Here is a 144,179-nt window from a genome sequence, read left to right as displayed (position 1 = left end):
GGAAGAAGAGGGCCAGTGAGAGAGTACAGAGCAAAAGGCTTAACTGAGCTTCCTTTTGTAATTGGCATTCCTCCTGCTCGGGTGAACTAGACACCTCCCCTTAGGCCCCACCTCCCTACACTGGTGCTTTGGATGACACTTCACACAGGCACTTTCTGCAGAGGAGAGGACACATCCCAACCACTGGAGAGACAAAACTGAAAAGGCTGAACTAGAGCTCAGCTTACCATTCCCAGTCCTGAGTCTCAAAAGTGGTCCCTGTAGGAAGAAGAAGAGCTGAACAGAGGGGCACAGAACAGAGCAGATGGCTCTGTGAGAGTTGTTTTTTTTTTTTCCTTTCCCTAGATTTTAAGCAAATACTTGAGCATGACTAAAATATTAAGGGGAGACTCCTAATGAAAAAAACAATATACTGCTCCCTTTATCTGGCACTTCCAGGGATAATCACTTTTAAATCTTGTAATTGTTTTATTCTGAATATATAAACTGCTTCTATCATAATTCCTTAACTTACTAATTCAGAATCACACCCATCTACTTCTTGTTTCTTAGGTGAGATTTAAGTCTCTACCTCCACACTTGCCTATCTAGATCTTCCAACAGAGTGAAGTCAGTTTTTCTAGTTCCTTGATTAAGTTCCTTAAATAAATATCCATGACTTTATTTTTTTCTTTCATTCACTACAGACTTCTTTTCAATGGCCCACGGTTATGAACAGAATTGTCTCTCCACCAAACGACATGTTGAAGCCCATCTCCTAAGGTGATCATCTTTGGGTATAAGGCCTTTAAGGAGGTAATTCTATAAAGATGGGAATTTAATCCATTAGGACATCTGTCCATATAGGAAGAGGAAATGACTCTGGGATGTGCATGCTCAGAAGAAAGTCCGTGTGCAGTCACAGTGGAAATAATGGTTGTCAAAAAGGAGACTTCAGGAGAACCCAAACCTGCAGATACCTTCATCTTAGACTTCCAGCCGCCAGAACCTTAAATATCCCTTCATTAAGCATCTCAGTCTGTGGCGTCGTGTTAGCACAGCGCTGGAGGGCTTATATACCTACTTTAGATTAAATTATGCCTACTTTCAATTATTTGGCCACTACAAGATTAGGATAATCTTCTCTAAGTTCCATGATGGCTTGTTTTTCACTTGATTTTGATCTTTTGAACTGGTTGGAATATATTCTCAAATAATTTTGAGAGCATTAATTAGAACTTCTTAAAAGCTTACTTTCTCCAGCCGACTTACTCTAAAATCCCATTTTCTATTTTTTTTTCTTTTTTTCATATCTTTCCTACTGGAAGACTTTTTCAAGTGTCCCAGGACCCTTAGTTTTATCCAGGAGAAATTACTATTAAAAATTGATAAATTTTCTCCCTATTTTTCTTTATCTATGTGATTTTAGATATAAAATGACATGAAACATTGAGATAAACATCTCAGGTCTTGAATTTTATGGGTGTCAGTGACACTCTCAAAACACGCTTGTATCAAACCTGCCTAAAAAATAAGTAACTATAACAAAAAAGTACACAAAGTATCCATTGTAAAACACATGTAAAATCTCTAAAGGAAATTAAAGCAAATGAATTCGATAATTACAGACAGGACTTGCAATCTTCCAACTTCATGAAAATGGAAAAGTAATATGCACTTAGTATAAAACCTGTACTTTTAATTTTGGTCATTTCCTGAGTTAGCAGTAGGCATCATGATACTCTCTTGAGATGCTGGGCAGTGGCAGGGAACAGCAACTCCCCATCAGCTACCTAGTCCTGAGGGTAAACAACTGGTTCTCTGCAGTGTGCTGTGCTGCTGAACTATGATCTTGGGTGTGTTAGATGCATTACCTGTTAAATGCATTATCTTTGTACAGTTTTTTCAACCCACAATGGGTTTATCAGAATGTAACCCCAACAAAAATCATGGGTTACTGAATATGTTAAGTCCACTCCTGAGACCTACTGCTCAGAAAAGGATTCCTTTCAGAATACTACTGCTCCTGACAGCACCTCTGGCCACCCAAGAGCTCTGATGGAGATGTACAGTAAGATTAATGTTGTTTTAATGCCTCACACGATATCCATTCTGCAGCCCACGGATCAAGGAGTAATTTTGACTTTCAAGTCTTATTATTTTACAAATCCATTTCACACAGCTATAGCTGCTATACAGTGATTTCTCCGACAGATCTGGGCAAAGTGATTTGAAAACCTTCTGGAAAGAATTCACATTATTTATTTATTTATTTATTTTTTGAACCAGGAGTTGAACTCAAAGGGTACTTAGCCACTGAACCACCTCCCCAGCCCTTTTTTGAATTTTATGTAGAAAGGCACTGTCTCAGTGAGTTGCTTAGGGCCTTGCTAAGTTGCTGAGGCTGGCTTTGAACTCATGATCCTCCTGCCTCAGCATCCCACACCACTAGGATTACAGGCGTGCGCCACCACACCTGGCAGGATTCATATTCTTTATGTCATTAAGGACATTTGTGACTTGTGGAAGGAAATCAAAATATTAACACTAAGAGGAATTTGGGGGGGGAATCAATTTTAGCCTCCATAGATATCTTTGATGGGTTCAAGGCTTCAGTGGGGGCAGTGATTTCAAGTGTGGTGGGAATTACATGTTAACAATCATCTGAGCCTTCACAAGTCACAGTCCTTTTTTTTTTTTTTTTAACAGATTGAGAAGTGGAGTCTGAAGATGGAACTGAATTGCTGCAATCTCATGATAAAGACGTTCATAGAGGAGGAGTTACTTCATGGACAAGCAAAGAAAGTGATTTCCTGAGACGGAAACTACCCGTGGGGAAGACGCTGGGAGCTGTTGAAATGGCAACAGAAGATCTGGACTATCCTGTGCTCTCAGTTGATAAAGCAAGAGCAGGGGCAGGGCGGAGAGCACTGACAGCAGTTTGAAAGAAATCCTACTGTGGGTAAAACAATATCAAACAGCATCACATGCTACAGAGAAATTTTTCATAAGAGGAAGTCAGATGAAGCAAATTTCATTGAATTTAAGAAATTCATTTAAGAAATTGGTAAAACTCTCCACTAGGAAAAAAAAACTGTGAATTGCTGAAGGCTTAGATGATTGTTAACATTATTTTTAGCAATAAAGTATTTTATAAGGTTTTTAGAAATAAAATTTATCCTTGAATTTATAAATTTAACATCACCCAAATCAAAATCCTATTAGGCTCTAGACTTTATTTTGTAAAAATTAACAAGCATAAAATTTGTATGAAAGTACAGAGGACTTAAGTTAACCAAAAAACAAAATTGGAAGGCTTACATTCCTAAATTGAAGATTTATTATAAACCTATAGTCATCAAAACAGTGTGGTACTGACATGAAGATATATGATTAGATCCATGGAACCCAACAAAGAGTCCAGAAATGCCATTTGGATAAGGGACTGGAGCATTCAATGATTTTAGTATTCACTAGAGTATCCTGGAACCAAACATCTGGAAATATTAAGGGACAACTTATATGTATGGTTAACTGACCTTCAACTTATATGCAAAGACAATCCAGTAGAGAAAGGATATCCTCTCAACAATTAGTGCTGAAACAATCCATTATTCATTTAAAAACCACAAAAAGAACTTCAATCCATCGTCACACCATATTCGAAATTAACTGAAAATTAGTTTAAGATTTAAATTATCTAAAATACCAAAAGCTAAACCTAAAGTTATTAAACTTCCAGAACAAGAAAATCTTGGTGACAGTGGATTAGACAAACAACACTGAAGCGAGTCCAGTTGGTAAGCTGACTCCATCTGATCTGGCCATGCCATTCCTACGTATTTACTCTAGAGAATGTCTACAAAAAGACTTGTAGACAAATGCTCATAGCAGCTTTATTTGTACTAGCCTTTAAAAACTCCAAGTAGAAACAAAGATGGTATATTCCTAAAATGGAATTCTCTTCAACCATAAAAAGAAATGAACCGTGATACATTCAACAACATGGATGAACCTGAAAATAATTATTCCAAGTAAAAGACGGCATACAAAAGAATGTATATTGTCTGGTTCTGTTCACATTGAATTCTAGAAAATGCAAAGTCATCTATAGTCAGAAAGCAGATGAGCAGCCATTTGGAACGTGAGAGGTAATGGGGTTGGGGGGAGCCGGAATCATTGTCCTGATCGTGGATGGTTTTCTAGGTATACCCATATGTTAAAGTCCATCAAATACGAACATCTTATTGATCATTATATCTTATCAAACTAAAAAATACAGACAGCATTTATAACATTTTCAAATACAGGAAACTAGCAGGAGATTGAACATATCACTGATGACACTAACTTCATTCAAGGGGATTAATAAAAAAAAAAGGAAAGTTAGCTCCTACAAACAGTCCCAAGTGAACACTGAGTGTGGAACGCTGCTCCCCACTCTTCCTCCTTGAACCCTTCTCCTTGAGGGCAGTTGCTGTGAACTAACTCCAGTGCAGGGCTAGGTATGATATTCAATGTCTCTATTTACTGCCAGGAAATGTTATCAAATGAAAACAAATCAAACCTCCTTGGATAGCTTTTTAAAGAGGTCTGAATCATCCGAATCTCATCCAAACATCTTTCAATATTTTAATACATCCAACAAAAATAACTATTTACTAGACATTGGAATAAAGGTTATCCTGGCTGGTGTGTTAATTTCAGGTCAACGGAATCAGCATAAAACTGCATCCTTCCATCCCATGTATATATATAATTTCATATGACATTAGGCATCCCACCCTCTGATACCCTCGGCTACCAATGAGTACAGAATATTTGCCTTTATTTTATGGGTCTCAAAGCAGAGTTGCATCATCTTCTCTGAACAAAGAAATGTGGAATTCTGGACTTCAAAGATACTGTGATTCAGACGGGGTTTGGGCTGAAAGCTGGAAGGAAGAGGGAGAAGGAAGCTTGAGCCAGAGTGAGGTAAGAGCCCTGCCTGGGTACGGTGGCCATCCTTTGAGAGGGAGGCAGGGACAACCAGAGGCCATCCAGTGGAGGCATCATCCCCCGTGCCTACCCCAGCAGTGGAGTGCTCATGCATATTCATTCAGGGGGAGGACCTGGCGCTCAGGCCTCCTGGCAGCAGTGGAAGCCCAAGGTAAAGGAACAGACGCACCCCTCATGGATTTTCTTCTGGATGCCAGACATCTAGCAGCACTTCAGAGCAAGCCTCGGAGCAGCTATAATGCCTCTGTTTTTATTGGTCAGGAGGCTGAGGCTCAGAGGCAAGCAGTTGACTTTGGACAATCAGGTCCATCCAATTTCAATCACGTAGGCCTTGCTCCGGGGGTACCTGTATGGGGGCAGGCAGAGGGATAAAGAAGTCCAGGGCTCAGGTCAGAGCCCCTGGGTGCTAGGTCTGCTGCCCCACTGGACAAGTGGGAGACATAACGGTGGCAATGAACACCCCATGACAGTTATCCCCGGCTCTTAGGTCTGGCCCTGTGACTGGGCCAGTGCACTTCCTTCGAAGAAGCTAGAAAAAGAACCAGGGCAAGCGGCGTGAGGATGACAGAAATGGCCTTTGGGCTCTTCACTTGGTAAATAGAGGAATATAGATTTCCTCGTCCATCACATGACAGAGCTGAGACCCAGAACTTGGACTCCCCACTCCCACCCGGCACACAATCCAAAGTGGCATGCTGAATCAACAGAAGGCGTTTACTACCAAGAGCGTCCCGTCCCGTAGGAAGGCTTGTAATTGGAGACTTACTGACAGAATGAATGGCTAATCTCATCAATGATTTTTTATTTTCCTTATCAATGAACCATGTGTTGATCTGTCCTTGGCAAGAACACAAAAGCCCTTTTTGCTCTTGTGGAAAACTTGAGCAACTCTGCCGCAGGTTAGCCGTTTCCAAGAACACTCTGAGCCCAAGAGCAAGGCCTGTCTTTACCTGGTCCCCTGGGCCTTCTGCTGGGGAGCTTGGTCTTTGCAACCTCCTCACCTCTCAGCATTGATCTGAGTCTTTTCTGCACTCAGAAAGTGGAGCATTCTCCCCACTCCAAGACGAGAAGACACCTAGGTCATGGAGAAGTCATGACTCTTCCTTCTCTGGTCAGACGGCAGCAGATTTTACAGGTGGCTCTTTACCTGCCTGCTGCTCCTCTTTTCTGCTCGCTCTCTCCTTGCCTCCACTTACCTCACTTTTTTCAACACCTGAACAAAGATAGGAGTACCTTCATGCCTTGGCCTTGTATTCAAGATCTGTCAGAAATGGATGGCACCCTCAAAGGAGACTGGTAAGAGACGGCAGTGGACACAGGAAATACCCAAGGACCAGCAGCAGGAAGGGCTATCAACTTCCTCAGGCCTGAAGGGGCAAAAAGAGGGAAGAATGATTTATGAGCCCGTGAGAGCTAGTGCCAGGGGAAAAGGGGCCACCTGACAGAACATGTGAGCATAGAGTAGACAGTAGGGCCGCAACTACAGCAAGACACTGAATGCACTGTCCTCGTCTGTTCTCCTGTCTGCTGCTGGAACCTTCTACTGAGCCCAAAGGGAAGACAGACGGCAAAGGAACCCGGGAGGGGCCACCCATTGAGATGAGCCTCCCAGAACACAGCAGGGCTGAAGAAACTGAGGAAGGATCTGGAAGGGGGATCCTAGGCAGCTTTGCCCACTCTATCCCTGCCACAGCCCCAGGCAGCACATCACAGGGAGACTCTTTGCCTGCTTGGGAAAGAAGAGGGAGGTAGACACCAATCAGAGCTTAGGAACCCAAGGTCCACTCGTCCACAGTGAGGCCCAGTGCTGGGAAGAATCCCCGCGGTGGCTGACCACAGACTGGTAACTATGGAGGTGGTATCTGGGCCTTCCCCAGCTCCGGACTGACGCTTGCACACACCGACTGCCCTTTTTAGGCACCCTGCCAGTCCACCCTGAAAACTCCAACTGCAGGTTTGCGACAAATTCAGACTTGGAGTACCCTCTAGTGCTCAAACAAGGCTAACACACCAACCCCAGACCGGCAGCAAACCTGGACTGGGAGCACCATCTACTGCTGAGAGAGTGGCCATGGCCGCAGTTCAGAGAAAATAAGCCACCTGCTTAGAATCTCAGTAAGGACAGGCACAAAGCCCAGGTTGCAAACGCTGGGATCAATACTCAGTCTTTTGGTGCGCAGTCTTTTGGTGTTGTCATATGTCAACAAGCATCAGGAACTTTTAGGGAACCACATCCTCACCTAACAAAAAAAATAATGTTCCAGAAACTGACATAAAGCCATCGATATGTACAATCTCCAGACAGAGAATTCAAGAAACTTTACAAACTTTAAGAAAACATAGAGAAACGAGTCAGTTTAATCAGAGAAAATTAACAGATATTGGAGTATTTAAAAAAAAACAAAAAAAAATGAAATGCTTTTATTACTTCTAATTTTCTTTCATATGCTAGAGAAGACAGCCTGAAGGATATTGATTCCTTTGCCTTATTAAGGTTTCTGTAGTAACTTAGTACATGGGTAGCTTTATAAATGTTTCACATTAACTCAAAACCAATGCATCTACCAAAAAAAGAAGTCATGTGCACATAATGTGTTTGTATGTACACTTATGTCGACATCTTTATATTTTTCAGATCTCTGTTTCTGTATTGCTTACAATTTCTATGTTTTTCTTTAAATTGATTTCTGGAAGGAACATGTTAAAATCTTCAAGTATGTTTTTTGGGGCTCATCCGTTTCTTCTTGCAGTTTAGATAGCTGCTGCTTTTTTTTTTTTTTAACATTTTCTTTTCTTTTTTCTTGAGGTTATATCCTCTGAGGCTTGCAGGATCTCCTGGCACTTACACCCTGGCTTACTTCAACCACACTCACCATCCATAGCTCCAAAGTTTAAGGTCCTTCTCATCCTGGGCCCAGCACCTGCAGTGCCTGTGCCTGGTGAGATCACCTCCAGGTTCATTGCATAGCTGTCGATACCCATTGTCCAGATCACAGTTAAAGTGCCACCTCTTTGGAGAGGGCGTCCAGGATCAACCATTGTCTATCATATCACCTAATTTTTCTTCATTATATTTATCACACACTACAGTTGCTTATTTTATTTGTTTTTCTTTTTTAAATTAGCTACATCTGCCCCCACATGTAAGCTCCTTAAAGGCAGAAATTTTTATCTGTTTTTTTTTTTTCCCCACTGCTGTATCCCCATGACCAAGAACAATGTTTGGCACATAACAGGTGCTCAACAAAAATTGCCAAATTAATGGATAGCTGAATAAATTAGTAAAAGGGGCAGCAGGATCACTCCAAATTAACAGGCTAGGAAGAGTTCTGGATGCTATTTTTTTTTATTGGTTGTTCACAACATTACAAAGCTCTTGACATATCATATTTCATACATTAGATTGAAGTGGGTTATGAACTCCCAATTTTACCCCAAATGCAGATTGCAGAATCACGTCGGTTATACATCCACAATTTTACATAATGCCCAATTAGTAATTGTTGTATTCTGCTACCTTTCCTATCCCGTACTATCCCCCCTCCCCTCCTCTCCCTTCTTCTCTCTCTACCCCATCTACTGTAATTCATTACTCTCCTTGTTTATTTTCCCATTCCCCTCACAACCTCTTATATGTAATTTTGTATAGCAATGAGGGTCTCCCTTCATTTCCATGCAATTTCCCTTATCTCTCCCTTTCCCTCCCATCTCATGACTCTGTTAAATGTTAGTCTTTTCTTCCTGCTCTTCCTCCTTGCTCTGTTCATAGTTTCTCTCATTATATCAAAGAAGACATTTGGTATTTGTTTTTTAGGGATTGACTAGCTTCACTAAGCATAATCTGCTCTAATGCCATCCATTTCCCTGCAAATTCTATGATTTTGTCATTTTTTATTGCTGCATAGTACTCCATTGTGTAAAGATGCCACATTTTTTTTATCCATTCATCTATTGAAGGGCATCTGGGTTGGTTCCACAGTCTAGCTATTGTGAATTGTGCTGCTATGAACATCGATATGGCAGCATCCCTGTAGCATGCTCTTTTAAGGTCTTCAGGGAATAGTCCGAGAAGGGCAATAGCAGGGTCAAATGGTGGTTCCATTCCCAGCTTTCCCAGGAATCTCCAAACTGCTTTCCAAATTGGCCGCACCAATTTGCAGTCCCACCAGCAATGTACAAGAGTACCCTTTTCTCCACATCCTCGCCAGCACTTGTTGTTGTTTGACTTCATAGTGGCTGCCAAGAAGAGTGTGCCCAGTCATTCATGACAACAGGGCTCCCGGGAGCAGCAGACCTGGATGCTATTTTTACATTGTCTCCCTTCTTTGATCCTGGAAAAGTCAGGGAAGCTTCCACAAAGGTGATCAGCAGGAGGCAGAACATCTTGGAGTTTTTAGATGCCTCTCGGTAGCAGGGTCCTAGGTCCCCACATGTGCAGATGGGAGTGAGACCTCCCAGATGCATCAATGCCATGGCAGAGGAGGAGGAAAGAGCTGAAAGACGTGGCCCGGGACAGCTCGCAAGTGGGTGCTTGGGGTGGAGCGTCATACAGGAGATTGCAAAGATTCAACCTGGCAGTGTTATAACCTTCTTCACCCTCACCATCGAGGAAGCAGGGCCACCGGGAGATGTGGAGCAGGGCCCAGTTGGTACCTGGCATCTCTTTTCCCATCATAGGACTTTTGGGGGGTGGAGTACATCCTGAAGATCATGTCACCAGGGAGATCAGAGGTCAGAAGGTAGAGTGTGAGGGCCCAGGAGACCAAAGGCTCCTTTGTTCCCAAGAGGGTCACTTGCAAGGTCTGCAATTTCCATTCTCTCTCTAAGCCTGTGCTCTGAACCATAAAACAGGGGGAAAACTCTACTTAGCAACCTAACCCCCTGGGTGGTTGTGGGTCCCAAAGGAGAGAAGGGGTATGCGAGGACCAAAGGTGCAGCCACATTGTGGCAGACTCACAGTCGGGTTAGCTTCAGGCAATCAGTTTAAGGGACTCTGTTTTAGATTTTGGATACTATTTGGTGAAAATACAAGCCTGATTATGGAACTTTGGTGACCTTTATGGATCCGAGGCCATCTGCTTCCTTCCTGGTGGTCTTCGGTTTGGTTCTACTCGACCGTGCTGAGTAAGGTTCTCTTTGAACGATAATCATGTTTGAAGGATTTCTTTATTTAATAAAGTGTTGGCTGAACTGGGATTTGGCGGTTAATGTTTCCGATTTCTTTCCAATTACCATAAGAATTTTATAAGCGGTTTTATACTTATAATAATAGTCCCTCTTTACATCAGTCAGAGCCGACTAATATCTGATTTCAAGCCTTGTGTTCCTCTAAGTCTTGGAGAGAGAGAATGAAAGTAAGAGAGGCAGAGTCTTTGTGGAACTCCCGTGAGTAAGTGAGAAATTCCTTTTAGATGGGGTTGGTTCCAAGAAAATTCTCAGGTTGTGCAGGAGAAAAGAGTGACATCCAATAACCACTGTGCTGCTTCCCAGCGCGAGTGCATTTACAATGACTCTGCCTTGATATTTGGGAGTGTGATGAAGTCACTGTTAATGCGGGTGATTCCTGAGGCAGGAGCCCATCATTTATAAACAACGCCTGCATGAGAACGGGTGTCACAGCACCCCGCTGCGTTCCCACGGGTCCCCCACGATGTTTCCACTGCTCCAGAAACTCCTAAACTCCTGCTCAAAGACGGGCTGAAACAATTGCCTTTTCTTTGAGCTCCACAAATAATCAGACCTCTCCCCGGATTCTTGAACTCTGTGCCTTATAGACACAGGGAATTTTGCAAATGCTTCATTTTCAAAATCAAGGGGTTTTGATTTCCCTCTTCCTGATGATTACAAAAAGCTCAGGGCCAACCAGGTTCCCTGCTTATCTCTGCTAACAAGGGCTTCAGGGCGCACGTTCTGCCAGTTTCCCTCAAAGCTCCACATGGCTCCTTCTCTTGTTGTCTCCTTGCCTTGCTTGAATTTCCTTTTAAGCCTCTTTTTTCTTATTTTTGGCCTCCACTTTTCCCATCTGCCCTGCTCTGCTGCAGTCAGTCTTTGCATGTCTAGCAGGACAACAGGTGGATAGGAGAATAAACTCAAGGCCATCGTTGCTGGGTTACTTTGCAGGTTGCTTTGCTTCTTGTCTGTAGACAGCTGTAGGAGGATCAAGTGGAACATCTTTAAAGCACTTAGATGGGTGCCTGGTCTATACCAAGTGTTTACTGATTCCCTTCTTATAACAATGCCACCATAGGCCAATGGTATCCATATTCCAGAACATTCTCTTAAGAATTTCTGCAAGATTGTGCTGGGGCACACATCTGAGGCAGCAGGGGCTGAGATCCAGCCTGCACACGCCACTTTCCCAAACGAGTTAGAGTCACATCCACTCAGAGAAAGAAGTGACTGGAAAACAGCTCCTGACCCTATTCCCCATTCCTACCTCTCCGTGAACTGAGCATTCACGCACGATAAGAGCTGACAACATTGAGCAAGTTCTTCCATTTGGGAGAAGTTTAATATAGTGTTGGAAGAAATTTCATCAAAAGAAGTCCAATCTGGTGTCGATTTGTAGCCAAATGAAACACGTATCTCCCAAAAGACTTGACCTCACCAACTCTTTGTCGACAAAATAAAGATCTATTTCTTTTAATCACCAAACTAATAACTGGAGCCTCCAACTGCCCAGTTGGAGAAGCTCAGTAATTTGCCCACATTGTCCTCCCCAAATGATCCTAAAACACACATACACACACCCAACACATGCACGCGCGCACGTGAGCACACACATTCACAAACACACAAATTCTCTCAATCTCTCTCTCTCTCTCTCTCTCTCTCTCTCTCACACACACACACACACACACACACACACACACACACACACACCCCATTTGTGCCCTTAACCCCCACCTCAGTCCTTCTCTTTGCTTTCCTGCTGCTACCTACTGGGAGAGAAGGAACTCAGACATAAGGGAATGGACCTCTGAGCTCCAAACAACCCTGACTCCATCTTAGCTTCCAACCGACAGGTATGGTTGAGAGTGTGCCAATGTCTTGGCCAATCTCCAGAGACAAGGGCGTCTCCAGCATATCCGCGGGCCCAGCTTGCTACCCCACACCTGCCTCTGTGGGTTATGCCAATCTGTCCACCCGGCCTTGGTGTTCCTCAGGAATGAGAAAAGACCGCCTTCAATGAGGAAGCCTAATGAAGAGCTGCGTGGGCCTTAATCACAACTCATAACCAGCAGCTCTTGGTCAACACAAGTGGTTTTCTTCCCTCCCTTCCCCAAGCCCCTCAACTGGGCCACGGTCAAAATGGTTCACACACAGTCTCAGAGTGGCTCTCTCCATCACTAGGCCTGTTTCTTCCCAGCTCCTTCCTTTGTGTAGTGTTTCCCGTGGGGTCCGCCATTGCCTTTTCTACTCTCTGTCCTCAGCCAAGCCTACCTAGTTCACCACAGAAGCTTTAATTCTTTTCAGTCAAGGAAACCAACACCTTTTCTCCCTGAGCCCTTGCACATTCCTGCATACAAATAGATCCATAGTCTGCACATGGTAAGAGCCAAGACCCCAGTGCCAAAAGAAAAGTTGCAGAAGTAGTGGTGTTGAACCCCGGACGGGTGTCACAGTGATAGGCCGCCACCCAATCAAGGGCCCTGTAGCATAAATTTCCTTGGAAATCACTTAACCCAACCACAACCACATTTTTTGTGTCTACCAGTGTTCTCTTCAAGACCTCACAGGACTCGCCAGCTTGATTGCTTTCCAATCTCACATTCAGCTCTCTCACCTGCTCATTAAGATAGGACTAATGAGTTACAGACCTCAGAGCAGGTTACTTCTGGAGCCCACCTGATAATGCTTGGAAGTCAACTGACTTACGCATCAGGAGACAGGAACAAAAGGCTGGACCCAGAAGTCTCCACAGGAAATGAGAGTCCCAGACCTATTCTACCCAGGAACTGAGAAAATAAAAGAGATTCAGAAATAGGATCTCAAGTAAGGGCTACCAGATTTAGCAAATAAAAATGCAAGATGTCCAGCTGAATTTGAAGTTCAGATAGACAATAAATACTTTTTTCACGTATGTATATCCCATGCAATATTTGGAAACCCTGTGTTTTATCTGGCAATGCTGTCCCAAGACCCTTCCAGTTACTGACATGCCCACTTAGTAGTCCTGGAAACCACAGAGCCACAAAAACGGCCCCCAACCTGCTCAGAGTGTTATTTCACAGCCTGGGTGCCTGAGAGGTGGTCACAGGTCCACACGGCTCTTGTGTTGGCTCTGTGGATACGAACCCCCCTGCTGGGAGGTAAACCAGAGTCAACAGCCCGGGTTGGAAAAGAAAAGGCTGGTTTTCCAGGAAGAGATTTAGAAGAGAAGATGCAGGCTCCTGCTTTTATGAGGAGGGTCCCGCCCAGTGTGCTTGCCTCTGGCTTTAACAGCCCACATGTGTTTTCCTTGGAGAGGCACCCTGCAAGCCCTCCTCTGTGGGGTGCATGCTCTCTAAAGGAACGGGAAACTTGCTTCCTCACACCAGCATTTTATAGAGTGGCTTCGTTCCTCTAAACTCCAAATGTGTTTGTTCCCCCCACGGAAAGGAAAAGGAGGTGCAAGCTGGAGAGGAGACAACCAGAGCAGGAGTCCAAGAGCTGCTGTCCAAATGGGCCTTGGCTACTGCTTGCTGCCTGGCAGGCCAGCCACTCACAGCAGAGGCCAGGAGCGGTGACCTGGAGCAGCCTCCCGGGAACAGCTCTCCTGTATCCTTCCAGACCTAGATGGTCCAAAAAAGAATGCTAATAAAAATATCTGATACTTTAAAGCTTATAAAGCATTTTTATAGACGTTATCTCATGAGGCCCTGCACCAACCATGTGAAGCTGGGAGGCCTGATAAGAAAAAGGCGTGTGTTCAAGTGGACCTGGGGTTTGTTTCAATCAGGAATGGTAAAAACAAACAAACAAACAAACAAACAAACAAACAAAAAAAAAACCTGTCACGAAGGAAGAAGTTTAAACACAGACCCTAGAAACAGCAGGCATGGTGCACTATGCAGGCCACTTGGCAGTACCAGGATTGGTCAAGAGGCAAAGCAGAGGAGAGGAGAGCATGACCCAGAGCCTTCCTTGGAGAGGAAATGGGTGAGGTGCTCTGATTAAGTCTAGGATGGCGTAGTCTGAGTAACTGCAGTGGGTCTGGGGTGCTTGATTCCCCCCAAGCAGGGAGAGTCTGGGTTTGGGGTGGGAGTTTCATAAAGGGGAGAGTTGGGGGTCTGGAATTTGGATTGGTTGGTTTGCATATTAAAAGCATGCTCCCAGGTGGAGAATCATCTGCTATCTCTAGGAACCAGCTATCTCTGGGAGAAGAAGTCTCTCAAGGGCCCCAAGACCTTTAAACCACACAGAAAATAAGAAGATAAGGTCACTACAGAGATTAAAAAATACAGCTTCCACAGAATTACAAGGCCAGTGAGGAACAGAGCTGGGACTCAAACTGAGGTGTCCGGTCTCTAATCCAGGGATCCTTCCAAACCAGTCCAAGGCTCTGTGGCTCCCTTGAAGAGATGAGGATGTCCAAGAACAAATCCACTAAGTAGAAGGACCAACTTTCCCATTTTATCCAGGGACCAACAGGTTTCCCAGGTCATGGGACTTGCAGGGATAAAGCCAGTTGAGTCCCAGGCAAACTGCGAGGGTTGGTCATCCTGCTCAGGAGACAGGGGGGCTCTCTCTCCCAGCCTTTACTCCCTCCTCCTCACAGGGTGACCACCTAAGGAAGTCTGTGACCTGGGACAATTGGAAAGAAAAGCAGGAGAGATGGAGAAGGGATTTGAGAACCACGTGGATGACGTCATTTCAGTCTCCTTTATACCTGAGTAAAACTCCACTGTGAAGATGCATCACATTTTCTGTATCCATTCACCTGTTGACGAGATTACAAAATCCTGTCATTTTGCAGGAAAATGGATGGAACGGGAGAACATTATATTGAGTGAAATCAGCCATTTCTTTAAGAATCAGCTATCTCTAGGAAAGTCGAGAACCACATGTCTTCTCTCCTATGGAAGCTAGAGAGGAGAAAAAAAAAAGAAAAGAAAACCCAATCAGGGTGAATTTCATGAAAATAGAAGGGAGATTATTGGAAGGGTGGAGAATGGGGATCAAGGGAATGGAGAAAGGAAGGAAAGGGGGATCCTGGGGAATGAAATGGACCAAATTATGTTATGTGCATGTATGAATCTATCACAGTAACTCCCAGTAACACGTATCATCATGCCAATAGAAACTAATTAATTCTTAGTCATTGCCCAAGCTGAATAAGAGTCTCTAGGTAGCCTCAGTTTTCTCTTCTATCCCTCCTTGACTTAATTCTCAAATACTTTTCAGATCCTCTAACAGGTGCTGGGAAGTCATCTCCTCCAGGAGTACCCCTGACCACCGTCAGACTGTGGTAGGTAGTCTGTGTGCTCCCAAGGTACAATCAATTCATCACAGAATGTGGTGTTGAATTTGCTTGTTTACTTACTGATTTTCTCCCCTACAACATGAGGGCAGTGGCTATATCTTCATGGATTCATTGGTTCTACAATGAATGTATCAGGTACCAGGCTAAATAGGTTGTATCCTGGGGATACAATGACTCTCAAACCAAATCCAGTCCCTGCCCTCACTCGGCTTACAGTCTGTTAGACGAGGCAGATGGTATTCAAATAATCATACAGACAAAAGCAAAATCACAACTCTGTTGTGGACCATTTGTTTTGATTACCATGTAGAAAGTACTACCTAGGACGAGTACTGGATACACAGAGAGCTCATAATAATAAGATGGACTCCACCTTTGTATCGATGAGTCAGATTAGACTCTACTGTCATGTATAACTAAAAAGAACAAAGATTAAAAGTCAAAAGAATAGAGAGAGCTTATCATGGGGAAACCAGGGAAGCAGGAATGTTGAAGAGAAGCTTCCCCTTTGGAAGTGACGACAGAGTGGAGATTCTGAGGCCAAGAAGGCGTTAAGTGGGAACAGGGATGAGGGCTGGGGAAGCTCTGGATCTTGATTTTAGGAAGGAAGACAGCATTTTGTAGAAAACATCATCAACAGTGATGAGGTTGCCTCAGAGGACATTTGGCAATGTCTAAGGACATTCAACCATGTTTGGAGATAGATAGATAGATAGATAGATAGATAGATAGATAGATAGATAGATAGATAGATAGATAGATAGATAGATAAGATAAGATAGATAAACACATATCTTATCTGTCTATCTCTCACAATTTTGTCGAGGGGGAGGTTGGTTGCTACTGGTATTTAGAAGCTGACAATGTTAATAATGACGTATAATTCATAGAACAATCCCCCACAACAAAGAACCATCTGGCTCCGCATGGCCATAGCACCCCTGCTGGTAGCATAGAGAGCAAAGGGGAATGCAGAGGAACGGTGTGAGCAGAGTAAGGGGACCCTGAAGGTCTTAACGGCAGAGTAACATAATCAGATCACTGTTTCGGGTAAGACCCGTTGACCTGTAGTGCAGAAAACAGAATATATAAGAGCAAAAGTGGAGAGATCAAACAGAGGACGATTGCAGTAGTCCAGCTGACACATCCTGATGTCTTGGACCAGAATTTTAGTGATGAAGACAGAGAACTCTGAATGGATCCCTCAACCAATTAGAAGGTCACATAATAGAGGACGGAAGCAGAAGGAAGTGCCTGGGTTTTTTTGTTTTGTTTTGTTTTGTTTCTTTTGCATGTGTTCCTGGAGAGGTGGTAATTATAGTTACATGCATGTAATATCTATAGTAGCTCATTTAATCCTCACGACTCTAAAAAGGAAACAGAGCTAGACCAGCACACTCAAATAAGGGACCTGGCCAGTACCCACTCAGGAGTTCCGTCTCTGGTACTCTACCTGGCCGTGTGGCCTCTCTGAATAATGGTGCTGTTACTCACCTGGAGAGGACTGGCTGATGGGGGCTTTATAGTGCTGGGAAGAATACAAGAACTTTTGGGTATTGAAACTCCACTCAGTCCCTGTTAAACTTAGTTTTTCCTCCCTCTTCTACCTCCCTCAAGGGCCTGGGGAAGCAGAATCCATGGCTGCAAAGAAACACAGGTTCTGGGAATTCAGCTGTCAGAATGTCTGTTATCCAATCAGCAACAAACCAACAAATTAAAAGAAGAAAAAAGAAAAAAAATGAGGAGGAGGAGAAAAAATAAGTAAGAAAAGAAAACAACAATAACAACAAAAATCCCAAGGCCTGTGTGTGTGTGTGTGTGTGTGTGTGTGTGTGTGTGTTTACACAACCCATTTCTGCCCCCACTGCGTCCTACCCACCAGGCCTCTGGAGGGCGCTCTTTATGCTGGAGAATCATGAATCCTCCTACCGCTTTCTTTCTGCTGGGGAGAATAAAACTGAGGCGCCCAGCCTGAGATTCAAACAAAACAAAACAAAATCAGCTCTTTAAAAATTCTGCCTAATTTTATGTGGCCACCAGAGGTCCCAAGTTGGATAATGGACCCCACTTTGCTACACAGGCAGGCCCCCGGGGCTCAACTATGTCCTGTGATAATGAGAAATCCTGGTCTGTTTGTGGGCTGGGGTTCCACTTGGGAAGGCTGGTTTTGTTGGTTGTTTTATGAAACGGCACACACAAGTCCAGCTAGGTCATGAGTAAGACCAGGACAGAACAAAAATGCAGGGCCCTTATTCAAAAATCATTAAGAATTTCAAGACAGCAGCAGCAGAGCATTAGCAAATACAGAGCCCTTCTGAGGGCCTGAAACAGCTGTGGTGGTGGTCTGGGGAACAGAGTGGGGGCAGGCCCCCCACATTTTCCCTCTGTTGCCAGCCACCCTCATAGAGGGAACAGCACATTATGGAGTACAGACTCCAAGAGGAGTGGGTCAGCCCCACCAGCAGTCAGCAGCAGCCCCGTGGGCCAGAGGAGGATTCCCATTGGATGACGCAAGAGCAGACCCTTCTCCTGAGGTATGTAAGAGGATGTGACCCCTAAAGCAGGGGAGATGAAACTTCTCCACCCCTCGCCCCACCCTCAGCTTCCAATATCAACCCCCAATAGCTGGACCACCTCCCCAGCCTCCACCTCAGGACTTCCTTGCCCCAGCCAGATGTTGCTCTCGCTGTTCACTTTTCCTTCTTCACTGAACTAATTAAATGAATATTTCTTAAGTGCTTTTATCTGCCCGGCAGAATGCTAGGCCCTGCCATCAAAATACTAAAGTCTTCTTTACCGGATGGTACCCTAATTTATCCTCCATTGCCTCCTTCACCCCCCAATCCTGGCTGTACCAGAACTCTCCCGTGTCCCTAGGACCTCTCAAACATCCAACTATAAAAAGACCTGCTCTAGAGCTCTGGGGAGGATTAGCCCTAATTGGCTAAAAAGTCTCCACATTTAAGACCCAAGACACCTGCTTAACTGTTGTAGAAATAGAGTAAAGTAGCCAAAGAACCGAGAGAGAAAGATGAAAGCCCCGGGACTGGAGTGTTTCAGAGAGGACAAACACACACACACACACACACACACACACACACACACACACACACACACGTGCTTTGGGCATCATTGTTTGCAGAAACTGGAAACAACCCAACTGTCCATCTTGTGAGAATGAATTAATAAACTCTGGTTAATGCATCCAATGAAACAATCCAGCAGTGAAAGAACCAGAACACAGATACAGCTCAGAAGCAAAGTCAGGGGAATGAGAAGCCAAGTTGCGGGTGAATATCCAGTGTGATGCCATGATAAAAAGCTGAAGCCAGAAATACAGATCTGTGCACTGTTTATGGTGCTGTATCTACATATATTACCGTATCACACACACAAAGAGATGTAAAGTCAAACATGGTCCGGAAGAAGACCCACTATTGTCTGTGAGTAGGTAGCCTTGGGGATAGCAGAAGGGGTTTGAGGAAAGATGGGATTTTTCCACATTAATTATATCATTTTATTCAAATGACCAACATCTTCTCCTGTTAAGGGTAAATGATGGAACAGTTTCTATTTCATAAATAACTAATATCTGCTGAGCACTGATGGTGTGCCAAAAGGGCTGTAGGAACTTTGCAGGCATTAACCCACTTGATCTTTTAAAACAATCCTGTGGGGTTGTTCCCATGTAACCTATATCCTCATAGATAAGGGAAATCGAAGCAGGGAAAGGTTAAATAACTAACTCAAGATTATGCCATGAGGTGGTATGGGGCTGAATGGGGCTCACATACAAGAACAGTGCCATCATGCATGCTGCAAGGCGTAAAATCTAACACACATGCAGCTGTGTGCCAGGCACCGGACTGAAGGTCTAATGAACTCATTTATCCTCACAGCAACCTCACAAGATGCATGTTCTTGTCCCTACTTTTCAGAAGAGCGTGGTGAGGTACAGAGTCGCAAAACACCTACCCCACATTGGGCATTGGTAGGAGATTGTGATGGGCCTTGAACCCAGTTGGTTCAGTTTCTAGTGTGTGCTCTTAACGTCAGGCGAAATCAGTCCTAGAGTTATCATCCATTATGATATTCTCAGACAAAACACTGAGAATATTATAATAGATGATACTTCTAGGACTGAAATGCTTCAAAATTTAAATGTTTTAATTAACATAAAAAACTAGATTGCAAGTAGAAGGGGGTTCATCACTGGTGTTGAATACTGTGCAGACAATAAAAACCTTGGAAACACCATTGGGTGTGACGTGGAGGAAGATGTGGACACTTTCCATTGACCATTGGGGCCATTGCCCCTCATCTCCCAGTGTACCCCGGGCTCACCTTCACTGCTACCTGCTGTGGTTTGGAAGTGTCCCTCAAATCAGTGTTGGAAGCTTGATTCCAAGTAGTGTTGGGAGGTGGGCCCTAAGGAAGGTGATCGGGTCCTGAGGGCGGAGCCCAGGTGAGTGGATTCCTGTGGACATCATGAGAGCGCGCCGTTGTTACAAAGTTAAGTTCAACCCACTCGGCCCTTGGTGCTTTGTCTCTTCTGTACGTGTTTACTTGTCTGCTTTTCCACCATGAGAAAATGCAGCACGACTCTGTCACCATGCCCTTGGACTTTCCAGCCTCCAGAATCATGAGCCAAATGAATTTCTTTATAAATTACCCAACCTCTGATATTCCGTTATAGCAACAGAAAAGTGACTAAGACACACACTACTCCTTGCCACCGGGCTCATTTGTTTCTGTTGGCCTCTTCCACAGATGTCGAGATCCTTGAAAGGAAGTCTATTTTGAATTTGTCTTTGTACCCTTGAAGCAATGCCTATTAAACATATATAAATAACTGGTGTTGGATGAATGACTAATGAGGCTCAAGAAAGAAGCAAGATGTAGGACAGTGGAGGAAGAAGAGGGGACAAGAATCGACCCATGTCGGCCCAATGGAAGTTGATGCCATGGTGGACAGGTGCCAGTTTGACCTGAGCAAAGCTTCAGGAGCACGGCCAACCAGTCCCGGGTGGAAGGATCGTGGGTTTGATTGACAGTGAGTGGCTGTAAGACGAGCATCCTTCTGAAGATGATGCAGCACCAGGAACGAGTTTTCTCAACCCAAACAAGACTGCAGTGGTGCCACAGAAGCTGCCAAAGAACAACAAGTGACTTGTATGAACTTAGCCTTGATGTATCTCCACGAGAACGTCCCTCTCCTCCTAAACGGACAGCCGGCTGCTTTAAATGATGAATGCTTTAAAAACACGTAGACACAACACATTTTGTTTCCGTTTCCTAATTTAAATCTTTTAGTAATAAATCAGCACCAAAAAAAAAAAAAAAATGGTATCCACTTGGCTTGTCACAGAAAAAGGGCAAAGTGAAAATATTCTCCAGAATGAGAAACTGGCTGGGATTTCTCAGGAATGTAGAGTATTCGGCTCTTTGGGCCTAAAATTCTTCATTCACTGGCTGATGTTTGAATGTGATTAGTTAAGCGTTTGTCTTTAGCTCTGATTTTGCCGTCGTTTCACGCCTCTCAAAGACTTAGCTGTGTCCTGGGATGCAAGGTGATCGGAGGTATGGGAAAGAAAGGGCAAGAAAGATGAAATCAGGGGTAAGAATTCCACACTCGACTTATCACATGCCAAGAAGCGTTTTGAACAGATGCATATGAAGTCTGTGGATGTCAGGAATGCACAGATCTCCCACTCACCCATTCTCAAGGTCTATTCAAACTTTGGATAAATTTTCAAATTAACTAGTTATCTGACAGTTGGAAACTGGGTCAACCAGCGGCCCACACCAGGGTCTTGATGACATTGTACACAGTCTTCTCAGCCATGACAACTCCGACACAGTATGACTTCTGATCTTCAAAAGTATAGTGCCGGAGGGTCATTAATCCTAATTCTCCACCAGTGCCTTCATCCTCAGAGAAACAGAATGTGCTGTGACTCTTGTCTCTTAGTTATCTAATTGTTGAGCTATTCCTTAGACAAAGGGAGGTCTTTATAGCTTACTGGAGAACTTCTAGTCCACTATGTTAATTAAGAAAAGAGCCCTCTCAGAATATCTTTAAGTCATTTCCCTCTCATCAAACTAGACAAAAACAAGCCTCCAGGTTGTCTTGGGCTCCTCTCTCTCCCTTACCTCCCACACCCAGCAGGCTGCCAAGTGCTGTGAGTCCTGCCCTTACAACCTCTCTTACATCCGTCTCCACCCCTTCTCTCCTGCTGCTGCTTCCCTACTTAGCCTTCCAAGTGGTTTTCTGGTTTCCTGTCTGTCCTCCTCCTCTCTGTCTCCACATTCATCTCTGGCCAGTACCTGGGACACAGTCATGGCTTAATAAGTACTCACCCACTCTGAATCTCTGACTCTCCGTCACCTTATCCAGAACTCCACAGGCGCCCCGATCCTGTGCTTGAAGCCTGATCCTCTCCAGGCCCTCCTTAATCCAGTGCCAGCCTGCTGCCATTGCCACCCATCTGCCTTCATGGCGAAGCTCACATTAGAAGGCTAAGGAGGAGGCAGGAGGTCAAGTCCCGATTTTTGCCACACCTATATCACAAATTTGTTGTATGGCTTAAAGGCAGAATCTGGGAAAGCACACAGCATGACATGCAGCAAAATAAATATGCACTTCCTCCTAATTTCTGACGGCATTCCCGGCTAGCAGCTTCCCACAGAGCATGCTCTTGCATATTTTTAATGAATGGATGCTCATCTCGAAGGCCCACCATTGTTAACTAGAGAAAGTCATTTGTAATTTGTTAATAATTGTACGACCGCTTACTGCTAAAGTCGTTTATCACTGAAGTGGATAAAGAACTCTCGTCCTTCACCATCAGTTTGCGAAACTAGTGGAATTAGGCTAAGCACCCTGAAGCCTCAAATACTCCCAAAGAGGAGGACCAACGTTGTTAGGGTGCCCCTGGCTTGGTATGCGACTGCTAAGCTGCATTTTACGTGGATCCCTGCTATTTCTCCAGAAAGCCGATAGCACATGGAATGACCCACACCCAGCCCACATACTCATGCTTCAATTATCTCCAGGGATAACGGGATGGAGAAGTGGGTGGAAAGTGGGGGGTTTGCCCTCTCCTGGAAGCCCTGCTCCCGCCCGGTGACTCCTAGGAGAAAGGGCTGCAGAATATCTGCTCATCTCTCCGGGATTACTAAGATTCTCTCCCCACAGCGAGCACTGAACAGCCTCAGAACCCACTCTCGTTTGGTTTGAGACGGTTGCCAGGGCTACCAGGATGCAGACTGTTGCCTTAGTCATGGAGTCTCAGGGTCCTCGGCAGGAAAGTTCTCCAACAGTGACTCATCAAAGACTCTTAAGAACGTCCAGGGAATTGTCATTTAAAGCAATCCTGAGAGCTCTGGGAAACTGAGCACACTGACCCAAATAGGAAAGCATCCTCTGGAGGGCCAGAAGGAAGCGACTTCTGCTTCTCTAGATGCACGGTCCAGAGGAAGCCCTGGAAATGCCTGGCAAAGGGTGCAGAAGGCCCTGGAGCAACCCCTGGGAAGACCCACACCACCAGTCAGCCAGTCAGCACCGAGGTCCAGGGGTCTAGATTCCTGGGCTCTCACCCGGTTCCAAGCCCTGTTTTCCTTCCTTTCTGCATTATTTCTTCACTGGGGATTCCTCCACCCTTCCCACGCCCTCCTCTCTGATTCTTTGAGGATAACAGTTGTAATCTCTTCCCTACTTTTCTTAAAACCTCAGGATTTAGATATAAAAATATTTCCTGAGAGTGGATTGTGCTAATCAAATTTCTCACAATCTGCTATTTGCTAGCTAATTATACTCTATATATCTAGTGTCAAGATTACTGGAAAGAAATAGTTTTTTTCATTTCTGATGGTGTGTGTGTGTGTGTGTGTGTGTGTGCAATCACACAGGTTATATTTTGTTTTATATGTATATGTGTGTATATGTGTATATATATATATATATATGTATAAAGAGAGACAGAGAAACAATATACATATGTATGTATGTATGTTACTCAGCTATGACTATGACAAAATACCTGAGATAATCAGCTTAAAAGGAAGAAAGGTTTATTTTTGACTCACAGTTTCAGAGGTTTCAGTCCATGGTCAGCTGGCTCCATGGCTTTGGACCTGAGGTGAGGTCATCCATCATGGTGGAGAGCACTTAATGGAACAAAACTGCTCACCTCATGGTGGCTGGGAAGCGAGAGAAATGGGAAAAGGCTGAGGCCCCAATATTCCCTTCAAGAACACGACCTCAGTGACCTATCTTGCTCCCGCTAGGCCCCACCTTCCATAGGTTCTGCCGATAGCATCCCAGGTGGCGGACCAAACCTTCAACATGTGGGCCTTTGTGGGGACATTCAAGATTCAAATTATATCATCATGCACACAGAAAGGTGTATTTTTATAGAGGAAAATCCTCTATAAAATTTACTCAAAGAATGTTTTAGAGTGCCTGCTGTTCCAAGTATGAGAACCCAGCTTATTTTATTCACCAATAAAATAAACTTTTCCTTAATGAAGACTAGAGCAGACACACAATAAATGCATACATATTACATAGTGTGCAGGTGTCTATACATACGTACACACACACTCACAGTGGTGGCACCCAGCAAGTACCCAATAAGTAGGCCCCATTAAAAATAGCAAGAGCTAACATTTATTGAAGAGTCAGGTGCTTTTTTACCGTCATTTACCAACAGTAAACGGAGGCACAGAGAAATCGTAGAGCTAAGGAGTCATAATGTAGAACTTGGCTCCAGACACTGCCATTCTTCGTTATTCTTCCTCTTGAAAATGGGCCACCTGAATAAAAAGGCCAGGCTGTCAATGCTCTGAACCTGCCCGTGCTGTTCTAAGAAGACCAAGTTTCAAGGGAAAAGTCGGGGGGAAAGAGAAACTCAGAGCCAAGGTAGCAACACAACCCCGTTTTTTCCATGTGGCCCTGCAACAGGATTTTCCTCCTCGGGTCTTTTATCTGACAGCAAGAAGAGGCAAAACAAGACGGCTTATTCTCAGGTAAAACATGGACCTAGAGTTTTAAGTGTTTCTTCTTTAGAAAATAGCAAGGAAGAAAAGAAAGAAAAGGCTAAGTGATCCCAAGACACTTTCACACCATGGAGCACCTGAGACTGTAAACTGTGGATCCTCGGAGGGGTGAAAGGCAGAGGGGAGGAGAGGGGGATTCTGACGTCCCTTGATGCCATCAGGCTAGGCAGAAGCCTCTCCAGTGGGTTCTGGGCATCAAGATGTCCAAAAGCTCCCAAAGGCCTGAGATCAAAGACAGAACCTAAGAAATAATTCGAGGTGTTTTATGAGCCTTTTCACTGCTGACAAGAACTGTCGTAGAGGAAGAAAAGTTTTTTGAGGGGCTCACGGTTTCAGAGGTCTCAGTCCATAGACAGCGGGCTCCTATCTCAGGGCTCCAGGTGAGGCAGAACATCAGGGTGGAGGGGTGTAGTGGAGGGAAGCAGCTCACGTAATGTTCAGAAAGCAGAGAGAGAGAGATCGCCACTCTCCAGATACAAAATATATGTGCCAAAGCCCACCTCCTCCAGCCACACCCTGTCTGCCTTTAGTTTCCATTCCATTAATCCCAAGTGGGAATAATTCACTAATCGGGTTAAGGCTCTCATAACCCAATCATTTCGCCTCTAAACTATCTTGCATTGTCTCACACATGAGCTTTCGGGGGACGCCTCATGTCCCAACTATAACACAAGTTGAGTTATTCTTAGAGCCAATGCAGATCCGTTGCTGTTTATTGAGTGTCTACTATATGCAAAACAGCTTAACTATATTTCCTTTATTTTTCATTTTCTTTTGGCTTTATTTCTCGTAGATAGTGTCTAATTTAGAGTTGGAAATGTGTGATCCCCTTGAGCCTGAGATAAAGCTGCAGTTGATGAATCATTTATTAATGGTGAGTGAAAATCAACCTAACTTGTCTGATGTAATTAAGATTTAAATAACTCTTGTGCTAAACAGAATATCAGTTTGACACAGAGTTATCGTCATGCTGTTAATTGAATGTTTTTTTTTTTAAGTTAAAAGACATAAATAAGGAAGCTTAATTCTTTTTCCCATCCGGGTTTCAGCACTATTTATCATAACTATCATCATTGAAATAGACTCATCACGGGTTTAGTGAATGAGGGGACAATAGGCTTTGACGTTGGGGATACCAAACAACGGAAGAACATTAAAATGAGGTGAAGTGAGTCTGAAAATCACCTGTGAAAATAAGCCCAAGCAGGACTGGGGCTCAGGGGCAGAGCGCTTGCCTCTCATGCATGAGGCACTGGGTTCGATCCTCAGCACCACAAAAAAATTAGATGAATGGATAAAGATACTGTGTCCATCTACAACTAAAAAAATATTTTTAAAAAATAAGCACATACAAATGGAGGATCAAGAGGTGGGGAGTACAAGCCCTGCCTTGATGTTCAAATACACTGGATATCTCCAAAACACTAAAATATAAGCATGGATTCTGTCCTGGGGCGGGAGTGTGGGGGGGGGCGCTGGAAGTGTGGTTTGGGAGATAGGATTTAGATTCGGGGACATTCAGAACAAAGCAGATAAGTGCTCAGAGCCAACATGGTGACCTAGGCTGCAGATCGGAGGACACAGGGTTTTAGGGAGCCAAAGATGTCAGGGAAAGCCTCCACACAAGTAATGTTTTGTCTGTAACTGTCCCTCTAGATCCTAGAAACTTCTCCTCATTTTCTCTTCTCTCTCACCAAATGACCATTATCTTCCTTATCTAGAGACCCACTATGGCTTGGATTTGTTTATTCCAGAACCACCTTCTTTCGGCAAATGACCTTTCTAGTCGGTGAGCACTACTTCAATGAGGCCCCGTATGTAGAGAATGGGAGCCGCGCAGGACAAGGACTGGAGCAGACCCACCATGGAGGCCGCCAGCCTTCCAGGACTGCTCCTTCTCCAGACACAGCTCCCGGCACACAGTGCTACCTGGCCGGAGCCCTGGCAGGCCTTATCTATTCTGCCTTACCTTGCTCCAGGCCCTGGTTGGAAACCAGGTCTAAACTGAGCCAATTTAAAATTCTCTCCTGAGAAACACCCAGCCTGTTTTTTATTGCAACGGATTCACACATTAACAACTGGCTTCTAGAGAGAGGATCACAAACTCTGGCTACTGAGTGCCTCCACGGGGCTGTGATTTCTGTCCCTTCCCTTAGTTTAGGGGCTGATTCAACAATTTGCCCTCCAAAGAGACCCCAGTATTCTCCTAAAAAAAAAAATGTCCTTCACCCTTTATTCTTTGCAAAATCAACTAGAGTTAGTATCTGGTCTTAATTAATATTAAACAGGTCATGAGTATGCTACAGGTTCTAAGCATTCGAGAAAAATGTGTGAGGTCATTGCATCGAGGTGGGCAAGAAGACAGGAAGGCTGGCTGTACCCTATATGTGAAGATAAGAAATTAACAATCCTCATATGCCTTATGGTCACCTGGGACAATGTACATGCTGGGGGCAAGGTTCAGGGAGCCAGTAGCTGTGAACAAAAACCAGATTAAAAGATAAGAAAAGCCGAGACCACCTGGTCAGATGGTTGCTTCTGAGTGCTTTGGGTTGACTTAATTAAGAGAATAGAGACTAGATCCCAGAAGTCTCCCCCTCTGGATATAAAATCAAAGTCAAGGTCTTAATAGGGTCTTAATATGATCACACTAGTTATTGGCCTGAGGTCACTAATAACATCAAGTTCAGAAATTGCTATTTCAAGTCACACCATTATACCTCCACTTGCCTTTACTGACTCGCCAGGCTTTAGGTGTGGTTACAGCGTGATCAGAAGAAAATCAAGATATATGGGAGGAGCCAGAGGAATTAAGGAACCTAAGCTTTAAGCCCCTCTGAAATGTTCTTCCCTGCACCCCTATCCCTAACAACCGGAGGAAACTACCCATCTAACCTAACTGACTGCCCTGCTCAGCAATGCACAGTCTCTCCCCAGCATTTGAACATAACATGGTCTGGAGGGTTTTATGCAGGATGGATGTAGAGAAGAAAGGGGTTATACACAGGGACTGGCTAACAAATATTATTAAGACTGAAGAAATTGTGTTGGCATGGACTTTGAGGATAGGGTGTGTTATTAATGGTTTCATTTGCTAAGTAATCCATAGTCTGATGGATATCAGATGGGATCTCAATTCAACTAGAGAAGAATTGGCGGTCACCAGCTCTCCAAACTCACAGAACAATGGCTCCCTGACCTTCACCTTGGAAATCAGAGTAGCTGATGTGATTTTGAATTATAGCCCATCGACACATTTGTGGTTGTATACGAGCATGTCATATCATGCTGGGAAGGAGCATCTTGGGACATATGGGTGAAGTTTATGGGTGTGTGTGTGTGTGTGTGTGTGTGTGTGTGTGTGTGTGTGTCTTATGCTAAGCAGCTAAGAAGGAGGATGTAATGGTCACCATGTGGAACCACTGCATGAGTCCCCAACAGTGTTCCCTTCTCTGAGCACAGCCCCCAAAGTTCAGGATGGGTCCATGAAGTTTTTGTCTGTAGTTCATGAACTCCTGCCCACTCCCCACTGCCTTCACAGCTCCAACCAAAAACCCCGAGCAAGGGGCTCAGTTGGCCTCGGGTGCAGGCAGTAAGACAGACTGCAGAGAATTTAAAAACAATAGTAAAGCCAAGTAGAAGTCAATGTGCTTTTTATTATCACCATGTCCTGGCAATCCCTAACATTGTCAGTGATAAAGTAGTCCTTCCTGAGTACTTCCTCTGCTCTACACAATTGTTGTGTTGCTGTTGAGTTTCAATAACATGCCTGTAAGTTTCAGATTAGCACATTTTTATCACTTCATGCATGTATTCTACATGGAGGTTACTTTGAACTTCCAATTATACAGTAACTCTGCCATACACTTAGACTCAGCCTCAGAGTCTGTTTCGGGTAAGTTCCTAACAGTGTGGAATGGTTCAGGCTCACTCTGCGTGCCCACTCCACACTCCTGCATTCAAATGGAAGATTCAGAGCAAGGTATAACGGCATAGTGGTCACAGAAACAAGGACACAGAACTTGAGTGACTTTGGTTCCGTCATTTTGTGAATGCCAGAGAAAAATGACAAAAGATACCAAAAGAAATTAAAAGGGTGATGTTTGACTACCTTGATCATTATCACCAAGAATTGAGACCTTTCATCTAAAGCAATAGGTCAAATAATGTTAATGACATGACTCCATTTTTTGTCAAACAAAAACTTTGGAGCTAAAAATAATGAAAATATATGATGCATTTTCTACTTTACAAGAAACATCTCAACTACACCAACATTTGAAAGCTTCTAGAATCAATCCCTAAGACATAGAGACATGGATGATAATGTGATACCTAGAATTTATTGGGAAATAGGATTTTATAAATCTCTACTAAATTTATTCTTGTGTTTAAGACTTTTCCTATTTACTTGTACTTCATAATAAAGAAAAAATTTTAAATGAAAATTAATAAAAAGTATCGTCTAGTCAACTGTGAACAAAGATACATGGACATACCTTCATGTATTGCCAACGGAACACACATACAAAGGATCAATTCTGATGAGATTATTGGGAAGTTGGCAAAAGTCACAGCCTAAAAATTTCCACTGTCATGTTATTATTCCACTGGGACAGACCAATATAATAGCTCATACCCAAAACTGGGGTATGAGATACCCCAGTATAATTCCAAGGCTACAATATGCAAGGCTAAATTTATTTTCTGTTTTTACAAAAAAAAATACATTAATGTTGTAAAAAGTATTACTTCATTACTTAATACTGTACCATTTCCTGCTGCATATTATGGTTTGGATATGAGGTATCCCCCCAAAATCTCTTGTTAACATAGGAATATTGGGAGGTAAAATTATTGGATTACGAGAGCAGTGACCTAATCAGTCCATCCTAGTTTGAATGGACGGACTGGGTGGTAACTACAGGCAGGTGGGGTGTGGCAGGAGGAGGTGGGTCACCCAGAGCAGGCCCTGGAAAGATGCATCTTTTCTGCAGCCCCTTCCCCGCCCCCACCTTCTCAGCTGCCAGATTCTGAGCAGCTTCTTTCTGCACACCCTTCCTCTTGATGTGCTGATTCACCCAGAGCAATGAAGTGGGCCTGAACTGCTAAAACCATGAACCTGAACAAAATAAACTCTCCCCCCCCTCTAAAGTGTTCTTGTCAGGTGGTTTGGTCACAGTGACACAAAGCTGACTGACCCCACGGTACTATTTATTTTATTTCGTGTCTTGGTTTTTTTTTTTTTTTTAATTTATTATAACGATGCAAGTTTCATGAACATTTTTCACTGTATTTCTTTTCTGACATCCTCAACATCATTATTATTAGCTGCATTTCATGATTATTATTGAAAATAACTTTTGCCGGGGGTGTCTTTCAATGATCCACTGCAGGTGTCTGATATCGGTGGTGTCCCTAGCTGGCGGATCCAGGGCACATAACTAACCTAAACTGGGGCCCATAGGTCCTCCTGGGAAAGTGAGGTGTGGCCCTCACCTCATGGGGACTTAGAGACGTCACAGCGGACTCCTGTTACTGACAGTGTCCTAGAGAGCCCATGAAAGGCCCTAGAAATTGTCCTCAGCCACCTCAGATGGTATGAGATACCCCAGAATAATTCCAATAAACCACCTTCCACCCTTAGAACCCAAATCAGCTTTTCCTCTGGGAGAAATGCTTTTTCACAAAGGGGAGGCAGGGAGACAGAGCGCAGAGGGGACTCTGTTGGTCACGGCATCCGGAGCGGGACCATCCCCCAGTGTGCTCCCTGCTCACTCTGCAATGACAGCCTGGGACAGAGACACCTGCCGAAACAGAGACCAGGGTGTGCAAGGGTGTGCAAGTGGGGCGGGGGGAAGGACAGAATCAAAGGACAAAGTCAAAAGACATGCAGCACCTGAGGACCATCTAAGGACGGGGGTGTCCCCTGATGGAAGGCTGACAGTGACAACAGATCTCGGGCAGCCACTGACACTTGAAAATCATCTCGTGTCTCCAGGACGACACGGGAGACATGAGTGGTGAGCATCCATATAACTATCTGCCTGTCCCCCTCTCGGCACCCCAAGTAGAGCAAGAGCGTCCCCATGTTCCCCATCCCTAAAGGCCATCACTAACCGACCTGGATGATTTCTGACACTCTGAGCCAAAGAGCTTCGCCAGGAATTTTAACTGGGCATTGAGAAAGTCAAGGTCAGATCTCTCCTGTGGGGTAGCTGCGTTGCCAGTCATATTTCCAGAAGGCTGGACTGCAGTCACAAGAGACAGGCAGAAAGGAACAGGGAAGGAAGAAATAGGTGGCATTTGAGTCCCTTGCTCTAGCCACCTCTGCCACCTCCTCCTGGTTTGTTGTTCTACACAACCCTCGGATACATTCCATTTTGCAAATAAAAGAGAGGTTCTGATATTTGTAATCGAAATGACACAGGATGTGTGAACCTTGTTTGTGCTGGGTTTTTCTTCCTTCCTTTCTTTCTTTTTTCATTTTTTTTTTTTTTAACAAAACCAAAACTGAAAAGTCAGAAGACATAAACAGCCCTCACATGCAACTCAGCTGCTTGCTGGGACTTGTGGTTTCCACTCCCAGCGCTGCAGGCTTGGGTTTCTGAGACTGTGCTGTGTTTAGTTCCCCTTTGCTGCCCACACCCAGGGCCAACCTGCAGAGGGCCCGGAGCACCCTAAGGACAGGCTGGGTGCTGCGTCACTCAGTTCAAGGTCTCATTCTGCAGGTGTCCCAGCTAGCCGGCGCTGCCCAAGGACCCCACACAACCCACTGTTGTTCCACTGTGATTGGATTTCTTCTCTCCATCCTCTACCCACTGTGCTTACCTCTTCTCTATCCTGATCTAGTGGGAGGGAGATTGATCTCTCGGGAGCTGTCTTCCAGGGTCCAGAGGAGAGAAAGCAGGGAATGATATTTACCTACACCTACCATGTGCCAAACACTTTTACCTAGGGCATCCCGTGTAATCCCAGTGGAAGCCCGTGAGCAGGTACAGTTCACCTTATAGCATGCAGCCCGGCCAGAGCCTTATCCCTCCTACCTCTCCCTGTGTCTGCAATTAGCACACATCCTCCTTGCCAGATGCTGTTCTTTTCCCATCCCACACCTCTTTTTTTGGCCCTGTTTTCCATGCAAGCAGCAGCCCAAAGAGAAAGCTACTGTTGATTCCTGAATGCAAGTTGCCAGAGAAGTCTCTATTTTCATACCAAACCTGGTTTCCTGGTGGGCACACAAATTGTTGCCTGCTAAAATAGCAACCCTGGCAAAAAAAATGTCTCTAATCTGCTTAGATGTGCATCAAATCAGGAGCCAGCCTCACAGTAAAAACCAACTGACCATTTCTAATGAGCTGGAAACAAAACACCCTTTAAAATGACCAGCCATTGGTTCAGAATCATCAGCTCAACTAGAAACAGGGAGGCCCCCCGCTAAAGCAAAACCTCCTTCTGTCTTGGGTTCATTTCCACCCGACCTCTCTCCAGCAGTCTTCCCTACTCTCTGGCTGCCCTTGCAGTCCAGGACAGGCCTGTCCTCATGAACGCACACCTGTGTTCATGAACAGGTACAGGTGGTATGGGCTGTGGTCTCCCCCCTCAAGGGGCTCATCCTCCAGAAGAGGAGGTGACATAATGCGAGGCAATGTCCCTTACCCTACCCACACCTTCTCCCCATCTCCTCTGTCTTCTCCCAGTCTAGACCAGAGTCACAGAACCAGTTTCTACAGCCACTAGTGTCACCAACTCAACACCTCTGGGGACCAGGCAGTTAATAGTAAGTATGGCTGGTATCTTATCAGACGGGAAGAGCCTCCGCTGGCTGTTGACTTCTTGGCCTCAACACTCTGGGGGCGCCACATGGCTTGCTCTTCACCTTCCTCGGGTTTTCCCAAAGGACCATCCACTCAGTGAGGCCTCCCTTACCACCCTTTTAAAACTGGGCCCACGTGCTCTTTGTCCCCTCCCCTGCTCTCCTCTCTGCATGGCATTTGTCCCTGTGAGACCTACATCATCATCCCTGCTACGCCCCACTGGGCTAGAGGAGCCCTAAGGGCAGAGATTTGTCTGTCTGTTCCCTGTATCCCCAGTCCCTAACACATCCTGGGCCATGGCAGGTACCCAAGAGACAGCCACTGCGTGCTCTAAGCACTGGGGTGTGTTAACACCCTCGGTTCATCTTCACAGCTTATGAAATAGGCATTATGGATAACGATGATGATGATGATGCCGTTTTATAGATGAAGAAGGTGAGGACCAGAGAGGTCAACTTGCATGGCTAGGGAGATGAATACAGAACTTAGAGCCCACGCAGTCTGGCCTCGCACAGCATCTGAGATCACGACACGGCTTTCTAACATGCCCTGTGCCAGGTGACAGGAGCTGGAGGAGCTGCTTACCTTGCCTAAGGACATTCTGTCTTTCAAAAATCCTTCTCTAAAGAGGAGGAGGAGGAGGAGGAGGAGGAGGAAGAGGAGGAGGAGGAAGAGGAGGAGAAGGTTGATGGCCTTATTTAGTCCTCAGGCCAAAAGTTAGATGAGGATTGACCTAAAGAAGGCATGGTAGACAAAAATAGGCAGGATCCAAACTGCATTGGGTTGGGAGGGAACAGAGATTTTAAAAAAAAGATTACCCACCCAAGCCTCAAGGGCTGAGGAGCACATGGTTGCTTTCGACTGGTGGCTTGGCTGTTGGCCCTTGGGCAGGAGGGCCCACGTCCAGGAAGGGCCCTAGCAGAGCAGTCTGAGCAGGAACTTTGTGAGACCCTCTGAATCCTTTAACAGCAGAAACAGTTAAAACAGCATAGAAGTGCCTTCCCGGAGAGTTGATCCAGGGACCATCCAAATGACAACTGCCACTGGTTGAACTCCAGAGACAGCAGCAGCAGCTTCACAGAGAAACTGTGCGGCCAGTGGAAAATGTTTTCCCTGCCTAAAAGCATCCTATATTTATTTTTTTGTTTATTTATTTATTTTTTGCATTGTTCTCCTCCCTGGAATGATGTGATTCCACAGGTACAAGTGACTTCTGTATTCTATGTTTTTGCATTGCCTTGACATCTTCCATGGCATTAAGGGACTTCACTCTGTGTCCTTCCGGGCCTCCTGGGAACCATCTGTTTCTCCCGTGGTCAGGCAGTATGGGGTGAGGATACCAAGATATCCCAGCTGGCTTCAGAGCCCAGCCGTCTCCCACCGGCACGTCCAGCCCAGGTGGACCAGGAATCACCATACCAGCCACAGCCTCCAGAAATGCCTTCAACAATAATACACAGAAGCCACAAATATTCGTTGAATGCTACAGGCCACATTCATATCATGACCCAGACTTCAGAAAGAGGAAAGAGGACGTTTTTCTCTTTGGGGAGGCAGGTGTGGCCAAATAATGTCTGGCCTGATCTCTTTCTAGCCCACTGAAAATGACTGGAAGTGATAAATTCCTTTAACACTCGCTCAGCCATTGGCTGAGCACCTGGCGCGTGCGGCACTGGGCTGTGGAGCGGTCCAGACAGGCGTGTAGCAAGGATATTCCCAAACAGTGAAAGAAGCAGTGTGCCAGATGTAGGCTGAAAGCTACAAGAACAGAGAAGAGACAGCCGCACCCTGTCTGGGTTGTTTATCAGAAGAAGAAGAAATAAGCAAATTGGAGCCAGGTGGTGGTACTGAAGAAGGGATTCCCCAAAGAGGGTGCTCGGTGGACTATGAATGGTCCATGTCCAGCCCTGAGAATTGCCGCATGGTGCGGGAAGTGCCCTAGAGCCCCCCAAACATTGAAGCAAAATCCGGTTCTCCATCCTTTTGGACTGAGGTAGGAGTCCTGCACTGGACTCAAAGTTAGGATCCTTGTACCTGTGAGGTCACATCACTCCAAGGAATAGAACTTGATGTCACCAAACTTTGCATCTCATGGAGCCTTTAAAGCTGTAATTTGGATGCTATTTGCTTCTGTGCACACAGAATATTAGCACAGACTCTTCAGTAGAATTATCTTTTAAGAAAAGGCATGGAAAAGTTCTTTGCAAACTCTAAAGGACAATGCAAACTAGCTATTATGATTCGTGTTACATGTAAACTCCGTGAGCAGGGATTTTTTGTATGTTTTGGCCACAGTTGTACACTCAGAGCCTAGGACAGTGGCTGGCATATATTAGGCACTCAGGAATTTTTGTAGAATTGAATGGATGCCAACCCCCCAAAATAGGTATGCAACTTAGAACTCAGCAGCCAGAAAATGAGCTTCTTCTTTATTTGGCCAGGTCTACAAGCTATTGCTCCCTCCAAAACCTGCCACCTGTGTGACTACATTTTTGAGCTCAGTCTCAATCCCCAGGTCTAACTCTTCTCAAACTCTCTTAGACTAGCTGCAGGCTGGGTGGCACGTGCCCGTCTCTGCTCCATCTAAACTGATTCCAGTTACCACCTCCAGGTTGGGGCTATTTTGGATCTGAGGGCGTCAGAAGTATGAAAGGACTCGCCTTGGAAGTTGTGGCTGAGACATGGCAGAGAGGGCTGCAGCCTGAAATAGCTGTGAAGCTACAGAACATCTCAGAATAGCTTTTGGCTTCACCACAATCCCAGCCTAGAACTTGACATACACCCGAGAGGGGCCAAATACGCAGCCCGTAGAAGTAGCCTGGGATGTGGGAAAGTCCTTTGTAGGGAAAAATGAAAAACCCAACCCAACTCCGGACTATCTGTGTTTGAGGAAGGGTGGCAGCATCTTCAGAGGCTCTGAAGGTAAAGCCAGTGGACGTTGACCAGTGTGGAGTAAGATCAGCAGCCACCCGTGTGGCCAGCTCAGTGCAGCTAGTCCAGGAGAACCCTGGAGAGGAAGCTTCTAGACACCCAGGAAAGTTTCAAGAGTATTCAACTCAACAAGGATGCAACCTGGCCTGGCAGGGAGGTGGCGGGCACAGGGACCTTGTAATCACCGACATGTGAGCCGGGCACTGGGCCCTGCATCTTAATGACCCTGTCCTACGTCATTCTGATCAAGAGAAAGAGCGAAAGGCCCTATTTATTGCTCCCACTTTACAGGAGAGAGAACTGAAGTTCATGGGCATGAAGAAATTTGGTTCAATGAGCAAGTGATGGAACTGGGATTTGGATGCTGGTCTATGTGGTTCCAAACTGCATTTTAGCCGAGTCTCCATGAATGGCAGGATTCTGACCTCTTGGGAGAGGTATCTAAGAATGGTCTCCTGAAGCCCTTTGGGCATGCTGGTGATGTCACCAGGACCTGGGCCAACGCTTTAATGAAGATAGAGACACGCTCTGAGGAAGCCCGGGCTCTCCAGCTAGCCTGTGAGTCCAAGCCTTGCCCTGCCCCTGGCACCCTGTCCCCCACCTCTCAGAGAGACAGAGGTGCCAGGAGCAGGATCCCAAGGGAGGCTAGAGGAAGCCATGGCAGCCCCCTCCCTCTAGGGCCCACAACACTCACAACTTCTGTCTTCATAGCCCCAGGAGGACTCACACCTCCTCCTCCTCTCAAGGTTTAAGACTCTTTCTTAGGGGTAACCACGGTACCCATAGGAATAACCATGTAAGGAGGGCCATTTAAAAGAACTCAGACTATCATAACCTAGGATATCCCAGTGCCCATTTCCATCCTTTTCCCCAAGACCAACATAGTGACATAACCTGTTGCTGTCCCTCTCTCTCTCTCTCCTTCCCCTATCAGGTCAAGACATGCCTTTCTAGAAGTTTGCGCAGCAGGTACACTGGGGAAGGTGTAGTGGAGGCGACCACCACCAGGGGGCAGTATGGAGCAAAACCCCCATGGGTCACCTCACCAAGAACATTCATTTTGGGCTGGAGATATGGCTCAAGTGGTAGCGTGCTCGCCTGGCATGCGTGCGGCACCACATACAAACAAAGATGTTGCGTCCACCGATAACTAAGAAATAAATATTAAAATTCTCTCTCTCTCCCTTTCTCACTCTCTCTTTAAAAATAAAAAATTAAAAAAAATAAAATAAAAGAACATTCATTTTGGCCCCTAAAGCCTTAGGACAATACAGCCGCCTGTGGACATATTCTAAGGGATCTATGACTTTTGCATGGGGAATCTTTACACTTGTTTTCAACTGTGGTAAGTAAAAGTGTAAGCATATTCTGAGTCATTGGGATGACACCTTAAAACGGAGGGCTGTACTTCAAAGCTCTCCTTCACACTTGGCCATAAGGAGCAGCACTTGAGTCGGCACAAACAAATGACTAACCAAAGAGCAGGCGCAACATGGACATGGTGTGTTTGTTCTGTGTGAAGATCACGTGGTGTTATTGCATCAAAGCCTTGCAGTTATTCTAATGGGACCAACTGGCGGTGTGGTACACGGCAAGCCAGATGCAGAAGAGCCAGGCTGTCTTTTTATGACAAGCAATCGACTTTCAACAAAACTACCTCTTTGGTGACACTGAAGACCCTTTGAACTGTGTTTGTTGTCTTCTTTCAATGCTGTTTAATCAGTGTATTTATTTAGTCCTAGGGTATTATGATTTAAGGGTTTATACCTAGTGTTATATATGTACATATTTAAATGACATCATAAAAATAATTTAAGTCAACGCTGGTGATCTCCAAGCATTTTTTTTTTCCTAGTAGTTTATGTTAACCAAGTGACCAAACTTAAGTCTGGGAGAGTCTAAGGAATGGGTGTAACGGGCAAGCATGTGTCCTCACTTGAGAAGGTGGAGGCCCGCGTTGTCCCAGGAAGAATTCTAGACTTGGAATCAGAAAGAATGGTCTCTGGGCTGGGCTGGGCGGGGCTGGGCCCAGCCACTTTGGAGCTGCTGCGTCACATCTCGGAGCCCCTTTGCATGTTTGCTTCTACTAAACTTGGGGCTGCCAACTGCTCTGTAGCTTCCTAGGTTCTGGGTTGGCATCTATCTTCTCTCCCTAGCAGGAGGGTTCAGGAGTTTGTGGGGGACAAGAGAGTGTTCTAATCGGAAATCAGCCTTGGCCCTCACAGACTCACCTGATGGGTATGGCCACTGCAGGCCCCAGGACCCTCCTCTAATTAAGCCATGCATCACTCTCCAGTGTCCATTAAGGGATATCAGGGGCAACTGAGCACCAACCCATGGCAGGCCCTTACTGGAAAGAGGCCAAGCTGGTCTCTGCTCGCTCCGACCTCCCTTCCTGCTCAGCATGTCCCATTCACGTGCATCATCAACCAGAGATTCGGAGGAGCCAGGGTTATAAATAGGAGAACTTTACTCCTTATCGGGGGTGAGAAATAAAGCCACCTAAAATCCTAGGGGCTTCATCTCTCTGGACAAGACGCCCTCTGCTCTGGTAAGATGAGATGGTCTCCTCTCCCCAACCCCCACAGCCCCACTCCACTGACTCCAGGTTCACGTTTCTCACCATCAAGCACCACCATTTGTAGATTTGTTTTTGTTGGTTCTTTTTAGTTATTCATGACAGTAGAATTCATTTTTATATATAATTGTACAAGCATGGAGTATATCTTATTCTAGGTAGGATCCCATTCTATGGATGTACATGATGGTGGGATTCACTGTGGTGTATTCATATAAGTACACGGGGAAATTCTGTCAGACTCACTCCCCTGTTTTTTCCTTTTCTTATCCCTCTCTGTTCCCTTTATTTCCCTTTGTCTAATCTGACAAATAGCTGTTCTTCTCCTTGCCTTCCATTATTATGGTTTACCTTCCACGTATCAGCAAAAACATTCGACCTTTGGTTTTTTGGGGGAACTGGCTTATTTCACTTAGCATGATAGTCTCCAGATTCATCCATTTACTTGCAAATGTCATAAAATTACTCTTCTGTATGGCGGAGTAATACTCCATGAAGCATTGCCATCTTAAAATACTTTGTAAAAGATGTTGACATATCTTATTTGGTGATCAGAATCAAAAAACTGTATGATAAGAAATGCAAAGTTGGAAGATAATTACGCACATGAGAATACACAGCGATGAAGTGGACCCCGGAGATGAGAATCCAGGCATTTGAACTCTAAGCTTCATTACTCCCTCCTTATGGTTCTGTTTTCACTTGCCCTGTTTACTGGGAAAATCTGTAGCAGGACCTGCCTCAGGAACACTTGGAATCCCAGACTTTAGGGAGTTACGTCTTAACTTCCCATCTTCACCGTGAGATTTGAGGACAGGGTGCTGTGGTTCACCTAGTCGGTTTGGCTTTAAGAGAATAAGATTGGAGTGATTGGGCCATCAAGATTTCTTCTTCCTTAGAAATATCATCTTGTCCCTGATCAAATCCTGTGGATAGAAAACAAACATTTTCATTCTATAATAGGGATCGAATTGATCCTTCTCCAATCCTTTTCCCCATGAGAGGGAAGGGTTGGGGACAAGGAGTGTTCAGTGTGAGATGGGACCAGAAAAGACAGAAGGAAGCAGTTTGATGCTCACGTATTAAATTTTAGCTCCTTTATAGTTCAAGAGAATGTACGAAATGCACATAACCTAAGGAACCAGGCCAGATTAGAGATTCCTAAACCTTAGATGTGATGATGATGATGATGATGATGTTGGTGGTGGTGGTGGTGGTGGTGGTGGTACTGGGGATTGAACCAGGTTTTACCATTGAGCTACATCTCTATCCCTTTTTATTTTTTTATTTTGAGACAGGACCTTGCTAAATAGCTAAGGCTGGCCTCTACCTTGCCATCTCCTTCCTCAGCCTCCGGAGTCACTGAGATTATAGGCAGGCACCAGGCACCTGGCTTAAACCTTTTTGTTTTAGAGCAGAGAAACTTCTTTTAAAAGTGAAACCTCTCCTGGAAACCCAGTACATAAGCAGGAAAAGGTGGAAGGGCTCTGGTTAAAGTGGGGCATAGGGGGCCAGGAGTCCTTGCCGCAGCACCCCCCAACCACCTGTTCCTTCCTGGGGTCCTCTGTGGAACCACGGGGGCTTTGCTGCACACAGTGTGAGAATCAGCTGACCAGATAGTTTGCCAGCTGGGCTCCAGGGAGACAGATGAATAACACGCAGTCCCTGCCAGCCAAGAGCTCTCAGATCTTTTCAATTCAGTGTGATAAGGTCCGTGACAGAGGTATGCCACGGGAGCAGGGGGAGAGGCCAGCAGGGCTGGGGAAGAGGGGCCGGGGACGGGGAAGCGCCTCAGGAAGACACGGTGCCCAGTACATTTCAAAACACTGGTGTAAAACAAAAGTGGAAAAGTTCAAGCTGAAAAAAAAAATCCTATGGATGTGGAAAGATAACATGGCATTCCACCAGGTCCCCGCCCAAAGGGTTCTCATCCCTGGAGGGCAGTCGGGGTGCTGGATGGTCAAGGGGCCAAGTCACATGCCAAGAGGCAGTGGGTGCTGGGCCTGTGCCGGACTTCCTTGCCAACCTGCCATACGTGTGTGCCACAGCCCCGGGAAGTCACATCCCCCCTGGGGCTTAGCAGAGACGGAGCGAGTCCTCCTCAAAGTGGTCCTCAGGAAACCCCTTGAGGGTGGTCACCGTCAATGTAAAATGTCAGCTGCCCCGTGACCATAGCCTGGCTCCTGTGCTGAGCTTTGACTCACCTGTCCTGTTTATGATTCAGCTTGGGTCAGACTTCAAATGGGCCCCTCTTCCTCCCCCACTTTCTTCACACCTCTCTCTCTCTCCCCCCCACCCCTTCCTGCCATCGTTCCTTCTGTCTCTGTCTCTCTCTTTCACTTCCTGTCTCCCTATGTCTCTCTCTCTCTCCTCTTTCTCTCTGTCGTCCAGGGGACATGAGACTCAGTAATGAAAACCAGGAGGAGAATGATGAAGGTGCTTGCTCTCAAGGAAACAGGCAGAGAACAGCCAGGCAGGCCCCGGGTTGTTCTGCCCAAATTCACTGAGCAGATTCCTCCCTGGCCAGGCCCAGTGCTGCCCTGGGAAGAGAGGCAGGGTTGTTGCCCTCACCAATGCCAATCCTTGGGGGAGGAGACGCCAAAACGGCTCTGCCTCGGTCCCCTGCTCTACCTACGGTCCCAATGACTTGACCACTCTCCAGATCTCAGCAGAGGCCAGCTGCCTGACCCTCAGGTCCTTATCTGTGACTGGGGAGGGGCAGTTAAGCTCCCCTCTACTCCTGGTATTTGGCTTTGATTTTGGTACAAGGTTCCTGCCCAGGATCCACGGGCTCCTAAAGATCCGGGGATGGGCTCAGAAAGGGGAAATCCTGCCAACCGGGACTGTGCAGATCCATCCACGGGAGTGTGTTTTTCTGGGGGAAATGATCCACAGTTTTCGTGAGACTTTGGAGTGGGATCTAAAGCCCCCCAAATTATTAAGAAACGTGTTCCCAAAGTGGAAGGGACTTGCTTGCACTGGCTGGAGACCTGCTCCCCTGTGTCTGAAGGGCAGCCATCGGGGAGAAGGTGAACACTGTATTCTGTGTGGCTTCCCAGGAACTGGAATCGGGGGTAAAATTTCAGGCAGCCCAGAATGAGGACCAACTATTTGAGTGATGTGAAAATAAAACAGACGGGTGCCCCAAACACTGAGGTCCTTGTTACTGAGGTATTTAATCAGCAGCTGCCCTTGGTGTGGGGATACAAGATAGACCCATGGCCCCTTGGGTCTGATCCAGCTCTGAACTGGACTGATTGAAGTTAGGCTGCGGCTCCTGAGGCTCTCTCGCGGGTGAAAGAGCAATGAAACAGAAAATATCAAGCCTCCCCTCGGGTTTGACACGTAGGAAGAGGCTCTAGGTATGGGGAATCAATGGAGCACATTGTTGGCCTCTATCACACACCTTCAGCAGGGCTCTAGAGCCTCTGGGCTAAGACATCAAGAGCTTGGCAGAAGGCGGGCGCGGTGGCGCACGCCTGTAATCCCAGCAGCTCGGGAAGCTGAGGCAGGAGGATCATGAGTTCAAAACCAACCTCAGCAAAAGCAAGGCGCTAAGCAACTCAGTGAGACCCTGTCTCTAAATAAAATAGAAAACAGGGCTGGGGATGTGGCTCAGTGGTGGAGTGCCCCTGAGTTCAATCCCTGGTTACCATCTCCTACAACCCCCCCCCAAAAAAAAGAGCTTGGCAGAGCAAGATGTTACCAAATTGACCCAAACTGGGCTAGGTCTACGCTCTGTTAACTGGAAACTTCAGAATGTGTCTCTGTGTTTACTCTTCTGTGTAATAGTATATAAAATGTTTGGGATTTTCTCCCAGTATATGTAAGAAAAAAACACTGTGTTTATGCACATTTTTTTGTTTGTTTTTTTTTTGGGGGGGGGTACTGAGAATTGAACCCAGAGGCGCTTTACCACTGAGCCACATCCCAGCCCTTTCTGTTTATTAATTAATTAATTTAGAGACAGGGTCTCACTAAACGGCTGAGGGTCTCTACCTTGCTGAGGCTGGCCTCAAACTTGCAATCCTCCTGCCTCAGCTTCCTAAATCTAAATTTCTAGGATTACAGGTCTGCACCACCACGCCCAGCTATGTAATTAGTAGAAAGTTAACTACTTTTTAAAAAAAAAAAAAAAAAAAAAAGTTGTACCACATGGAAAATGTCACTTCCTACAAGTCCCAGTGATGGAATCCCTAGATACAAGTTGAGAATGGATGAAACATTTACCACCTCAGGTCACGTTGGTCCAGGTTCGCTGATACAGTCATCCGTCTCGTCTTCAGATTGAAACGCAAGTTTTCCACTTTGTCAGTAATTCTTCCTGGAGTCGACCTTCATTTTATTCCACTAACATATGTTTCTTATGTATCTGGGGATTAAAGAAGGGACTGTCACGTGGCAAGCAGAGGCATATGGTTCTCTGCCTATCTGAGTCCAAATAAGCAAATAGACACAGTATTTCAAAGGGGAGGTGAACAGTCACGGCCTTTGATTTCTTCCAGAATAGTGCAAGAGGGAGAAACAATGGTTTGGGAGCCGCTTAATCGGGATTATCACAAAACGATCAAAAACTTGTTTCCCAGGGGCAAACACGGCTTCTTATCCTGGCCGTGCCTTATTTGTGAGATAGCCACACCCTCGCTGGCCACCTGGAGGGAGGGGCAGATTTCCAGCAAGTGGGATTGGTCCCCACGGGGCTGGGGAGCCTGGTGGGCAGAAGGGAGGACACCCAGCGGCACTCCAAGGGCTGGAGGGAACCCAAGCTGATGGGCCCAGAACCCAGCCAGAGCTGTCCTATGGGAAGGAAAGAGGGGCTCCTCTGGTGAGGAGCCACCCCATGGCCCTACATTTCCCGGTAGAGGAAGGTACGGCAGGAGGCCGAGTGAATGCCAGATGGTGCTGGGTGTTGCTCCAGCAGGAAGGGGGACAAGCCCCTCTGTAGAGTGCTTTTGGAAACCCAGCATCCGGCCCGGTCACCTCCCGGATGGAATTGTGCCTCTGTGTCTTTAACTCTGGGGGAAGGAGCAGGGCAGGCGCCACCAGGGTCCCAGTTTTGCTCTGGAGTCTTGGGGCTGTGGAAACTTGTTCAGGGTCACTTGGTTCCTAAGAGGCACGTCCATCCTTTGGAACTGGATTTTTTAACTTCAACGTCAAGGCTCCCTCCAGCACTCAAGCTGCATGGGCCCACGCGCTCCATAGAAGCCTGCCACACTCCCTTCAGACAGAGGTCCCTGTTGGAAACAGCTTCCTAAAGCCTGGCATCCTTTGGGGACGCGTGCTGGTTGGCAATATCTATTGGGCAGATAGGCTCGTGGAGGCTCAGAGAGGTTAAGTGGCTGGGCCAGAGTACCCAGCGACGGCAGGACTCAGTGCAAACGTGTCCATCTGCTCTGGAGGATCCTGAAGAACATCTCACAGGGTCCACGTCTGACCTGCTTCTGCCTCTGCTCGGCTTATGTGACCCAGCTCCATGTTTTTTTTGTAGGAGCAGCTTACTTCTGGGAGGCAGGGGTGAGGCTGGCGTGTGAGCGGCTGAGAAGGGACCTCATGGAAGTCATCATGATCCCAACAGCCGGCAGCTGTGGGCAGGTGTCCATCAGGAGGCCCTCAAGACCACGGCTTTCTGTGCAGGGAAGGGATGGAAATGACCGTCCAGCCCAAAGTTGGGCCAAAGGTGAAAATCGTCCAATATTTTCATTTTCTTAAAGAACAACACAAGCCCATCTGACCACTCAGCTTTGCTTATTCTAAATAAAGTAAGCAAGCAGCTGCTTTTAGTGTCATCTAAAAAAAAAAAAAAAAAAACTGGAACAAAAGTGACTTGATAAAGCCAAAGTCACTCAAAGATCCCCAAAGGAAAGTGAGCGATGACATCACATCCACAACAATGGGGTGACACACTAGGTAATCCCTCAAGCCCCAGAAGTAAATATGGGCTGTGTGATCTTGGACAAGTCACTTAAACTCTCTGGGCCTCAGTGTCCTCCACTGTAGACATTGTGCCCTCTTCACAGAATGATGGTGACAAACACATGACACACAGAGGAAAATGTGAGTGACATCACCAGCCACCCAAAACCCTCTGTTCACGCATGTCATGTTCTGTTCACGTCACAGGCTCTCCTCCTGCTGGGGCCCCTACCACCTGCCACTCTGTGTTGTTCAGTGAGTGTTTTATGAACAAAGAAAGAAAGAGATGAATTGACAAATCTGAAAAGCACAATTCAGGTTTATTATTAAAAATCCTTTATTTAAAATTAAAAAAAAAAAGAAAGCCGATTTTCTTACACAGACTACGTGAGCGGGTCACAGAGGCTCATTCTCCAGGCCTCTGGTAATAGCCAGAACCTAAAAGCATGGGGCAGACTCAGGGTCGGGGTGGCCTGCAGCATCTCCCACCTTGCTCTTGCTGCGTTGGCATAAGCTTTGCCCCCCACTGGGTTCCGATCCCTGCGAAAGCTCCTCAAGTGCACTTCACCAGGTTCCCCAGCTGCCGTGGATGGGCAGCAGGGTGCCAGCTGCCGAGACCCAGGCCAGCCTGAGGGTCACGGTCCTTGCCTCTCTACTGTCTCACACAAGGGGAAACTGAGGCCGTGGAGGAGCGGCAGCGTGGGGCAGCGGTGGCTCAGGGTGCTCCCCGATGCACCCAGAACTCTTCCAACCCCAGCCCTGCTTCTCAGAGGACCCAGGGAGCTACCAGGAGCCCCGGAAGGGCTCAGAAAGGAGGGACAGGGACCTTACAGGTGACCCCTGTAGAAGGCAGAATTCACATGAACTCAGTAAAGATTGACTGATCTTTAGGCAGGCACTTTATTTTTAAGCTAAAATCTAAGAATTCATCAATTTCCTGTTTGGTCCCTGCCGCAGTCTGGCTGGGCACAATTCAGGAGCCACTTGTCAAAAGAAACTAACTTTATTTTTAGAACTACAAAGCCAAACAAAACAGCTCCTCAGGAAAAACCCTCAGAGCCCAACTGCCACCACCGGCTTCCACAAGCCTCTCACCCCCCACACCAACCTCACCACCTCCCACAATCCTCCTGCTCTTGAGGCTGATTGGCTGGGTCGCATGGGCGGAGCCAAAGAAGTCCCCCAATGAGCAGTTCCATAGTCTGAAGGGCAGGGAAACAGTCCAATGAACATCACCGCAGAGGAGCCAATCAGCTAGATGTTGCTGGGGCCGCTGTGAGCCAATCATCAGGCGGCAGCTGGAAGTTTGCTGGCAGCTGGAAGTTTGCTGGGGCCCCTTTGGCTGTGGCTCTCAACAGTCCTTGGCTGCTTCAGGGTGGCCGCTGCGGTGCCCTGGGACGTGAGCTCCCCGTGTGCGTGGGGGATGGGCCTGGACCCCTGCTTGCTGGACATCTCTATCCTGAGCTCTCTGCTCCGGGACACTGCACCCTGCAACAGCCACCCTTCCTCCTTCTGGATTGCTCCTGCTGCCCGGCCTCTTCCTCTCCACCATGGCAGTAAGGTGGAGCCTTCCCGGGTGTCCCCCGCCACATAGAGGAGCATGGTGGGGAGGGAGAAGGTCACACCCAGTGACCCTGAGGACAAGACCAGCCTGCACTGCCCTTCTGCCTGGTGGCTACCTAAAGGCTCAACCCAAAGGCGCCCCCTTAACCCCTGTGATTCTGGATGGAGCCCTCTAGAGACCCTGACCCAGAGCCAGGTCACCATGGTCACCCCCCTCCCGGTGCATCACTGAGCTCCTAGCAGGGACAATTCCTAGGGAAGTCTAGGAAACAAACGGAGCCAAGCCAGCCCTTCTGTCCAGGCAGAGGAGAAAATAGAAAATGCCAGAAGAGGAAGCAGATGAAGGGACCCGGTGGAGCCAGAGGAAGTGTCTGGAGACGGCTCTTCTTGGCTGATTGCTTTGAATCTATGCAGAGTTCAAAGTGGCTGGACGGATGGCCAAGCTGAGAGGGTACCAGTGATCATCCAGTTCGCCCTTTCATATGGGCCACCACAGCCTAGAGAGGGGACAGGACTCACTCGAAGCTGCATCCTGTGAACAGGGCCGGACTGGGACGCAGTGACCCGTGCTCTGGTGCATGCATTTAGGGCTGGATTTCCAGGTGCCCAGGGACCACCGTCTTCTTTCTCTCTCTCTCCACCCCACTGCTCACCCTGCTCTGTGTCACTGATGGAAAAGCAGCATTTTCAGGGGACATTCTAGGACTCTAAATCCAGTTGGGAAAAAACCCTGACCCAACCATGTGCCAGAACCCAGTGCTGGAAGTCGGCTGGATCTCAACTTGCAATTCCGTTGAGGAGCATCCACTGTCCCCAAATTGTAGGTCCAGGGCTGCAGGGCTGAGCATGGGATCAGCCTCTGCCTGTTCCAAGTGTGTCAGCCAGTTTTCCATCACTGTAACGGAATACCTGAGACAGTCAACTTAGAAGGAGGAAAGTTTTATTTGGGCTCATAGTTTCACAGATTTCAGTCCCTGGTCACTTGGCATCCTTCGGGCCTGCAGTGAGGCTGAACATCGTATTAAAGGACACCCAACCGGGCAAAGCTGCTCCCTGCATGGCAGAGGAGAATGGCTTCTGAATACCCTCTTCATGGGCACACCCACGGCGACCTAACATTCTTACATCAGGCATTATTCTTACATTATTCTTACATGTTCCCTGACCTCCAATAGCATCATCTTCTGGGACCAAGCCTTTGACCCACAAATCTTTGGGAGACATTTAAGACATTTAAGCACATAACAAAACATGTGCTTTCCTGTCGGGGGACCAAGATACAGTTAAAGCACACAGAGGTATTTCACGATCAGGCAGCCTGGAGCAGGACTGTGCTGATAGAGAATTGAGGAGGCTGCCTTCCCCAGGAGGAAGATTGGTCTGGACACTCACTTAAAGCCCTTTCTCCTGGCCCAGTATTATAACAAACATCCATCCCCGCTCCTGGGATTTGATGGCAATGAACAGAAAGAGAAGAAGAAAAGAGAAGAAAAAAAAATCCCTGGGTTTTCAATCTAGGTGTGCTCGTCCAAAACTGGGTGACCTTGGACCAGTCTCTTCACCTCTCTGGGCCTCCTTTATCTTGTTTGTTAAATGAAAGTTTGGTTGAGATGACATCTCAGGTCCTTATTGTCCCCAAACTCTGCCTCACATGAATTTGAGAAAGTCCTGCCCCACCTAGCTCAGTACGTTCTAGTCCTCTAGTGTGTCTTTTAGGGGCACGCCCCACTTCTTACTGTCTCTCACTACTTCACCTAGGGAGCATGTAGTGCCTGATGACACCAAGCTAACCAAAATCAGACCAATTGTATCTGTGGGGCAAAAAAAAAAAAATACTCCCCCAACATACACCCTTTTACTGCATCTCAAGAGCTTTAGAAAGAAACCACATAGTTTTTTGGATACCAAGGAAATTCTGTATCCAATATTGAATGTTATTTACCTCCTCCTTCTTACCACTGAAACTCCTTTTTGATACCCAAGGTTCATATATGCCTGCACCTGGATTTTGCATCTCACGCTGCTCCTGGCCCGCCACCTTTGTGCAGCACACACCACCTGGATAACTAAACTTGGCAGCCCTGGTTCTTAGAGAAGCCAAACTTGTGCTTTCCTTAAACAAAAGTCTAATCTGTATCTTCTTTTGATGCTTTTTGGTCCTGGTGGCAGAAACAGGAACTTTTCTAAGAGTCTGATCATTTATTAAATCAAGAGATTCCCTTAAAACATAACGATCTTCTGCTCTTCTGGACAGCAGAGAAATGATGGAGCCAAAGACACCACCAGGTTCGCACAGGAACGCAGCTCCTTCTGTCGTGCCTGGACCTACTTCAGTCTGAGGTCTCTCCCTTCTCTCCCCCTCCTTCTGCCTTGTTCCACGGGTCAAAGCAAGTCCAACAGCATGGGAAATGTGTGACTTTTATGGGAAGAACTCCAAAGTCCCATAGCAAAGGGATACAGGGAGAGGTAAAGAATCCGGGTCATGAATTAATACCCCATCTCTGACCCGTGTTCTCTCTGGCCATCAGCCCCACCCTTTCTCTTTCTGCTTGGTCAGATCCCAGCCGAAAATATGTTTAAGTTTTCCTTAAGAAGAAGTACTATGTATCCCCTTTATGCATTTTGTGCTTTCCATTCAACAAAAAATTATCTTTTAAAAAAAAAGAATTCAAAATATAGAAGACAGCATATAAGAAGATGTAAAATATAGAACAGTGCTGTTCCTAACAGAGAAACTGGAGGTAAAATAACTTCAAAAAAGGGGAAAGAATTTGGCCAACTGCTGCTTGCAGTAGGTGATGTTTGTTATACAGTCATTATAAACAATGGTTATAAATACTATGAACTATTTAAAGATCCATATGCAATAATTAATTGAGGTTAACAATTAATTGTAAAACATAAAATATAATGTAAAACATAAAATATAAATAAAGTCTGGGGATTGTAGCAATGTCGTTTTCCCAGTTTTAATAGTGTTCAATAATGTGGTAACAGGTCCCTATTAGGGGGGAAATGGATGAAGGGTCTAAGGGGTTATCTCATTTCTGTTTCTGCAATTTCCTGTCAATTTATAATTACTCTTTTAAACCATTTTTAAAGTCCCTTGAAAACTTAAATGGGCTATATTATGCATTAGAAATATGAGTCAAGGGTAATGCTAGAAAAAACACACAGTAATTTCCCCTTTTCCCTGAAGGATGCTTTCTAAGACCCAAGCGAATGCTTAAAACCATGGATAGTACCAAACCCATATATATACTCTCTTTTTTTCCTACACATGCATATCTATGATAAATTAGGCACAGTAAAATGATTAATGACAATAAATAATAAAAAATAGAATAATTATAATAATATTATATAGTAAAAGCTATTTAAAATTCACATTTTTTTTTCTTTTTACTGTTTTCAAACCATGATTGATAGCAGGTAACTGACATTAAAAAGTAAAACCACAGATAAGTGGGGGAACGTGTACTTTGGGTGGAGGAACGTGCTCTAGGACCAGAAGCATGTTCTGCGACTAAGTTCAAAACAAAAATAGACTTTCCCTCACAAAGAATAAAACCAAGGCTGATAGCACCAAAAAGGATGTGTGAGTAATTTAACTGATTCCCGTAACAAAACTCACCACCCTTTAAAGGAAGACAAGAAAATCCATGCTGCTTACAAAGTCTAGCACACAATCAAAAATTACTAGACATGTAAAGAGACAGAACACTCATCGTCAAGAGGACAAGCAGTAAGCAGTCCCCAAAGGAAACTGTTAAAGAGTGAAGAAGGCATTGGTTGTATATTTTAAAAGGACCAATCAGGTTTTCAGTGCCTTAAGGACCACTCAGATAGGATGCACCCAGCAAGAGACGTCCAATCTCCTAATGACTCTACAGGAAATGATAGGGATCTCAGCTACAGTTTTCAGTGAGTTATGCTAAAATTACAAAATGCAGAACGGAAAAACCCCCCTGGAGAGCTTTCTAGCTACCCTTCTCGTGGCATGTGAGAGAAGTAAGACGCACAAAAGGTAAGTGATTTTTTTTTTTTTTTTAAGATTCCACTGCCATTTGGAAGGCGCATTGGGATTAGAAGCCTCATAACTCTCCTATATCACATGGCCTCCCTGTGACTACCTTGTGCTAAAAGAGACTCTCTGAGATGATGCTTAAATATGCATTCTTACAGGGGAAATCCCTAGCCAAGGTATCGCTTCGTCTTTCTTCTCCCACAAACAATGGAGAGGTTTCCAGTAAGCCATCAGATAGGAACAGAAGAGTGACAGACGTCACCATAAGCCAGACACTTGATGCCCACTCATGGGAGTGGTTCAGATTCAAGGCTTCTGACACTGGATATCTAGAAATGCGTTGCTTTAAATTCGCATTCCAGTTTGTTCAGTTGTTACCCAGAAGCAACGATGAAGTCATGACCGTAGCTTTGATCCACAGTAGTGTCCAGTTAGTATCAACAGAGGAAAAAGAAAACATGTTCCATGCCCTCATTTGAACTTGCAAATGAGGCGCTGTCGGCAACACACAGAGGCAAGTGGAGGATCTCAGTGGTTGGATCACACCCGCTTCCTGATCCTTGGAACAACCACAAGATATCATCAGTGGTTCTGCAGGTCATTCCCCTCCCCAAATACATCCACCAGTGCCCTCTACCCACCCCTGGGCATTCCTTGTCCAGTTTTTCTCAGGAAGAACTTTCCAAGCAGTGGACATGTTGGTCAGTGAAGGGGGTCTCTCCTGTAGAAGGAAGCTCCTCCTTCCTAGTCCCTAGAGCTGGTTTGAGCCTGGGCTGTACATCAAAGGGTTCAGTCCAGCTGGGTTTTGTACCCCTTCTTTGGGGAGTCTACTGCTGGCTGGGACTTGGTGATGGTTCTCAGTGTGGACTGCCAAGGGGATTGGAGAAGCCCAGGTGGGGAATTGGGTGTGATGGAATCCTCCTACTGGTCACAGAGGGAAAGAGGCTACTCTTTACCAAGCATCTCCCACATGCCAGGTAGTTATGGCGAGTTTTACGTGCATCATCTCATTTCATCCTAACCACATTCCTACAGTGAGTATCATCGTAGCCGCCATTTTTACCAACAAGGAAACCGATATCCCAGGGATTAAGTCCCAGAGTCATGCAGCCTGTCACTCATGTCCAGGAGACATGAATCACTTTGACTTCAAAAGTATGAAGTATGAAGGAGAGACATGCACCTGGGGGAGATTCTGGATCCAGAAACTCATAACTGAGTGTATTGATCATAAGTATTTGAATATTGGAGTCAAGGCTGAGAAAACAAAAACATACTCATGGGAAATAGAAGCTCACACTTGCATATTTTTAAAAGCTGCATGTTGTGGTAAGATGCAAATTTTTACAGCAGGTGATAAGAAAGAAGAACCGAAGGCTGGGGTGCATGGGAGTGGTTGTACATGCACACGTCATCATCACCAAAATCATGTGAAGTAGTGGTTCCTTACACATAGGTATGAATGTGCATGAACAAACTAGGCCAGTTTATCTCAACAGGTAAGCATTTTATCTATGTCATTGTTCAATGCACAGAAAAATAAAAACCAAAAAATTTTCCTGTTTTTATTTACCAGATCGTCTCTGAAGATCTTTACGTTATTTTGTGACTTGCAATCTTAACTTCCGTGTTTTCAAAACATTTAGTTAGCCAGTTGAGGTGAGCTCTTAAGAACCAATCAGAAAGACACACACATCGTGACTCACCCGGGTGAGCAGCAACTAAGTTCTTCCTAATCGGGTTCTCGGAACATCCTTATCTAAGTACTGCATGTGTTGGGGCTGGGAGACCAGACCTGCCCAGTGGGCCCTGGGAGGAGTGACCGAGGCCTGGAGGAACAACCTGGTAGATTTGGAGCCAGAGAACATTCTGCATTCTTGCTCTACTTCTTCTGCAACTTCCAGCACAAAGTGGGACCCAGGGCCACCCGGCTTATTTTTAACAAGGGCATTGCACCCTCCTCCAGTGTGCACAGGCTTTCCAGAACTTACCAGTTCAACTGAAGCTGTAATCAGCCCCAGAGTTAACCCAGGAGGCCTGTAGCACAGCCGTGGGAGGGGCCACCTGTCACCGAAGCCATGAGTTCTGTAAAGAGCTGAGCAAGATTTACTCAGCCACCGACCGGAAAAGCACATTCTGGTCTGTCGCAGAATGTCTCCGACTCCTCAGAGCAGGGGTGTCTTCACTGCCCTCTACCTCAGCTTCATGTGGGTCCCCAGATCCACCACCCACCGTGCATCCCCGGCACCCAGCCCACACTCATCCCACGGGAGACGCTTCACAGAGAGCTGCTGAGTGCACGGAGGCAGCTACCCCCTCCTTCTCACTCTGCCCAACAATAAAGTGTCCTGGGATAACTCAAATTTCTCCTTTTCACCTGCAAAGCCATCCTGGGAAGTCTGGGATCCACTCCACACCCACGGGAAGGGACAATCTAGGTGGATTAAACCTCCTTCCACAGATGTTTTCTAGGAATCCATATCGCACACAGGGGTCCCTCGACCAGAGTGACAGGACCAAGCTGTAGAGAGTGCCCTGGCCAGGTGCTCCTTAGTAACTGACCACAGCCTGTCTCCTACAGGGTCAGAGGTGGCCTGAGAACTCTGTCTCGGCAGAGTCCTGGCAGTCCCTGCCGGCCAGAATTGGCACTCAGAACGAAACCTATTTGCCGTCCTGGTGGAGGGTACACGCACAGGCGGGGCTTCTGTACCACGTTCAGCAAACAAGGTATGAACAAAAAGCTCCCGGAGCTCTGAAAACCATGCCTGGGAATAAAACAAACACCTGCAAAGGCCACGGAGCCCTTCCTCCCTCCCTCGCCCTGCAGGCCGCCTGTCCTGCTGATGTTCTGAGCAGGATGTCGTTCAGCCCAGGAAACTGGGAAACCACACTCATCCATCCCCACAGAACCACAATCAACAGGGAGGCTCCCGTGCAGCTCTGCCTCCTGCCAGTCCTCCCTGCTCTGCTCAGCAAGCCTGAGCTCCCTGCCATTCTGGAGTGGAGGCCTTCAATCTCTGGAGTGTGTATTTCAAGGCTCAGGGGCAACGTGAAGAGCCAACAGCTCTTGGGACCTTTGCCAAGAGCATCTTTCCAGGAGATGCTGCCCACAGGCAGAGAGCCAGGAGCAGGGTGTGAGGAGGACACAGGCCACGCCCTCTCTCCACTTGGCCTGCACTGCCACCGTGGCCCCCTGACGTTATTATCTTTGTTATCCTCCAGAGGCATGCATGAAGCCTTTGGTCACTGCAGGCCTGGGGCCAGGCCAGGGGCATGGCTTCCATTCAGGCAGCCAGGACAGTCCTGCTGGGGAAATGGCTGTCCACACCAAGTGCCTAAGTCACATCGCCAACACTCCCAAGACAATGCAGGTTCTGGGAAGCAGGTTAAAAAAATGAAATTGATATTAGTGTTTGAAGCAGGTTTAACTGACTCACGTAGTTGGTGGTTTCTCATGTCGCTTTAAGAAGCTCATGTTAAATGTATTGGGCCCAAGCAGCCGGGACTTAACTAGGTAAGATTTTTCAATTTTTTTAAAGGAAAAAAAAAAAAGTCAATCATTTTATGTTTTAAAGATTACTTTGTAAGTGTTGAGCTTTAAGCATCACCTTAAAAATAACATTCTGTCCACTATCGTCAGTGACCTGTATTTTTTGGAATATTCTGAGAGGCTCAGCTCAGGAATTTGAAGATTTTTCCAATGGGGATTTTTTTTTTCATGATTTTGTCCACACCTATGTCAATTCACCAACTGATGCAAAATGCCAGCTACACCCTCCCCTTCTCCCAGGATGGAGACTGGGCCATTTGGATCATGGAACGGATCGATAGCCAGATCCTTCTACTGATGAGAAAATTAGACATTTGCATTGTCTAAAAGAATCATACGTCCTTGCCCGGCCTGCCCACCCCCAACTAAAAAAAGGTCAATTTAGCAGTGTTCATATTCTCTGCAAGTGGCATTTAAAAACCTGTCACTTGAGCCTCCTTTCCTAGCACTGATCACTTCCTGCCTTGCCCCTGCCCTCATTTCCACCTGGTGGTGTCCTGCTTTACATTTCTAGCTATCACTCACCACACTGGCAACCCACAGTGTCACTTAGCTTTGCACAGATGGGGACTTGTCTGCCTGTCTCACCAACACTCAGTGCAGTGCCTATCACATAGAAGGTATGCAAAAATGTTCCAGAAATGCATGAATGAATGATCAGGCAATCCTTGAGGACTCTGCTCTCTCCTCTCGATTTTTAGGCATGAGTTCAATGCCCAGGCACATCAGGGCTCTTCTCAGACACATGCTGTCCTCTGCCAGGCACATATTTTCTCCCATAAAGAGCAGAAGCAAATGAAACTGCTCAAATAGGCAGCTCCTGGTATAGGACTGGGCAAACCTCCATCCATTAAAGTTTTTCTGTGCCACATTCAAGCATTTACCTATTGTCTGTGGCTGACACTACAACACATGACCAGGGAAGAAGTAACTAGTTGCAACAGAGATCATCTGGCCTGCAAAGCCTGAAAGATGAAGTACCTAAAGCTTTTCAAAAAAATGTGCTGAGGCTGCCTTTAGAATCTCAATGTGATTGGGGGCAGAAGAGGACTCAGGGACTAACAGATGTGGAGACAGAAGGAGCAGGTGGTGAGAGAGGAGCCTGTGATACTGGGCATCAGGGGAGGTGGCACTCCAGCAGGGACAGTGTGGTGGTGGCACTGTTAGGAAGCAATCTGTAATAGACACCTCCACGTGTGCTGAGGACGTTGTGAGTTTGGCAGGAGAGAGACAGACCTGGGATGAATTTCATATCCCTGGTTTGCTGGCTGCATGCAGAAGAGCTGATTTCTTTGTAGCCCTGAGCTTCAGCTTCGGCTTTAAAAGAAACACTATGTATACCACAAGGTTTCAAATGAAATACGCCATGGAAAGTGAGTCTCTAAGAGCTTTCCTGTGTGGTACGTGACAGCCTGAGCTCCCACATCTCCAGGAAACTTCTCATGTGTCCAAGTTCAAGGCCTGTCCTCTACCTCTTGCCTATTCTGGGGCAGCTGTGGGCCCATTTCCCCATCTCTGGAAGAAGGATACCCATTCCCAGCCAAGGATTAAGTGGCATATATATAGGAAGAGCACTCAGGATAGCTCCTGGCACCATGAGTTTCCCTTTGCTCTTACTACTAAATCGTCAAGCACAGACCCCAATCATGGCAGGGGCTCAGTCACTGTGATTTCCTCCCATACATCTTCTCTACGTGGTCAGGAGAATCCGTGAGCCCACATGCTTGTCCTGCTACCAACTGGCTGTGATTTGGGGGCAGGGCTCGTGACTTCTCTTAGATTGCTGACATGTTGCTTGTTAAAATGGAGGAGTTGATTTAGATTCAGTGATTCCAAACTCTGTGAGTGATTAAAAAGAAGAAGAAGAAGAAGAAAAAAAAAACTCTCCAGAGCCTAAGACCTCAGCTTCCGCAGCCCCTCCCACAAGGATTCTGGCTCCGGGAACTGGAATGAGGTTCAGGTTGGCATTTATCATTTAAACAAGCACCTTGGATGATGTCTTCTTATGTCTCTTAGAACTGCACAAATCCTACAGGCTCCAGTCCCAGAACCTATGGCAAGTGTGTTTGTGTGTGTGTGTGTGTGTGTGTGTGTGTGTGTGTGTGTCGAGAAAGAAAGACAAGAGGCCTGTCTCTGAGCTGATGTAACTGTCAATCAATCAGCCATTCCATTTCAGAAAGATGTGAAACTGTCAGCGGGCCACTGCAAGAACCTTTAGAAGCCCAGACAGCCATTGTGCAGGGTGACCTGCTTGCCTTTCTCTTATGATCCACCTTTCCTTTTCTTCAGAAAGCCCTGTACCTCCTAAAAGAGTGCAGAACAGGCCTGCAGCTGGAGTACCCGCCTGGCCATTCTCAAAGGCTGCACTTTGCTGAATCTCTGGACGACTCTCCATTTTTCCAGGCTTTGTTATTAGAAAGGCAAACACAAATGTCCAGAGAGGTACACAAGCACACAGTCAAGGTCCTTGGAGTGCCCATCCCCATCTTCCTGGGCCCAGGAGGCTCTGAGAGTGGAGCTCAAAGGGACAGGGGCTACCCACCAGAGGCAAGATGCCAGTGGAAGTGGAGAGACAAGAAGACCTCTGGGAAGCGTGAGTCGGAGCCCCAGGTCTTCCATTACAGACTGCAGACCCCTGGGCACGTCACTTCACAAGCCCAAGCCTCCGTTTTGTCATCTACAAATATCTACCCAGGGGTTCCACACAGCCCTTCCGAGAATTCAATGAGATCATGGTGAGCCTGTTCTGTAAACAGCAAAACTGCCTCAGTGTCACCTACGTCACCAGTTTCTAGTTCTTCTGAAAGCTGCACCTGCATGCCACCAAGTTTCTAGTGACTAAACCTAGTTCTTCTCAAACCCTTTTCTCAGACTGTGAAGATGCAAATACTGAAACATCTGGAGAGTCTTAAAAGTTATTCTCCCTTCCTGCCTATTTTCAACCTTGTTAGCAAAGACACTGAAATCCCCAGGGCCCAAGTCACAGCCTTGGGGTTCGTTGGGACCAGAAAGGCCCAGAGCATAAGAGTGAAGAATGCCCTGACAGTCAGGGGTAACAGAGATGGGATGGACACTCCAGGAGCGTTGACTGTGTGCTCATGTACCTCTGTGTTCTTTCTATGTTTGCCTTTGTCATTGCAAACTTGCATTCTGCATACAAACACATTTTCTGGGTTTACATGGGCACCTGCAGAACTTATTCTCCAGAAGTCAACACTGACGGTAAACTTGCTGATCCCTTGAATTGAAGCCCAAGCGCTTGCAAAGCTGTGGTTTCCATTCGGCCTGTTCCCAGCTCCTGACTCTTAGGCCACAAGCAAGGGCTGCAGATCCTATGGGCATCTGGGGAAGAGCCTGTGAGCGGGCCTCATGGTGGTGAACACTCTAAACTTCTGCGTGTTTCCCAGGCTCCTCTCCCTCCCCCTCTGCTTCCCCAGGTTTTCCTGCATGCATCCTTCAGTAAATCCTTAGATTAAATCTGGAAGGACATTAGAGGTAAAAGGCCAAAAGATTTTCAGAGCTAAGAAAGATCATAGAGATGCATAGTCTTCCCTCCCTGTGGCAGAGAACCCAGTAAAGCCAAGCTCTGATTCCCGACTGTCAGAATCGGTGAGATAATAAACACATGTAGTTTAAAGGTGCTAAATTTGGGTGCTAAATCAGGGTATGGCTCAGTGGTAGAGCACTTGCCTAGCATGCACAAGGCCCTGGATGCAAAATCCCAACAGCACAAATATTAATTAACTAATTAATTAAGGTGCTAAATTTGTGCTAATTTAGTCCGTGGCCACAGGAAATGAATACACCCACTCCTGTTGGGCAAAGGGAGGTGAGGTCTTTCTGCTGTGAGCTCACCTGTGTGGCAGAGGTGCACCAAACTTAGCTCAAGTCTCCTGTGCCAGTCTTCCTCATGGGTCTCTCCTGAACATCTTCTCCACATTGGCTTTTCTGTCATTCCCTGTACCAATATTATCTCTGCTTAGAATATCCGCTCCTTTTCTTGAGCTGTGACCCCTCACTGAAATGACACCACATTCATGAAGCCATCAGAGACTTGACCCCTCCACTGGGATTTCATGGCTCACTGTGATCCCCTCCAACTTGCACCGATTGGTGCCCCCTCTCATCTTGAGCATCATTTTATACCCAGGACCTATTAAGTCATAAGGATGCAATAAATGCATGTTGAATGTATGCATCCTTCAGCCTAACGTACCTCCTCCAGGGAACACCAGAGCCAGTCGGGGAGCTGTGCTGAAGACAAATCTCACTATGATCGTGGGCACTTTAAGAGTTGGTATGATGTCTCCGTAAGCAGAGAGAACTATCTTCAAAGGAGAGCTGGACTGGGTGAATAAAAAGCCCTTTTGTTGTGCTCAGAGCCAGAATGGTTTTAGATATGCAAGATAACCTGCCCCAGGACAAAGGAGGGAGGGGGAGGAAGCAGAACAGAGTAGAGATGGAGGTGGTGGGAGCTGGGGACCACAGAAATGACACAGGCCACGAGAAATCCCCAGCAGAAGGGAGGTCAAGGACCAAGAGGATCTAATGTTCAATTTGAAGTTGTTGGCATTGCTACTGGGGCTGCCAGATTTTTGAGAGAGAGAGAGAGAGAGAGAGAGAGAGAGAGAGAGAGAGAGAGAGAGAGAGAGAGAGAGAGAGAGAATGAAAATAACTATTCATTGTTTATTTGAAACTCCAATTTAACTGAGTATCCTGGATATTACCTGGAAACTCTAATTGCTGTAACATAAACCGACTCTCCCATAAATTTCCAGTCAAGTCTATAATGAATGTCATCCCTTCTACAAGTTGAGGTGTTTTGTGGAATTATGGAAAGGGCTGAAATGGGGCTGTGGGCTCACAGGGCACAGAACAGGTACCGCACAAGGGGTTCAGGGTGATCTCTAAGTGAATACATTCCACAGAATCAGGAGTTTAAATGCAGGGATACAACCACACATGGGAAAATGTTAGGAAGGGCTTGGAACTTTCCAAAAGCAGAGCGCCAGGACTGGAAGCAACCTCATCTAGGCAATCTTATCAAGAAGTCCTGGGAGAGCGGGCCAGCAGGTACTTGGGCTCTATTTAGAGTAGAACTCTGAATCCACTCTAGAGGGAAGACCGAAGGCATTCTCCTCCCACCCTTCCCCCGCCTGGACTAGAGGAGTTTGGGGTGAAGGTCCCCCACGGGCTGAGGGAGGTGCAGAGGGGTGGTGGGGCACTAGGCATGTCTTCCTGGGGGAGAGGCCGGGTTCCTCACCAGATCCCTTGGAAAGCCCGAGAACGTATTGGGGGCAGGCTCCTCGGCCCTGGGATATCAGCCAGGTCTCTGTGGGGCAGCTCTGGCTGGGCTGCCCTCGCAGGGCACAGCTGGGCCTGGCTGGCTGCCATTGGAACAGGGATTGTTGGCTCCCAGAGCAGCTCCCCTCACCCCCCAACACTGCTGGCTTCGAGGCCTGGCAGTTTCTGTGGGGCCAAGTCCTTCTGGAAACCAGCCTGTGTGGCCCCCATACTGGCCCCACCGCCTATGGGTGGCAGGTGACTAGCCACCCTGGTACAGGGTCCCAGCAAAGTACCGAGGATACCCTCTGGGAGGCCACCAGCCCCCGCCCAGGGCCCTTCAAGGCCCAGGGTGCGTGGGGAGAGAGACGGAGTCCCTCTCCACCTTTGTGCTAGGCAGGGTCCACACCTGGGCCAGGTAAAGGAGTCTGGGACCAGCTGCCACCATGATAGCGTGGATTCCCGCACTGAGCCACGGGCCGACCGGGCGGAGGTGCCTGTTCTAGACTCTGGGAGCCTCTGGCTGGAGACCTCTGGCCTCTCCTCAGACCTGCTGACTTCTAGGGCTGCTGACGTGAGGGTCCTTCAGTGTGCAGGCGGCCTATTCCCTGCCAGAGTGAGCTGGGTACAGTGAGGACCTGTCCTCCGACTGCCCAGAGCCAGGCTCAGCAAGCCAAGGCCAGGGAACAGAACAGACAGGCCAGGGCTCGGTTAGGCTGCCCCTTGGCCTGGGAGCCAGGGTCGAGGCTGGACAGCCAGCACCAGCCCTGCCACTTAGCCCTCAGAGCACAAACTCCTCTCTAGGGAAATTCTCCCACTGTGTGCTTCGGAGGCTAAATTCAAAGTCACGGACAAGATGGATTATGTCACCAAAGGCAACCGTCCCTCCGGGCCTCACTGCGGCACTGCGTTTCTGAGGACAGCTAAGACCATTCACTGAGTGATGACTCCATCCCAGACCTCGTGCTGAACACTTTACGTACGTATCTGAGTCAACCCCAGTTCAGCAGATCTAGCTTTTACGTAGCGTTTTCCCATTTCCCCCATTTTACTGGCGAGTCCGTGAACATCTGGCGAGATCAGGTAGCCACCATGTCACCCGTCAACACAGATGAACCAGGTCTGGCTGCCTGTTCAACCCACCAGAGGATCAACAGCAATCCCACGGCTGCATGCTCAGAAGAAGCCCCCTCAAGGTTGTCATCCATGTACCCCCATATCCTCCCTGCACCCCTACTCCTTCCCTTGCTAGCCTTTCCAGTTCTCTGCTCTTCCCTGTCCTTATCAATCTCCCCAAACTTCCTTTACCAGGGCTCTGGGCCTCCCACGTAGAATAAGTGCTTCCGACCCCCGCTCTTCCGTGAGCACACACAAGGAACCCGACTTGGAGGAACCTCAAGTCAGTTCTCAAACTCCCAGGACCTTCTCTCTGTGGGTGGCGTTCCCGGCCACAGTCCAGTATTTGGTGATCCTAGTGATATCTCTGCTTTGCCAAAAATAGATAGCGTTTTGCTGTGTGATCTGTATGCCTTGAACAAATTCTTCATCTCCTCTCTGTTTCCTCATCTATAAAATAGTGATAATACTTGTTCCTACCTCATGTGTAAAGCACTTAAGACAATGCCAAACCCCTGCGTGTGAGCTTTTTATAAAGATTTTTTTTAACCTTTATTTTATTTATTTATTTATTATATGTGGTGCTGAGGATGGAACCCAGTGCCTCACACATGCTAGGCAAGCACTCTGCCACTGAGCCACAATCCCAGCACCCCCCTCCATGGGAGGGTTTAGTCATGGTAGCACTAACATTTCATTACTCTCACAAAGGCAGAAAAGTATGCAATGGGTTTTAGCAAGAATTCCATCATGGGCTAGGGTTGTGGCTCAGTGGTGGAGCGCTTGCCTAGCATGTGCAATGCCCTGGGTTCAATCCTCAGCACCACATAAAAATAAATAAATAAAATATAGGTATTGTGTCCAACGACAACTAAAAAATAAATTTTAAAAAAAAAGAATTCCATCATGAAAGTAAATGGGGTGCAAAGGGCTGGTCTTTGGTTACTTGAGAAACAAGCCAGCCCAGCAACGCCAACCCCGAGAGGCAGCACAGCACCAGAAGGTAGTGGAGATAAGAGGCAATGTGTCCTCCTATGAGCTGGACTTTTTTAAACTGCCCCATTAGATGCACTCTTTAGCAATACTTCTGCTTCCAGGGCTTCAGAGAGATGGAATCACAAACAGATGAAGCGTTTTAATAAGAAAAACAGCATTGACATTATGGTCACTTTTCCGATGGTTACATTCCTTCCTACTCCATATCCTCTGGTTCCACTTTATAAAGACAGAGACGAGACTGGCCTCTGGCCATCTGGGAAATCAAACCCATCCTCCACTGAAGATTCACTGGGTCCCACCAACGGAAGGCCCCCAGGTGGGGGCGGGTGGCCCGAGGACAGAGCGATTCCCAAGAGACCATGCCTCGGGCGTCCTGGCTGCAGAGTTTCCAGGCTTCCTTCCGAGAAGGAAGGAGCAAGAGGAGAGGTGCTGTGTTTCAGAGAGCTGGGTATCTGAGGAGGCCAGGGCCTCTGGAGAGTGCAGGGTGGAGCACCCAGGGAGAAGAGCGCTCCAAAGAGGGGGCCCCGGAGCTTTGCAAGGGGCCTTCTGCAGAGGACTAACCCAAGCCAATATGTAGGGTGGAGGGAAAACGAAACAAAAACAACAACATCTTAAAAGTTTTGAGACAACAAATCCATGTGCTGCACAGAGAAGGAGTTGTTCCTATTCGCCTTGGCCAGGACTACAACCCTACCATTCATGGGGTGTCAAGTAGAGAGCTCAAAAGGATCTTGCCTCAATAGTGGAGAGAGGAAACACTGTTCTGGTCACATCCAATAAAACTTAGAAGTCCCAAAGGATCACACTGTTTGCATGTAACTATATCCTAAACCAAGCTCAAGAATATTGATAGAAATATAAAGCACCTGGCATACAGTGAGGTCAGATTTACACAAGGTGGAATTGAATCAAAAAATCATCAGGTATGTAGAGAAAGGGCAGGGAGACACATCTCACAATGAGGAGAAAACAGATCAACTTCAACAGATCTAGAACTGACTCAGAGGATAGAACTAGTAAAAAAAGGATGTTAAAAGTGTTGTAGCCAAGCACGGTGGCATGACACCTGTCATGCCAGTGGCTTGGGAGGCTGAGATAGGAGGATTGCAAGTTCAAAGCCAGCCTCAGCAAAAGCAAGGCGCTAAGCAACTCGGTGAGACCCTGACTGTAATAAAATACAAAACAGGGTTGGTGATGTAGCTCAGTGGTCAAGTGCCCCTGAGTTCAATGTCCAGTACCCCTGCCCAAAATATTGTGATACTGTTAGAATGGCTAAAATCCCAAACACTGCCAGTACCTAATGGCGGTGAGATGTAGAGCCGGTGCTCTCATTTATGGCAGGTGGGAATGCAAGAGGGCACAGCCACTTTAGGAGACAGTGTGCGGTTTCTTATGCTTCTAAACATATTCTTACCACACGATCTAGCAATATCACCCCTGGATTTACCCAAATGTGTAAAAGGCTTGTGACCACACACAGACTTTCATATGGATGTTTACGGTAGTTTTGTTCACGATCATTAAAACTTGGAAGCAACTAAGGTGACCTTCAGTAGATGAGCGGACCAACTGTGATAATCCAGGCAGTGGAATATTATTCAGCGCTAAAAAGAAAGGAGCTGTCAAGTCACAGAAAGACATGGAGGAATCTTCAATGCACATTAGTAAGAGGAAGAAGCCAGTTTGAAAAGGCCATAGACTGCCTTTACCTTCATCCCAAGAAAATAACAGAAAAGAATAAAAAGGGGAAATAGCCATCATAACAGTAAGAATGGAAGAAGAAAGGTCAGCTGGTGAGAGTGAGCCCCACTTTGGGAAGTGGAAGAGCAGTGAAGTAAGGGGTGACTGGCGTAGCAGACAGGAGAAGACTGAAATCGAAGCCAGGAAGGGGAACTAGAAGCAAGAAGAACCTGGGGGCCTCAGACAAGTCTAGGACTCAGAAATACCAGGCATCTCTGAAAGTCAGAATGTGGGGGAGAGGGGAAACCAGAGGATTTGGAAAAAGTCCTCCTAAAGAGCAGCTACCCCCCCCCAAGCCCCTTCCCAAGCCTGCACTGTCTGCCCACTGCTTGTGCCCACCCAAGTGGCAGACGGGAGTTTTGTGCTCTGCAGAGCTGAGCTGGAAATGTTCTGGATCCAAAGATACCGACAGCAGCAAAGGGGAAGGTTGGCATTTTTCATTCTAAAAGTGAGATTAAATGAAAGTCCCTACACTTTACTGTGAGGCAGTCACAGGCCTCCAACTCTGCATGTGGCTGAAAGATTGGGAACACTGACGGGCCAAGAGAAAATGCCTACCTGCGTCCACACCTGGGGGTCTCCTCAGGAAGCACAGCTGAGGACAGAGAAGGCTGGACCACAGTGAGCCTCGGGTACTGACCGAAGCGTGTGATTAATGTTTAAGGGACTCCTTCCAGGATAAACTCAGACAAAGATCCCCTGCCTTCTGAAGAAAGTGTTTAAAAGGACAAAAGTGGTAAAATACAGAAACAGAGAAGAGACGTTTGAAAAAGAGAGAATACAGGAGCGTAAGAAAATGCCAGCAAGACTTAACAAATCATCTTTTTAGAGCGACGGTGGATGGAATTGCCATCTGTGAAACAGGAAACTAAAACAGAGAGTATTAGAAAGAATTTTTGAAAATTAAAAAAATGGGTCCCCAAAGTGAAAAATTCACCTGAAAGTTTAGCAGGTATTACGTTCCTAAAATTATTTAAAAAAAAAAAAGACATTGAAATGAAAGAGAGAGAGAGAGAGAGAGAGAGAGAGAGATATCTTCAAGGATGAGTCAAAGTCCAACATCTGAACAATCAAAATTCAGAAAGAAAAAAAAGAGGAAAACATTTTTAAAGAAATAATTAAAAAAAAATTTTCCCATAACTGAAGGATCTGATTTTCAGATTAAAACCAGACGTGGAGTGCCTAACCCAGTGAACACAGACAGACAAATGAACCCTGTGTGAGCACACACAGACTCACACACACACACACAGACCACGGCACATTATAATGGCATCAAGAACACTGAAAGTAAAAAGAAGACCTCTAAGTCCTTTTCTAAGTGTAGGAGATGGGAAGAGAGGTGAGACAGAAAGGGCAGAGTCACTGTGGCTTTCCAGCAATTCTGGAAGCTAAAAGCAATGAAGAAATCCCTGGACAATCCAAAGGAAATAACTTCCAGCCTAGAACTCTTTGCCCAGCCAGATTCAAGCCGACGGGAGGGTGGAATCCAGATATTTCAGGCATGCATGGAGGTTGACAGGGCACGTACTCAAGCCTCTGAATCTATGCTGATTAAAGAGTTGGGAGGTGGATGATATTCACCTGGGAGCTAACCTGACAAGGTCACCTGCCTACGGCTGCTACCCAGGAGATAGGACATAAACTGTAACCAACCAAGTACTGCCCCCTCAGGGGAATTTGGTTGCCATAATTTGGAGATGCTACAACCAGGTAATCCCCAAGGGCCGGGATGATAAATGTTCTATAATTCATGGGATAGTTTCTCAACAGGAAGTCATCATCCCTATAATCCCCAAAGCCCATCCTTGAGAGAGAAGCCCATGGGCTTATGAAGCTTGTAGTAGGGCTGAGAAGGCACAGGGTGCTTTGGGAGTAGGGTGGGTGAGGTGCGGAAGAAATGAAAGAATATTCCAAGTAATAAAATACAGTGACTGATAAACTGATAAATCCCATGCATCCACAAATTTAAAGAACAAATTATCTTCAGTGATGCACACATTTTTAAAGGGCTCTATAATTGCTCTGTGCCCAAGTTCAGGTCCACTTGCTCTTGCTCCCAGAACATTGCCTGCACCACTGCTGCAGCCTCCTCCCCTCAGGTCTCCCTGCTTCCAGGCTCACCTCTGTCCCTTCTTCCAACAGATGACCCAGCAAATGTTCCAAAACCTAACCCTGAGTGTGTCACCTCAATGCTCAAAAGCTTTCAATGGACTCCCATCACCTCCCCATTCTCTGGAGTTGCACAAATCAGACTCATCCTGCCAGGTGCAGCTCCAAGGCCCTGCTTTTGAGGATTTCCCCAGTCATCCCCTTCCAGTGAGACCCTAATAGCATAGTCCTCCACTACTGTACTCGCCCACAGCACGGCGCTGGTCTATTTTTGCATTGTACTTCCCAGCACTCCATGGGCTCTTTACAGGCAGGGACTGCTTGTCATCCCTCTCTGACTCTCCAGTGCCCACCATATGGGAAGCACCCCCCATGTCATTCTGAATAGCATTGGCCCATATCTCCCTCACGAGCAGGCTGACCTCAGATTCACTCCTGCCACCGACATGAGCAGAGGTCCCACATCCTTTCAAGCATCCTCTGGTGTAACTGAGTCCTTCACAGTTTCTCTGGGTCACAAAGGCCACCGTGGCATTAGGCTGGGCAGGGTGCTGTGGGAAAGGTCCCTACCAATGAGCTAATCCAATACCTACAATCTTCAGTTAAGGAAACTGAGGCCTAACGGAAGCCAGCACCTTGTCTGAAAGACCACGCAGGCCAGAATAGGACGCTGTCTCAGCTCACTTTCTGTTGCTATAAGATAATACCCGAGACTGGTAATTTATAATCAATAGACGTTCATTTGGCTGATGGTTCTGGAGAATGGAAAATCCAAGAGTTTGGCATTGGCATCTGGTGAGAGCTTTGTGCTGCATCATCCTGTGGTAGAAGGCAGAAGAATGAGAGGGTGTGAGGGCAAGAGCACAAGAGGAAGCTGAACTCACTTTCGCAACGAATCCACTCTCGCAATAGCAAACCCACCCTGAGATGATGTTATTGGTCCATTCATGAGGGCAGCCCTTTTGACCTAATCTACTCTTATCACACCCCACCTCCCCATACTGTGGCACTGGGCATTAAGTTTCCAGCACATGAACCTCAGGGGATGCATTCTAACCATAGCAGACATGGTCTGGTGTCTAGGTCAGGGCCCACCAGCTCACATAATGCCAGAGGGGACCCATCATAAAGTGAGGGCTTCACCACCTGCTATGACTCCCATCTGGTTTGAGTGTGTCTCCCAGAGATCCATGTGTTGGAAGCTTGGTTCCCAGTGTGGCAGTGTTAAGAGGTAGTGGGATCTTGTTCTGGGATGTGGGTCAGTGGTAGAGCACTTGCCTCGCATGCATGAAGCCTTGGATTCAATCTCAGCACTGCAAAGTGGGTGGAGATAGCAGGACCCTTAATGGGTGGAGCCTACTGGGAGTAGGCTAGGTCATTGGGGCACTGCTTGTGGAAGAGATTGACACAGCTCTCGTGAGACCCAGTTGGGCTCTGATTTTCTGTCTTGCAATGTGCTCCATTGAGATGCTGTCAATCATGGCACCAGAGCTGAACCAATGCTTGCAGCACCCTATCCTCGTACCTCTACAACTGTGAGCTAAATAAGTCTCTTTTATCTCAATACAGTCTCCAGGTAGTTCATTACAATAACAACAACAACAACAACAAAAAAAAACATGCGAAGATACCACCCTACCTTCTCACCACCCTGCAAGCTGAGGTGGGGTGTGGGCTGTAAGGAGTAGGGGGTAGGCTTGAGGAAGGTGGTTTGAGGATGCTGGTGGAGGATCCTGAGCCCTGTCCCACAGGCAGGGAGGAGCTCTTGAAGGTTTCTGGGAGCAGGATGACTTGACTGGAACAGGGCTTCAGACTGAGGAGAAATATGAACCACAGGTCACTAGGGACACACGAGGAAAGGCCACTCCTGGCACCATAGGTGATCTGTCCTTGGCTTAAGAATGTCATGGCTAGCAGTGTTCAGAGAAGAGGCAGAGTGTCTCTTACCAGAACAGTGAGGTGTTTACAGGAAGTATACCAGCAAATGGAAAAACCGAAAGGGAAGGCTCTGGATAAAGAGCACCAGGGGATCTGCCCCTGATTCTTCAATCTGAACCAGGAGGATTGAGAGATCAAGGAGGTGGTCTTGGGTCCCACCAGTGCAGGCTACCTGCGATCCAGCCCCTAGGAGCTAATAACACACCGCACACACCCAGCAGAGATAGAGCCCCAAGGACCCGGTTACAAGAGCATCGGGAGCCAGTACTCTCCACCGTCTTCTGTGATTCCTGTTCCCTCTAGACCTCCAGCTTTTATTCTTTACAGTGTAATCACATACCTTGTTACAGCATCCAGCTTGGCTCAGCTGGCTCTGGGAAGCCAAGGCTGCTTGGAAGTGCTCACGCTGGGGCCGTCTGCAAGGAAGACCAGCTTCCTGGGGGCCGTGAAGTCACAGGGCCACTCAAAGGAGGGCTCCAGAGGGTTCTAGAAGGAAGAGCTGCTTGGTCACATCCCCTTCCTGCTGTAAATTCACCTTCCAGAGTGAAATCTTCCAGACTGGGGATTTCATTCAGGGAAGTGAAAAATCTCTTGCCACTACCCCCACCCCCAACCTAGCAGACCATCAATGGTTGGACCCAGTTTTGTTCCACAAACTGTGAATTCTGTTAATTTTATTACCATTTAGCCACAATGATTTTTTTTTCAAAATCTGAAATAAAAATGTAATATGATGATGATAGTCATCATAAAAACATAAAACCCAAACTCTCCTTCCATGGCTTATCTGTAGATAAGGTTTTTTTTTTGCGGGGGAGGTGGGGGCAAACTTTGACAATTTTTGTCTTTTCATGCCTTTATGTAATAGTATAAAAATTTCTGACAAATTTATCATTTGTCTTTCTCATTGACTCTGTATGGGTTTATCTTTCAAAAATTCAAAATAAGTCAAAGTGTTGACATCTGGCTTATTAGGGTGAGGTTTCTGGTTGCCTTTTTTTCCTTGTTCAGATGTATGGAGAGCTAAACACAGTGGCACACACCTGTGACCCCCAGAAACTCCAGAAGCTGAGGCAGGAGGATCCCAAACTCAAGGCCATCTTCAACCATCTCAGTGAGACCCTCAGCCCTTAAGTGTGACTCGGTCTCAAAACAAAAAAATAAAAGGGCCGGAGATGCGGCTGTGTTAAAATGCCCCCTGGATTCAATCTCCAGTACAAAAAAGAAGGAGGAGGAAGGAAAATTTGTGGCATGTTCAAGTGGCTTTGGTCACCTGAATGTTTTGTTTCCTAGGACTGGGCACCTTGTTCCCTAGCTCTTAGTGTTCTGGCTGTCCCTGATTCTGTTATGCCCCCTTCTTAGTCCTTATGGCCATAGAGTCCAACCTCCAGAGCTTGTGAGAATCATCAGCACATCATTCCCTGGTGCTAGACCAGACCTACTGAATCAGAATCTGGAGGTGGTACCATGGGAATGTGAATTTCTACTAGCACCCCAAGTCGTTTTAATCACTTTCCGAGTACCAAAAGGAAGACTGTTGCTGTGCTGAAGAATCCCCTTGTTTGAGCACACACAATCACATTGTAGGTATCATTAACTAAGTATCTACTTAGACTAAGGTCTTTACTAACTTCATCTCCTTTAATCCTTACACCAACCAACAGCAGGGAAGCATTATAGGCAAGGGAACCGAAAAGTCACACGCCAAAGGTCACCAAGTTAGAAAATGGCGGTGCAAAGTCCATCCAACTCACCCCGCGCTTCTCACTTCTCTTACTGCCTGTTCCTTTTTAAACGAATAAAAGAATCCCAGGAGGAAGCAGGCACTTGGGCTCCCTTTGTCTCCTTCCCCAGAGAGCAGGCATATCCCTTCCCGAGACGCCTGGCATTTTCTAGACACCTGTCTCCATGGCTTGTACCTTTTTTACTTTATCCTGGCAGAGGGGAGGAACTCTCCTAGGGTCCACCTTCATCTTGTCTGCTGTGAACCCCGAGGACCTATGGAGTCACGCGGATTTTTGTTACAGCCCATCTTACTCCCTTTTAGGGATGAGTCTGAATTGATAGCCTTCGTGTTTGGAACCTCCAGCCTTCTGGCCGTCCTGTCTCCCATGCTTTGACAAACCCAGTGGTTGCTGCAGAAGCCCCGGCTGAGCTTCCGGGGTGGCGGGGAGGCCCGAATGGGTCAGGGCAGACAGTGCAGAACGTGCAGCCTAAGGGCCAGTTGGCTGCAGCTTTCAAATAGTCCCAGGGCGCTCTGAGAGAGGTGTAAAGGTGGCTGGAGTCTGAGGACCAGTGTCCAGATGCCAGAACCAAGGGTTTGCCTCAGCCTTGGGGGGAGCACCCTGGAGGCCTATGCGTTGGAAGGATATATTTGACTCAGCAATGAGAGGGAAAAATGGAACGTTCCAAGCAATAGTCTGGGGTTTTTGTTTGTTTATTTATTTTATTTTGTTATATTTATTTATTTATTATTTATTTGAGCATCCCTACAGAGCAGAGCCAGCCTGCCTAGCACTTGTAATATTTGGAGATTCTATAAGAAACGGAGGAAGACAAACCATACTTGCTGACAACTCAGAAGAGACTGTGACCCTGACCCTGGGAGAGAGACTTCCCAGCTGGGTGAGAAGTCAGACCAACAGGCACTGATGCCTACTGCGACATGCCGCCCTAAATCAGTCAGGGTCACTCCAGGCGAACTGGGTGGGCACGAAATAATCACACTGAGACAGAAAATACCTTTTTCTTAGGGTTCTTCAGCACGGCTCCTCTGCTCCAGCTCCCACGAGGGAGACAAGGGAGGCAGATAAAAGAGAGAGGAGCACGGCCTGAGACCCTTTTTACTGAGGGGAAGACACTCATATGGTGGAAGAAAGTTCCACCATATGAGGCCAGAGGTCAGGTTTCAGGGGGTTGAGTCTAGCTTCTGATGTTGTGCGGTCAGCAGATGGATTGACATCATGGAAGGCCACACCCACCTCTGGTGGCTGATTGGGATCAAAACACAGAGCTAGCAAAAAGGACACACACGTGCACAGCCCAGACAAAGAAGCAACGTCAGTCCAGTCCACTCACGTACTCGCGCTCATAGTTCACACACACAGCCCATGGCTGGCCCGCGTCACATGGCCACATAGCTGGGAACTCTGCAGAGTCACGGTGACAGCAAAGCCTGATAGCAGGTGCAACCGGCAGCCACGTCCCACCTGGAGGAAGTCCCAAAGGGGTGATAGGACTGGCAGTCTGTGCTCCACCTTGTTGAGGGACATGTTGGGGGAGATGCAAAATGCCGGAGGAGTGTTTTGGGCCAAGTCTTTCCTTGTCCTATTTGCATCTAGCCTGCGAGAATAGATTTTAAATAATTGGGGAAATTTTATAAAATCATATTTCCTGATACATAAAAGTTACTGAAATGTGAATTTTAGCATCCATAGATAAAGTTTTATTGGAACATAGGTGTGTCCACTTTTTTGCATACTATCCCTGACCACTTTTCTGATTCAACTGGTGATGGCTGTGATAGAAACCACACAGCCCCCAAAGCCTAAAATATCTGCTATTTGGCCATATATATATAAAAGATTGCTGACCCTTGACTAGAAAAATCCTCATATGTCCCCAGTAGGTTACTTTTCTAATTGGTTTCCATGGTGATGGGGTCAGAGAAACTTGCTGGTCCCATGTGACCAGGCAGCATCTCTCCTCTGCCCTTTGCCACAGCTGAATCCACTGAAGTCACTACATGTCCCCAGGGTGGGGGAGGCTCTTGTCCCACAAGAAAACACAATCATGTGGGGGGAATGTGAGTCTGTCCCCATCTGGGGGAACAGGTCCTGGTTGGGGACATTGGGGACTGGCTCTGGGGCTCTGAGGGTAGAGGAATATCTGAAACAGCAGCTTTGGAGAGAGGACACACCCCTGCCATGCAAAGTCCTCTTTGTTCATCGTCACCATTATTAGAAATGTGCACATCCCAGCAAAACCAGCAGGTCACACATTTACAAAAGCGCCTGCCACACTGGAGCAGGAGGGTTCTGGGCCTTTTCAACGTGTAGCTTCTAATTCCTGGTACAGAGAAGTGGTTCAGTGAAAGCACAAAATGACTTCATTGTGTCGCGGGTTCACCGCGGTCCTCCAGAACAGTATCTCTCATTCTCTGCTTACAACCAGCCCAGGGGTGGGGAAAGTAGGCCCGAAGTTCTCAGGAACTGCGTGAGTTGGAAATACCTTGGGAGAGAGGCTAATTGGCTGTGGAATGGGAATTATGATGATATTGCAACCCACGGGCCAATGGGCAATGGGGCAGTCTGCCAAGACAGCACTGGCCAGCCAGCACCCCAGCTCCCAAGCCAGCAGCTGGGCCCAGTTCATGCCATCTTGGCTCTGGGTGTGAAATAGGCCAGGCAGCTGTGTGGGCCGGAGCATGTTGCTCAACCTCTCTGAGCGGTGGCTCCTCATCTGTTAAGTGCAAAGCATAGGGGAGTAAAAGGACAGTCTATCAACCTTCCATAGAGGGGCTGTCCTGACCATCATAGAGGATGCTCTTAAGTGATCTTCATCAGTCTCGATAAATTTTAAATAAATTTTAGCTAGTGTTTTTACTTCCTGGTAGATCCAGGAACTTCAGGACACATGTAACTCAGGGCTTTTGAATACCACTTATGAATCCAACTCCTCAAGAACAAGGTCAGCTCCTAGAAGGCAGACAATATCAAGTCACAACAGATATGTTTGTGACCATCGGACACTGGTCCTGGGTTTTTTTTTTATATAAAAACACTTTGTTTTTCTAGTTCTTTGTAACTCCAAAGTCAGTTTTAGCAGAGTCTGCCTAGGACCAAAGAAGTCCGATGAGCTTGGAGCAGCCTATGGGATCACAGGTCGGGAGGGACCTGCTGGGTTTGGACCTCGGTTTCCAAAGGCCCTGCTGATCCCACAGTCTCCCTCAGAAGGGATCCTTTGCACTTTCCTGGGCACCCATCTGTCACTCAGCGAAGAGGCTGCAAGCATGCCCCAGGGCAGCAGCGAGTCTCATGCAGAACAGGACCGGAATGGGGGCTGTGCCCGATCCAGCAGCATCCAAAATTCAAAAGGCAAAGGCAAAGAATCGTTTTCCTTTCAGGGATATCTACAATAGGGCGGATATTAATAAGCCTGCTGAAAAGGGTGCTGTCAGGGCTGCAGAGAGAAGGGCCTCTCCTCCTGTCCACGCTCAGATCATGTGACGTTCAAAGAAACTGGCCTGCCTGTTGGGGGCAGGGGAGGAAAGGCACAGGGACAACAGGTACTCGGAGTTGACCTAAGAACAGGGAAGAAGCACTGCAGAACGCCTGGCCTGGGTACCTGAAATCCCAGGGGTGGCTCCTGGCAGCTATCCGTAGCCCCAAGGCTGCTCTGCCCGGCCTGGGCTGACATGGGCCAATGTAAAGATCCTTTTCACCAAAGTCTTTACCTCACTGGAGTGTTTATTTAAGGATAAGATAACCCAACTTTCACTATTTTTAGTGCATGAAAATCCACAGGTGCTTGACCCCAGCGACTGCTTGGGGGTTTTGCTATTAGTTTTCGAAGTCCCCCTCCCTTCTCGGTTTCATTGTTCCAGAGCCTTGCAGGTGAGCTGGTTTCATGACTTTTGCAAAAGCACTCCCCCATCTCCTCCCCAACCCACAGGTAGTTTAAAGAACCCTATATTCTATAGCTTCCTGGTTCAAGTAGTGGGAGGAGGTTGTTTCAATGGTAACTTAAAACTTCATGTCAAACACAACAGGCACCCTGTTCTAACTTAGTTGGCTTACAGTTTTGGGTTTTTTTTTTTGTTTTTAATGAATCAATTTAATCATTTGCTATGCCTTTCTCTTCATTTTTGGCTCCTGTTGGAAGGTAAGACATTTCTCCCTTGTGCCTCTTCTACCTGTGCAGGATATAAAATATAGCTTGGAGACACACAGCAAGCTGTGCGGGGACTCAGAGCCCCCGAGCCCTGGAGTCAAGCTCCAGAGCTGGGGGTTGGCCTCTGACATTTTGGTTTCTTCATCTCGCAATTGTGGGGAAATTTAAAACTAAGACTGAGCACAGGACATGGCACTTGGTGACTACTCTCCCCCCATCCTAGCCCACCCCCCCCCCCAAAAAAATGTGAGCACCCGCAGCAGGTCCCTATGATTCACAAAGGGAAGGTTGTCTGAGAAAAGTTGCCTGCCTGTCCAAGGAATTCCTTCTCTGCCTAAGTGGAATCGGATCTATTACCAGGCAACTCAACACCTCTCAGGCCCTCAAGAGGGGCCCGGCATAACAATAAACATTTGCATGCAATGCAGGGTTTGCAGCCGCAGCTGGCTTTCAGGGTTGTAAGAGTGCTCAGGCTTTGTGCACAGGCGGGACCTCTTACGAGATGTGCAACCTTGGACGACTCAGAAGCGTTCTGAGCTTCTGGCTCCTTATCTGTCCCGTGGGAATATGGCTACCTATCTCAGGTTTCTGAGGTCCACTGGCCAACGTGATTGTAATGGTGTGCTCAGTGAACCCTAAAGCGCTACTCGCATACAACAAATTCCCTCTCTCACGACTCTGGTTTCCAAACGACCTCTTTTGCAAAGATTCACCCACTATCCATGTTAAAGGGATGAATTAAAATTGTCTAGAAATAATCATGTCAAAGTTGATAGGGTGCTGCCGATCTCCATCTCTTTTTTCAACACACACTAAGATCAGATACCTCTTCCCCAGGTGAGCATCTTAAAAAACTCAGATAACCCTTGCTTCTCATGCCTTTCCCCTAAGGTCCCTATTGAGAAACTTCCTATACTAAAAGACAGCGTAGGAGCTGACCTGCTTTGGGGAAAATGCCCATGAACTGAGATACGAGTGATCTGGTTTAGGCTAGAACAGGTGGGCTGGGTTGCTGTGAGCTGGGTCAGGGATGGCAGGAAACCAAGCCTCCAACACGGTCCAGCCTCCCTGGATTTTTGGCAGCACTTACAGAAATCTGTTGAAGGATGCCAGTCAAGAGGCCAAGAGGCATGCGGCTCATCTGCCAGGGCAGCACATTTTTCTAGATCGCATTGACCCTAGAAGAGCAACACAGCCTGTAGCACAGGAAGAAACATGGAGCCGGGACTTAAGACACCAGCACTATGGGCCCATCTCTGCTGTGGCCACTTGGGGCAAGAAGTCACTTGATTTCACCAATCCCTGCTCAGCTTTTAGGGAGGGAAGGAGGCGGACACTTCATCATGGGGCCATCGGGCTCCCTTTTTACATCTCATTCTGGGCACGACCCTCAACTTGTCTCAGGCTCTGTCATAGGTGCATTCAGAGCTGAAGTCACTTACCAGGTGAGTCAGTAGAGCGTTGCCCTAGTACTGGGGCACGGCCTTTGCTTCAGTCTGAGGTTGTCTGGGAAACTCCTATGTTACCATCCCACCTAAGGGATGCCTTGGGCAATGAAAGAGGAAAAAAAAAATCCTGCGCATTCAGAAATGCACTTCTGAGATCCTAGTTATTTGGTGGCAATGGGCAGTGCTCAGGAATTCACACATGCAGGTGACCAAGGAAAAGGTCCACTAAAACACCAGAAGGACAAGTGTGTGGTGGGGATCGAGTGGTAGAGAGTCAGGAAACACAGTGGAGGGTGAAACCTGCAGCTGTTAAGCAATGAGGAGGAGGCCCACATCTTGTGATCAATAGCCTTACAATGTCCTGGACACAACTACTCATTCCAGGGAACTACGCACCATCACTTCCCACGCAAGCTGTTCTGAGTGTAAATATTGGTCTGGACAATGCCTGGCTTGGAAAAGTTTTCTGGCACCAGAAGAAGGCATTACAACACATCCAGGTAAATATCCAGGATTCTACCTCCTGGTTGTGAGTGACCTAAGACCAAGTCCTCCAGGGGCAAAAACACCAAGTTCAAGTGGTGAACTAAAGCACCAAATCTCAGCCAGTTGTGTGGGAGACAGGCAGAGGAGAATGAGACAGGTATTCACAGCATAGGTCAGGAACCGATGCAACCCGGTGAAGGACACTAACAGAAACTGCAAGAAGGGGGGAAGGGAGAAGGGCCCAGGCCAAGCCAGAGAAGATAATGGTGACACTTGGCTGAGCTTTTAGAAACCTGCTGTGTGGTGGGATGCACAGGAAGAACTGTGTGCTCTCACAGCAGGAGGCGGTTTAAAAAGATAGGAAGGTAGACAGGCGGTGACAAAGGCCTGCACACATCGTGTGTGGCGGTGTCTGACATGGGCTCCTGCAGTGAGGTCTCCAGCAAGTTTTAATATGTGAGGGGTTGGGGGGACACCTGTTTTAAAAAGATCCCTTGGAAGAGTCCAGAAAAATAGACAAGTGACCAGATTCATAAAGGCCAAGCAGGAGATAAAGGTAACCAAGAGGGTGGATCAAGGACCGTTTTAGAAGGTGTACTCAAGACAAATGATGGAAAACAGGCAAACATCCATGGGAAAATGGCTCTTCAATCGATCCCCATTTCTGTGATCATGGAGGGAGGAAAGAGACAGTCAGGAGCAGTTCTAGATCCAGACAGTCTAGCCAATGCAAGTAGATGGCTAGAACAGAGGTAGTCATTTTCAGAGTTACTGGAGAGGGGCAAGCAGAGGTCAAGGCTTCCCAGGACAAAGGGTTACTGAGGAAACACACCAAAGAAGTGATCTGGAAGGACCCCACCCTTCCAGGACTTCGGAGCATGTTCATCCTTGAGGGTGAAGGGTATAACAGCGAAAGACACTTTTCTTGGTGAATCCCACAGGAGTTAGGAAATTCGGCACAGGAGGCCACAGAAGGCACAGGGCAGGTGGGTCTCCAACAGGTGAGTCTCGGACAGATAGGTGCTGGAGATGGGGTCAAAGGCATCCAGAAGGGGGTTCACCACCAAGGTCTACAGGATCTCCTCATATGCTTCAAACATTTACCAGCTGCTCACATTTATGTGAAGAAGCTCATGATAGTAGCTGCCTATGGCTGGGGCTATGTGGTTCTCTTGTTGAAATGGGCTTGGAGCCAAGAGCACAAGATCAAACCAGATCCCAGGGAAGGCAGATTTCAAGCCCACTAGCTAATAGGTTGAGGTCCACAACAAAGCTCAGTTTAAGTTAAAGGGGTCCTTGGAAAAGGGATTTATGGCCTCCAATGTAACCACACATGCCTCCCCCCTCTGAGAGCAGCATCCATAATGGTGATAACTGCCCGTTTCTTTGTGTGCCCTGAAACCTAAAATAAGTTTACCATTGAGGAGAAACAAAGCAGTAAGCATCACTGACAAGGTTGGTTTTTTTTTTTTAAATATATCTTTATTTCTCAAACTCAAAGCTTTATTTCATCAAGTTGTAACACATTTGCATTGACAAGTGATCTCAATCTGCATCAAGAAGGTGAGAGATCATGACCAAAGAGGAAAACGACACAGCCTAGGCACAGCTAAGGAAAACTTCAAGGCTGTGCAAATATATAAGAAAAGGGCTTCCAATTTAGTCAGCTGGACATCTTACTTTTAATCCATTCATTTTGATATATTTTTATGCTGCTTTAGGAAAATTAAATTCTCATCCACAAAATTTAAAAAAAAAGAAAAAAGAAAAAAACAACAGATCAGATAGCTAGAGTTGGAGTTTTTTAAAATGGCCACAGATTCAGGTTATTTAACTACTTCCTCTTTAGTAGATGGTCATCTTACCTTCTTATGTGCATACCTGTGCGCGCACACACACACACACAACACAACACACAAAGAATTTGTACCAACTCTCAATAATAGCCCAGGCAAAACTCCAAGCATTTTCTTTAGCTTACACTTAAACTATATATATATATATATATATATATATATATATATATATATATATATTTTAAAAAGTGATAGGTAAACAAGATGTAGGCACCTGAACTCACAAAAAGGGCCCTTTCTTTCCTTAGAGATTTCCACAAATAATCCCAAAAAGTTGCCAGGTATTTTTCAAACTCCTCTCTTCAACACCCCTCTTTTGGTCCTCTGAATTCAACTGATTGAAATAAGAATATGTTCCAAAGTCAGCTGTGAAGTTCTATTCTTTGCCAGGTTAAGGATCTGAGTCTAACCTTGGAAAATGGAAATTCCTTCAACTCACAGAATCCATCCAAAGAGTTTTTCCCTAGTGCAGAGCCCCAGTCTGATGCCAGCAAGTAATGGCTGTGGTGAGCATCAGGGTCTCTTCTCAGATTAGATCACTATACTTTAAGCCACACTCCAGAAGAGGATGTTTGAGCTAAGAACACAGTAGCATTCTAAAACCAGGCACCAGGACCAGAAAGTTCACTAGTGAGAAGTTATTCCTAAAGTTAGGAAGTTGCTTGCGAGTGGTACCATTTCCCGAAGCTAAGCAGTGCTGGTTGAAAGCCTGACCGACCGTGAAGGTCAGGGGCTAGGAGCAGAGGTGAGGCTGAAGGACAAGCAGGGCCAGGCCTTTAGCAATCTGATTATGAACATGTCTCCACAAAACACAGGTTCACACCTAGCTTGCTGCGACTCCAATCCCCAATGTGAATCAAACTGCGGGCGGGGGGGCTGGGGACTGAGTGCCAAACCAGCGTGTACCATGTACCAGGAACCCAGCTTCATCTTTCCTCCCCAACTCGCCCACCTGCCAGCCCCCAGGGGTGGCCATGCCACATCCCACATGCAGTCATCAGGCACTCTGATTTGAAGCTGGTGGTAGTGATAAAAAGAGTTTTGTTTCAGCATTGAAATTACTGAGTGGGAAATAGTGTCTCATTGCCAAGGTAAGGTTCAAGAGTGAGACTGAAACTCGAGACCAGGGAGCTAGTGAGTGCCCTTCAGCTGTCCCCAGGGGAAAAGCTACATTTTCACCCTGCTCCACTTTACTTCAAGGAGGAGCTGAGAGAACGGGCATCAGAAAGCAGTTCAGAGTTCTGAGGCAAACGAAAGACTGCCTGGATTTAGATTAGAGCTTGCTCTTGAACTCTGGTGCCCCCTGCCACTGCTAAGTTTCATGTTATTCAACACACACACACACACACACAAAAAAAATAGGAACCACTGGACTCAGTACTAAGTTCAGGGTATCCGGTGCTTGTACGAGCAGTATGAAAAGCAGATGGAATTTCCAGACATCTGAAAGTCAAGGTTACCTGGCTGGCAAAAGGCTCAGAGAGCAGACAGAGACACCGCTAGTCCAGGGGTTGTGCTTTAAAAGTACAGCTGGGATCCATGAAGCGTTTTTACCCTGATGGTTCTACAACATGTCTCTGTTCTCAAACTACAAAAAAATACAACTGGACTGACTAAAAAAAAAAAAAAAAGTCAGGTGAAAAGACCAGCAAGACCCCGCCATACAATGTCGATGAAGGGCTGGGAGCGGGGCGGGGGAGATTTCTCTCGACTCCTGTGCCTGTCTTTGTCCTCAAGGAAGGACTGTTACAGATCGGAAAATATGTAGACAAGCAGAAAAAAAAGATTCCAAGGACAAACTGGAAATTTAATTAATGGATGCAGATCCTGTCTTCCTCCGGGGCCTCGCTGGTTCCCGACCCTCCTAAGCCGAAGCCATACTGATTTCTCTTAGCCAAGTGCTTATGTTGGTGGTGGCTTCATCACACTCCAAAAGCTTTGGTTAAACAAGTTTGTCATGTTTTTGTGCAAATCAGTTGTCATCGGACCACAATGGCAGCGTTTTAAGGTCATGAATGACTGGGTAGTTTTCAAAGTCAGGATCACTGCCCACCTCTTAACACTGAAGCACCCCAGGTCCTCCGTCCCCCTCCTAGAGCTTGACTCGAAGCCAGTGAATTCAAATATGACTAAGGTTCCCAGGAAAACAGAAGCTGGTTCCACTAAGAAGTGGCTTTCTTTTCACCTGATGTAGCACAACATGGGCCCCAGCTAAGCCTGGGGTTTCAGTCATGTCAATCTTGTCTTCCTTAAGAGAACCAAGGTATCACATTCCAGAAGAAACCTGAAGACACCTCTTTAGGAAAAAGGTCAACCACTCGTTTTTCTACTAAGCATTTCTGCATTAAGATAACTTCATTGCTTAAAGCAAGGAGAAAGCAATCATTTAGGGCATTGCATTGCTACAGCCACAGGAGAAAATATAATTCAGGAGCAAAGGGTTGATTCAATCACTTGAGAAATCAAGCTGGTAGGCAATACTGAGTTGTCTTTTGCTCTTGATACCATAAAGTGAGGCTTTCTAAAAAAAAAATCCCCCCCCCCACACACAAAAAATTTTAAAGCATACAATCTAAAGCTACTCTGGAAAGCAATACGTAGGCTAGATCTCTCCCATTGACTAAGCTTGCTTTAGACTAGAGTTTAACACTGTTTTCCTTCTAAAGTGCAGAATATAAACAAGTATGGTCAAATCTACCAGAATAAGGAAGATAATTCTTCACTCACCCAATGCTTCCTCAAATACACTGGAATGATTTCAAACTGCCTTGAAAGCACACAAGACCAGACTTAATGCTAAACCCCCACCTTCATGTGGCACAGGGACAGGTTAGAATCTAAGCACTTCCACAGGTCACTCAATTCTACTGAAATTCCTGAATTCATTAGCTGTCAAAGAAGACCTGGAGAAGAAAATCACTTTTTTTTTGTTTTTCAAAAGTAAAGAAAACAAACAAACAACAACAACAACAACAAAAAATAGCCAAAGTACTCCAGAAAAACATAGGTTTCCAATTAAAACATGGGAAAACCCTTAACATCAGTCACAACAACGTGTCCAGAAACAGCACTGACCATCCTTAGGAGGAGCAACACAAAAGTCATCCACGAGAGCGAGCTAAGGACGAAAAGTGTCATTCAATGAGAATTCCTTAAAGAAAAGAAAAGAAAAAAGAAAAAGGACATTCACATTTCCTATTTACAATCCACCACCCCCCTCACCACCACCACAATTCTACTTTAACATTATGTTCCACATTTTATTTTGTTTTCAAGTTACATTTCAAGAAAAGGTCATCTTTTTTTTTCTCTCTCTCAGCAATATTTCATAATTCCTCAAGATAGCACAGCATCTAAACCATAAACCACTTCCAACCAGATCTCAAGTCTCCAGCTATTGGCTTTGGTTTATTGATGAAAGAAATTCTCAGCTCTGCTGACAGGAACTAGACATATGCAATTTAGTCCTGTGAACAAAAATTGAGTCACAAGAGCACCCTCATGTTTATCGTTTTCTGCCTGACTAAAACCGACACAAGAGGAGAGAGACTACCAGCACAACATAGGTTCGTGTCACTGCTGAGAATCCCGAGTGAGGGCCAACAGAGCCTCCCTCCTCCAGGCTCAGCTGAGAAGAAGCAGCTTAACACTTCTCATCTGCTGCCCAAGCACTCCCAATCCCAAGTATTGCACAGAGCTCAAAACCCCATGTGCTGACCTTTGGGAAGGTGACATGTTAGTGTCTATCTTGGAAAGATGTGGATAGGTCACACTTCCTATAGCATTTTCCAAAGTGGCACTGTTGTATGGGTCTTTTTTTTTTTTTTTTAAAGGGTTGGCTCATGATCTACTGCAGACCCATTCCAATGGGTACACAAAGGGAAAAAAAAAAAAAAAAGCAGAATCAGAGCTGAGTTCCCCCTTTAAAAAGCCAAACACCTACATCTAGGAGAAGGCCCCCCTACCTGAGAGCCCTTGCCCTACAGGGTTCCCACGGCCGGAACCCTCGGGTCTCAAGGTTAGTTACAGGGCAGCCAGGTAGGGTAAGGCTGGCTGTAGGTAACTGGAGGATGGGCGATGTAGTAGTTGTTGAAGTTGCCATCGCTGACGTAAGGAGCTGGCTGGTAGTAACAGGTGACGTTGGTGGCGTTGGGGATGATGTTCTGTTCTGCCAGCACGCGCAGGGCCAGGAGAGAGATGAGGTTCAGGGTCTGCCTGCGTTCGTGGCCCATGAGGCACACGGTGCTCTCGTTCACCACCCTGCGAAGGATCATGAGGTAGTCGTACTTGCTTCTCTCTTCTTCGGCGAAGTGGTTTTGAAGGTAGGTCTCCAACTTCCTTTGCTGTTCGAGGATGTCCGGGAAGTCAATGAAAAACCTGGAGCACATGTAACGCTCCAGAGTCTTGATCTCCTCCTGGTCCGTGGGCCTGAAGTCCCGCACGAGAAGGTTGCTATACTTCAGAAGTCCCCCGCCTCGGATCTCTTCTGGGTTCTTGGTGGCGATCAGTCTGTTCTGCAGATGGTCGAAGGCTTCCTCAAAGTCCCCGTACACGCTCTCCCCGATCACGGTGGGGTGGAAGTGCTCAGAGATGGGGTTACTGGAGCAATCGTAGAAGAAAAGCAAAGAATCCAGGATGATTTGGAAAGAGTCCACGCTGAACTCAAACTGGCGCCTGATGGAGTCGACAAACTTGAGCTCCACGTTCCTCCCGTTCTTGTTGGAGAGGGAAATCAGGCTCCAGCGGTCGGTGTCCGTGCAGACCTTCACCAGCTTCTGCACGTAGGCCTCCTTGAGAGTGACGGGGCTGATCTTGAGCTTGTTCACGCCCTCGGGCAGGAAGTTCAGGAGGGAACACAGAACCACGTCTCTGACCAGCTGAAATTCTGCCTCGGTGGGGAGAGCCACGTGGAAGATCAGGTCCAGGTCTTTGCAACCCAAGCCGTTGTCCTTGACCAAGACGTGTCCAGCTGCAGAGCCGTTCAGCCGGACGTCCTGCACTTTGATGCCTGCCTCCTCCAGCCGGCTGCGGACGGTCTGGACGATGTCCTTGAGGGTTATCTCCAAGGTCGGAAAGTTGCCTCGTCCGTGGATGGGCACGACCTCAGTCAGGACCTCATGCAGCCGGCTGACCTGATCCCAGTTGAGCACGCTGAAGGACACGCACTCCCTGGTACTGCTGCTGTCCTCGGCCATCGTGGGGGGGATGTTCTGGCCGGGGAAGCTGAAAGCGAGGGGTGAGAAACAGTTAGTTAACACGGCAGAGCATCTCAAAGCGCTCACAGATACCGATTCACGTCTGAACATTCTCCTGGGACACTGCGATCGATCGCACCCGACTCTGTGGTTGTGAGCCACTGGGATTAAATGAATTAAAAAATACGTCAAGAATGGTACCTACACGGAATGAGGACAAATGCACAGACTCCATCCTATACCAATCTGGACGATGCCATCACCTTGTCTGGTGTGGGTTTCTAGTTTTGCTGCTGCTGTTTTGCTAGTTTTGTCTGTGTGGGGGTGGGAAGTGCTAGGTTTGTGTGAAGAAAAGCAGACAAAGTGAGTAAACCCAAGTAAACAAAACACAACAGTCTTCAATAAGGAGCCTGTAAGACAAAAAAAAAAAAAAAAAAAGTGCATGTTTGGCTAATTTTCCCTGGTTTCTGTGAAAGTTACCTCTCTTGCTTTGGGTTCCTAACCACATCTTGAACTGGTTGATATATAAACTGTACAGAACACCCACACAGAACACACACACACACACACAAACACCCACACACACGCCCACATGCATAGAGTCTTCACCCCATGAAAAGACACAGTCTCATCTCTGGATTACAACCTCACCAAAAAGTGGGAGTCTGACCATTCTCTGCTACAACAAAGCACACTTCCTTAGCAAGATTCCCATGTTCCTTTCACTTAAGGGAGCAGCCTGTCCTATAACAAGTTCTTTCGTCATCCAGGACAGATCTGAGGAAGTCCTTTTTTTCAAGGGCAAAATTTCTGGTCAATCAAAGGTCAACTACATACTGGAAACCATCCTTCCCCCAAGGATGCTCAGCATGGGACATGGCAAACACCCTCTGGGCAGTGGGATCATTCAACTGTATTTTGAAAAAGAGCACCTTGAAACTCTGCAAAAAGAACAAAGTATTATCACGGAGTAATGTGAGGAAGACATCGCTCCTCACACGGCACTTGCTAGAACCACAAAGTTGCCAAAGTAATTTTCAACTGTGTCGCACTTTTCAGAGAAAGGAGACACACATGACAGGTCCCTGGAAATCCTAACGTATGCAATCCCAATAGACAGAAACAAATACGCATGGGTTAAAAAGCCAGAGAGCCTGTGGACTCCTGGGAGGAGGTGGTTAGCTAGATGAGGAAAAAAGCTGAAACAGAGGGTGTCCCAGGGCTATCCTCAGATTTCCCAAGAATAGCCTTCCCACCCTGCTCTTTCTGACTCCCCCTCCACCTCCCTGCCCCCACAAAATCCACCCCTGGGCAGTTTCACTATCTGGAAGCTGCTGCTTTTGAATGCACATTGGCGGGCATCCTCCCTGGTTCCAACATGGATTTCTGGCCTTGCCCAGGTGCCAGGGATTCTCCAGGGTTGTCACTCAGTGTCCGTGCACTGCCAGGCACACAGGGAAGAGCCCCCCGGAACTCCCCCCATCGTGAAGTCAATGTAACATGAAGGCAGACGAGAGAATGTCCCTTGACCGGGGTGAACAGGAAGGCCACAAGAGAGTTCATTTCCAGGGACGGGACACAAGCCAACAAGGAAGGCAAATGAGCTTCCAGCTGGGGCTGAGGAAGGAAAGCAGCTCGCAGCTAGAAATGGCAAGTGTCCAGTGGCCTCACGAGCCACTCTTCAGGCCAGATCATGGTGGCCCTTTAGGATCTGAGTTAAGGGACAAGGAATCCACTCAGCTGATAATGGGGAGCTTGACCACAAGAGCAGAGCAGGCTCCAGGCAGACCCTAGAGGGTTCTTGCTTGCGACAGAAGAACAAGTTTGATGCCAAGAAGATACAAGTTTACCTCCAGCTTCTTTGAACAGCTTTATAAAGCTCCAGGCTATTCAGATCCTCCTACCAAGGCGCTGCTAAGTTAGAGGTACCAAGCAAAGTCTGTGATAGAATACTTAACGGCTAGTATGGCTGGAACTTGGTTTCAAGCTAGATTTGGGATAGTTGTGTTCTCTTTTCTCCATGTTCTCTGTATACTCAGTTGTGGCCCCTTTTATGATAGCATGCAACACGCCTGTGCCTCAAATGAGTCAAATGCTTACACAAAGGCAGGGTTCAGGCCTTGGTTTGAGACACAGCTAGACTCTCCATGATTTGGTGACATGTGTTGGAACTACAGAAATACCACCTGCTTTACGCTGTTATCTTGTTGGGTGTTGGACGTTCACGTGTATCCTACAGGTATTTGAGAGGTGTACTGCAGGTATCATATGACTGAGAAACCACAATGCTATCACTTAACAATTGAAGAAAACCTTTAGGAAGAACCTTGGTAATTTTGCAGAGAATTTTAGGAATGACTTTTGACTCATACCTTTTTTAAAAGATCTTGTTAAAAAAAAAAAATAAAGAGGTCATGTAGGGCTAAAGTCAGAACTTGTTCTAGAACATGTTCTCAAACTGAGAGGAGAGCATCTGAGACCAGAGAGGATCTAAAACCTAAAACTCTCTTTAGGGGTAAAAGGAACATGTGTAACTTTCATATATTTAAAAATCTGTGACATTTTAGTAAATTCAAAGTCAGGATCTGTTTGAGACTGAGATTTTGCAAGGTTCAAATGAGAAGAGGGACAGTAATAGCCAGGAAAAAGTTAAGAAACATGTATAATACTAGCCTGTAAGAGGCATCCTAAGGCCAGAATGACCACACAGCATGTTATCAGCACAAAAAGAGAAACTGTTAGGACAGAATTTTAAAAATCTAGACATAAAATCAAATACAGGAGGAGGTTGAAAATAACATGAAGGAGGTATTTCAAAACAGGGAAGGAAAAACAAATCCCCAGATATCTGAATGGGTCATCTAAAGTTAAACAAGAAAAAATAAAGGTGACTCCCTCTTCTCAAGCCAAACTAGGATACAGATGGTTAAATCAAAGATTTAAGTATAAAAGAATGAAGTTCTAAGAATACTGGGGAAATAAAAACACATAGACCTACATATGCATACACAGAGTTGGCAGTCCTTTCTAAATTAGCAAATAAAATCTAAAAGCCACAAAAACTGATAGATTTGACAATATAAAAAGTAAGTGTCCTGATGGTAAAAAAAAAACCATAAAGAAGCTAGATAACATGTCTAGGAAAATATTTTTAAAGTTAGGCAAAATATTCATTTCCTCAGAAACTCCTACAAGTGAGAAATACCGGAATCCAACAGATGAGGGGCAAAGAACATGAACAGTGACTCAAACACATAGTATCTTCAACCTTACTTAAGATATGGGTAAACTAAAACCCTAATTATCATTTTCATCTATCATATTGGCAAAGATCATTAAGTCTGACATGTGGGAAAGCAGACACCTCCAGCCTACTGCCCAGAGGTTCTCTCGAAAGAACGCGAAACTTAAGTGGACATACTCTTTGATGAAGCAATTCTACATCAACTAAGACTACTTTGAACTCTATCCTCTGAGTATACTTGCAAGTATGCACAGAGATATTCACTGGAGAATTATTTAGAAAGCTGCAAGTTATTCATCAATAAAAGATGGTTAAATGATTTGATGCACACGCACAACTGTAAACAAACATGTGCATTGTTCAAAAGAATAGTAGCTGCTCTATCTCCACGAACGTGAAACACTCAAGACTCATGAATAGAAAAGTAAGTACAAGTATGTGTACAAGTTTGTGCTTATACAAGCACATAAAATCTCTGCAAAGATATACAAGAAGTAACTCAGTCTACATGAAATGCCACCAATAGTTTGGGAGACAGAGGAAAAAAATTATTATGTACCCTTTGAAATTTGGAGCCTATATGAGAATAAGTTGATGAAAAATTAAAATATCAGAATGTAAATTCCAAAAATTTCCCTTCCAGCCATTTCTACCTTATTTCATTTATTCAGTTCCCAGCCTATCCCCACTATTCCCATATCCATGGACCAAAAGTCACACTTGGAAGCTCTCCTGCCAGCCCAGAAATGTTGATCTCCACAGGTGTGGCAAGAGTAGGGACTATTTTTCCTCTGGAAGGTCTTTCAGTCAAGTTTTAAAAAAAATACTTTAAAAAAGTATCCATTGTTTATTTTTTCAAAAAACCAAAATTCAACATAATGAGTAAGCCATCTCGTCTAACCCTTCTATATTATCCAATGATGTCTTCCTCTTTCACAGAACTGCTATTCTTACTTCAAACATATTATAACTCCCCTTGTGATATTGTTATGTGGATGACTGGCTACATTTGCAAGAACTTTAATAAATACAATAAATACTTTCCAGGAATCCAAGGTGCCGGTAGTTGGCATCTTCCATGCCAACTTCTCCCATACATGGTGAATAATGGAGTTAACTTTTGGGGGGGAAAAAAAGGAGTCCATACAAAAGCACAGTGTGGCATATGGACAACGGCCAAGTCATGGTGTAGTTTTTAATTCTCTCAATTTATTGTAATTTAGGTAGAGAGAAGCTGAACCAATTGAAGAAATGAGTTTAGACCAGGTTCATATTAAAATCTTAATTCCTTAGAAAACCCCTAAAATAAGCACTTTGTATCTATTAAAAGAGAAATTCTTCATTTCCACTCAACCCAATGATTTCAAATGATTTCAAATACCACAAGTACATTTTCAAATTACTTAGACAAACACTGGTCTTACAAAAATAAATCCAAGTTATAAGGCCCTTAGTGCTTATATAATACACGCTGGAGCTTCGTTGAACAGTTTTAGTTTTAATTATCCACTTTAAATCAACATTGATATAATCCCCACATAAAAGAATCACATGAAACACACATTCCCAACTCCTGAAAGGCCCTGGTTAAAGGCCAATCCCAGTTAGCAGAATTGAACAAAATAGTGGCTAGAAAAACAAATTAATTTGAAGTCTAATAAATTCAGACCAGGTGGAAACCACACTTGTCATTGATTTGAAAATCCAGGTACTTCAGAGAAGCTAGAACAACCAGCTGCCTACTCCGTTCACGCTAGTTAATCTTCTGCAAGGTTTTGACTCCTGATGAACAACTATCTTAGGAACCCTTGGGTTCCCTGTTATCTGGCTGTAGCAGAAATGCAGAATACACACACATCAGAAGAAAACAGGTTTGCAGAAAGAGCAGCAAAAGTGGACAGGAAGAGGAAAAACTAGGCCAGAAGGTTAAACTAAGCTCCCCGAGCACAAGGCAGATGTCGAACTTAATATTTCCTACTGCTTGGGACAGAGCTGTGCAAAGCAGGTTGATCTAAAAGCCTGTTTTGTGCCTCAGTAGGGGAGAAAAGCTATTTCTGTTCTGCAACATAGCTTATGTAGATCCTTGGACCACCAATTAACTCCAGAAACAAGGGTGACAGAGACTACAAAGTCGCAAGAGGACTCAGGTGGGCATGAGTGACAGGCAGATGCACCAGTTGGAGATAAGACTACTGCCGACATTGATTCCTCTCTTCTGTGCGTGGCATTAGACATGGAAATCATACAAAGGGTTTGGGCACACGTGGAGACACATGCAGTTAAAGATGGAATATTTAAGTCTGTCATATTTAACGTGAAAGCTATAGAAGTGATTGTCCAAAGTTCAGGGAAACTGAGGCTTGAGTGGAGGCTCTAAGGTACTGAAGCCCTCCATGCAGCCCAGAGGCAACTGCGCAGCACCCTCTGCTTCTGCCCCTACTGCAGGTTTAAAAAGAAACACACACACATTTCAACATTCCTTTAGTAACAAAATTTCCTTTCACTATTCTGGATATGACCTCAAAAATGTGGATCTTCCTAGATCAGGGCAGGAGCCATCCATGGGCAGTGGACTAAGCCTGGACACAGACTCCAGTGTAAGGAACATCTATGTATAGAACAAGGACACCTGCCAGCCCTGAGTCCTGGCCCAGAGGGACTCGGGTGCCTGTGGGCCTTCCCCCACCTCTTCTACACAGATTCCTCTCCCCATGTGCAACAGAAGATGCTTTGGGCAACAAAAGATTATTTCGTTGCATATAAAAAGCTAGAGAATTTAAGCAGAAGAAAGAATGGTTGGCAATGGACTTCATCATAACCTTGCTTGACTTTCCTTAGAGAATGGGTGGCACATCTCCAGGCCTATTTCTATTTCTACTTCTTTTTTTTTTTTTTTTTTTAACTAAGGATTGAACTCAGGGGCCCTCAACCACTGAGCCACAACCCCAGCCCTTTTCTGTATTTTATTCAGACAGGGTCTCACCGAGTTGCTTAGGGGCCTCACTGAGTTGCTAAGGCTGGCTTTGAACTAACTCCTGATCCTCCTGCCTCCGTCTCCTGAGCCACTAGGATTATAGGTGTGCCCAGGCCTATTTCTTATTCACTTATAAAATGAAACATGTAGAGGGGTGTAGGAGAGCAAACTACTGAATGAGCCACTTCACATGCATTCTCATTTAATCCCCAAAAGGAGCGAGAGTATGAGGAAGCTACAACTGTTCCTTTTGAACAAATTGATAAGGTTCAGAAGAGACAGAGTGTATTGATCCAGGTCCTCGGCGCCAGATCACTCTTGAAAATGGCGACTCCCTCTACCAAGCCCTGGTGCCATGGTGGGTGGGAGGTGGGGAGGGGCTAGTGAGAACATCACAAACCCTCATGTGCACTGGAGGACCGGTTCTTGCCACTACTAAAGCAGTCTTTTGTAGAACAAAGGTCTTATTGGACCCGAATCAAAACAAGAAAAAGCAAACTTCCGTGAACTAGGACTGTGGTACTCCACCATTCCCGTCTCCACTGCCCACGTGGAAGACAACCAAGCTTGAGTCAGCCGCCCTCCGCTCCTTGCTTTTGTGCAGATTCTAGTGAAGCAAGAAACACCCTGGTGGCTTAGAGGTGGCCCTCAGAGAGACCCCAGGGGAGATAACTTGTGGGCAGTGGTGTCTGAGAAATCCCACTTCTCAACAGGGCTACGTATTGGTTGTTTCATAACATAAACATCTTCTAGTTCTGCCCACATCCTTTCTCACAGGGTAAATTTTACCACTTCCCCAGAAGCTCCCCATCAGGTACTGGCAAAGGCAGGGCCCTCCAGTGGTGCTTTGCATCGCGGAAGCCATGCCAGGGGACACCAAGTGAGATTTAATGTTCGGCCACTAAGCTGTATTTGATAGCATTCCAGGTACACAGTGAGACAGGGCTGTCAGAACTCGATCTGGATCAATCCATTTTGTTTCTACAGAAGTTCAGTAAAGGAAACGTCATTGTCCCTTCCTTGACAGATGAGGAAACTGGGAACAAAGAAGATAGGCAAACTGTGAACTGCCCAGGACGCACGGCTGGTAAAAGGCAGAGATAGGATTTGAGGCTGCTAGAAGGTCGTCAGCTTTGGCAGGTATATATTCAGAGAGGAGGGAGGATTTTCAGAAGAGCTAGTTGCTCAGGCATTCGTAGAAGGAGATGGAAATAAACAGAAGTAAGATAGGAAGATGATTTAATAAGATGGTAGGGCAGAAGTTTGCTAGATGGGCTAAGTTGTCCTGAGTGGAGTGGGGCCGGAGCAGGTGCTACAGGCAGGGAAGCACTTGGAAGTGAAGTATCTAACAGCCCTCAGAACAGAAACTGGCACACTCACAGATCCGGGGGGTATATCTAGCCTGCTTGGAGCCATCAGAATTGAAATTAAGGACAGACCTGCTACTTGTTAATGGTAATGTTTGTTTTAAAGGAACAATGGCTACAAGATGAAGGCCTCCCAACTTTTAAGGGAACTCCACGATGCTGGCTGGGTTGCAGGGCGGGAATGATTTTTGAGAAAGCAAGTCCACAAGAGAGAGAAGCCCAAAGTGGAAGGAGTCAGTTGGTCAGCTTGCCTGAGAAGCACTGAGAGGAAAAAAAAAAAAAATTCCTGGCACAATAGAGAGGTTTTTAGGAATGGAATGATTCCGATTCTGATACCTAAGGTACATGCTTTGTTCACAGAATAAAGGAATGGCTCCTGGGATTCGCTCTGGTGGCTGGAAGATCAGGAGTGTTGATCTGATGATAAAGCAACAGAACAGGACACTCCCTGCAGACCAGAGGGTAACTCTGTTAGATCAAAGAGCCTGGTAACTCAAGGGGAGCTACAGAGAAGAGGGAGGTAAATTTTCAGGGACTCACAGGACTCCAAGGATGGCCCAGGAAGGATTGCTGGGGCAACACTGAAATCAGAAACAGCCCTGGACAGACAAACATGAAAATGCCAAACCTGGGAAGGGATCACCTGTCACTTTCCCCACCTGCTTACAGTTTGACAGGCTGATTCTTTCTCAGGAGAGAAAGGTCATACACTTGGATGACCACAGACATCAGGACACACTACTTCACATACACAACGGCAGGTAAATTGGCAAAAAAGGAGAAAAACTCGGGTGAATATGTATTCAGTGTTCAGAAGAGAAATCTTCCCTATTTCTCGATTCTTTGGAGGTGAAGACCAGAAATGATCAAGGACCAGGGCAGGCAGAGGACACCTTTTGTCCACCTGCAGCCAGCCCCTTGTCAGGCCTGGCTCCACTATTAGAGAGCGGGGGGTCACATGCCAGAGATTCCTCCACAGCCCCCAAACACCCTAAAAAGTTACAGATAGCTGGGTGCAGTGGCACATGCCTATAATCCCAGTAACCGAGGATGCCAAGGCAGGAGGATCACAGATTCAAGGCCAGCTTAAAGCAATTTAATGAGACTCTGCCTCAAAATAAAAATGGATGTGGATGTAGCTCAGGGGTAAAATGCCCCTGGGTTCAATCCCCAGTACAAAATAATAATAACAACAATAATAATAATAATAATAAAGTTATAGGTAACAGAGGCACTCACGTGTGTTTTATGTACATGGAATAAGTCTCTGGATGACAGATGGTCCAAAGCAATAGAACCACATAAAACATTGTTTTATTTTTGAAAAAGACAATAGAATCTATTCTATGTTAATTTTTCCTCCAGAGGTTATTTTTACGATTGTCCCATTCAAATACCCACCAACCCACTCTCCCTCCACTCATGCCCATGCCACAAAGCTGTGCCCAGAGAAAACATTTCTAAGCTGGTGACATACAGAGCCTCCCAGATGGTCTCTTCTCCCTCTCAGCTCCATCCCATTCAGCTGGAGGCCTCAGTCTATTTTCTCAGGGCTATCAGCAGACTCCCAGTCACTTCACCCTGATGTTTACTAGAGTCAGAAAGAATTGGTTAGATTCCCACGGCAGAGTCCTGGACTGAAACCAAGGCAGGGTGTGCTGCCTCGTTGGCTCTGCCCTGGACCTTCACAGAGTCTCACTTCCCACTGATGCCCACACCTACTCTGCATGGTTATCAGTGACGGGGCTGTCCATGGACACCACCCAAAGACGACTCCAAACAGAAAGTGTCTTCACCACTTTCAAAATAGGATGCCTGAGCAAGTGTGGGCGGAGAGATAACGCTGGAAGAACTAATGCTGGGGCTGCAAAACAGCACAAAGCAGAATCAAAACACTGGCCCAGATAGTCCAACGGGGATGTTTCAGAAGTGCAAATACTGAAAGGGACATCTTAAAGCTGTTGCAAATGTAAATAGCAACAAGGTCAGAACACAGGCATCTTATTTTTTTCCCTCCCATATACAAATTGAACAGGAAATAACCTTTGCTGCTATCTGGTACTCCCCAACATTTATTTATTTATTTATTTATTTTGGACCAGGGATTGAACTAAAGGGCACTTAAGCACTGAGCAACATCCCCAGTGCCATATGTATATATATGTGTGTGTGTATGTGCATATATATAGAGAGAGAGGGGGGGGAAGAGAGAGAGAGAGAGAGAGAGAGAGAGAGAGAGAGAGAGAGAGAGAGAGAGAGAGAGAGAGAGAGAGTCTCACTAAGTCTGGCTTTGAACCTGCGATCCTCCTGCCTCAGCCTCTTGAGTCTCTAGAATTCCAGGCATGCACCACCATGCCTGGCACTACCCAACATTTCTCAGAGATGTTACTGGTCTGAATTCATTTGAAGAGCTCCTCAGATCTGGCCTTTCTATTTCAGAGATGGACTAGACTGAGAAAAATAGGAGGTTCCTAGAGACTGTTTACTGCACCGATGACCGAGTCATAATCCACAGGGTGTGAGAGCTAACAGCCTACAGGGTTTATCAGAGGTTGCTTCCACAGGCTTTTTTTTTTTTTTTTTTACCATCTAACTCTCCAGCTTAGAACTTTGAATGGTTGTCAGTTGTTCAACACAAAGACTTCAGTCAGCTAAAAAGTTCTGTCCAGTCACTAAGCAGCCTCCCTGGGCTTTATCAGGAAAGGGACAAGCAATGCTTAGATCCTCAAATGTAGCACTTATCACAGTCAGACACACATAGAAATGCATTCACAAATATCTAAGCGTGAGCTGGCCTTGGTTTCATTGCAGATGCTAATTACACAAACAGTCCGTTCAGTTTTGTTGCATGAGGGGTTTGGGAGTAGCAGATACTTGGTTTCTATGTACTGCTCATGGCAGAAGCCTGAGTGAAATATTGACCCTCTGACATTAAAATGGTGCTAGGTAATAGAAATTAGGGTGGGATTAAAGTGAAGGAGCAAGAACACAGATGAGGTACCTATCTGCACCCATGACACATGACGTGGTCAAATAACTTTATCTTTAGTATCCCTATATCTGTGGAGGCGTACAACCCATGAATGTAGTTCCCTGGGGTGACTGTCATTCAAAAAGCCTTATTCAAGTAATTAATTAACAATGTTGTCACTAGATAGCTCATAAATACCTTTGGCCTAAAAGTTACTCCCTCTTGAATATTCATTCAAATTTTAATTGTCAGTAGACTCTTGGTAAAATTGAGTTGTTGATAAATTGAGCCCTGATCCTTTACCATTCTCAAAAGATTTTATGTGCTGGTCTGTGAAAGTCTCTTTCCTTATGGTTATTCTCTAAGAAATCTAAGAAAACAAGGAGGGCACTGGACTAGGACTCAAACATCCTGTGCTTTGGTATCCAGTATGACTCCTGGGGTGAATGATTATTGGAATATCAACTGAATCTCCTCTCATTCTTTTAATCACCTGAGTATCTACTGTGTTCTGAGTCCTAGGAGCTTATGCTACATCAGAAAGCAAGAAACTTAGCACCACATAAAACCAAAATAGAGATATTGTGTCCACCTAAAACTAAAAAATAAATAAGAAACAAAGATCCCTGCTTTATAGAGCTAATATTCTAGTTCCCACTCTTCTTCCAGTAGCTTGGGTTAACTATTGCTTCCCAAACATGTAAACCCAGAATGTAAGGAATGTAAGAGTGAAACTTTTTTTTTTTTTTTTTTTTGGTACCAGGAATTGAAGCCAGGGACACTTAACCACTGAACCACATCCCCAGCCCCCACCCCCACCCCTCCTTTTTAAAGAAATTTTGAGACAGGCTCTTGCTAAGTTGCTCAGGCTGCCTTTGAATCTGCAATCCTCCTTCCTAGCCTCCCAAGCAGCTGGGAATACAGGTGGCACCACCATGCCCATCAAGAGTGAAACATCTTTGCAAATGGTCCAGACCAACACTATCCAATACAGTAGCCATGAGCCATGTGTGGATCTTGAGCACTTAAAATGCGGCAAGTCCAAACAGAAGTGTTTGCTTGCAAGTGCAAAACACACACTGGATTTCAAGAACTCAGTATGAAGAAAGGAAATGTTACATATTTCCCTTATATTTTATATTAATTACATATTAAAATAATTCTATTTGACATGGTGGGATAAATCTTAAATTAATTTTACTTATATTTACTCTTGTATATGACTACTAAAGAGTTAATTGTGCCTTCCGCATTTCTATCAGGCAGCCCTGGTCCAGTCTATTGTCTTTATTGTAATCAAGAAACTGAAGCCTGAAAAAGTAAAGACTCCGTCAGGACCAGAATCCAAGTCTCCCCACAATGAAGCAGCTTGAGAGGCAGAGAGGTGGTGAATATAGAGAGGATGAAGGACCCAAACATGGGATCCATCTGCACAGCTGGTGTCTAGCTGAGCAACATTTGGTAAGCACCTAGAGCCACAGCAGGAGACTAATTAGTGTCTGCTTCACCTCTTCTTCTGCTCAATCTTCCTATTGCAGCCCCATGTGGTTATTCCATGTAAAAGACAGAACTACCCAAGACCACACAGGATCAGACCACAGCAGTAGTCCTGGTGCCCATCCTGAACTGTGACAAGCCGAGCAGGGCTCAGCAAACTATGTTTGGAGTGCAGGGTGGGCAGCCAGGCAGGCAAAGGGTGACTTCTTCCATCTTGAAAAGGCTAAGCTGGTTGAGAGAAGCTTAGGGCAACGTGAAGCAAGGTTCACATTGGCAAGGTGATGGCAAGGGTGATTCAAGATCTAGCTCTTGAAGGGTGGTTTTCTCCAGATCTCTTGCAGAGGGTAAAGATGGAGACAGATACGGGACTTTGGGTACTCATTCAATTAAAGATTAAATTTTAAAAACTAGAAAAGTACTGTGCAAGGAAAAACTCTGAAGTACTGAAGAGGAGAGGTGTGGGACAGGAGGACTCTAAGACAGGACAAAGATCAGTCAGAAACCTGTGCAAGGAGCCCAAAGCTGGATTAAAATAAAGTATGGTGAGGAAGCAGTTGTATTCACTTGGTCAAGTATCTGAGTACTTACTCCACAAAAAAAGACAGGTCCGCTGAGAAGACTTATGTAAAGGAGGCCAAGAATAGTCAGAAAGGGACAGATCCTTGGGAGGGAGTCTGGGATGTCAGAGCTAACAGCAGGTCCTAGGAGCTCTTACGCTGGCATTCCAGGTACATGCGGATGCGGAATTGGCCAGAGGCGACACACTGTTGCTTTCACTGAGCTGCTGTCTACAGGCCCCTAAACCAGGTCAGTGATGACAGCAGGAAACAAAAAATAAAAGAATCAGCAGAACCAGCAACTGAGCGGACATGGAGAGAGAAAGGCTGAGCGAGCCCTGTGGGGCTGGTGTTGGGAGGGTGGGAAGTGTGGAAAGTGCTTAAGGGCACCAAACTGAAGTGGCTTAGGAGTTGCAGCTGCATCCTGAGGCCCCCATTTAAAAGAAGACCCTGAGATTTGCCCTGCATTTGAGGTCAGGAGCTTTTAATCCAGAAAGCAGCATTCAGCGCCTTGGCCACCAGGAGAGAACCCACTCTCCATTTTTGCAAGGAATGCCAGCTGACCTTCACCAGAATGTGTATCCACACAAAAGGAGTGTGTGCATCCTGGGTGTAAGGCCACCTTCTCAACAAGCAAAAGGGACTCTGCTACTGAGCACAGAGCCCACATGCCAGGGGCTGAGAAACTGAGAAAACCGAGTTCTTAAAAACAGTGTTTTAAGAGGCCAACCCAGTTCCCCTGAATCCAGAGCAATTCCCCAGGCTTTTTTATTCACAGTTCCCTTGGTCTCCTAAGTACCTGGCATGAGGCGCTACCCAGGAAGCACTTAACTACTTACTGACTCAATCACTGTTATCCAAGAAATGAGCACTCTACGCAGTTTAGTGACCAAGACTCTTAAATGCTCTGGAACTAAAAAACATCCTACTCGGAGAGTTGCTTAACATCAGCAATTATTTCTTCATATTGGTTTTTTCCTGTTGTTCCAAGAAGTTCTGCAAACAGTTCTAGAATGAGCCACAGGGGCCAGCTGAACAAATCCTATTAATTCGAAACAATTCATAAAGTTTACTAACATAGGTTATATAAAGATGCTTCTTTTATAAACCATTTACATTCTAAATATAAGATTCTTTATAATGTATGTAGTAAAAAAAAAAAAGTTGGAGAAACCTTAGGTCCTGGAAATGTTATTAAGAATCAGCTCTATTGATATGTCCAAGTAACTTTAAACACCATAATAGGATTTGTGCTAATTTAGTGTACCACAGTTAAAACGTCAAGATGTTAGAAGGCATTTTTCTATATTGCCATTTACCTTAGTGGCAATGAGAAAAAAGGAGCACAACTTATCGATTCAGAGTAATGTGTTAGCCCAAGTAGTACCTCAGACTCTGCCTTGCTCCCTCTTAACTCCCAAACATCCACACCTGCTCACAAAATAACAGATACCATCCAGAGGCAGATAGGAGACCAAGAAACCTCAACAAAAGTTTAACTTAACTCAGGCACCTAGTTTGGGGCTTCCTGGTAATGCAAAATGATTTAACACATCTATTCAGAGCTCTCAAGTTGGCCTTTAGTGGCTCAATCCACAAATACAACATATCAAAGAGGAAAGATGAAGACAAGGTACTACTTACTGGAGCAGGAGGAAAAAAAAAAAAAGTTTTCCAATTTTGTATCAAATGTGTCCGGTTAATGGTACTGTGAGAACAAGGGCACCACAGTCCACTTTTAAGTTATCTTTATTGCTGAGCTGTTCCTTGGACTTTCAGAAGTAGGAGGAATTCTCTGTTCTCTGATGGGCAGTGCAAGATGTACATAATCTGCCCTGGCCTTGAACAATGGGGGATGTGGGCTAAGTGTGTGCACTATTGGGAGATAGGGCTAGGTGGGGGAGGCCGCTTAAGTCTCAAGACATTAAGTAGGGAGAGCCCCTGGTGCTGGACTAAGTCATACTAATTCTGACCAATAGGCCCAGAGCCAAATCCTTTCCTTCAGAGTTACAGGAATTTAATCTCTGGATACAAGGCAGGTATTGTAGGAGAAACAGCATGAAGAGTGTGGCTGTTAGTTCTATGTAACACACTAAAGTAACTTAAAAAGTTATGAACTTTTGTTTGGTTACAATATAGGAGTATCCTGGGAGGGGGGACAAAAATTTAAACTTTGATGTTTTATGGGACACTCCTTGCAGCTACCTGAACAATTATATACAATATACCAAACCTTCTTTCTAAAAACTTATTGAGAATATATGTACTCTAAAGCTATGGGCTACTTTAAGAGACAAGGTTTCATTTATCTGAATTAAGAGCTGACTCCAGAGATACTAAGTTTACCATTTCCCTAAGCAAGAATGTCAAAGAATAGAACCCATACTGGTCCAGCTCCCACAGCTTTCCAGAAAGCCAGGTCAGCATTGCTAAGCCCCACCCACTTCAACTGCAGGGTCTAATGGGACAGATCTCAATCCCTCCATAATACCTCTGGGGATTTAAGGCACAGCACAATTCTTGGTAAGCTCTCCTACTACCCTATCCGCAGCCTGGCTTGCTTCCTGGCTTGCTGCCTTGCCGAGTTATTCAGGTTGAAAGGTTGGTGTGGCCAACAATGGCCACCCTCATCCCACCGCAAGGCAGCTGGGGCAGTCGGGGGTCTTTTTTTAGAAGGATTTAATAATCCTAACTTTATTTCCTAGGATGATTCAGTCTCCTAATCCTTCTACCAAATAATTGTCACAATGCAAAGGATTACATACACTGTCTTGATAAAAGTTTACTGTGAGAGCACTTTACCTACTTCATTGTACGCATGTGATACCTCCATCTTAAAAAATAATCATTATTATAAAAGGGGCTGGGGTTGTGGCTCAGTGGTAGCGCGCTTGCCTAGCATGCGTGAAGCACTGGGCTCCATTATCAGCACCACATGCAAATAAATAAAATAAAGGTCTATCAATAACTAATTTTAAAAAAATTAAAAAGGAAGCAGGTTCCCCTTAAGACAAGGAATTAGGGCTCAGCAGAAGGCTTCCTCTGCACAAAAAAAAATAAAAGTAAAAATTAAAAAAAAAAAAAAAAAAGCACAACCAGCGGGCTGAAATGGTCCACCTCCAACAGTTGCAATGTCTTGCTTTCTCAAGGAAAACTCGCCAGGCATCTCCCTTGGAGTCCTCCCTCTCTTGGAGGGGCACCTTTCGGTTTCCTCGCCCGCCGGCGTGTTCCGTTTAGGTACACAGGCTACCAACCTGTGCTCTTCAAATTCCTCGTCCTCCTCCTACTCCCCTCCCACTCGGCTCCTCCTGCCTGGCGACTTGTACGAAAGGGTTTCGCTGAATGCGACGCCTCCTGGGACAGCCGCGCCTCGGTGCCACCGTCGGCACCGCTATCCGAGTCAACTGACTCGCCATGGCCTTTAGCCTAGGCGGTGAGCAAGTTTCATTCCCAAAAGGGGAGGAACCAGGTTTCACAGACACCGTATTCTCGAGAACTTTCGGAGAGACGCGCGGTGCCCAAGTCACTCGCTCGGATCCCTTGGCTGCTTTCGCGGTGTCCACATTCAAGTGGGATGAGTCCAAGAACATTTAAGGAAGGATCTCTGACCTTTCCTTAAAACTCAGGCCTTGGAACCGAGCCTAGGAAGCACCCCTCCCCTGCCCGGCCAGATGCAAGTCCCAGACCGCTGCGTCTCCAACTGCGCCTGTTAAAACCGCCGGATTCGAATTCACTCTCGGCCGACGGCTCCGAGGAGGCGTACGAGTCCGCGGGAACGCAGCGGCAAGCCCGAGGGAGCGCTAGCACGCCGAGGGTGGTAGGGGGCGTTGTCTGATCTTGGCCAGGAAGGAGCTGAAGGCGCCCATCATTTGCTCCTTAGCCGCTCCGCCTGCGCCGGGCCAGCGCGCAGCCCGCGGGACTCCTGGAGCAGGAACTTGCTAAAGTTTGCCAAGCCCCGGGCGCAGTCTCGGAAAAGTTTTAGCGCTCTCTCGGAGCTTTTCTGGCTCTTGGGAGCGCGGTGCGTAAAGGACGGGGCATTCTTCGCGGGAGCAGGAGGGTACAGGAGCTCTAGGTCTGGGCACCTGTCCGCACCTCCCCTCCTGTCCTGGAGCTTCCCAGCAGGCACCGCAAAAATTGGAGCACCGTTGGGTGGGAAAAGACCCTCGAAGCCCGCCGCTGCATCCTAGCACCTTTGGAGGAGGAAACCGTGTACTCACCTGGGAGGTGGAGGAGAAGGCAACAGAGGCTGGTCCTTGGCTTGGGCAGCCCCCCGTAGGAGCGGCGCGGTCACTACAGCCCCCAGGCAGTGGCACCGAGTGAGCCGTCCAGCCGCCGCCCCCTCCGTTCTTATTCGGCCTGACCACGCCCCCGCCCCCCGCCCCCGCCCCTGCCCCCGCCCCAAGGCCGGCCCTCCCGAGGGAGCCAGTGGCGGGGCGAGGCGGAGCCTGCCCCTCGGGATCCTTCCGCTGGGGCGCTGACGGCAGGGCAGGGCGGACGGAGCCCTCTGATTGGCTGCTCGGCTGAATGGTTGCCGAGAGACGAGTAAATCTTCGGCGGCGGGAAGGGGCGGGGTGGGAAGGGAGGTAGCACCGCGCAGGCGCAATAGAGAGGGGCAGCGTTAACCGGGCTTGAACTTGGTGGTTACCGGGACACTTCTCTTTCTGTGGTCCTCTTAATTCTTTACTGCTGCTCTGCCTTTCGTGTGTACCTTCACCTTCCCGCCATGGCTTTTCCTGCGCCTTCGCAGACCTGGGAATTTTCGCACAGCTGCTCCTTGGCTGCAAAAGTAAGGAACGAGCCAGACGCTCAGCCTACCTCCGGCGTGTCTGTGAAGTTCGGGGAAAAAAAAAAAAACTGCAGAGTTTCTGGGCGCCGGGGATCTTCATGATTCCCCAAGCAAATTGGCTGGAGGTGAAAAAGTGGTCTTGGGGAAGGCGCGCAGTTGGTGGTTCTTTGGCATCAGGGAGCCACTCACCTGTGTGCAGTTAATGGGGCTTACGAGCCTCAGGGAACCCATCACCAATCCTGGCCACCACCATAGCTTTTGCCCTGCTCAGAATGCCACCGGGCTTAGTCGTGTATGTTATATAACATGCAGGCGGGGCCTGGACACCGTCCATTCACTCCGTAGCAAGGGGTTGACCGCCCAGATTCCGAATTCAGACTAACTTGAGTGGAGATCTTCATTCACCATTTCAACTATCTGTGAGATCTTGGGCAAGTCATTAACTCTTTATATACTGCCCTTTCCTATCTGTAGAATGGAACCAAGAATGAGACAGCTTTGTAGGGTTATATAACTATTAAGTAAAAAAAAAATACTTGGAAAGGTATTAGTTGGTTAAGTACTTGATATAAAGTGTATATAAGGGCTATTTATGCCCAATAGTAGCCAATGTTGTTTATTACAACTTTTATTTATCTTCTACTAGTGATGTGAGATGGCTGGTTGCTCCAGTATTGGTCCTGTCCAATTTTTAATCTAAAAAGGGGATGCATATTTCATTGTGATCTAAATTTTTTCATTTCCCTGATTATTGAGCAACTTTTTAGATGCTTCTTGGCCATTTTGATATGCTTTTAGTGAAGTGTCTGTTCAAAGCTTTTGTGCATTTGTGGAGAGTTGTCTGTCTTAATGACCCCATACCCTGGATGGTTCTTTGTCTAATATATCTATTACAAATACCTTCTCGAATCTGTGACCTCCTTTTTATTTTTTAATATTGTCTTTTGATGAACGGAAATCCTTAATTTTAAGTAAGTCCAATTTATTGCTTATCTTTTATAACTTGCATTTTGAGGCCTGTTTAAGAAATCCCTGCCTATCCTAAGGTCATAAAGATAATCTGTATTCTCGTAAAAACTTGTTTTAACTTTTGTTGCCTGTAAAGCTTTGTGCAAGTAACAACCATCCTTTCAAAAACTTCCAATCACAAGAAAAATTAATGAAAATAATTACATTGTCTTTTAGACTGCTTCTACTTTTTCATTGCCTCCTGGATGCCATCTGCACAGGTAGCCTCAAGGAAGGGCAGAAATTCTTAATCTAAAATTTGATCTTGCATGTTTTAGTTCCACTTTGGCTTAGATGAAATTTTGTTCAACTCCCTGAAAAAAAAAATTAGATAACTCTGGTGAGGAAGAAGGGAGAACCAAAAAGCAGCAAAGAAATTTCTTATATCCATACATGTGTATATTTTTCCCTTGCTTCTTTTTTATTCCTGGGGTATTACTTGGCTTTTTAATAATTTTTTCACCTTTTTTAAAAAAAATATACTGACTTCTCTCTACCTTATAAAACTATGGCATCCTGCAGCTAGAAGAAATCTAGGAAGTTGCCAGGTCCTGCTCATTGGGCATGGAACCAGATATTAAAACTATACTTCCAAGATTGTTGGTGCTTCCTTGCCAGATTTCAATCCTTTGCTATAGCTAATCCAATCAAAATGGTTTAAAGACTTTTGTTGTTGTATTCTTAGTAATTTATTGATTGATGCTTGGGAAAGCTGAAGGAGAGGAACCAGAGGATCAAAATTCATTGATCAAAATTGATCAATTGATCATTGATCAAAATTCATTAAAATGCAAGTTTGCCTTCTTTGTAGCAATGACTCTGAAAAATATTCATGTCTCAATATTTTATTTGAAATCTTATAGTGAAGCAAAGAATTTCTGCTGTTCTTTTGTCAGGCAAGAAACACCTTTTGTGAAGTGCTTAGTTTTCCCCTAATTCATCAGTTTCTCAAGTCTTGAATGGTGGATCACCATTATAAACATTTATTCAAATGCCCTCTGCTAAACATAGTTTTTATATCGATTTCAAGTACAGTTTTTATCTGCATATACACAGAGTAGAAGTACACAGCTCATAAAAGCACAGCTCAGTGAATTTTCACAAACTGAACAAACCTGTGTTACTGGCATACAGATCAAGAAACAAAGTAACATCAAAGCCTTTGTGGACCTATTTTAAAACCTCCACAGTGGCTTTTCTACATCCTAGTGAGTCTCTGGGGGAGTCAAAATATGACTTGGATTTCCAGTGACCACCTAGAACTCACCAATAAATCCGTTTCCTCTCTGGCTTCTTCAGGCCAATATTTTTCTTGGGTGTTAGGGGAAAAAATTAAAAATAAATAAATAAACTAGTTTTGGAGTAAGAAGGTGTTAAGTTTTATTTGGAGCAAAGTCCATGATTAATAGAACCTGGGACTGGTCAGATTGGATAGAATGGGGGTGGGGAATGGGCTGCATCTTGTGCTTGGCTGGAGTGGCTGGCTCAAGCCTAGTGTGTCAGGGAGACACTATACAGGGCATAGTCATGGATGGGAACCAGAAAGAGGGAAGATGGTAGCACTTCCAGAGAAGAGAGGATGCCAAAGATAAGCAGTGCTGACTTATCCCTCCCACCTGGATTTCTGGATTCCTTTCCCTGGTGTTGTATCCCTGGAGAAAGGATATAGGATTGAATCCAACAGCTTGTATCTTTGTCCCAGCCAAAATGTAATCTTGGACAAATGGCTTAACCTCTGTGAATCTCAGCTTTCAAAAATGGAGATGGTAATGTCAGCCTACCTGCTTCATGGAGTTATGCGCCAATCAAATGAGGCAGTGAATACACATAAGAGCAGTGGCCTCATCCACCACATCCTTCTCTCTGCCAGTCTGGTACCCTTTTCTCATGTTACTATCAGGACAGCTTGGCAAACAAGTCCAGTGAGAGCAGAGGAGGGTCAATGCCCAATCCCTTGCTGTGGCTGCCTTCACTTCTAGGGCTCCAGATGTTTTATCTGAGGATTAAAGTTTTTCAAATCTCCCTTCTGGGAAAAGGGAATCCACCAGTGTACATAGTTAATTGATCATTTCACTTGCTGGGACCAAGCCCTGGATCTACTCAAAAGCTGCCACATATTTAGGTCCAGGATGTGTTTCTCACCAACCCATCCCAGTGCCTGAAACTCAACACTGGAGTCTGTTCCTGTTGGGGACAGACCCCTGCTGTTCCCATGTAGCTTGTCAGAAGAAGGGTGGAGGCCCCATGGCCAGGAATGGCTAACACCTTACAGGTGTAGTTCTCAGTTTATACATTGGGGCTTCCAATCCAGCCTGGATTTTTTGGTTGCAAACAATCAAAAACGACTCTTGCTGATTTACACAAAATAGAATTTATTTAAAAGGCATTGGGGAGCCCACAGAGTTAGCAGGATTGCTGGACCACATGGCCAGTTGATCCTGCTATGAGGAACATGGCCTAAAAATCATATTGTATACTGGTACAGGAAAATACCTTGATGTCACCAAAGACATTGGCCAGCACGAGTTGCAGCTGCTGCCTCTGGAGACTGAATGCAACTGTCCCCATCACCATTGCCACCACCACTCTATATTCAGTCTGTTTGTCTCCGTGTTTCTGATTCAAAATTTGGGGTGGTGGGGTACATCTTATCAGCAGGGCCCAGATGGAGCACCCAAGCCCCGGCAGCAAAGAAGCCTGGGAAAGATCATCAGCTCACTTCCATGTTCACCTTGGAAATTGGGCTCTGCCTCTTAAGACAGAGGATTCTCCAAACAGAGGAAGGCGGTTCCAAGGCCAGATAGCCAGAACACACGCCATTTCCCCTCCAGTCTCATACTTCGATCTCTTGTGAACACCGTGTGAGCAAATCAGCATCCTTTAATCCACCTAGCCCTGGGTCCCAGACACAGGCAAGTTTCTGAAGCTGCAAGTCCGAGGGCCAGGAAAAATGGATGGAGGCCCTCCAGCTGGCCCCACCCTGCCATACGCTCTGCTCTTAGCCAGGCAACATTTTTCCTCTTCAAAATTCTTAGAATAGGCACTTGGTATTTGTCTGATGGAAAAAGAAAAAAAAGGAAAGCAAAGAAATTGTTGAAAGGAAGGAAAGGAGAAAAAAAAAAAGGTGTCTTGGATAACCACCCTTCCCTCAAGTCCCTTGCTGTGTGTAGTATCGGTCACTTTATTGCTTTGGGCCTCGGTTTCCCCATCGGTTAAAAAAAAAAAAAAGAAAAAACGGGCCTGGCCTGGCTCATTTCCAGTGCTTCCAGCTCCAACACCGAGTGTCAAGGAACTAAAGGGTGCAAGGCTGTGCCGCCCAGGGCACATCATGGGGTTGGCTGCACATAATGACAGTGTCCCAGAGCTGGCGCTTGTGTAACAGGCAGATTTACCGAGAGGGGACGACTGTTTGCTCAGCAGCCGAGAAGACTATAATTAGACTGTCACAACATCAGCAAAAGTACAGGATCGATGTAATCAGAGAAGAAATGGAAAAGAACACGGCATCAGTCAGAGCCTCCAGTGGGTCCCCGTGGTTTCCGGAGCACTAATCGCCCAGGCGGGGTTCAGTGTCCTGCTTGTGGGTTTCCTCCTGAGTGATGACAAGGTTGGCTGAGGCCTTCCCCGCTGTCCCCCTGGGCCACCTGGTTCACCTCCTCCTCTTCCCCTTCTCCTCCCCTTCCTCGGCTCACTGAGTCTTAGGGACCAGAGGCAGGACTTGGAGCCAAAATTTGTGGCGGAGACACCTCTGATCCTCATGGTGTGTATTTGTGTGTGTGTGTGTGTGTGTGTGTGTGTGTGTGTGTGTGGTGAGGAAAGTCCATCTTTTTTCTTTTATCTTTTTATTTCAAGCTTCTTTATTTGGATTTGTTGGTACCAGGGATTGAACTCTGGGGTTACCACTGAGGTACATCCCCAGCCCCCACCCCTTTTTTTTCCTTTTAATTTTGAGACCAGGTCTCACTAAATTGCCCAGACTGACCTTGTAGTTGCAATCCTCCTGCCTCACCCTCCTGAGTCACTGGGATTACAGATGTGCAACACCAAGCCAGTGAGACAGTTTCTTTAAAATGCAGATTCCTAGACCCAATCTCAGCCCCACTGAATCAGAAGCTCTGGGTGTAGAGCCTTGGGATTTGCATTTACCGCATGCTCAGCTGAATTGATTCTAGCATACTAAAACATCAGGACTGCCAGGCTGGGCGGCTCTCCCTCCTTGTGGTAGACTGGCCTTCTTGGGCTTCTCTGTGCCTGGTGTGGTGGTTATTGCATAGTCTGCCCAGCAGCAAGATTCATGCAGCCAAGGTTAAAGGACTTTCTAAAGCCCAGGAATCATAATGGGCTCCTTATTTTCTTTTTAATCATGTTAAGAATTCCAAGCTGCAGACTTATTTATCTCATTAATCCTGGTGACATCTGAGCTCGGGAGGAATGACCAATGTCTTCAGTTTCTTTCCATCAAAGTAGATCAGGGCCCAGATCTGTCCCCAAAGGATCTGGACCCGAAGGCCTCTATTCTCCTCTGAGTCTGAGCCTGATACTCATGCAAACAATTGGATATTTTTAAAAATCTGTGAACTTTTACTTACTCCTTAAACAATTATTTTTACATAAATAGTACATTGCATTATAGAAAAATCAGAAAATGCAGAGATGCCAAAGGAAAGAATAAATGATGACCAATCTCACAGCAATAATTGTGATATTTTGGAGTTTGTACTTCCACATTTGTGCACATATGAATGTTCTATTCCTACATTAGCAGGGTCCTTGAGGAAATGGATGGCACTCTGGAACAGTGTTACTGAGAAGAGCTTATTAAAGGGCAAAGTTAAGGGAAACAGGGCAGGTAGCCCCATAGTATTGGCAGCAAATTGGGAGCTGTTTCCACACTATGTTTGAAGGTATGAGAGGAGTTACCAGAACCTGAGGGTCATTGTAGCTGGAAGAGGGCCATCTGACAGGAGATTTGACCTTGGGATAGAGAATTTAGCTCCACCATTAATCCCCAGCAGGGAGGGAGCCATATAAAACACCTGATTTTCTGCCTGTGCTTCCCATTGGCCAATCTCAACCAGAAGTCAGGTTGGTGCAGCCTTCCTAGACCTAGCGAGAAGTTAGAGGCTTGGAAGGGCTGGGCATGCAGCTCAGTGGTAGAGTGTTTCTTACCTAGCATGTACAAGGCCCTGGGTGTAATCCCCAATTCTGCAAAGGAAAAAGTGCTTAGATGTTGAAGAGATGGCCTGCGTGGGCAAGTGGAGGCTGCCCCACATGATCACTGTGCGCGATTATGAGTGTGACAAATCATTTTTGAATTTCCAAATCCAGAAAAGGCAATGCTCTCTCTTCAACTGGTTCTCCCTTTGACCACACCAAATGAGTGCAGTGAACTCTTGCTTGGTGATGTTGCCCTCAACACTTTGAGTTAGGAAGCCTGACTATGGACTTGGATTTTCTATTTGAAGCAGAATCAGTTATTCGGTAAATGTGGGCTCCTCCTTGGTGTAAGATTTGGTGCCAGGTAGCAAGAGGGAATCAGAGAAGACTGACAGCCACTGACCTCTAGGAACTTATAGCCCCATAGACGACTAAAGGGGCACAACACAGAGACCCACAAACCAGGCAGAAGGAGTAAGCCCTATGAGGAAGTTCTATGGTCTGTATATGTGCCCCCCAAATCCCTATGTTGGAAATAATCCCTATGCAACTATCATGAGGAATGGGATCCTCCAGGTTACTGCCCTCATGAACAGATTAAGGCCCTTATCTCAAGAGCAGATCAGTTACCAAAAATGCCCCCCCTTTAGCGTGTACACACACACACACACACACACACACACAACATGTGATGCCTTCCACTAGGTTGTGATACAGCAAGAAAGCCCTTACCCAATGTAGTCCCTTGATCTTGGACTTCCTACCTTCCAGAAATATGGTCTAAATAAACTTCTATTGTTTATAATGGACTGAGTTCTTAGTGTTTCGTTATTACAACAGAAACAACTAAGGAAGGCATGAGAGTCTATGCTGATAATTATCAATAAAATCTAATATTAGTCGATATTTATACATTAGCACTGTTCTAAGTTCTTTCAAGGTACTTCTATTACTTCATCCCCCAACAGACCCAGGAGCTAGGTCATACTCTTATTCCCATTTTGTCGCTGAAGAGGCTGAGACGAGGAAAGGGGAAACTAGTTGTTCAGGTGCACACAGCTAGTTGGTGTAAAACTGGAATCTGAACCCAAGGCCGTCTGATTCAGAAGCCCTTTTTCTCAAAAATCTGTGTGCTCCTACACTGGGGCCCAGGATCAAAACTATGCCCACAGTAACACTCAGTCATCATGTGCCTTTTGAATTCTCGTTCTCTCACAAGTCTATGATGGAGTTTTCCAGGGCTGTGCGACAGGTGCTGTCATCAGTCTAGGGCCAGTGGAACATGGGTCGGGTGCTCTTCTGTTTCAAAACTTTCTCAGTTTGAATCTCCCAGTATGGGAAATGACAGTAGATATGACTTACATTTAAAAAAACAAAAACAAAAAACAAAAAAACAAAACCCTCCTTGTGGCCTCAATAATTTTTAAGAATATAAAAAGATCCCAAGATCTAAAAGTGTGAAAACTGCTGCATTCTCTCTTTTCCTGTGGGGATTGAGAGTGGAGAGATACCATTCGATTATGTAATCACATTTATCACCATGAGTTTCCTTACATAAATCATAGGAGAATAAAGAGCAGATGAAGTGCTAGAAAATTCTAGCACCCTAAGGGGCCCACAAGGGTCAGCTGGCCCATTTTCTTGGCTTTGACAAAGACGGCTCCAGGTGGGCTGTGGGCTTCCTTGCCTCTGGCTGCCTCGATGGCCCGCTTGTCTTGTCTCAGAGCCCTGGCCGCACCTGTATCAGGTTAGGTTTAGAATCCTCCAGAGAAATTTAGCTTGCCCTTTCAAAGACTGAACCAGCAACATTTGTGCATCTTCTGGAAGTTTCAGCCTTTGTATTTCTCAGGTTGACAGCATGCCCTAGTTTTTTTTCAGTCTAAGAAATGGGGAGTAAATGATAGTAATTGCTCTTTAACTAATGGATATTAAAAAGCCTAGAAAATGAACTTTAGTTAATCATGGGTAAAGGCTATTCTCTAACACTAGGTGGTATAAAATAGTTGGTGCTCCTTACTTAAAAATGAAAATAGAAAAATGCACATACTTGACGTTCTTGGCTAGTGCACAACATCCTTTTCTCTAACTGGGGAGTCACCATGTTGCCTGAGTAGAATCCACAGCCCAGCCCCACAGGCAAGGCCTCACTGGCCTAAGTCCATCAGTGTAATTGATGGCTTAAGTCCATCCCCTTGCGCTATGACCATTCAAGATGAGCAGGCATCTCCTGCTTATACTCAGTGTTTGGAGGAAGAGAAGCCAAGAATGCTCATCTTAGTCTCTACAGGGCGATGTGTAGAAGTAGTCTGGCTGTTGTCTTAATGTCTGAGCGAAAACAGCGCATGATGGAGTCTACACACTAGCAAGCGCAGAGCCAAAGACTCAAGAACAACCATACCAGAAGGCCACACTGCCACCAAACCTTTTTCCAGGAACCTACAACTTCTTGTAAATGTTTAAGCCTCTTTAACAATTTGTTTTAATGATACTTAGTAACCAGAACATCTGATGTGATTAAATAATTACTGTTGCAATTCAAATACTGTAACATAAAGGAAAAAGTAGGGTTGTTATGTCAATCAAACAGAAAGTGAGAAATCTGACAATTTAAGGCCAATCCTGATTGTCTTAATTCACACTCAAGTTGACCTTCCAAATAAAGTTTCCCTTGGCTCAGAGTCCCCCTACCCCACCTTCCATGCAGGATTTTCTATAATGGTTTGATTTTTCTTTCCAAATAAACCTATGCAGGGGACAACAGAAATTTTAGCCACCACAGCTGATGTTTCTCTGTTAGGGTCTGTAAACAAGTCAGGATGGCGCCTGGCATTTTGCAGAGGGAGTGGTTTGTGAAGTAATGCCAGCGAGCCATCAAGTGTGGAGATTCCTTATTGGTTGACTGCTGTATCTAGTTTATGTTAATTAAGATAAGCTGTGTGGAATGTATATATACCCCTCCTGCCCTACAATAAACGGCTCCCACTCCTGCTGTATCAATCTACACAGGTTGCTCGTCACCCCCCGGTTATTTTGCAGCATTTCTCAAGTGCAGAGGAGTGGAGACCTGAAAGGACAGCCCCAAGGGTGTCATGATGATCACTTAAGCCACCTTGCATTCTAGTTCTCTGCAGCAAAACACATGCAACAAGTCTAGGGCCTGGCCTCGATGCCCACAGGGATGGAAAACACAGGCTCCCATATCAGACTAGCTGGGTTCAAATCCCCACTCTGCCTGTCCCTCTGGGTGAGTTATTCTACCTTGGTAAGCCTCTCAGCTTCCTTCTCTCAAGATAATAAAATGGTGATAATGAGGAGACCTCTCCCATCAGCGTGTTGGGAAGATTAAGTAGGCTAATTTGTGTACTGTTAGGTGGCAAGCAGGAAGTTTTAGAAAAAAGTCAGCCAGTGTTATCCAAGAGGTTTCCTTCCTGGCGACTGTCCTAAAAAAGAAGAGAATGTTCCAGAAGATCTTCAGGACCCTTTCTGGCCTGCTATGCTGCTCTTGATAGAGTGGAACTGAAGCAGGGGACTCTTGGGAGACCCTCTCACTGAGGACAAAGGGACTCTGACCAGCCAGTGCTCATTCATCCACAGTGGGAGGCTGCTCTGCCTTCAGAAATATTACAAGAACTGGCTTCCAGGTGGTCTCCAGAGGCCCAAGGGAAGACATGGAGGTCGATTTTGGTTTTGTTTTTTTCAGCATAGAGATGGCAGCAGAGAAACATAGGGCAAGTCCACATCGATCATCTCAGACACTGTACCTAAAGAGCAGGGCTGAGCTTGCAAAGAATATGGCTTTGAGAGTCAAAGATAATGTGTCCTTCTGCTGGGCTCAGGTTCCTCATCCACTAAATAGGAAACACCTTCCCTGGCCCAGGTGACTGTGAGGATTCCACCAAATAACCCATGTGATGTATGAAAGTGTCTGTCACATCACAGTGCCTCATGAATCTCTGTTTCCTCATGAATGTCAGTTTTCTTTCCTTTTTTGGAACCTGAAGCCACCAGCCACCACTGCAAAGAGGAACAGAACTCGAAAGAGCTCTACCTTGGTTTGCAACAAAATAAGCCCTTACAGCTGGCTTTGGGAAATTACCTTTTTTTTTTTTTTTTTAAGTTGATGGGGTGATAAGGAGAGAGAAGTCTCCATGGGACAAAGGAAAGCCTGCCTCTCAATGCCTAGGACCTAATTTGGGAACTAAAATGAATCAAATGAATTATGTCAGTCCTAGGGACCCAGTTTTCTCATTGCCCTCGCAGCGGCATATTAATAATTTCCTTCTTTCTTTTTCTTTTTGGTGTTGGAATTGAACCCAGGGATTTTTTACACTGAGCTACATCCCCAGTCCTTTCTACTTTTTTGAGACAGGTCTTGCTAAGTTGCTTAGGGCCTCCCTCACTAAGTTGCTGAGGCTGGACTTGAACTTGCAATTCTCCTGGCCTCAACCTCCTGAATCACTTGTATTACAGGCATGCGCCACCGTGGCCAACCATATTAATGATTTATGATAATTAATGAGTCTTGACTACTCTCTTTTCTAGATTTGCCTCCCACCATTAATATCCAGCTCCTTTGCTATCTAAAATTCAAACTCCTACAGGAGAATCCCATGGGGCGGTTGGCACCTGCAACTTTATTCGGACATGCACTTTCTTACTGGCAGTTTCCAGGTTAGCTGTCCCTGGGCCAGATGTTTTCAGCTGAGGACACAGAAGTGGGATCAAAGAGCTCCGAGAGGTTACAGGTCTCCAAGGAGCACCCAAGGGAAACTTCCCTCTGCAGAAGGGAAGCTAGGAACCTGAGGCCTCACAGTTGGACTGCGCCATCAGCTACAGGGACAGCAGGCCAAAGTGACACATCTTTATCTATAAGCAGCAGGACTATGCAGCTGTCACTAGACTTGAGCTTCTTTCCAAGGGTGTCTTCCTCCCTCCTTTCTCATTGTTTTATTTTGACCCAAACCATCCCAGGCCAAAGATCTTCTCCAATCTAGTTGGTGACATTCCCAAAACAAAAGGAATTATTATGCTCTTCTAGCCTGTGAGCTGTCATAGCCTGTCTCCCAAAGGGTTTGTTTTTGTCTGCAAGAGTCTAAAATAATCACAGGCCTGGTGCTTGTAGATTGTACCGAGAAGGTTTTGTAACCACTTTGGCCCTAACTGCGCCCAATTAGCTAAAGCAGAGGGTGAGCTACCTCCTGTGGCCTGGCCTCCGGGGGTGCAGGTTTCCTGGGACCATGTTTAGAAACCTGGTTCTGAATCATCTAGCTCATAACCATGTAAACCTGGGCGAGGTTTTGCGGATTGGAGAATATGAGTTGGGGCTGGAACAGCTTGGAAAACTCAAAGTCACAGCAGGAGGGGAATGACCCACTCTAAGTGGGTGACAGACACTCTGGTCATTGCACCAATGTATCTGAATAGCAGTCCTACACCAAGGAGGCTGGCCCCTGGAAGGAGAGGAATGTCTCGTCTGCAGTGTCAGATTTCTCTGTGGTGCTGGGAATTGAACCCGGGGCTTTGCTCTTGCGAGGCCAGCACTCTACCAACTGAGCTACACCCCCAGCCCTCTCTGGGTCTTGATCTGAAAGGCCAAGAGATGGTTCCCCATCTGCAGGCATTCAATGGTTTCCTTAGTTTAGGACGTTGTTCTTCAAACTTCGAGACATTGGAAGACCTGGGGCACTTGTTTAAAAAGCTACATTCCCATGTCCCAACCCCAGAGGCTCCTACTCTGCAGCTCTGGTGTGGGACTCAAAAGATGTGTTTGTTTGTTTGTTTCAGGGTTGGGGATCAAACTCAGAGCCTCACCCAGGTTAGACCAGCACTCCACTGGCGAGCTACATCCCCAGCCCTGGAAATATTTTATTCTGAAGAGCATTCCTGGTGGCTCTGACCACACATTAAGAACCTAGCCTAAGAGAAAGGTTTTGGTATCATGAGGGTCTGGGTGGGTACACAGCCCAGCTCTTCCACTTGCTGTCTGTGTGAACTATGGCAAACTCTTTAATTTCTCTGTGCCTCGGTTTGCTGTTCTGGAAAATGGGAATAAGAATGTCAGCCTCACTGGGCCATTAGGAAGAATAAATAATATGAGGTTCTGCTCTTAATGCATGCTGATAACTAGTTTTATTGTGATTGTTATGACTCTGAAAAGGAGTGGGGCATTGGTGATAGTCTGCCCTGGTCAAAAGCCAGGTTTGTAGGAATGAATGTTACCCTGTGAAGAGGTTCCGGCTTAGGCTGCCCCATTTAGAGTGTTCATTGATGGAGAAGCCAACCTTTGCCCACCCCTTAGGCACACTCACACTCTTTTTCTTTCAACTGGACACACCTACAGTGTTCCACAAGCCTGTTGGCACAGTCCACCTGTCCTGAATCCTAAGCAGAACAGCCCTTAGTGGGGAGCATGCCCCCGACATTGACATCACAGTTCACAGATGCCTCACACGGCTGCCATGAGCACTCTTAGTCTTCGACTTCTGGTTTCTCAAGAGGTTCTCCAAGAACCAGCATCCAGACGTTGGAGAAATGGGATAGTCTACATGGTCCAATGCGTGGCTCATTGGGAGACGGTACTAATCCATTCCTTGGCTCATTTTATATAGGTTAATGTCTGAAGATGACAAATAGAAACCAAACATCTGGAAACTCTCTAACTCCATTAAATAAAATTTAATCTTTGAAGGTTAGAAAGTTACTTCAAAATCTTTCAGAGCTCTGTTGTCCTTAAGGATAATGACTATGATCATACTTGAGAGTCCATAAATAGGCATTTCTAACTATTAGAACTCAGCTTCAGCTTCTACCTCATGGAGCCTAAACTCTGGAAAACACCCAAGAATTATATCAATGCCACCAAACAAAACGAAACAAAAACATCTGGGGGTTCTGGGTAGACAGAGGTTCAGAAATGAAGGTTCCTGTCTTGGCTTTCTTTAATTTGCTGTGTGACCTTGAGCAAGTTGCTTCACACCATAGGGGTTTACCCCTTGTTCTATGACCTTTCTGGCCTATAATCTATTTATGGCCCGGAAGAGAGTGCGCCTTCTGTGCTCCATGGAATGACACTTGCTCCCGGTTCTAGCTTTAACAAGCTCCTTAGAACCCACCCTGCTGCCAATGATCCAATATAAAATGCATTTTTATTTGTTTTGCACTGAACAAATTCTTCAGGGCAGCCATCCAAGCAGAGCAGGGTTGGTGGTAATGGAGAAAGCCCAAGATGAGGCCGTACTTTCCAGAACTGAGAACATTAGCCAACTTTTCCTGACGCCAAAACAGTGAGAGGAAGAGTGGACAGCTCCTCTGTGCACCCGCTTGTTTGTTTGGTTATAAACCACCAAGTAGCAGCCTGACCTACGTCTTTTGCCACTGTGCTGACAAAGTCCTGATTTATCTGGCATCAGACAGAGGGGACAGCTCTGGGGAGTCAGGCGAGTAGTTGTGTATCCATGCCACTGCTGTATCCCTGCCCTGTGTACATGCTCACGTCCAGGAGAGCAGGACTGACTTCTGAGCAGTCACCATTTCCAAGATGGCACGTGGCAATGTCAGTCAGAGGGTGGGGGCCTGGCCCCCAAAAGTAGCATGTCCCTTTATCTGGCCTGCCTCAGTGTGTCCACTGTCACACTGATGTGGGGGGGGATTATAGGGCCTTTCCAGCAAAGCTGGCTTGAAGCTATTGTTGAATTTGCTTCATTTCAACACTCACCCTTGTGCCTATTTCTTCCTGGCTGAATCTGGAGAAATAGCAGCTGGAAATGAGGGAGGCTGCCTAGTCATATTTAGAATAGTAACTGATAATTTTTAAGGGCTGTTTTCTGGAGGTAGGATCTATCATTTCATATGGAAAAACTGAAGAACGAGAGATTACACAGCTTAGTAGAGCCACAGGGCTAGTAAGCCAAGGAATTAGGATTCAAACCCAGGCAGTGTGGCTCCAGAGCTGGCTGCTATGGAACAGCAATGTCTTTGTGAGGGGAGGAGTGTCCTCTGGGCAGCCCCTGGGCAGCTGGGGCTCATCCCTTTCTGCCTCTGTCCTTGGAGCTTAATGCTGAGGCTTGGAGGGAAGCAGATCTCTCCTCTGAGAAGTTTCCACTGTTTACACAGCCTAACCTGTTTTGTAGCTTTTAATCCTGAAGGATTTAGGAGTAATGGTCTCTACTAGGTGCCCAGGAAGTGTGCCCAGAGCTTCCTCCAGTCTAGTACCAGCTTTAGAAATGCTCCTCAGGTTTGACTGCTGAAATAATCACTTCTTGAGCCCTCCTCATACTTTCTAAAGCAGAATCTTCATCAGCCAGAGAAATGCTTTGAGAAACCCCAACAGAGGGAAGAGTGCACGGAGTAGAAAGTTCTGGGATTATGTGCCATTTAGCCACCGCATAACCTCTGTTGACAAAGAAAAAAAAAAGGTCAGTTCAATTTAACAAAGCTGACTTGAGTAAGAAAAAGTTTCTAGAACCAGGCACCATTCCAGACAAAGAGGGTTCACTATCCTGCTGTGTCCCACTACATGTACAGGTTGTATTTACAGCCAGAGAAAAAGAAGTGACACATGAAAACCACCTGATTGGCTAAAGTCAGAATTTGCTTTATATGGACAGGGCTGCTCACTTAGAAGGCTGTGACTGGCTGAGATTTAGTGCTTGGTTACAAGGATATATTCTTAGGTGAGGTTACAGCTTGTTTACACACCGAGCTACTTTGGACCAAACTAATTTGTCCAAACTACTTTGGACCAAACTGTCACTCAACTACAGAGGCCCGTTTAGGTCAAGTTTACTTCAATTTAACAAGAGAGGGAATCTTGGCTCCCTCTCTAAAAGGATCAGAATAACTGCCTCATCATTATCACTTCATCTGTGTGTGGCATGTGATGATCATATATGTAAGGATTTTTTTTTTTTGGTGAACTTAAATAACCAGTTAACATTTATAGGACTTTCAAACTAAGACCTTGACAAACATTATCTCTGTTTTTTTGGATGTTCAGAGAGTCTAGGGAAGTTCAGGAATAGCTCAAGATTCCACTGCTTACAAGTAGCAGGGTCTGGGCTTGCTCTTGGCTTGGTCTGAGTCAGAACTGGGAACTCCCTTTCCAAATGCTGGCGTCATACAAGTACAATGTAATGATGATCTGGTACCCACAGTGAGGTGAGCCCACATTCTAGAAACCATTGGGAAGCAGAGGCATGAAAAAATGCTTCCCTTACAGAACAGCCAGAAAAAACATCTCCTGCAATAAAAACTACCACCTGGGTCATTCAACATGCTGTTTGTCCTCACCTGGGGTGCCTAGACTCTTCAGCCAAACCTGAGGCCCTACCATGGGCAGTGGCTTCAACGGCTGCCTCCCATCATGTTTCATCAGAAGCATTACCAAGGAGCAGAAAGACAATGACTCAGAACAGGGCCCCTGGCAGCAATGTGCCACATGAATTCTGTGACTTCTGTTCCCAACTCCTTATAGAAGAGTCAAGTTCAGTAGCTATAGGCTTCATCCACCAAACCCTTTAGCCATTCCCACTTGAAAAGCAGCCTTCAGCTGCCTTAGTCCCCACCGAGGGGCTTAGCAACCCTGCTAAGAGCCCAGATGTAAGCTAGGAGTATTTTCCAGACCGAGTTCATAGTCTTGAGGACCCTTATTCTGTAATTGAGCTCTTATGCCTAAACCTGCAAGCATGAATCCTTCCACATTTCAGGCTTGTATTATATTATTATTTCATTAATAATATTAATTCCAAAAGAGTTGCTTATTTTTAACTGACTGCCTGTTAAGCCTTCCACCTGCGTTATCTTAGGGACCCATCACAACAAGGGCCATTGTTATTTCCATGACACAAGGAAACAGGTACAGAGGTGATGCACCAATTCAGCAAGCTGGTGACAGAGCTGTTGGATGGTAAGGCTGGCCAAGCTGATCTGGCCATAATCTGTTCTCTTGGTCTGAAAATCTGCCCCTGTTCCGGGTTCTACCGAGATCTCAGGGTCTTGCCATTCTCCTGCCCCTCTAGAGGAGGCCAGGATGCGACATCCATGGAGAGACCCTGTATTAGTTTGGGTTCTCCAGAGAAATAGAGCCAACAGGAGATATATATATATATATATATATATCCTGGACTGTGCAAGCTCTTACAAGCCACACAGAAGGCTTGATATGACTCTGGAGCCAAGAAGCCCTAGGAAGGAGCTCCTGATCTACCGGAACTAGGAAAATTAGTGCTTTGATCCAGCCAGAGTCAGAGGCTTGAGAAACAGGGGTGTTGCTAGTGTAAGTTCCAGAGTCCAGAGGCCCAGGAACCAAGAGCACCGGTGTCTCAGGACAGAAGAAGGTCCCTCAGCTCAAGAAGAGAAAGGATTTCTCTTTCCTCTGCCTTCATGTTCTACTCAGGCTCTCAAAGGGTTGGATGATGCCTGCCCAGTTTACTGATTAAAATGTGTACCTTTTCTGGAAACACCTTCACAACACACCCAGAAACACTCTTGCTAGCTGCCTGGGTATCCCTTAGCCCAGTCAAGCTGATACATAAAATTAACCATCATGGACTCTGATACCCTAAATCTCCATTCCTGGAATTTATTCCTTCTCCGGTCTGCCAAAAAGTCCTCCTAGTTCCTCTGAGGCCTCTGCTCCTGTCCATTGTCACCAGCCCCACCCTGGTCCACATGACTCATTAGCCAAGCTCAGAGTGTTTCCAAAGCTTCCCAACCTGTCTTCCAGCTTCCAGCTTCTTCAGTCTGCCCTGTTGGTGGGTGCTGAACTCTCCTGAACCATTCATGCCCCTTCCTTAGCAAGTCTTTCCAAACCTTCCCTGCAAGGGTCAAAGTCAGGCTTCAGACAGGGCTTTCAAGTCCTCATAGCCTGATCCAAACTCCCTCTGGCCTGATCTTCTACCACTGCCTTCTAACTCCCTTAATCTGACCATGCCCACCTCTTCCCTGGTAGATACCCCGTGATTTCTCACTTTGTATTCAACTGTTGTCCATTACTGTAATAAAATACCTCACTATAAAAATACTCAGGAACAAAGGTTTATTCAACGTACAGTTTGGAAGGCTGAAAGTCCCATCAGTATTGCTCGACTCTGCAAAGGACCATCCTGGCTGCATGACCACATGGCAGATGGAACCACAATGGCCGTCATGCATGACCGAGGAAAAGATCACTATCCAAGACAGGGAGGCAGGGAGAGGAAGGAAGTCACCTCTCAGTACCACCACACTGGGGACCAACACGTGAACCTTTGGAGGACAAATCACCTTCGAACCATGGCATCCCTCCATTCGTATCCGTGTTTCCATGTCTCACTCAGACACTCAAAAATATTACTTGAGCCCCAAAATGTGCTAATATTCTTTCAAGCACTGTGGAAATGAAAGAGCCCAGTTCCTGTTATACAGAGCTCATAGATTAGCTAAGAGACAATGTTTGGTGTCTTTGAGGAACTAAAAGCCAGGGCGATCTAGTAGCATGGGATGGAGGACATGTGGTTTGAGAGAAAGTTTAAGAAGTCAGTAGGGCCTGGACTGTGCAGGCTCTTACAAGCCACCCAGAAGGTTCGATACGACTCTGGATACAAGTGTAAACCGCGGGTGGGTTTTAAACAAAGGCATGACATAAGCCAATTTCATAAGTACTGCTGTTATTCTTGAACCATTCCAGAGTTCCTGTCTGATTCGTTCACCCGACACAGAGCTCCTGGTCCCATTCCTCCCTGCATCTGCAGAGCCTGGAGCGCAGGGAGAGGACACCATTAATGGCAAGCCCCCCCCCCCCATTCTGCAATGGCTCTTCCCAAGCGTCAGCCCCACCGAGGTGAGACAAGATGGAAATCAGTGCAGGATAAACCCCGGGCAAGGACCACTATTTGGCCTGAAATATAAACTTGGAAGGGAGGGGTGATTTGAGGAGGAGCTGGAGTTGTTGAGTCAGCACTTGAGTGAGAGGTAGATGGAACTGGGGGGACTCTACTCAGAGGTGACAGGGCACCTGTGAGGAGCCATTGGAGGCCTAGAGTGTGTCGCGCAACAGATGGAGAAAGGAGGGTGGAGCTGAGAGGACCCAGGAGACATGGCAGTCAGCAGAAGCTACAAAGCTCTGGCTCTTGTCCCCAAGCAGGGATGAGGCGGAGGGAAGAAAAGACAGAGCCCGGGACCAAGAGAAACTGAGTCACATAGAGGACGAGGACAGCAGGGGAGCAGGAGAGAAAGGGTGCTGGTTTCTGAGGGGCCACAAATTTCCATGGGCTGGACCGTGAGGAACCAAGAGGCCAGTCCCCACCGCCCTGCTGAGGTGGCCGAGCTTCATCCCTTCTGCACACATTCAGTCAGCAGCCCCCCAAGGCTGTCCCACGATATGCCTCTGGTACTGGCATCTTGAAGCCAGTGAGCACAGTGACAAAGCACACACTGCTGTGAGCTGGGGAGGGAGGTGCTGCTGGGTTCCAGAGGCAGCTTCTCCAAGGCCTTCTGCGACACTTACCGCGAGCAAGCACACTGGACCACGATTTGCTCAGAAAATCCTAGTGCAGTGGGAACCCGCGTGCAGGGGGTGGTGAATTACAGGACCGCAGCCACAGACAACCACAGGAAAATTCTTTTCTGGGCCAGAAGCAGACACGAGGGGGAGAGTGGCTATGGAGGGCTCCCAGGATGGGAGGGATGATCAAAGCTGCCAAGTGCAGTAGATGGTATGGAAAGAAAATGCAGGAGTGAGTGATGGAATAAATGTTCGGAATCCCTGAGTGGGGCGGCTGGCAGGGAGAGAGGGAACCGTACAACCAGATGTTTGCTTTGCCTCCTGCATAGAAATCACTCCAAGTGGAAACCTTCCCGGCCCAGTAAGTCAGAATCTGTGAGCAGCCTCCTCTTTTAAAGAGCAAGAGGGTGGCGTTTGCCAGGCCTGCCATGGCCACTTGTGTGGAGACTGCTGGACCGGAGGGCAGCAGAGTCGTCAGCCCCTCCTTCGTGGGTCCCCTGTGAGGAAAACCACTTCTGGGCTGGGCAGAGCCTGGCGGCAAACCACTTGCTCCCCAAGTTTATAGACCTGGCTCTGGGAAGAAGACCCACGGGGAGGGAGCCGCAGCCAACCGGAGGCCAGGAAGTGTTTCCCTTGGACTGTGGAAGGGGCTGATGCTGGCCTGCTGCCTTCTTGTTCATAACAGGATGGCACAAGTGAACGCAAACAAAACCAAGGCCAATGCAAAGGACTTCTTGGCGTTTCTCAATGAGCTGATCCAGAAATGAAGGCCAGGAGCAAGAGGAGAACTCCTGGGGCAGAGGTCTGGGGTGAGGAGACCCCAGGGGACAGCTAGCCATCATCTCCAGGGAACTGCTAAGTATTCAAGCATTGCAAGGACTTGTGGAAATGACGGACAGGCAACGTGGAGGGTTTCCTGTGGTGTGCACGTGTGTGCTTTAGCTATTCCAATCCTCCCCTTGACCCCAGCTGTCAAAACTCGACTCCTCTTCTCTCCAGCGGATCATGGGACACCTCCTTGGAGACTCTTGTTTGTGCTGTCTGGGTGTGTCAGTTTGGCTGTGGTAACGAGAACCCCCAAATCCCAGAGACTGTCAACAGTGAACATTTGTTTTTTTTGTGGGCATCACATATTGGAGAGTATCAGTGGAGGCTCCAGTCGCTCTGTCCCACGGTTTCTCTTGCCAAGACCCAGACAGCATGCAGGAGCTGCCCCACCTGGATCAGGCCATTCTGATGGCAGAAGGAAAAGCGAGAAGGATAGTGTGAAAGCTTCTGCTGAGACCTGATGTATGTCACTTCCTTTCATAATCTGTGGACTGACGCTTGTCATGTGGTCAAGTCTAATGACAGTGGGCTGAGGATGCATGCTACTCTCAAAAGCAAGGAGGGCACGAGTAACTGCAAACTCTCCCTCCCTCCCTCTCAACGGGTCTTTCTAGAGTATAGCAGTCAGCACGGTGTAAGGGTGATCTCCTTTTATAAGCTTATGCTGGTAGCAATCTAATAAAATAATAGCAATAATATTGTTAATATTGGTAACATCACTGACCCTTTCTTTGTCCCAGGTGGTGTTCTGAGTGTTTTTAGTTATTTTATTTATTTTAGTTTTATTTGAGTTGATCCTCAAACCAACCCTAGGAGGGAGGGACTATCGTCATCCCCATTTCACATAGGAGAAAACTGAGAATAAGCATCCCAAAGCACATGGCTGCTAAGGTCAAGGTCACAGTTCTGTCTTGAGGGAAACAAACAAACAAAAACTCTACACTGCTTCTCCCTATCTCATAGGAAGTAGTGGCCCTATTCTTCAGACGTGCAAACTGAGGCTCAGGAAGGTAACTGGACTTGCCCAAAGGTATGCACCTTAGAACAGAACTGAAATATAAATAGCCTGGGGTCTAGGCTGAGGCCCCTTTTTGTCCACCTCACTGTCCCTCCCCTCTTGGAGCCCTGGGCTCTCTTCTGCTCAGCAATTCCTCCCTTAGCCCAGGCCTGGGCATTGCCACGTAACACTTCAGAGTCTCTCTTCTACGCCTGACGCCAGCTTCTCCTGCCCCGTAGCTGGCAGCCTCCCTCACCCGAGGGTCCGTGGACCTTCTACTCATGGAGCTGGGCAGAGTGAGAGCCCAGGGACCTAATCCCTTTCAGTGTTGCTCCAGTCCAGGAAGCCTGGGGCTCACAGGGACCCACACTTGACCTCTGGTTTGTCCCCTGTGACCCAAGGCAGGTGACACGAACTCTCTGAGCGTTATCTCCCTGTCTGTGGTGCAGGAACCCAGAGCTTAGAAGGCACCTTGCCTTCCTCACCTTCTTCAGCTTCTCCACCTACATCCTGCTGGAGACCTTGGGTCCCAACGCTTTTGCTTCTCTCCTTACTTCTCACCTCCCCCTTCTCCATCCTCCTTCATGGCCCAGTTTCAGGTCCAGGCATGAGATGCAGAGGGAAGGGGTCCATTCCCATCTGCACTCCCACAAAGAACCCAAAGTGGATGGCCTCTGCTCTCCCCCAGAAACACATTACACACACCCCCATACATGTACACACATACTAACACACACAAGCCCATGCACACATACATGTGCAAACACATGCACACACACATGTATACACAAGCACTTGCACTTTACACATACATCTATGCATATATACGTATACAGACATGCACACGAACGTACACTTATGTACACGTGCACAGGCGCACACATATAAACATATGCCCACATGTTGCAGGGAAAGTCTGGTGGAGAAGCAGCAAGCAGCACTTGGAGAGGAAAACTCCCAACTTTATTTCACGCCAGTGGGCCAAGAGGAAAACAAAACTCCACATTCTGAGCATCCATCACCAGTTTTCACAGCCTTTATTGGCTATTTGGTGTCATAAATTTTCTATTTCCAAGGACAAGTTAGATTCCTAGGGGAGTCATTTACAATCCAAAAGGTAGGGGAGGATGATGTTAACCAGGCTCCCGAAGATGGCTGAGGAGAAAGGGGAGGGGAACTCTCCCTTTCCCAGGCACTAATGCTCAGGACAGCGTTGTTTCGTCCAGGCCTGGGTTTGTCACCCATCATACACATACATGCACACAACTACCCTGCACACTTATACACACATGCACAAGTACACATACACACCCCTTAAGTGCCTTGCCTCTAGATGAGGGAGCGGCTAGTGGGACATGTGGTGCTGTCTGTCCAGCCATTTCCTCCCCTGGGGTGTAAGTGGCTTCCCAAGAGCAGGCCCTCCCTTGCCGTGGAGCCTCACACTGCACCCGCAGCTGGTGGGCACCAGAATCCGGAGTGTCCTTGTTGGTGCACTCCCACCCCAGCCCCTCCTGTAGGTGAAGCCCAGAGAGTGACAATAGCTGGCACAAAGTGCTCACAACGTGCCAGGCCAGTTCCATGATCGACATACATATCAACCCACTGAATACTCACAACCCCCCAAAGAGGTGCCTGTTATCATCCCTGTGGTCCAAAGGTGGAAACTGAGGCACAGCAGGGTCCCCAGTTAGTGGCCACGCAGTGGGAGGTGGAATGACATTCAGGCGGGCTGGCTCCAGTGCCCTATTCCCACCCGTTAAGCCTGTGCGGCTTCTCTGCCACCAAATATAGTTGTGTCACCTGGGTGGAGGACTTGTCACATTAGCAGAGGAGGATTCCATGTCAGACCTTCTGACCCCGGCTACTTCTCACTTCCTACCCGGCTAAGAGGCCTGTTATCAGCCACGTGGCGGGAGGCCTGGAAAGACCAGGCTTGGGTTCTGTTCTGCTCCTCCTGCCCCCTGCTCCTGAGAGGCGAGGCTGGTGTCCGAGACACCAGGGCAGGCCGGATGCCTGGCTTCTTTGGCGGATTTGCTCACATTCTCCTGGCTGTGCTTTTTTGGACTTGATTTAAGTTTAATTCCAGCCGGAATGACTGGAAATACCAAGTATTTCGCTGGGATTAGTGCCTGGCTGGAAGAGCCAACTGCCTCAACCACATCCAGGTACCCTGGACCTCAGAAGATGCTTAATCTCCAGGAAATCCTCTGTGACTCAGCTCCGGTGGCTTCTCAGCCCCAGGAGGGCGAACCCAATTTACAGATGCCCAGACCCCGGCCTCCGCTCAGCCAGAGCAGCAGAGAGGGCAGAATGGGCTCAGCTCAGAGCGGGTGGTTCTCCCTGCCCACCCACAACAATGACCCAGTCCGCCGTCTCCAGCACTAAGTTTGCCACAGTGAAAGGGGAGCCGTCGGAGGGAAAAGGGGGGTAGGACCGATAGGCAACGTAGGCACAGCCCAGGGCCCGGGACGGCGAGGTGCCCTGCAGTGGTTTGGGGCACACCTCCCAGTTGCTCCACACTTACAGCTCCTTGGTCTTGGCTGCGTTCCATAACTTCCCCACAATGTGCTTCCTGTCTGTAAAATAGGGAGGCAGCGCCTCCCATGCAGAGGTGGGATGAGGACCAAGTGCGGCAAAGTCTTCAAAGTGCCAGTACAGTGCCTGGCACACGGCAAGCTCTAAGTAAATGTTAGGTGTAATGTAAAATATTAGTTTCTCACATCCGCCAAGCCATCAGGGCTGCTTTGGTTTGGATCTGGAATGTTCCCCACAGGCTCATGTTGGAAGTCCTGGTCCCCAGCTAGTGGTGCTATTGGAGGTGGTGGAAACCTTAGAGGGTGGGGTCTAGTAGGAAGAAGTAGGTCCCTGGAGGGCATACCGTGGAAGGGTAGTATATCTTGTCCTTGGCCCCTTCCCACTACTACTACTACTATTCCTCCTCCTCCTCCTCTTCCTCCTCCCCTCCTCCCCTCCTCCTCCTCCTCCTCCTCCTCCTCCTCCTCCTCTTTTTCTTCATCTTCATCCTCTCTCTCTCTCTCTCTCTCTCTCTCTCTCTCTCTCTCTCTCTCTCTCTCTCTCTCTCTCTCTCTCTTTCATTTCTGTTTGCCAAGAAGTGAGCAGCTCTGCTCCACCAGATTCTTCCCCTCCCCCATGATGTCCTGCCTTGCCACATAACAGAAACAATGGTGCCAAATGACCATGGACTTCAACCTCTGAGCAAAACAAATCTTTCCTCCTCTAAGTTGATTTTCTCAGGCATTTTATCATAGGGATAGAAAGCTAACACAGGAAGCCACTAAAAAAATGTCACATACTCCCTTCTCCAAAGTGATGGAGCTTGTTTTCCCCCCTCTGCATCAGCTCTAGCCTTCCCAAGGTCTCAGTCCTATATGTCAGTGGAAGAATGTCCAGTTACAGGCTTGGCCCCACCATTGTGGCTCCCGGCCCCCACATTGCATTCAGAGTTCCCTTCTGCTCCCCAGGGTCAGGCATTCCCAACTGAACCTTCATCGTATCGTGGGGTTACTCTGTTTTTCTCTGCCCCATCGTCTCTGCCTGTCTCTGACCAGTGGTACCCAGATGCCCTCGAAGATGGAGGCTCGCCCTAAGCTCCACGTGCTCATCAGTGAGCAGGGAGGGGGCTTGCCCTTTCTTCCCTGTTTCTCCTCCTAGTGGAGACGGGTCCCCACCCGTCCTAGACATAAACTGCCTCCTGGGATTCTTCTTTTCACTCCACCTCTCCGGGCCCTGCTGCAGGGTAGAGAAAGTCCTACAGCACCTCCCAGCCACTACCAGCCTATCCCAGAACAGGCCAGCCAGAGAGAAGCTAGGGAGTGAAGAGAAGACACAGGGAAGGATAGCAGTGTGAACTCTGGGCCATGCTCATCTCACACCTCGAGGCCTCAAAGCAGCTGGTACAGTGTCACCCACGCTGTTCTCCCAAATGATCACCCTGCTCCCTGGTGCCCCTCTTGGTCACCCCAGGAACCCAGCCAGGATTTGTGGTCATAGCCCCGAACCCACCGTGATCCTTCAGTCCTGCCAGACCCTGCAGAGGCCATTGCTTCTGTCTGGAATACCTACCAACCTTCTCTCAGCATCAGAGATGATAAACTCCTATTTATTCTTCAAAACCCAGCTTGAATGCCGCTTTCCCTGAACACTCCCTCCACAGCCCATCACAGCCCCTTGGGGTGCCCTGATCTATCTATCTCTCTGTGCTGTGGTTTGCTGGCTCATGTGACATCTTCCCTTTCTCTACTCAGGGCAGGGAATACATCCCCAACGCAGAGCTTGGCCCTGGGAGGACGCTCAGTCGTGCTGTGCTGCAGTGGGCGCTGGCAACAGCCCCAACCAGAAAAGCCTCTTTGCACGAACCCTGCATGGCCTCCCGGGAAAGCAAATGGGACGTCCCAGCCCAAGCCCCGTGGGCTAGACATCAAGAGGGACACCAGGACAAGGTCCCGAGCATCACCCAGCTCCACGGAGGTGCCAGGACATGCCCACCCTTAGGAAGGGGAGGGTCAGATGGAAATTCCTGTTGGGACTCAGAAGTCACCATGGGCTCCCGATGGAATGAGGGGTCCCGGCAGAGTGGAGGTCTGAGGCAACAGCGCTCCCAAGGGTGAAAAGCTCCGTGTGGCTGGGGCTGAGAGGTTGGCCCTTCTAAACTGGAACAGCCAGGTAGCAGCCCCAGAGGAGACCGAACCCGTCATGACACTACCCTACCTACTTAATCTCCTCCTCTAGATGAGAAAACAGCCCAGTAGGGGAGCTGTCAGTGAGGATTCTGGCCAGGATGAAACTGGATCCCCAAAGGACACCAGAACTGCCCAGATAGAGACCTGGCTCCCTCAGGACCCTCCTACCCGGGCAGCACAGCTGGTGGGCAGCAGCTCCAGGTCTGTGTGCTGTTCTGGCCTCCCAGACCAACCCCAGGACAATGGGCCCCTCCCCCACCACAGACACACACACACACCGCCCTGCTGCCGCTGACTATCTGTCCTCATGTGAGTCCCCTCTCTGACCCGCCACCCCAGTCCAGCCTCCGCCTCAGCCACCATCCCTGCCTGCCTGGTGTGCATCCTCTTCAAGTCTAACCCTCTCCTCCTCCAACATGTGCCCAGACAGTCCCTGGTAGCATGTGAATCAGACCATGTCCTCTGCAGGAGTTGGCTTTGAGCAGTGAGGTAGGATCAAATGCAGGAGATGCTCCTGGTCCTCCCAGCCCTCCAGCTGACCCAGCCTGCCTCTGCTGGCCTCTCTGCCACTTCTCAGCAACCCCTGTCCCTGCCCTTCTCTGCCTACAAACCCGGCGGCCTCTGGTTCTCGGATGGCATGCTTTCCTCCCCTCCCTACTCCCTGTCCCCTGTGTCCTTTTCCCCAGGTAGAGTGGGGCATTGTGCCTCCCCAGGGTTCCCACCGCTCCGGCCATCCCATCTCCGTCCTCTTTCCCATGAGCGCCACAACTAAGCCCCAGGAACCTCCCAGGGAACAGAACAGACTCACTGCTCAGCTGGGGCTCCTGCTCTGCGTGGTGGTAGGAAATACCCAGAAGAGATGAAGCAGGGCAGAGGGGAATGAATTCTGCTGGGGATGTGAAGACCAAGGAGCCAGCATGTGGATAACCAAGGGAGCTGGTCGGGGTGGTGGGCAAGTCCTATATCTCGACTGTGGTAGTAGATCCATGATTGTATGTACTTGTCCAGATTCATTGAACAGTACACTTTAAAATAGTGAACTCTGCTTGCAGATGGAGCTTGTTGGCCACCACCTCCCCAGTTACGCTGGAAGCCTCTGGAGGGGTAGTGCTCTCTCGTTCCTGCATCTCCAGATCCTCTCTCAGTGCCGGGTACTGAGGAGGTGCTTGGTTCTCAATGGGTAGAATTGAACTACATTGGTTTAAACTGAATCATACCAAAGAACTTGAAGCTGTCTGTGGCAGTAGGTGTCCCCTGAGCTCAAGGAGTGGGGCCAGCTAAGCTCACTGTGGATTTCGGCTATGACGACCCTAACTCCAGGGTTCAGCAATTCCTGGGAGACGCATAAGGAGGGGACACTCGGGGCAGGTGCTGTTGGTTGCTCCAGATCCAATTCTGGTAGTGTCTAGTTCCACACTCCCGAAGGTTCTGGGCTCCCTCACACTGAAGATTCTTGCCTGGCGTGTACCCAGCAGGGCTGAGCCTGGACGCTGTCAGCCTTCTCCATCTCCAAGGGCAGGGAAGGAAGGTAGAAAAACCTATTGAGCAACTCAGGAAATTAAATGAGGTCGACTGGCAGAGGCCGCACATGCCTGTTATCTCTGTTTGCCTCTGGAGATTTCGGCAGCACGGCTTTGGAAATTCTGGAGAGCAGAGCCGTGAGGAAGAGAGAGAGAGATTTCTGGAAGAGAAGAAACACCACATTTCTCGAGCAAATGCCAGGTGTCAGGCACACATGTCGCAGATGTCGTGGTTGTATCTTCACAACCGTCTGCAAGGAGCCCTGGGTCTCCATTTTTCCAGATGAGAAAACCAATTCACGGAGACTTGGAGTCCTGGCCCACGGCTCTGGGTCGGAGCTGACAGTCAGGGCAAGTCTTTTTTTGATTCCATTGTCAGCACCCCCTCAGAGATGAAGGGAAGAAGGAGCTACTACAAGGAAAAACACTCCCTGGGAGGGGCTGGAAGGTGAGTGGGGCCATGGGAGCCGAAAAGAGGCTGTCTTGGTTGGGAGCCAGGGGATAGGCCTAGAGCTCCAGCGGGAGAGAGCTCTTCTTCCCCCAGGCCCAAAGTCAATAGTAAGCCCAGGAGGGGCTTGTGGACAGAGGGAGGGACAGCCCAAAGAAAGGTCCAGGGGCCAAAGGGAGCACTAACAGAGAGGAGTTTGGAGACTTTATGTGCACCCGGGTACTGTATGCCCCTGTCCCTGCAATCCGCCTCAGCCACGTGACCATACCACCGCCCCTACATCCATGGGCGATTGGTGTTTTCTGGCTTATGTGATCACGTTCCATTACAGTCGCAGCCTGGTAAGGGTGTCAGATGAGGCAACCAAGTCTGTCAAAGTGTAAGGACTTCCCAAGGTCACGAGTGAACAATTAGCAAACTCAAAGTCCCTCCATTTCTTCTGTGGGCCTCTGAAGTACCTGAGTTTCCAGGCCAGACTATCCTGGATGGAAAGGAAAGGATTAAGCCAGGCCCAAAATGCCAGGATCGGAGCTTTTGGAGGAATAATATCATCCCTCTCCACCCTAGGATTAAGGGCTGAGTTGGCCAAAGCCTATGATCTTGAATAGTCATTGGTTGTTTGGACTGGGGCTGTTTCACTTCAGCACCAAGGCTGGCAACATACAAAGTGAAAAACAATCTTCCTTCCTTCCTTCCTTCCTCCCTCCCTCCCTTCATTCCTTCCTCCCTCCCTCCCTCCCTCCCTCCCTTCCTTCCTTCCTTCCTTCCTTCCTCCTTCCCTTTCTTCCTTCCTTCCTTCCTCCCTCCCTCCCTTCATTCCTTCCTCCCTCCCTCCCTCCCTCCCTCCCTTCCTTCCTTCCTTCCTTCCTTCCTCCTTCCCTTCCTTCCTTCCTTCCTTCCTTCCTTCCTTCCTTCCTTCCTTCCTTCTTCCTTCCCTTCCTTCCTTCCTTCCTTCCTTCCTCCCTCCCTTCCTTCTTCCCTCCCTCCCTCCCTTCCTTCCTTCCTTCCTTCCTCCCTCCCTCCCTCCCTCTCTTCCTTCCTTCCTTCCTTCCTTCCTTCCTTCCTCCCTCCCTCCCTCCCTCCCTCCCTTTCTCCCTCCCTTCCCTCCTTCCCACCTTCCCTCTCTCCATCCACTCAATAGCACTAGCTGAGTGTTTGGTCCTGGGGATACTCTGGGAAGCAAAGTCCAGGTCGTCATGAAGCTATGCTGCTCGGTTAGGGACACAGACATTGACTGAGTAGCACACAGTGAGAAAAAATTGCAGCTGTAAGAAATATTTCCTAAAACACATCCTGGTACTTGTGGGAAGAGGATTTGACCTGGCCAAGGAAGCCTGCAGGAAGAGTGGGAGGTAATAAGCAAAGAGGGGCAGGAAGATGATTATAGAAGGAGGGAGCAGTACCTACAGAGGCTCCTGTGGTGACAGCAGCAGGTCTGAGGGAGGAGCAGAGGGGTGTGAGTGTGGCGGAGGCTGGAGAGTGGGAAGGAGGGTGGTGAGCCAGAGCCCCGAGAGGCCCGACCAGGCAGGGCCCCAGGCATGCACTTCTGGGGACAATGAGGAGGAGTTTTTGAGGGCTTTGTGTAGAAGAGCAGAGGCTCAGGCTTAGGTTTCCAAGCGGTCCTACCTCTGGGTGTCCTGGTGCTGAGAGCTCACAGGCTCCCAGCTCTCCCGGCACCTCCCTGGTCAGCTGCTGAGAAGCTGGTACTGCCCACCAGCCTGACTCACACACTGCTCGGTGTCCTTCTGTTTTACTGCCCAAACTTTGGTCCTAGAGAGCCTCTTTGCATACACACGGCCCATGTGCAGTCCCTCTGAATGGAATTTGCAGGGTTTGGAGACTTTTCCTGCAAATTCCATTCTCCCAGAAAATTTCCATAATCAGAAACAGGGTATAAACCCAGGCAAGGAGCTTGGCCTAGGTGTTTTCCTATCTCTCTGGCGATGGTCCTCCCAATCGTGGCCATCTTCTTGGGCTGAGGTAGGGATCCACTGATCTCTTAAAGGGGTAGCTCTCAGAGTTTACGATCTGATTGACACCTCCTCATACATCTCTGTGATTCAGGAGTGCCCAGGATCTTGATGGACCTAGCAAACACACTACCTCCCAGAAACTCTGAAGAAGGTAGGCAGGTCCTATCCCTGCTGCATGGTTCAGAGGAGAGAATTGAAAGATCCTTGCTCCAGAGGTCAGGCTCGGCTGGGCACAGGCTGAGCCCAGAATCCCAGACTCAACATGCCACAAGGAAGCTGTTTGAACACAGGGAGCCTTTTCCAGACTTACTGATAACATTTTTAGGACACTGCTTTGTGAGGAAAGAGGGAAAAACTCCATGGAACCCCAGTTTTCTAGCAAGAGAGTACCACTCTCCCCTCTATTCTGCATAATAATTTGACCCAACATGTCTATAGGAACCTGGAAACCAGGATGGACATCAGATCGGGGGAGCTGAACCATCCCAGCAGCCTTGCCCATGCCAGAACAGTACCTGGATCAGTCACCTGGTAGGTGGGCCAAGAGTGGGTGGATTATCTGATTGCATAATGACTCCCGGGAACAGTTTCATTTCATAACAGTCCATGTGGGTTTGTAGACATGTCACCGCTGACTGTCTGCCAGGGAGACTGTGGCTTAGGAAGACCAGAAGCTGAAGCAATGGAAGGGACATGAGGAATGGAAGGGTAGTCTGAAGTGGTGATACATCGGGCTTCCTGGTTGCAGGCCAGCGCCTTAGGAAACACAGTTGTGTTTAGACAAATGTGGTCCTCTGAGGCCGGCACTGCTGCAGGGGAAAGCAAGGGACATGTGATAACTGACTTCATTCATTCCTGTCCAGCAAGGTGTTTTCATCTCCTCAACAAGAACCTAGAGACTCCTACCCGGTGGACACAGGAAAGTTTGTCCCTCCACCCCACTGGCACGGAACTGTCTTCAACATTCATTCACTTTTGAAAGCTTGGGAGCTGTCTGCCAAGACTTCAGCATGGGAGCAGACTGGTGACGGAGTGTGTGGGTGTGGTGGGGGTTGATGGCAGTGGGATTGGTGTAGGAAAGGGGACAGCCAAGGAGGTAGGTAGGAGAACATACTGGGGTAAGGCTTGGCCCACATGGTGACAGAAGCATGGGAACAAAGCTCCCAGGTGGTCTCAAGGACACAGGACTGCTACGATGGACAGGTCTAACCTGTAGTCACACTGTTCCTATGGAGGGTGGCCTAGGAGGACATAAGGAAAGGGACCTTAGGCACACATCCACTGACTACTTGGGGGCCAGGGAATCTCCCACTGGATGACTACTGACTGAGGTGCGAGAGTTCTTGGGCTGGTGGGAAGTTTCTCGGGATATTGGAGGTTCTCCATTTAGCTTTCCTCTGGGTGTTGCTCCCGCCCCACTCCTTCCTGAATCTGAACTTCTCTCCAGAGCAATGGGACCCTCTCTCCTCACCCCATTCTACTTCCCCTCCAGCCTCAAGATGAACCTGATGGCTCAGAGTCAAGGGAACCCAAGTCTGAAATCACACCCTCCTCTCCTGCCCGGGCTGCTCCGCTGGAGCAGAGCCCTGGCCCTGTTCCCTGGGTGACGCCCACCAGGGAGAGAGCTAGAGGAGTCTTGATGTTGACCCGTTCCAGACCAGCGGGTGAGGAGGGCTTTCACACACCTTCTCCTTTGACCACCAAAAGGTGAGTGGGACATCCAACTGAAGAATCTCAGAAAACTTCTGTTCCCAGAAAAATGTCCTTCTAGAGGAGGGACATGTTCTGGTGGGACCAGGAGCCATGAGCTTCACCTGCCAGGGACAGTTGTCCTCCTTGGCTGCTGGCTCATCTCCCAGGGGGGCCAGGGCTAGTGGAGCTCTCTCTTCCCCCCTGCCTTGATGGAGTCCTTAGAGGATGCAGGTCATCAAACAAGACAAAGCTCACTGGCGGCCAGGAAGCTGGGAAGGGGGAGGATCTGGTGGCATTGCCTTTCTGGAGGGTTCTACTTTCTAGCTGGCCCTCTCATTGGCGATTCTCACCCTGTTCTGTGCTCCTGACCTCCTGCCCCAGGTTGATCAGGGTGCAGCCCATCCTGTGTCTAGGCAGGATCAGGACAGGAGTGAAGGGTACTGGGAACATCCCCTCCAAACACTGATCCACTTGTTTGCTCATATTCCTGCTAAAATCTTCCTCCAGAATGACTGTTTCCTCTGGCCTGTGTGTGTGTGTGTGTGTGTGTGTGTGTGTGTGTGTGTATACAGGGAGACCTTTGACCCCGTGTCATCAGGCTACTCATGGTCCCCCTTGGCAGCTACCTTCAAGGCCCTGGCATCTCTGTAGATGCTGGTGCCTCTCTGTAGCCTTGCTGGTAGAAGCCTGGACAGAAAGGAAATCCCCTCCTTCTTTGGCACAAATGCTGGAGCCACCAAGCTGAGAGGAGCCACTTGCATCTACCCCCAGTTCCCAGACCACACCCAGTAAACCTAAATCTCTAGGTAGCTGGGCAGCTGGACTTAGATCCATAGTTCTCGTGGTCTAAGAACCTCAGAATGGTCTCCTCCCTTTAGGCTCAGAGAAGCCCCTAGTAAAAAGAACAGCTTCTGTTTCCTTACCCCAGTGCTTCTGAAATACATTACCCCCAAGCTGGGCCATGATGGCACAAGCTTGCCATTCCAGCAAGTCAGGAGGCTGAGGCAGGAAGAACTCAAATTCTAGGTCGGCCTGGGCAAGCTTAGTGAGACCCCCGTCTCAAAACAAAAGGGCTGGGATGTAGCTCAGTGGTAGAGTACCCCTGGGTTCAATTCCCAGTGTAGTGGAAAGGAAAAAGAAATAAATGTATTGTCCCCGAGATGCTTTGTGGGTGCATTCGTGAGACTAGGACATTAACAGATTTCAGGGGAAAAAAAAATCCTACCTAAAAATTTCCTTCTCAGGAGATCCCAATTCCCCACAGGGGGTGAGAACATCAAGGGCTTTCCATGCATACCTACAGGGCTCTCACAGAACCAAAGTGCTCTTTCCTCAGTGTGCTTGAATGTGCATCATGGAAAGTAGCTTTTGTGTTCCCTTAGTCAACAAATATTTATTGAGCTCCTTGATTGCCTTTCCCTTTGTTAAATGATTGCTTCACGTGTACTTTGGTGCTGGACCTGCAGGTGGCAAGTCTTTCCCACCAGGTCAAATGCATTCCTGAGCCTTTGGCCCTGTCCCTTCACTTGTTGTCCCCTTCTGGATGCTGGAGGAAACTCCCAGATAACATGCCGTGGCCACACAGAGAATCAAGCAAGATAAAGGCCCAGGCTAGTGAGAGTCGGGTATGGGGGACACAGGCAGGAAAACTGCAGGAGGACGGGGCTTTGGAGACGCAGAAGGGAGGCTCCTGAGGAAAAGAGGCCTTGTGAGGACAGAAGTGGTTCTGAGGGTAGCACATTGGGTCCAGCCAAGGAAGTAGGCTCCGTGGAGCCCCAGAAGCTCATGGAGCTGGGCCCTAAGCAAAGGCCAAGGGAGCAGAGGCTGAGAGTTTCTTTCCACTGGGCAAGAAGCCCCTGGAAATGCTTTCCAGGTTGGCCATTCCTCCCAAGGAGACGGCTAAGGAAGCCGAGGTGGTTTGGGAAGGAATAGTGGAAGGGAAGGGTGTAGCTCCACATGGAGCTACGCGACATGCAGCAGCAGGGCGGAGGCCCCCCAGAGCCCCTCTCTGTTAACATCTGGCAGGCTTCAGCACCTTTTGTGCAGAATTGGGAGAATGGCTGACAGGACCTCATAGTATTTCTCAAAGTGTGGATCACCTGGGAACTGGTAAGAAATGCAGATTCCTGGGCCCCACCTCAGACCCACTGAGTCAGAAACTCTGGGGGCAGGATGGGGCCAAGACATCTGTATTTTAACAATTCCAGGTGATTCTAATGTACCCCCAAATTTGAGAACCCTCAGCTCCATGGAATGCCTGATGCACACCCCCAGCACCAGTATCTGAAGGAGGATCAGGGCAGGCTTGGCCTATAGGGTCAACAGTAAGCTTCAGGCCTCCGGCATGCAGGGCCACAGGAGGCCCGAGTGGTTAGAATCTGTCATACCATCTGCTGGCAGGAAGCCCTTAGATCACAAGGCAGCTCGCTCGGCCAGCGTCACACTGTAGTCCTGCTGGGTTTACAGCCTGGTTTCCTGGGTGGGCTAGTAAGAGCAATGGCATGAGCCCCTTCACACACCTGCTACCCAGGAACTCATCCTGGCTGGGACTGCCCTGGCCGGAAACAGAATCATCAGGGCACCCAAACCCTGCACATGCTCTTCATCCTCATATATTGGCATGGCGAACCTGGAGAATTGGAAATTTTCGTGTCTTGGTTTTACAGATGCAGTTTTCTAATTTCAGAGAAAATTCACACCTGGCTCCTAAGCGGCAGAGGGAGGTAGAATTGAACCCACGACTCCCATGGCTGGCTGTCATACTTATTCTGCCAAAGCACTCTTCTTGGTCTCAGCCGGGTGTTCTAGGCCTTGCATGAGACCTGTGCCCCGGCCCCACAGCTAGAGGGGGGGACTTCAGTCTTTGTGGCAGACAAGGAGTTAAGGGCAGTTATGGAGTTCTGTGTCGCAGGGGCCCAGCCTTTCTGGGACCGGCATTTGGCTTCATTCTCTCATCCTAAGCATGTGAAATGCCTACGTTTTGTCCAACATCCCTCAGGAATTTGCTGAGAGAGGGACTCTCCATTTCAAAGCCTGCCTCTTGGCTCTTCCCCAGCCCAGACCCACTGCTGCCATCTGAAGAGGGCTGTCGTAGGCAGCCTGAGACAGGGACCGAAGCCCACCTGGGTTTCAGCAAGTGGGCCTCCTGGGGCAGCACGTCCCTGTGTCCCGGCCTGAGGGTGTGCTTGGCACTTCCTTTCTCCTGTGTGCTCTCCCAAGGAGCCTGTGTCCTGTGGAGGGAAGCAGACTGCACTGGCTGGCAAGTGGCAGGAATCCAGGGGTAGCTCCCGGCTTTGATGTCCCAGAGCCCCTGGACACAACCTGGGATGGAGTGTCAGGGCGCCCTAGGGTGGGCAGGAAGCCTGAACAGGGAGCTGCGCTTCTGTCTGCAGGACTGGTTAAACATGCAGATTCCGCTGAATCAGAAATTCTGAGAGTGGGACGCAGAAGTCCCATTTTAGTAAGGCCCGCGGGTGTCCTGGCGCATCTGCCACAAGGGCACCCCATCCGGCCTCCAGTCCATTTCTCCACCAGGGACCCTCACCCTGCAGCACCGTCTCACTCTCTGGCCCATGTTCCTCCTCCGGCCTGGCGTGTCCTCTACTTTGGCAGACAGACTCTGATGCGTCTAGGTTTCCCTCTGTCACCCTGTCCCCTGCTCGGCATCTCTCCTCACTTCCTTTCACTGCTGTTTCCTCCATCTGACTTTCTCTTCCTCTGACTTTATTTTCCTAACTCAAAAAAAAAAAAAAAATACAACCCAGTACTTGATTCCTATGTTTGACCATCACACAGCACCTATTGCATTCATTTGGCCAATATTTCTCCACAGAAGTGAACCCTAGGGACACAGAGGTGGACAAGGTGGTGGGCCCCGGCTCTCCCAGAGCTTACAGTCCAAGGAAGGAGTGGGGAAACTGGCATTGAGCTCTTCATTGATGGGTCCATTCACCACTCACCCATGCTCACCTCTGGCCCTTTCTCAAACACCTTCAAGAGCGCTTGCGTACACACCTACCAGGCGGGCACAGTGCTGCCCCAGGCAGGCCCCGGGTCTCAGGCCTGCTCCTTGTTCTGGCTGAAGAGGGAGGAAGACGGGCTGGGTGCCACTGAGCAGGAACCAGAGGAGTGGCCACAGGATTCTTAGTTCTTATCCCTCTAAGTAGCACAGGGAAGAGGTACAAGGAAATGTCACCCTTTATAAAAGGAAAGTGGATAAAGACCATGCTTATCTATTTTTTTTTTTTAAAGCTCAACTCCTCTGGTGGACACCAGCTCTTCATTAGACCGTCTCAAGTGTTGTTGAGGCTCCTATTGAGTGCTGTTCTCACAAGAGTTTACCAGAAACTCAAGACTAGTTGACCAGAGAAGCTGCTGCCCCTCAGCGAGACAGCACAGAGTGCCATGGGTGGATGACAGTGTGGCCTGCAGAGCCCAGCTCACCTTCCTCTACCCCTGCTTGCTGTGTGACCTCAGGCAGATTACTTTTTTGTGCTTCAGTTTCTTAATTCCCACTACTCAAACGGGCATACTTGTCATTAACATGTAAACTCCCAGTGGTGGGCCACCAATAAAATCTTAAATCAAACAGCAAATATATCACTTACTATAACTTTTGAAATGAATGCTATCTTTTTTCTTTTTATTTTTTAGTTGTAGATGGACACAATATCTTTACTTATTTTTTATGTGGTGTTGAGGATGGCACCCAGTGCCTCAGAGATGCTGAGCAAGCCGTCTACCACCGAGCCACAACCCTGGGTCGATAAATGTCGTTTTTAGTGTTCTAGTCTTCTGAGGAAAATAGCATGAACAATGATAGCATTTGAAAAAAATTTATAAATATTTCATATAGAGAGATGAACAAAATATATAGGATATATAAGCTCTTGATCATGGTTTGCAGTGCCTCCAACGCTGCCCGTTGGGTATTTCAGCCTGCCTTTACTGGGGAAAACTGTCTGGCAACACATACCCAGATCTGTAAATGAGTGCATACCCTTTGACCTAGTAATTCTACTTCCAGGAATCTCCCTCAAGGAAATAAACAGAAAAGTGCACGCAACTTTCTGTGCATGCTTGAACCACTGTAGCTTTGCTGATATTTTAAAATAAAATAGAGACAAGTGTTGAATATAAGGAAAATGTTTAAGGGTACGTACCCATGACAAGACCACAGAGCCTTTCAGAATCTCTTTGAAGAATAACAATAGACATAAATTTGAATGGAAACCCTAAGCCAGGCCCTAAGCCAACTCTGGTGCCTCCTTCCCTCCTCTGTGAAATGGGGTGACCACACCTAACCCACAGGATTGCTGTGGGCCTCAAGTGAACCACGGAGGACCTGAGGGTAGCCAAGGGCAGGCCACCCAGTAAGCACTCTGCAAAAGGGCTCCCAGTTCCCTGCTTGCTGTGTGACCTTAGGCCTAGCCTTCCCGTGTTAACAAGCAGGAGCACACGGCTTGGGGAGGCTAGACGGCTGATCAGGGACCACAGGTGAAAACATAAAGCTCAGGGGAAGTAGGTGGGGATGTGACTCTCCCAGACCACTCGATTGTCATCAGCACTGGCTAGAACCACACCTCACATTGGCACAGCACCTCCCCTCCTCTCCCAGCAGGTTCTCAGACTCTATAAGGCTGCACCCCTCTTTGCAGCCCCGTGGCACAAGCCAGGCAGACATTGTTCAAAGTGCCCGACCTATCCAGACATGGATTCAAATCCACACGCCACCCCTGTGCAGCTGTGCAAATGGAGGCAAGTCCGTCCCACCAAGCCTCGGATCTCATTTGTTACTTTAACCTCATCTGGGAGAGGCTGCAAGGAGCAGAGCTGGACGCGTGCTTTCAAAAGCACAGTGCAAAGTGGTGCTGTGAGCCACGTTTCTCAGTTGAGGGGACCAAGGGGCTTCCTACTCAGCAGCAGCCGTCAAGAGAGACAGTCCTTGGCATGTTGCCTCATGCTGCTGTTCCGCTGTGGGTCTGGCATTGGTTTTTGTTTTCTATGGTTGGGATTTGTGGAACCTAACTCAGGTTCACTTTTATCCCTTTGAAACATCATCTTGTTAGATGAACTCCAGTTCAACGAGAACGTTTTGGATTCTGGTTCTGTCGTCAACAGACCTCCCTTCTCCTCTGCAGTTCACTGGCATGTTGACAAGGAGCATTCTGAGACGCCATCAGGGAGTCAGAGCTCTGGAATCAGATGATTAGTGACTGAATCTCAGCTTTGACCCTCGGCACCATATGACCTTGGGCAAGGGAATCAAGCCCTTGGAGCTTAAACTTCCCGTCTGTAAAGGTAAAGTGGCAGTACCTAGGTCACAAAGGCAGGGAGCACCATGAGCCCATGGCAGTGTGGCTGGGATAGGGTAGTGTAACAGGTGTGAATTGGATAGTACCTATCTGGATGTGCGACCAATCCTGTCCCAGCCGAGAGGGAAATTCTGGACAGTTTCTCTTCAATTCCACCCAAAGATGGTCTCTCTGGCCATCCTGGGTCCCATCCCTCTGGGAAGCGGTGGCTTATGGGTGTCCTGGTCATTAAAAAAGACGTATTGTCATGCAGTCAGAGCACCTGAGCCACGTCAGGAGGTATGAAAGGCCACCTCCCTTCTTGGTGGTCCTGGACTCCGCAGGCCATCCAGAGATTGTACCAGTCCATGACAGTCACCATGGAGGCTCATCTGGGCAATGTCCACTAGAGAGCCTGTAATGTCCCTCACACTGATCTTCTCCTTCCTAAAGACCCCAGACCTGGGAGACCCCACTCACTCCACTTTTTCCTTCTGCATCTCAACTTTACCTCCATCCCAAACTCTCAAGGCACGTCACCCCAATCCCTCCTGCGGCAAACTAGATCCTAACCTGTTCTTGTCCATGCAGATGGATAAACAATAGCCTTAGTATCCAGAACAGTGTGTATGTGACACTAAATATGTTCTGAATAAATGTGTCAAACAAGTGAGTGAGATCAAGCTGTATTTGCACACACACACAAAAAAAACCCTTCTTTCCTCTCAATATCAGATGCCACTCACTATATGATGGGGTTACATCCAGATAAACCCACTGTACATGGAAAATACGGTAAATTAAAAATGCAGGACTGGGGTTATGGCTCAGCGGTAGAGTGCTCGCCTCGTATGTGCAAAGCCCTGGGTTCGATCCTCAGCACCACATAAAAATAAGGTTATTGGGTCTAATTACGACTACAAAAAATAAATATTAAAAAAATGCATTTAATACATTTAATTCACTTAACCTATTTTTAAAAGAGAATATCACAGCCAACTAGTTGGGCAGATTTTAATTGACTACATTTACAGTTCTAGAATCAGGTAGCAGTCCTGATCAAAAACTGGTTACAAATGCTCTGCCCCACCATCGGGGCAGGTTTTATTTATAGCCAGAGAAAAGGAAGTGAAGTACAGGAAATGGGAGCAAGGTTCAGAAACAGACCAACTGGTTACAGCTTGTTTGTGTCTTTTTTTGAACAAAGTTTGAACTGTGGCTGCTTGTGATTGGCTAAGACTCAGCAAGCTGTTACAAAGAATAGGTGTCAGTCTGTCCACACATCAAGTTAGGTTATAGTTCACTGAGTTCAGAAAAACCAGCAGGCCAAACTGAAAAGAATGTGTGGAGGCAACTTTAGGCCAAACCATTGGATTCAGCACTGAGGACTATCCTAGCTTAGCAACATGGAGGGCTGGACAGTACTGGTCAATTACTCTTATGATGTGGCTGACCCGGAACTGCGGATGGCTGCCGTTGCCTAGCATCTGGAGAGAGCGTCTGCCCACACGTCGCCAGCCCAGGTGAAGACCAAAATGCAAAATTCAAAGTACTGTTCCTAATGAATGCATAGTGGTTTCTCACACCATCACCAAGTGGAATACTCTAAGGGAAGGCTGTCTGCACCTCTTAATATTGTAAATCAAAAATGATGACTCTAGAAACTATTGCCGCTGAAAGGGGCCGTAGGAACTTTTTTTGAAAGTCAAAATTCTGCAGGATGATTTTCTTTCCTTTGTATTCCTGATGTGACAACCTCAATCCTCCTGAAAGGAGCAAATGGCTCTGAAGGAACCCAGAGAAGGTTGGTGGCAGACACGGAAGGAGTGTGGGGGAGCCCACATTCTCTCCACGGGACAGGTGCACCTGTGTTATTATTGTTGTTATTTATCCACAATGCCAGGGGGAGATGTCACCAACTCATCACTGTCAACGCTCTTAGGTGCCTCTATCCGGTAGCGTTAGTTCATCTCCAGACCCAAAGTTCTGGAGGTCAGAATTGTTGAAAGACAAAATTGTAATACATTTAGTTTAATGATCTGAATTGGCTTTTATTTGTGATTTTCGAGTCAGGTAAAAGCTCATTCTATTTTTTTTTTTTTTTCTGATGAGCTGAGCAGAGAAGTTTGACTTTATTGACAGAAAAAGGGATGAGGAAAACAGAAACAGAAGCAAACAAACGCAGATGGATCATTTCAAAGTTGCTTTCGTTGTAAAGGTTAAAGCAGAGGGGATTTCCTTATCGGGCCGGCTCAAACTGGCTTGTCTGGAGATTTGGCTATTCTCTCTCTCCGTCTCCTGATTTCTTGGAAGGTCAGATAAATATCTTTGTTTCTCGGCTTGGTTTCTCCGCTGTGGTGACCGGTGACCCCCGTAAATGGTACTTAACAGGGCCTATGTCTTGCTCCTATCTTAATCCCCAGCATCTGGCCAGGTGCTGTTGGGATCACCTGAGCTCATGAACAGAAACACTTTAATATTTAAAAAACCTTAGCTCTTCTCCAGGGATCTTTGCCCATGGGATTCCACGTCTGCTGCAGGAGAACGGAACAAGGTCTTGTCAGAGATCACTGGATGCTTGCTGTGGGGGCCTTCGGGACCATGAGATGAGCCCTAGGCTTCAGGGATCACAACTAGTTTCCAAGTGACATGACCTTTGGAAGTCACTCCACCTTCCTGAATCTCAGTTTCCTTTTCTAGAAAATGGCTACAACAATTGGTGAGGTGGCCAGGGGAGTCCTCAGTGAGGTGCCCCTCTTGGCTTCATCCTGATTCTGGCATTTCAGGGCACAGGTGGCTGTGGGACACACACACACACAGTGCTCCTGCTGCCCTCATGCTTCTCCGACTCTCCTGTACCTCCCAGACCCACACTGGGCTGATTCTGGCCATGAGCCAGGACCCCGGGAGCTGCTCTCCAGCTGCCTCTGGGAGCACCCCACGCAGCTCATCAGGATCCCCCCAGGACGCTGTGGTACCTGCCGCCCCCACATCTGCCTGAGCCCCAGCGGTGAGTACCTCCATGGGCTGACCAGACAGATGGCAGCTGTCCCCACCTTACCCCATCTCCCATTTTTCACTCTGTCACCAAGGTGATGCTGTGTGTGACAGCAGAAAGCAGGTACCTGAGCTCCCTTAGGCCCATTAGTTGCTAAGGAAGCTGCCCTTCTCCTGGGGCCTGAGGTGAGCAGACACCCTGGGCCCCGGGCAGGAGGGCTCCCTCACAGCCATCTTGGAGGCCCCCCCGTATCTGGGGGCCTTATTCCCTCTCCAGCCACCCCACCCCTGCAGGGGAAACGTGGCCCACCGATTCTGCAGTGGCTTCAAGAGGCAGGAAACACAAGCCCCTTCAAAGTGGTCCCCTAGTTTACAGCTTGTCCCCTGACATCTCCCCGAGATGCCAACCACAGGATCTCGAATTCATGGTTTAGACCTCCGCAGTGTTGTGACCAGGCAGCAGAGAGACCGAGTGTGATCGCTGCTTCATGGAACTCCCAAGCCAATTGGGGTACCAACAAGCACAACCAAAATTAAAACATGGTTCAAGTAGGGCCAGGATAACGGTGTGGGTAAGCTGTACTAATTTTTCCCCAACATGCCTGCGTTTGAATCAGAAAGGATTTCTAGGGGATGACTGGTGGGGGATGAACTGGTGGCGGCTTCCAGGAAGCTGGACCCAGAGCCTGAATCCTGCCTCCCCGTGGAGAACATCCTGATTGATTAGTGATGTCTGTGACAGAAGGGACCTGATGATGGCTCTGGTGCCAATTATTTGCTGATCCTGACTTAGGCCTCAGTATGAGTGACGGCGACCGACGTTTTTCTAAGGGATTGACAGATGGAACCTGCGTTATTTTGATTTATAGCAAACACTTGTTATTTCTTATATGTCAGGCGTGACCCTGGATAATCTCATGACAATGCTCTGAGGTCAGAAGTGTCTTCATCTCTGCTTTATGAATGAGGAAACTGAAGCCAAGAGGGGTGAGATGGCTGGGCCGTGACCGTCAAATGTCAGTGCTGAAGGAACGTCAGTGATCAGCTGGCTGAACGCTGCTTTTCCAGATAAGGAAAAGGAAGCCCTGGGAAGAGCAGTGTTTGGCCCAAGGTCACTCTGCGCTGGAAGGTTGATGGGGACAGAGTGGGGCCACAGCTCCACCTGGCCTGTGCGGGGGGGGGGGGGGAAGGCTTGAGCAGTCAGAGCCTGTAGGGGAATTTTATTTACAGCGAGTTGGTAAGTGAGAACATTGAAGGCCACTGACCGTCCATCCCCAGTATCCATTTCCCTTCTTATTTTAATGAGGAGCTTTGCTGAGCTGTGCCAGGCACACCCCACCCCATGAGAACCATATTTCCCTGCTCCGAGGTTGTAGGTGTAGCCATGAGACAAAGGTCAGGCTAATAGCTACGAGCCTTAATATTCCTGGTCACCTTCCTGAAGGTAAGCTGCTGGCTGCAGGCTCTCGATCCCAGTCCCCTTCCTGCTGTCTGAGACCTAGTGACCAATGGGGTGCTGCCTCAGGCACAGCCAGATACGGGGGCTTCGTGTGGAATGGAGCAGAACTGTCCCACTGCAGTCCCTGAGGGACCTCATGGACTGCCTACTGGCCACATGGTTCTCCAGGGGCCAGTCCTGGAAGAGCTGCCCTGCATTTCATGAAACCCAGAGTCCCGGCTCCCAGAGCTGCAGCTCACAGCGGCTGACTGTAGACCCACCCGTCCTGGAGCAGAAAGTCTGGTGTGGTCCAAGATCCCCAGGCAGCGTCCAGGGCTGTGGGCCCTTTGCCGTCACCCTTCTACCACCCAACAAGGACCAGATGCAGAACAGAAGCTCAACCCCTGGGCGCTGGGTGGATGGGTGAACATGGGGCTGGCTGGGCGAGGACAGCAGCAACTGGTCAAGTTCCTGCTCCCTCCTGCCGCAGAGCCTGCCCGTGGCTTGGCCAGCTCTCTGGCCTGGCCTAGCAGCAGCTGAATCTGCAACTCTGGTTTCCCGGCCACGGGTCCTGGGTTGTTCTAATTCAGTTCCACAAACCCTGACTGAGCACCTGCCAAGTACGGGGCGCTTTTCTAGGCTTTGGGTGGGGGGCAAGAGAAATGGATCAACCTCTGGCTGAAGCAATTGGCTCAGGAGGACTCAAAGAGATTCAAAGAATGGTCCCGGTGAGGCGAAACAGCACAAGTGGTCGTGAGACCGGAGACAACCCTGTGCTTCGGGAGAAGCCGAGACGTCTGCCCGCCCAGGAGAGGGCGAGGGTGGGAGGAGGTTAGGAGGATCTCCTGCAAAGGCCACAGGTGAACCAGGCCAAGAACCATGTGTGGTGTCCCCAAGGTGCCCAGGGAAGGGACTCCCTGGAGGACAGCACAAAGGCAGAGTGTAAATGCCAAGAAGTGGGTCTCGTGGGCCGAGCCCCGAGGACAGGGACGGCTGTGCACAGGTGATAGCTTCTCCTTTCCAGCTGAGTAGCAAGGTGACCAGGGACGCTCCCTTTCCCCTTAGAAGCACATGAGCTGGACAGACCTCCCTGTTCTCTCACTGTTTACCTTGGAGGGGATTTCCTCTCTGGGGGGCCTCAGGCCCCTTACCCATGAATGACAGATCCTGAACTGCTGCCCTGTGCCCACAGCCTGAGAGCCACCACAGGAGGAAGCGGATCCCTTGTCTCCAGGGGCTCCAGTGCCAAGTTCTGCTCTGCCCCAAGGGACTCGGGCACCTGCCAGAGGTCCCACCCGGGGTGTCTGGGCTCCCCCTTCCTTCTAAGGGACAAGCCATGACATCAGCCAGGCCCCTGTGGACATTTCCCACCGGCTCTTCCTCTTCTTCTCAGGCGCAGATGTCACCAATGAACCCCAGCAGCTGCAGGAGAAAAGCCCTTGACTAAGGGGGGCTGGGAGGGGCTCCCTTTTATTTGTTGACTATAAAAATGTCAGCTCCTCTGGGCAGCTTCTTGAATCAATATTTGCTGTTCTGAGGCTGAGCTCAAATGCTCAGTAATCTGCTCGGCCTGGCCTCTTCCTCCCTCACCTGGGTGAGGACGCACACCCACAAATACTTGGCAGGGACCCCGAGTTGGCCAGGATGGGTCGCCTGCTCCGCAGCCTTCCACCCCATCCGCGAGGCTGCTGCCCCCAGGGCTCTGTGGTCCAAAGACAGCTCACTAGAAAGGCTTGCTCCAGGAGCCTCTTGTCTATCTGAAGAACTGACACCTACTTCTCAGGATGTCACAAGTTCAAGTAAAAGGAGAGATGTGCAAGGGTTTCATTCTTTGTTGACAATGACAGTGACAATGGTGGTAAAGGCCATTTGCCACAGTTTTCCAGGTGCTGCTGTTTGGCTTTGAGCCCAGACTTATAGCAGTGATCTGACAGCAGACAGATCAGGAACAATTTTCCTTGGGAACTTCTGCACCAACTGGTATTTTTTCAACATCTCTTCTGTGGAATGTTAAACGGAGAGCCACGGAGCTCTGCAGGTAGATGGAGCTTTGATCTCCTACTCATGCTGTGTGCCTTTCGGCCAATTCCTTAACCTCTCTGAGCCCTGGTTTCTCATCTGCAAGATGGAACAAGGCCTACATTGCAGAGCTGTTTGGGTGCTTATAGATAGGGCACATAAAGCACCTGGCAGGGCACCTGGCACTTCATAGGTGCCTTGCGCATGGTCTTTCTCCTGTTGTGTGGTTGGCGCCTCCTGGTCTAACATAATCCTCACACGTGGGACTGTGCGATGCCATTCTGGGCACCAGCCTGGGCCTGAGAAACCATGAGGCTTCTTTGCTGGCACCTAGGAAGCTCTTATAATAAAGACTGCTTTCAAGTTACTCTAACCCTCCCCCTCGTCTGTTTTTGGCCTCTGATCTGGCTTGGCTGCCAGAGTTGGCAGCAGCTCAATACCTGCAGGGTGCAGGGCAGAGCTATCCCCTGGGGCAGGTGGAAGCCTTACATCTGCTGCCAAGAGTGGCCTTGGGGTGAGGGGTGAGCCCTGGAGCTGGCTCCCTGGCTCACAGCACCTGCCTGGGCCTCATAAACACTTCTGGTCTCACCATGACTACAGTGGACGCGAGGACCACAGCCCTCATGCTGTTTGCCATACGGTTCTGAGAAGATGGCGGTGCCCTTGTGGAGGAGGCACGGAGGACTCTCCCGTGCACCACGGGCAGTAACACCTCATCTAGGCCACAGCAGAAGTGCTGCTGGGAAGCCCCTGGAAGCCTGGAGGCTCCGGAGATGAAGGCCCTGCCGCACTCCATCCTGAGACCTGCGGGGCACCCGGGCCAGCTGCAGCAGAGCTGAGCTGACCCTCAGCGGAGCCTGCACCCGGCCTGGCGCTGCCCACAAGCCAAGGGGAGGCGCAGCCCTCCTCTGCAGCCTGTGGCCCGGCATAGGAGCGCACACTGGCCTTCTCCCCGGGAAGGCTCCACCTGAAAGTTCCCCTTCCTAACACAGAGTCAGGAGTGAGTGGTCCCGGGGCCCCAGGGTCCAGGCAGAGGCCGACAAGCTGTCCCTGCCTGCTCTCTGCTCAGGTTCCGGGATTGGTCCTGAGGCTTTCCCTGCTCCCTGTTCGGAGGAGAGCAAGGAGGGAGGGAAGGCGGCCGTCCCGGGTTTCTCCCAATCGGGTCCAGGGCCAGAGTGCCAGAAGAGCCTGGGCTGTTTATTAAAAAAGCAGATCCCCACCAGGCACCAGGGCAGACAGCCTGCATCAGGTCGGGATGGGGCCTAGGGAGCTGCACTTTTAATAAGCAAATTCTGATGCACGTGGAAGGTTAAACACCCCTGCCCATATACAGCCAGGCTTTGAAAAAAAAATATATATATATATTTGTTTGTTTTGTTTATTTTTGGTACTAGGAATTGGATCCAGAGGAGCTTTAACCACTGAACTACATCCCCAGCCCTTTTTATTATTTTAGACAAGGTCTTGCTATATTGGAGAGGTTGGCCTCAAACTTGCGATCCTCCCGCCTCAGCCTCTGGAGTCACTGGCTTATGGGTGTGGGCTCAGGAGCCTGGCTGGGGTTTGTTTTGACTGAGGTATAATTTACATACAATGAATCCCAACTTCTCCATTTTGATGAATGCATACCAAGACTCAGAGTACTTCCATTAATCCAGAAAGTTGCCTGGTGCGCCTTGCCAGTTAATTCCTTTTCCTAAGCAACCACCGATCTGATTTCTAGCCACCCCCACCCTCCCAACTGCCTCCCCTCATCATTTTTTATTTTTGGACAGGATCTCATTAGATTTTCCAGGCTGGCTTTGAATTTTGAATCCTCCTGCCTCAGCCTCCCCAGTTGCTGGGATTACAGGTATACACCACCTTGCCTGGCTATTCGTTATTCTTCACAAAGCTGCTATAAACAAACACTTAGGAGGAGAATCACTGAATCCCAGAGCAAATGGGATGGGTGGGGTAGGCAGAATTCTGAATGTCCTGTGGTCTCTGCCCCCTGGTCCTGCACACCATGAAACCCCTCCTTTTGCAGGTGGGGGACAGGGCAGGACCTATGAGTAGTCCAAGATGACGGTCCTCACTGCTGTGAGCACACTGCATCACCCAAGACGTCATGTCGAAGGCAGATGGGATGAGGGAGCTGGGTAGAGGACCAGGACGTGCAGGTAGAAGCCCAGAGGAGCCTCCGGCTGACAGCCAGCAGGGAAGTAGGGCCCCAGCCTTACAGTGGTCACGAAATCCTCTCCACAACCTTGGAGCTGGGGAGAAGATCCTGAGCTCTGGGAAACAACG

At 47.4% G+C, this 144,179-nt stretch overlaps 2 protein-coding genes across 3 annotated transcripts; one reads left to right on the top strand and one right to left on the bottom strand.

Moving 5' to 3' along the window:
* Positions 1-75,352: 75,352 nt before the first annotated feature.
* Tent5c (terminal nucleotidyltransferase 5C) lies at positions 75,353-98,633 on the bottom strand. Of its 2 annotated transcripts, none has more exons than XM_078027089.1 (2): positions 98,529-98,633; positions 75,353-80,971 (listed from the first exon to the last, which is right to left on the bottom strand). In XM_078027089.1, the coding sequence occupies exon 2, from the start codon at positions 80,941-80,943 to the stop codon at positions 79,768-79,770; it is 1,176 nt and encodes a 391-aa protein (XP_077883215.1). In that variant the 5' UTR covers positions 80,944-80,971; positions 98,529-98,633; the 3' UTR covers positions 75,353-79,767. The 2 variants fall into 2 exon arrangements, with proteins under 2 accessions (XP_077883215.1, XP_005334983.1); XM_005334926.3 differs by lacking the exon at positions 98,529-98,633 and adding an exon at positions 97,771-97,916.
* Positions 97,985-133,731, top strand: LOC144368287 (uncharacterized). The gene is made up of 6 exons (XM_078027090.1): positions 97,985-98,339; positions 123,076-125,478; positions 127,890-127,982; positions 128,315-128,483; positions 128,944-129,158; positions 133,395-133,731. Exons 2-6 carry the CDS (start codon positions 125,423-125,425, stop codon positions 133,447-133,449), a joined length of 588 nt encoding a protein of 195 aa, XP_077883216.1. The 5' UTR covers positions 97,985-98,339; positions 123,076-125,422; the 3' UTR covers positions 133,450-133,731.
* The last annotated feature ends 10,448 nt before the right edge of the window (positions 133,732-144,179 follow it).

Source organism: Ictidomys tridecemlineatus, chromosome 11 (assembly GCF_052094955.1).
Source record: "Ictidomys tridecemlineatus isolate mIctTri1 chromosome 11, mIctTri1.hap1, whole genome shotgun sequence".
NCBI lineage: Eukaryota > Metazoa > Chordata > Mammalia > Rodentia > Sciuridae > Ictidomys > Ictidomys tridecemlineatus.
This window is presented reverse-complemented; position numbering and strand designations above follow the sequence as displayed.

What these genes read in the sequence shown, in the direction of transcription:
- Tent5c (XM_078027089.1), bottom strand. Translation starts at nt 80,943, where the DNA reads ATGGCCGAGGACAGCAGCAGTACCAGGGAGTGCGTGTCCTTCAGCGTG.
- LOC144368287 (XM_078027090.1), top strand. Translation starts at nt 125,423, where the DNA reads ATGAAGGGAAGAAGGAGCTACTACAAGGAAAAACACTCCCTGGGAGGG. An exon ending in GTACCTGGATCAGTCACCTG is followed by an intron (nt 127,983 to 128,314) that starts GTAGGTGGGCCA and finishes ATTCCTGTCCAG; the next exon opens with CAAGGTGTTTTCATCTCCTC. An exon ending in TCTCCTTTGACCACCAAAAG is followed by an intron (nt 129,159 to 133,394) that starts GTGAGTGGGACA and finishes TTTTTTTTAAAG; the next exon opens with CTCAACTCCTCTGGTGGACA.